Here is a 144,179-nt window from a genome sequence, read left to right as displayed (position 1 = left end):
TCACCGCTCTTACTGTAAAGAACCCCCGTCTGTGCTGGTGTAGAAACCTTCTTTCCTCCAGCCGTAGAGGATGTCCCCTTGTTATAGATACAGTCCTGGGTATAAATAGGTCCTGGGAGTGATCTCTGTACTGTCCCCTTATATATTTATACATAGTTATTAAGTCCCCCCTAAGCCGTCTTTTTTCCAAACTAAATAACCCCAATTCTGATAATCTTTCTGGGTACTGTAGTCCTCCCATTCCCCTTATTACTCTGGTTGCCCGTCTTTGAACCCTCTCCAGCTCCACTATATCTTTCTTGTACACTGGTGCCCAGTACTGTACACAGTATTCCATGTGTGGTCTGACTAGTGACTTGTACAGGGGTAGAATTATTTCCTTGTCGTGGGCATCTATGCCCCTTTTGATGCACCCCATGATTTTATTTGCCTTAGCAGCAGCTGCCTGACACTGGTCGCTACAGGTAAATTTACTGTTAACTAAAACTCCTAAGTCCTTTTCCATGTCAGTCGTCCCCAGTGTTTTCCCATTTAATACATATTCCCAGCCTGGATTTTTCTTCCCCATGTGCATAACCTTACATTTATCTGTGTTGAACCTCATCTGCCACATCCCAGCCCAAGCCTCCAACCTATGCAGATCCATTTGTAATCGTGCGCTGTCCTCTATTGTGTTAACCACGTTACAGAGCTTAGTATCGTCTGCAAAGATTGATACTTTACTATACAATCCCTCTACAAGGTCATTAATAAATATATTAAAAAGAATAGGACCCAAAACTGACCCCTGTGGTACCCCACTAGCAACAGTCACCCACTCAGAGTATGTACCATTAATAACCACCCTCTGTTTCCTATCACTGAGCCAGTTACTTACCCACATACACACATTCTCCCCCAGCCCAAGCATTCTCATTTTATGTACCAGCCTTTTATGTGGCACCGTATCAAATGCTTTGGAAAAATCAAGATATACGACATCCAGCGATTCACCCCGATCCAGTCTTGAGCTCACCTCCTCATAAAAGCTGATCAGGTTAGTTTGACAGGACCGATCCCTTGTAAACCCAATGCTGATATGGAGTCATACACTTATTTTCATTGAGATACTCCAAAATAGCATCTCTTAGGAAACCCTCAAACAGTTTACACACAACAGAAGTTAAACTAACAGGCCTATAATTCCCCGGGTCACTTTTTGTCCCCTTTTTGAATATTGGCACAACATTTGCTATGCGCCAGTCCTGGGGAACAGACCCTGTCACTATAGAGTCCTTGAATATTAGAAATAGGGGTCTGTCTATTACATTACTTAACTCCCTTAGAACGCGGGGGTGAATGCCATCTGGACCTGGTGATTTGTCTATTTTGATTTTTTTTAGGCGGCACTGCACTTCTTCCTGCGTTAGACAGGCGACATGTACTGGGGCATTTATCTCATCCTGCTGTATATTACCTGGCATTTCATTTTCCTCTGTGAATACAGCAGAGAAGAATATATTTAATAGATTAGCTTTTTCCTGATCCCCGTCTATAACTTCTCCCTCATTACTTTTTAAGGGGCCAACGCTTTCATTGTTAACCTTTTTACTATTTATATAGTTAAAGAACATTTTGGGGTTTGTTTTACTCTCTTTGGCAATGAGTCTTTCTGTCTCCAATTTTGCTGCTTTTATCTGATTTTTACATATTTTATTTTTTTCCCGATAGCTTTTTAGTGCTTCCTCACTGCCTTCCTGTTTTAGTAGCTTAAATGCCTTTTTTTTGCCATTTATTGCCCCCTTTACATTTTTATTTATCCACATTGGTTTTCTCTTGTTCCTGACTCTTTTATTCCCATACGGTATGTACCTTTCACAGTGAGAATTTAAGATATTCTTAAAAATCTCCCATTGAGCGTCTGTACTCTTGTTTTTGAGGACATTTTCCCAATTTACAGTGTTAAGGGCTTCTCTTAGTTGATCAAACTTTGCCCTCCTAAAGTGCATAGTTCTTGTGGCTCCTCTAAGAGTTCCCTTATTGAAGGACAAGTTATAATGCATCATATTGTGATCACTATTTCCTAGATGTCCCCTGACCTGCACATTAGTTACTCTGTCAGGTCTGTTGGTTAATATTAAGTCCAGTAGGGCGCCCCCTCTGGTCGGGTCCTGTACCATTTGGGACAGATAATTATCCTTACTTATAGTCAGAAACCGGTTTCCTTTATGAGATTCACAGGTCTCGGTTTCCCAGTTTATGTCGGGATAGTTAAAGTCCCCCATAATAACCACCTCATTGTGATTAGCTGCCTTGTTTATTTGCTTTAATAATTGATCTTCTGCTGCTTCCATTATATTTGGTGGCTTATAGCAAACCCCGATCAGTATTTTATTATTTTTCTTTCCATATATTTCTACCCATAATGACTCCACATTATCATTTCCCTCACATATATTCTCCCGCAGTGTGGCCTTTAGGCTGGACTTTACATAAAGGCAAACTCCTCCCCCTTTTCGTTTTTTCCGATCCTTCCTGAATAGACTATAACCCTGTATGTTAACCGCCCAGTCATAGCTATCATCCAACCATGTCTCTGTTATACCCACTATGTCATAATTTTCTTCAGACATTATTAACTCCAGTTCGTCAGTTTTATTGGTCAGACTTCTGGCATTAGTAAGCATACAATTTAGAGGTGTATGGTTTTTTTCCCTATGAAGCCTATCCCTATTAACTATTCTAACCCCTCCCTCTGCTCCACCCCCAGGTACATTTATAAGCCCCAGCTCTCTATCTACACTATCTTCCCCTTCTATATTGTAGTTTCCCTCCCCCCCTTTCCCTAGTTTAAACACTCCTCCACCCTTCTGACCATCTTCTCCCCAAGCACAGCTGCACCCTCCCCATTGAGGTGCAGCCCGTCCCTACCGTAGAGCCTGTATCCGACAGAGAAGTCGGCCCAGTTCTCCATGAACCCAAACCCCTCCTTCCTACACCAGCTTCTGAGCCACTTGTTTAGCTCCCTAATCTCCCGCTGCCTCTCTGGTGTGGCACGTGGTACAGGTAATATTTCAGAAAATACTACCTTGGAGGTCCTTGCCTTAAGCTTGCTACCTAAGTCCCTGAAATCATTTTTAAGGACACTCCGCCTCCCTCTCACTTTGTCATTGGTGCCAATGTGCACCATGACTGCTGGGTCTTCTCCAGCCCCTCCCAGTAATCTGTCAACCCGATCCGCGATGTGCCGAACTCGAGCGCCAGGCAGACAACACACTGTTCGGCGATCCCGGTCTTTGTGACAGATCGCCCTGTCTGTCCCCCTAATAATTGAGTCCCCCACTACCAGCACCTGTCTGGCCTGCCCTGCGCTCCTCCTTCCCTCCTTACTGGAGCAGACACCCCTCTGGTGGTCAGAGGCAGTGACTTGCTGCAGTACTGCTAACTCTGAACTAACATCCCCCTCATCTGCCAACCGGGCAAACTTGTTGGGGTGTGCTAGATCAGGACTAGCCTCCCTGGCGCTTTTCCCCCTACCCCGCCTTCTAACTGTAACCCAGCTAGCTGCCTGACTGTCCTGTACCTCCATCCCACTATCCTCCCCCACCTCTACCTGCGAGAGAGCTTGCTCAGTGAGCAGCAGACTCCTCTCCAAGTTGTCAATAGATCTCAGTGTTGCCAGTTGCTCCTCTAGACTCAGGATTTGTGCTTCCAAATGAGCAACCCGCACACATCTCGCACAGCAATATGCACCCTCGAAGCGCTGCTCAAGGATTGCATACATTGAGCAAGATGTACACCTGACCGCATTGTCAAACATGGAGGAGAAGAGCTCAGGATTTCAGGAAGCTTGAGACCGGCATCATAGGCGGAAAGCATAGAAGCACAATTAAGTACAAAAAAGCAAGGAATGCAACATATGGCTAATTAGAAATGGGCACTGGGGTGGAATTAGATTAGGGAGGGACATCAAAGGCAGACACAGTGGTGGTGCATTACATGTCTGAATGAGCGCTACAGGAAACAAAAAAGCACCATACTCAAAGTCAAAGTCCATCAGCTCATCCTGGTGAAGAATATCCAGAATGGTATGAAGCTGAAATAAGATTTGAATAGAAGTGACAGGATCCAGAACACCTGAATCCATCTCCATACCCAGACAGTGGGGATGCTTAGGGCCCCATCATTACATTACATTTATTTATAAAGCGCCGGCAGTGCCACCCCTTCTATACCCCTGAAGACACTTAATAATACTTTTCTGGATGTATCAGTTTGCTAAATAAAATATGTAGGTAACCTTGGTGGCTGCCTTTGGGTTCTGAGTTGGTAGGGGCACTGCCATGAAGTTGGTTCCTATGTCAGGAAACAGGTACATGCGTGAGGGGGTACCACCAACATAGTTTGCCTTGGGGGCTAGAAACACTTGGCCTGCTACTGATTCCGGTGTAGCAAAGGACCCGTCTATACATGGGCTGCAGCAATGGCATATACCAACCTAGGCCAAATAGGACCAGGGCTACAGGTTTCAGGAAGTTGGCAGCCTGTTGTGTGATCAGGCTCCCAACCTGAATACAGACTTTCTCATGAAGAGACCTTCTCCACTAAGAGGCTTTCGACTTCTTCCTATCTCTTAAAACCATTTTAAATACCCCTCTTTCCCCACAATGATTATGTAAGAATGGTTTTCAGACTGTGTTACACGTCTGTGCTGCAAAGACATGCATAATATTTTCCACTTTGTCTGTTATAGCCAAAAGTGCAAGTATTGTAACAATTACGGGGCAAATATTCCTATGACAGCGGACTCTTAAAAGTATCATAAAATTATACAAGCAAACATAATATGTAGAAACCTATATTTATCTTTTTAATTACAGCAAGCACCACTTATTGATACCTTAGTAGACAAATCATTTCTAATGCTGAAAGTGCCAAACAATTAGGTTACGCTTCTAGTCCTGTAGGCAGTAAGCAGAAATACCATTTGTATCTACACAGCGCGAGTCTTGTTGGTTATAACAACCATTAAAGTTAATGGGTCTCAGGCAGAAATATGCATTGAAACCCTCTGTTAGAACAGGAAAATACATGGATAATGCAGATTCATTTTCCCTTTAGCTTTTTCCAGCTGAGATGACGTAGGTAGAAGTGAACAAGTTATGAAAGAAAATCAAAACCACAACTTCGAACCAACAAAAGTCCACCAATAAGCCATGTTTCACAACATTGTGTACCTTCTTAAAGACTGTGGTCAGATCAGGATCAGATGGGACTCCAATCACAAGTGGCCCCTTCCAATATATAGATTTATACATACGCACACACCCAGTGCCAGTTCTCAAAGACGAAACCTAGAAACATAGAACTTGATGGCAGTCAAGACCCCTTTGGCCATCTAGTCTGCCCATTTTTCGTGTTTTAAGATCCCATCTTAGATTCAGGATAGATTTATTCCGATCCCATGCCTATCCTATGCATGAGAGGCTGTTCCATGTATCTACAACTCTCTCAGTAAGGTAAAACATCCTTACATTACATCTAAGCATCTAACCCTCTATTCTTAGACTATGACCTTGTGTTTGAACGGTTCTCGTCTTTTGAAATAAACTTTCCTCCTATACTTTGCTAAATCCCTATAAGTATTGAAATGTATCTCTCCCATCCTCTCTCTCCTTTCCTCCAAGCTGTACATATTAAGTTCAGATAATATTTATCCTGCAATTCATTAACTGTTTTAATCGCCCTCCATTGAACTCTCCACGATATGTCAGATGGAGTCTCCAAAACCCCGATGCTCTAGATAACCTTCTCCCTCTTCTTCCTACCAATGCTTCTCGCCATACAATCCAGCACCCTGTGACGCTATTTACCATTATACAGCACTACCATATCTGCTGGCACTATTTACAGATAATCTAATATGCATTCATATGAGGCTGCTTGGGGCAGTAGACTGTCCCGTTAAGTAGCTCCAGACAAATTAGATATTTGCGAGGCACATTAGCTACTTAGGCGTTCATATTTCTAAAGCCTTCCAACCTTTTTACATTACCTATTACACAGGATTACATGAAGGAATAATTTCTCCTCCACGTCACTGGCGTGGCTTATCCTTTCTAATAATGGGTCTAGCTAATGCTCTCAGAATACTCATTCTCCATACATTGTTATTCATCTTTACAGCCAATCATTGGAGTAATGGTGTCCTGTAAGCCTACATTATCAGGTGGTCAAATGACCTTTTAGTGTGTGCTGTTATCCAGGGAAAAGAAAGCTTTGGGTGTGAGGTTCCTTTAGGTTAATTTATTATTATGTACTTATCGGCATACGCAGGTTTTGTATACCATCAAGCTCCACCGTATCGTGTCTTGTTTAGAGCGGACCTAAAGCAGAAAAAAATGAGCTTCTACATATTTAAATGTCGAAACATATTTAACTAGAAACCACGGGGCCCTGATGTGAAAATTCCCCCCCAGCCCCCCAACTTCAACAGCTACCCTGTTCCATCAATGCCCCTCCTCCTTCAGAAATTTCACACACACTTACTCATACTCACTAACCCACACTCCATCTCACCCCACTTCCATGCTCACACACACATAATTTCACATCCATGTTAACACACACAAAAATCCATGCTCACAGACACAAAAGTACACATCCATGATCACACATAACATAATTACACATCCATGCTCTGACACAGACAAGTACACATCCATGTTCACACACAAAAGTAAACACCCATGCTCACACATAACAGAATTACACATCCATGCTTACACACACACACACAAGTATCCTACTCCCTCTCCTGCAATACTTTTACTAGTGTGGCTGGTCCCTTCCTGTACAACGGCACATTTACCTATTGTGTAATACACCCTAAATCCTTCTAGATTATAAAATTGTCTGAGCAGGGCCCTCCTCACCTGTTGTCTAAATTAGTTAAATTGTTATGTTACATACTACTTGTTGTGTCCTGTCCACCCATTGTACAGCCCCACAGAATTGGATGGCGCTATATAAAACAATAAATAATAAAGTACAGATCCATGTTAACACACAAGTACACATCAATGCTCACACACAAAAGTACACATCCATGCTCATACACACAAGTACATATGCATGTTTACACACACACAAGTACACTTCCATGCTTCCTTACATACATACATATATATATATATATATATATATATATATACACACACACGAACACATATACATACATCCCACCTCCCTCCCGTCCCTACTCACCTGTCACCGCTCCTGCAGCTTGCTATTGGGCTGCTCACACATGGTACGGCAAACCTCAGTTTTACCCGAAAAGCTTTTATCTCCCCGTGCCGGTCCACGTCGGAAGGGCCCTTTTTTAAAAACAATTTTGAACCGATACGAGGAGACAGGAAAAAGGGGTCACAGGGGTAGTTATGCCGGTGTAAATGTCCTAATATGCTTTTGTTATATTTAATATTTACTTAATTTTTACAGTTCTATTTGATGTCTTCATATCTGTAGTACAAAATAGAGGCAGATATTTAAGTATTTTCCAGGATAAATTTGGATGTGTAAATTACTCACTGAAATGTAAATGAAAACCATTGTTTACCTCCTTTAGGACCAGGGCTATTTTATGCTACAAGACCAGAGCTTTTTTCCCCCTATATTTCCTTTTTTTTGCATTCACTGAAACCATACACGTTATATATTTTTTTTCAGTACAAGTAGGGATTTTTTTTAAAATAAACCATTATTTTTTTAAATAAAATTCAAGAAATTGGAGGGGGTTTTTTTTTTAAAAAAACCACATTTATACATAAATGTGAAAACATACCAAAAATAGGTTAGGTTGCTTGCCCTGATTAAAAAAAAACAAAAAAACATATATTTATATATCATTTTCATTTATTTTAATTTTTCTAATTTGTTTTAGGGGGCTTTTTTCACCCATGACATACATCTTTTGAAGACATAGCTGGTATGTCATTAGTCACAAAGGGGTTAGTAAAGGCAAATTGCTTTGTCTACCTACGTACCATTACTGGAAAGCACCCAATCTGTTGCATAGAACAGTGTACATGCACAACTGTCAGAAGGTTAGTCTTTGACTTGTTTAGAGCTTGCAAATAAGTTTACAATTTCTTTACATTCTAGTAGACGTCAATCTCATGGTAGCCGAGCCCCTTCCTTTTGTGCCACTCCTTGTGATAATGTGTGTTCACATTATTGTTGTTTTTACATATTGTCACTGGTGCTCTATAAAAATGTAATAATGTAAAATTGCTCTGGTTTTTACCATGACCCATTGGAAGGGGTAAAAACATTGATGTATATGCCATTGATGACAAAGTGAACACACTGTGATTATGACTCATGTAAAATGTCTATATGGGAATTATGTAAAATATTTTTGTTCAAAAACATTGGAATAATCTTGTGTGAAGCACACATGTGGCTGCTGAACAGTGCTTTGGTAGCTTTCTATTCCATCACAGAGATTTTGACGGAGGAACATTTTGATCTTGTGAAGACCCAACAAGCTTAAAAACACTTCTGCACCTGTAAGAGTGCTGAGCTTCTGGATTTAAAAGGGGTATCTGTGGTAGACTGCATGGGGCCTTTGGGTCTATTCACTAAAAAGACCTTAAATTGACTTAAGTGTTTGCATCCTAACATTTGCAAAGTAACTTACTGTACATATTTTCTGATATATAAGTTGACAGTTGTCAGTGCGTGTTACCTTTCGGTAAGTTTTGTGTGTTGGTGGTGAGGGCATGCAAATTTAATGGCATCTTGCATGTCCTCAATTGCATTTTGCAACAATTTTGAACTTAACAAAAAAAAACATTAGAACTGCTTAAAAAATAAAAAATGAATCACCTCTAGCAAACCAAGGAAAGGAGAGATAGGGCAACAATGCTTGTCTTTTTACAGTCCAGAATAGTAAAGAGCCCACCTATACCCACCATCTCTTGCTTCTTGGATTGTGCTATAAATATATTAAATAAATTTATGGGAGGCACAGAACTTCTCCATGCTCTCATTTCCTGTTGAATAGAGAAAGTTACTATTATTAAAAAAGTGAAAGCATGGGATGGACTTTATGTCGCTCACAGATTTATTTAATACATGTTACTTTCCCATTCCGTCCCTATATTGATAGAAAGAATATTATCAATTTACTTATAGGTGTAACATTACTGGTTTTACAACAAGTCTCAGGACAGAGACAGAGCAATAATCAGTTCCCAGTGAAAGTCTAGTAGAAGCATAGTCAAGACAAATCCAAATTCATGGCCCGGCAGCAGACTGGATAATCCGAGTCACAGGCAAGAGGTCAAGGTAGACGACAGTCAAGAAGGGTCCACCAAACAAAGCAGAGTAAAACACATTAAATCAAGAGACGTAGTGTCACAACTATCACCCAAGACTAGATCCATCGCACAGGCAAATGCTAGGCCAAGCAAGCAAGTGGAGGGAATCCCAAAAGGAAACTCCCCTCCTGCTTGGGTTCTATGATAAAGGCAAAACATCAGCTCCAGCAGCCATCTTGGATGAGGCAAGAGTAAAAAGAGGGTGACACCTGCTGGTTGGAGGTGCAAACAGCAAGGGTCCTAACACATGGTCAGTTATAACCTCTCCTTTGCTTCTATTTCTTTCAATGTAGAAAAATGAAATCTAATTTGACCAAAAGGGAGAAATAATATGGAATAATCAGGTTCTAAGGACATGAAGTTAAGATAGCCCCTCCCATGGTATTTTTTTAGGTACACTAATATGTACCTATTATATGTAAATATTATATCGTTCTTCAGTGTTACTTAGTGTTCTTAGCTGTAAAATGTCTTATTTGGGAAACGTGACATATGCACTTTAAAAGGTCAGTTTACTATCTCTGATAACCCTTCTAAAGAAGAATGTATATTAAAGTACTCTGAGTAACCCTAACCCTCTAAATCTAAACCCATCTCTTATCCACGAATATTCATTTTGGGGCATCAGTGTGCATCATTACAATCTGCCACTATAACAATATCTGGGCTGTAGATTAAACACATTTAACCATCCATCAATAATACTATAATGTATTGCATCAAGTCCATCACTTTTCACCTCTATCCCACATTGATCTGCAACTTGTAATGAAAATAACTATAGCTTTTTGCTGATTTCCAAGAAAATCCCTAGGATCTGCGCTCTCTGACCTCGTGTGTAAGGAGAGTAATTATCTTCCAGAAAAAGAGCAGAACTTAATTGGTGAGGATAAAGAAAATCAGAGGGGAATCATTATAGTGAAATCATAACTTAGGTAAAGAAATTCAGAAATTGCTGTAATAGCAAACACTGAAATTGGGTAATTATCGTATGAATCGCAATTCATTATGAACAAGAATGAATTGTGCTGTTAGTGTAAAAACAGGAAAGATAAAATTATAACGTGGGAAGCTGAAAGAGATGTTGTTACTGTGTATTTCTATAATCAGTGCGCTATTAATGTAAATGCCGTAAGCAGGGCCGGCCCTACAATGGAGCCGACTGGGGCAATTGCCCCAGGCGGCACTTCAGAAGGGGGGGCACTTTGCCGCCCCAAGCGGTTTTTTTTTGTTTTTTTTGAAGCGGAGGAGAGAGAGAGGGGCGCCGAGTGGTTTTCGCTTACCAAGCTGTCAGTACCCGCTCGGCGCCCCTCTCTCTCTCCTCTGCGGCGAGTTTCCCTGTTCGGTCTCGGTGCCGGCTTGTAATGCAGAGCGCCGGAAGTGACGTGAATTTCCGGCGCTCAGCATTACAAGCCGGCACCGTGGCATCACAGGGAGACTCGCCGCAGGACTGTTTAAGGGTAAGTACCGGTGTGTGGGGGGGTAGATAATGCATTTTAAACTTCGCCCCAGGCGGCGTTAAGTCTTCGGCCGGCCCTGGCCGTAAGCCAGTAAAAGGGCATTGCCTGTGATAGCCAACAGTCCAGGTGCCAGGACTACAGTATAAAATGCAGGGCTGTTGGTAGTGGCAGATAATTATGGGAATAAACCTTGAATTCTACATGAATATTGGTACTCCTATGCCCCATACTGGCACAGGACTACATGATGGTGCTTGCTCAACGATTTCTTTTTGGCCACCTTCTCTTTAAGTGTCATTGAATGAGATCATAGGTGAAAAAATGCTAATAAAGTTTGTATTGTGGATGTTTTATTCACAGACTCCATTCTTCTGCACCCTTTGTTTCAGTTATTGAGGCACAAAAATAAGGCAGTGATATGATAACAGACACCTTTCACATTGTTGGTAATAAATAATTACCAGCAGATGCCATGAGTGCCACCTTCAAATAGCTTGTGTATGCACCATGGACATACATGGGAACTTCCCAAGGTACGCTGCTTGGAGTTCTCCCTCTTTTGGGCGAGAGGCTTTGTAAAGGAGTGGGGCTGACCCCAGGGAGCCTTGAGGGCAGGAAACTGAGTGGAGAGTGGGAAGAACTCGGTTGGGCAGTGGAGCACAGCCTAAGGCTTCTTCCCTACACAGAGATTGACGAACCTGACCTGAGACCCAGGGAAGCAGGAGCTCACCCACAGATTTCCCAGGTATGTGTTTGGGCCCATAAGTGGGCCGAGGTAAGTGTGTGGGACCAACCTGTGCTACATGACCCAGCAGCAGGAGCGCCAGCTCGCACAAAGAGTGTGGGCACAAAAGATAAAATCTCTGTGCACAAGGTAAGAGGGGAAGGAAGAGAAGGAGGGAGAGGTGTACTGTAGGTGAGATAGGAGAAAGTGAAGAGAGGGAGAGAGCACGAGGGGAGAGAAGGAAAAAGAATGTCTGGGTATAGATCAGGGGTGTCCAAGTTTTTTGTGCAGTGGGCCACTTCATCAGAAATGTATGTGTGCGTGGGCCGCACTTATTTTTCACTGAGAAAAAATGCATATTAATACAGGGTTAATGTGGCAATAATGAAAAAAGCAGTGGACAAACAGTTTTTTGATCAACTTTTATATGTCATTCTATCAATACTAAATTACTTAAACAGTAAAACAAAGTCAGTCCACAAAGCATTTAAAACAAGTTTAGCCAAATTAAACTGCACAAGGCTGGAGCACACAGTGAATGTCAGCCAGTTTAAATCCAGCCTGTGCTCACAGAGTTGATCAGGGCCGGGTTTAGAGGATCATGAGCCTGGTGCTGAGGATTTTGGGCCTTTTTATGGAAATAAATAAAATAGACAGAATCTTAACTCCTGCATCCATGTGTACTGAATAAAGATGACATCGGCGCTCGGCAGATAGTATAGAATCTTATGTGATGGGAATGGGAGTAATCAGTACACTAAAAAAGTCTTCATACACGGGACACCTTTAGCCACAATTTGGTACCACTGATCCTTTTTAATAAAATATGCAGATAGGAATAGAGTCAATAACACAAAACATTTACTTTTCCTCTCACTGATTTCTGGACTAGAAAGTTTTATCCCCTGAAGTGACTATAAATTCAGGAGGGCGTTTTATCTCTAGATAAGTAAAAATTAACTAGTTCAATTTATTCCTACAGAACATAAAGTGCCAGGAAACAGATGAACACACACCAGGACAGGCTCTGCCACACCGACACCCAAACACACGCACTCACCAGGACAGGCTCTGCCACACTGACACCCAAACACACACACACCAGGACAGGCTCTGCCACACTGACATCCAGACACACACCAGGATCGGCTCTGCCACACCGACACCCAAACACACACACCAGGGCAGGCTCTGCCACACTGACACCTGCATCAGGATGGGTTAATCTACACAGAGCATTAAAAATGCTTTCCACACTGCTTTGTTGTTTGTGTGTTTGCCCCTTGTGTATTGATGCCCCAGCCAGGCCCCCTTTAGTATTAATATACCCCCCACACCCTTGTGTATTGCCCCATGTGCATTTGTGCCCTCAACCACGCCCCTTTTGTACTGGTTAATGTAATACCCCCCATACCCATGTGTATTGTAAACAGCCACCCACGCACCCCTTTTTGTATTGATTTATATGTGATGCCCCAACCACACTGTTGTCTGCTTATAACCCTTATAACCCCCGTTTGTATTTTTAAATTGTTGCCCCCATTTGAATATGGGTCCTGTCACGGAGCTGGCTAGTCCGACCGACTGCCTCCGCTGTCTTGTGCTCCCTTAGCCTGGGACAACACACTTTCCCCGGTTCCCCAGTCACTAGCCGAGACTCAGTGTAGGGTAAAACCAAACGAAGACTGATTTATTTTAGACACACAGAGCTGGATATATCCAGCAAAACACACATTTACATAATCAAGATATTTGGGATACAAACCGCCCCCTTAATCTGCCTCTCAGAGACAACAGGGGCAGTAACGGGATTAACAATACAATAGGTGGGGGGAGACTGATTTATACAACATTAAACATCAAAGAATGGTGGTCACTCCCTGGTGGCAGATCCTGGCTGTCTGCCGGAGATAATCCCCTCAGCCAGTGATGAGATGATACTGCTGGGGGTAGCCACAGAAGCCTTTACAAACCCAGGGCCCATAGTCAATAGGGAGGAGGCTGGCAGTCAGGCTTCTCCAGTGGTCCCAGTGATGGAGGCTTCCGTCACAGGTCCCCTTCTACCTATTATAAAACCCTGTACAGGAAGGTTGAACATTTCCTACTACACATGTACAGTAGAATATAAGCACCAAAACGTAGTCCTCATCATAAGTAAATATGTCCAGCGAGCTGTAAATGGGTGGCAGCAGATCTGCAATTCCAATATGGATAAATATTATTGCACTTAGAATATAATATCCTTACTGTTTGCACAAAATAAATACATATCTATGGCAGATTAATACGTGGCATACTTATGATTAAAACTAGCATGAAAATAGAGAAAATAGTCATTTATAGATGCCTCGGTAAATTTCCTGAAATAAAAACTACTAATAATAAAAAATATAAAAAAGTTACTATTTGTAATGCCAACGCATGATACAAACACTTTACAGATCTGGCTGAGATTGCGGGGTATTTAAATATATACGGTATATGAGACTCTTTAAACGGACTCACTTTCAATACTCATGCTATTCATGTAATTTCTTCACATGCACTTTCAGAACAATTTGAAATCCAAAGAGGTCTTCAACAAAGCAACATATTGCTAACCTCTCTCCGGCACGCATATTGCTAACCTCTCTCCGGCACGCATGATGCCACAATGTGCATCTGTTGTATGTTATAAAATCAGAGGAGCGTAATAGCTTTTTCCACGCGCCATAATGTATACAGCTTTAAAATATCAGAGTTTCTTTTCAAGTCGATTGCTAAGAGGACCACTCACAGTCACGCACAAAAGACAGGACTTCAATAAATCATTAGGAGTGATTATCCCAAGGCCAGAAAATCACACTATAGAAACGCATCACTATTTATTTCTATGCTTTTTGTTATCATAAATGTTCCCGCGTACAGAACGGAACCCTATAGAAGAGATGAAAAGAAAAACTGGCAAAGGGGTAAACTGAAAAAAATTAAAAAAAGGAAAAAAGGCTTCCTCGCCGCGACCCGCAAGGGAAGAAGTTCCCAGGTATGGTGGTCAATTGTGTTAACCCTTAACTAGACTCACCACTCCACTTCTTAGTGAATAAATTTAGCTGACACTGAGGCCTCTAATAATAATTTGAGTTATCAGCTCTAATTTCTGTAATCTCCTCGGGAAATCCAGTGAGTTTTCAGCCAGTTATCACGTACATAATGCTAGTCTTAGCTTTGTGTTTTTGCTATTTTCTTCAACTATTTTTCCCACTTTCTCATTTTGCAAACCCACACAAATTATATAATTATTTTTTTATGACAAGTCTTTTAAAATCCCCAAAAAGACACAATTTTTTTTATGAAAGATTTAAAAAAAACCAATTTTTTCACAGCTTTACACATAGATAAATGATCCACAGCTAGTAGAAATGTAAAAAAAAATACTAAAAATATAGTTGCTAACTTGTCCCGATAGAAAAACATCCTATATTCCGATAAATATTTAAATTATATTGGTTTTAGATTTTTAACCGCTCCCTAAACCTAACCCTAAATAACTAATTCCCCAGTAACTACCCAATATGCATTCAAATGATAGATTAAATTAACCCCTTAAGGTCAGATAAAAATGTTAAAAGATTGGTTTTGGCACCCAAGGAATCACTTTTGACTGTTGTAGCTTCGATTCTCCGGGCTAGGCTTAACTCCCCATTAAAAACCCCCCGATAATGACACCGCACACCATAAATATGGATGAGAAAAGGCCACAGCCAATTTTATTTATTAGAGTCATTGTCACGCCAAAACCTGAAACAATAAACATAGGTGCGTTAACAAGGACAATGACTCAAAACACCAACATGTAAATATATACAATAAAACACCCAAGCTTGCCAAGCAATCCAGGTACCATAACCAAATGCCACTTAAGGAAGGGACATACCGAGATGCCCCCACCCTGACCTGAGGTTCCAGCACTGACAGCCAAGAACCTCCCACCAGATGTTACCAACCATTCACTTACCACCACATTAACCCCCTGGATACCTGGCAAGCTGCCGCCCCACAGACTGTGACAAACGACACAAACCTTCAAACAAAACAAAAAGGGAGGGAGGGTGGGACACGCAACCAGGTAAGCTAACCACAAAAAATGGTTCCTGAGCCCGGGAAAGCAGCCACTTATATAATCTACCCCCAACTCCACACCCGAAATTCCCGCCAAAAAGCCTACCCCTCCTCCGCACAACAGTCAAGGCCCACTATAGCCCATGCTGGCCCCCCCGTGGGCATCATTCTTGCTGTTTGCCATCTCTCTACACCTCACAATCACAGTGAGAAGGAGGGATAGAGCCTTTGTCATCTGACTGTATCCATTGCATGTGATTGGAGCCTACCATTGCGGGACGCGATCAGGACTGGTTGCTGAAGTCAGTGGGCGTTCCCACGGACATCACGAGAAACACCATTTAAAGGGGAAATGGGTGGGGAGGAGGGCATGTCAGGACCCCGATCTCGTGACCTGGAGGATTCGGGTGTCGACCCGGAGAACCAGAGAAACGGCTCTTCTCCTGGAGTCTCTGGGCAAAACCATAGCGTTCCCAGGTATGGTGATTGGCTGTAGCAGCGATCACATGTACGGCAGTGTCGGGATCTGTTGTAGGCTGACCACTCGGCCCTTGGATCCGCGAGCTACATCGGTGACTGCAATTAATGTGCGGCGACTGTTTTTCACCCATGACGTACCGGGTATTTTATTGTCCTCCAGGGACATTTTATTTAGACTAAAAAGATGTCCACTCCAAAAGAATCAGCCGGTATGATGTGCTCCAGAAGCTGAATATTGTTATTCCTTCAGGTTATTGTACATAAGAATTATACTTTAGAACTTTCTAAATAAGATGACTCTTACTAAAACAAACATAATGGTTCTAATGATGGTTCTTAAGATAAAACTTGAATTGAAAATGCGCATTTTTTTTTAATTGAGAGTAGGACGTTTATATTCACATAAACACGTTTTATTTGTATGTCTATCGATCTATCCAAATACTGTCATATCGAATAAATCTTCTTGTAGCTATGCTGGTTTATTATGATTATGAGTAAAAAAAAAAAACGTTGACTTTTACCAAATTCTTAGGCTGATTAAATGCGATAAAATTAGAGCAATCTAAAAAATGCAAAATGTGGTTCCCCACTGGATTATGTGTATTAATACACAAACGTAGCCTTTTTAAGCCTGAATTTAGAAAAGGAACTTATCTGAATTTAATATTAGATGAGTGCTTTTTAAACCTCATAAGATTACCAGTACATATATAAATATAAAGCAGGATATCAGGAATTTTCATGACAAAAAAAAAATTAATTGAAATAAAGTATTTTGAATTCTTATTGAGAAACATACTTTTCATTGGTCTGGAGAGTAATTGTAATTTTCTTTTTATCATTGTATCATGAAATTGTTTTATTATTGTATTCATGAATATATATGTCTTTGATATTATAATTTTTTAAGAAACTCAACAATCAAACACAGTGTTTAAAGGGACAGTCCTGTGCGCCATGAACCCCCACCCAGTGGTATATTAACATTGGGTGCTGCCCTAGACCTGACCCAGGACAGTGCCCTCAGCCACCCCCTACACGACCGTATCTTTACTGCATTAAAAAGGTGCTGTGCTGTCTAATACAGTCTATTTATTATTTATCATTATTTATTGTTTTATATAGCACCATCAAATTCCGTAGCGCTGTACAACGGGTGGACAGGACACAACAAGTAGTATATAACATAACAGTTTGATTTACAGAGACGACAGGTGAGGAGGGCCCTGCTTAACGGAGCTTACAATCTAGAGGGTCTAATGCAGTCTAATGCAGTCTAATGCAGTCTATGGAGGCTATGATGAGCCGGCACAGCCTCCATAATATAAATCTCCTCTGTAACCCGCCTATTGAGCAACAGCACCCAAGGGGGCCTGATCACCTGCCTGCCAGTTTTGCACCATCTGACTTCTGCCCCCTAAACCCAATAATACATCACTCGCCCCACCAATGTAGAATGCATTTTAAGATACTTTGAACGTTCACAATCTGAAGACTCTCAGGGACATGTCATTTGAAAAGGTCCTGGGTATGACCCTATGGAACTCTGGCTCATTCATCATCTTGCTTGGCTTTGCTGTAGATTGTAAGCTCTTGCGAGTCGGGCCCTCGGTTCATCTTAGTCTGTAAATTCCAGTTTTGTTAGATCCCATGAATGTATGGACTGTAAGAAGCGCTGTGGAAAAGTGTTGGCATTGTATAAAATAAAAGATAATAATAATATATTAAGCAAAATATGTGTTTGATGAAATTCCTAAATCAGGCTAGCTGTGTTAAATGAATAATTTTATGTAGATTTTTGGTGACTTTCCAAAAATTATTCTGTCAAGGCTAAATAACAAGAACATAGATTATTTAAGATTTATAGTTAATAATTAATTAGGAATAAGAAGATGCGTATGTTAACATTTTTTAAAATTATAAATAATATTTATTCAAATGTTTTTTATGATTTGTAAAAAAAATATATATCTGTTTCTCTAGCAACAATGTATCAGTGCCTAGTTTGGTGTCAAACAACAATGTATACAACTTTCAGAACACAGTAATATTTGCTAATAATAATACACTAGACATTACAGTTAATGCTTTGCCTGTTTTCTATGAAAAAACGTTATTGCTTCTGCTCTCTAGTGGACATCTCCAGTATAGTGTATAATGAATCTAAAAATCCTCCAAATAATTAACTTTACACTAATTTACATTCTGTTCTCTAAGAAAATTGCGGAGTAATTTTGTTATTATCCATCACTGGAAAATATGTATCCCAATAGGGTGAGTTTTGTAACTTTACTCTGATTAAAGAAGTAAGAGACGTTGAATTGGCGGAGAGCGTAAGAGCGCGTGAAATCATGGCTTATGCCACAATGACGAACTTTCCAGCTGGGCCAACAGATGGTCTTACCTGTGTGAAATGCAATATATTTTATATTAGCGTACAAACAGGAGATATTTAATTGTTAAGGATTTATCATACCAACTTTACGCTGCATTATAAAGGGCCAACCAAAGCAAGCTTCTTCTGCACGAAGGGCTAAGCTGCCCCCATATGCTGTGTAGTTAAATCTCACTAGTTTAACTATACTTTAATGTAAGACAAATACAACGTGAGTAAACACAAAATGCAACTTTTAAATGATCATTCATTAAAGGTAAAGAGTTAATCAAAACCTATATCACATATGTGAAGAAGTAATTGGCCCCCTAAGCCTAATAACTGGTTGTACCACCCTTGGTGGTTACAACTGCTATCAACCGTTTGCAATAACTGGCAATGAGTTCTTTCCATTGCTGTTGATACATTTTGGCCGCTCATTGGAGTCCCATTGGAGGGTTTTTTATCATGAACTGCCTTTTTAAGGTCATGTCACAGCACCTCAATCGGATTAAAGTCAGGAATCTTCATTTTGTTTCTTTTGAGCCGTTCAGCTTTTTTGCTTCAAATTATTGTCCTGCTGCATAACCCAACTGCGCTGGGGCTGTAGGTCTCCTTCAGGATTTTCTGGTAGGGAGCGGAATTCATGGCTCCATAAATGATGGCAAGTCACCCAGGTCTTAATGTAGCAAGGCAGCCCCAAACCATCACACTACCACCACCCAGACCATCACGCTACCACCACCCAGACCATCACACTACCACCACCCAGACCACCACGCTACCACCACCCAGACCATCACGCTACCACCACCCAGACCATCACACTACCACCACCCAGACCATCACACTACCACCACCCAGACCATCACACTACCACCACCCAGACCATCACACTACCACTTCCCAGAAAATCACACTACCACCCAGACCATCACACTACCACCACCCAGACCATCACACTACCACCACCCAGACCATCACACTACCACCACCCAGACCATCACGTTACCACCACCCAGACCATCACGCTACCACCACCCAGACCATCACACTACCACCACCCAGACCATCACACTACCACCACCCAGACCATCACGTTACCACCACCCAGACCATGACGCTACCACCACCCAGACATTCACACTACCACCACCCAGACATTCACACTACCACCACCCAGACCATCACACTACCACCACCCAGACCATCACACTACCACTTCTGTGTGCGACTGTTGGCGTGGTGTTCTTATTGTGGAATGCTGTGTTAGCTTTATGCCAGACCGAGACCCATTTCCTCCAAAAATTCCACAAAATATTATCCCAAAAATCATGGGGCTCTTCAAGATGGTTTTTTTGGCAAATGTGAGACGAGCCTTTGTGTTCTTTTTGGACAACTGTGTACTTTTTTAGCTACCAATGAAAATGTCATAAAACCAGTGATAAAGTATCTCAAGTTTGAATTACAGGGGAGCCTGACTGAGAACGGGGCAACCCAAAAGGAATAAGTCTTCACTGTAACAAGGGAAAAATTGGTATGGATCATGATTATGTCTGGCTACGGAGAAGACTTACTCGGAGGCCAGGATTAGAGGTGAATATAAATAGTGACTCCTAACAAAGTGAACCTAATACACAATTTAGACCATGATTGAGCAAACAGCAGACCAAGCTAAACAGGCAGTTGGGTTCTAAGAATGCTTTCCTTAAGCAGGAAACTCTGTGGCCTCGCTGTGACCAGTCTGTGATTTTAATAGGTTGATAAGTTGCGCATGTTGCCAGAACAAATGGTATAAATTGACACATTTTTATGGCTACCTGTTTCTTAGAACCAATGGCTTCACAGTACAATAAATCAACTTTGGCGAACACAAGACTAATCAGAATCAGATACCATGGACTAATTTAATGGCTTTTTCCCCAAATTGGGCATATGTTTGATCATCCCCAATCTCCTCTTCTTTTTATGCAGTTTTAACTCTGGGGCTAAACAAAAGAGGTTAACAAAGACCCTCGGAATCATAATAGAATATTGACAGCTTAGCATCCAAAACACGTAATTATATTATTGATCCATAAACCTCCCTTGATAACAAACTGGAGAAAGAAGAAGCACTGAGAAAGATCACAGATCAGCCACAACATTATGACCGCAGACAGGTGAAGTGAATAAGACTGATAATCTTGTTATCATGGCCCCTGTCAGTGGGGGGGATATATTAGGCAGAAAGTGAACATTTTGCCCTCAAAGTTGATGTGTTAGAAGCAGGAAAATGGGAAAACTGCAGCTCTTACAATGGGCGCGTGAGCATAAGAACTGGATCACGGAGCAATGGAAGAAGGCGGCCGGTCTGATGAATCACGTTTTCTTTTACATCACGTGGATAGTCGGGTGCGCCGCTTACCTGGAGAACGCATGGCACCGGGATGCATCCATGGGGGTCCCACCTCGCAACGGGTCCATGCCTCGGCGGGTCAGGGCAAAGGGGAGACCTACCCAATATTAGACAGGTGCAGGGGCGTAACTAGAAACCATGAGGCCCTGGTGCCAAAATTACTCTAGGCCCCTCAACTTCAACAGCTAGACTGTGCCATCATTGCCTCCAAACAACAGATTGTCTGTGCCTTCTTTGACCTTTGCTCCCTCTTCCCTTTACAACAAATGTAAACACACATATATTACCAGGGCCGGCCTACGGCAAAATGCCGCCTGGGGCGAATTTTAAAATGCCGCCCCCCCCCTTATCTACCCTTCCTCTCCGCCCCCCCCCCCATTATCTACCCTTCCTCGCCCCCCTCCCCCCTTGTACTTACCTTTCAGCAGTCCTGCAGCGAGTCTCCCTGTTCGGTCTCGGTGCCGGCTTGTAATGCTGAGCGCCGGCACTCAGCATTACAAGCCGGCACCCAGACCGAACAGGGAGACTCGCCGCAGGGGAGAGAGAGGGGCGCCGAGCGGGTACTGACAGCTTGGTAAGCGAAAACCACTCGGCGCCCCTCTCTCTCTTTCAATTTAAAAAAAAAAAAGGGCTTCAAAAGTGCCGCCTGGAGCGGTTGCCCCACTCGGCTCCATTGTCGGGCCGGCCCTGTATATTACACACACTTACTCATACTCACTAGTACACACTCCATCTCACCCCACTTACACATCCCTGCTCACACACATAAGTAGACATGCATGCTCACATCCATCCATACGAACACATATACATACATCCCACCTCCCTCCCGCCCCGCGTACATCTCACCGCTCCTGCAGCTTTCTCTCCGGCTGCTCGTGCACACTGTGCAGGCAGCCTCGGTTTCACTGCGGGGTCACGTGATGTCACATGACCCCCGATACGCTCCTGTCTCCCTGTGCCGGTTCAAAATAGTTTAGAAAGGGCCCATCTAAACAATTTTGAAAAGGCTGAGGGAGACAGGAAGAAGTTACGCCAGTGGGCAGGTGGTCATAATGTTATGGCCGAACGGTATTTATATATATTAAGAGATTGTTACTTAGTTCCTGGGGGGCATGTAGAAAAAATTACCATCTGTGAATATGATGTAAAGGTCTGTTCTATTTCTGTATTCTCGCTATTGTGCCTTCTGGGAACACTACATTGTCTTCATTTGGGTTTCTGTGATTTTATGTCATGGTACAGACTTCCAGATTATTAACGCAGTCCCAGGCATTCCCAGAACGCTTGAGAAATATCATGTTCCCCTCTCGGGCACTCAGAGGGTTAATTCTGAATTTCTTTAACAACAAAAAAGAGCAGTATTTGGTTTTTTTTAAACTAAAGTAATAGCTTCTACATTTCGACAGGACTAGGGCATTGGGGTCCAAATGTGTTTGCTTCAATGATCACTGATGATGAAACGTGCATGGATGCCCCTGTGGCTAATTAATTCGCCCATCCTTTTGGTGCTCAGGTGGTTAAACTACTTATTATTTTAAAAACCAAGGTGTCACGTTCAGAATCAACCAGTGGAGTAATTACCTTCCTTACATTAATACCAGGATAAACATGGAAGCGTAGAACGTGACGGCAGATCACACCCATCCAGCCCAGTTTTTCACAAGAATCAGTCGTTGGTCTCGTCTTGGATTCAGGAGTCGTATGCCTATCCCATGCGTGTTTAAATCCCCTCACTGTTTCAACCTCTACCACTTCTGCTGGGAGGCTGTTCCAGTAATCTACTACCCTCTCAGTACAGTAAAACTTATTTTCCATTACACCTAAGCCTCTGACAGTTGAAGGCTATGGTCTCTTGTTCTAACTTTTCTCCTCTTTTGAAATTAATTTCCCTTCCTCACTTTATGCAGTTAAACACGTCTATCACATCCCCCTATCACAGCTACCAGTGAAGCCGGGACATTCAGCTGGAATCAATAACAAAATTAATTTTATTAACCTTGATTTATCCGACAGTATAAAACAGAGAAAAAGTTATCTCACATCCTAATATACTATGATCCCCATCATCCCCGGTTGCTTTGAGTGGTTGTTATTGTTATTATTTTTATTATTATTATTATTATTATTTACATAATAAGGCATTTTCCTCCATCCTCCCTCCCTGCAATCTAGTGGTGTTTTATAACCTCCCAGCCCCTCCTTAGCAGGACCTCTGGCCACATCCTACCACAGCCTCAGAGGGCAATTACTACACATCTTCCCCAAAGGAGTCATCTGTCTGCACTGGAGTCAAGTACAGGAGTCTGCAGCAGATCTCACCATATAAAGGAGAAGAGAGACAGCTGCAGGGGTGAAAAAAGTGCAAAAACTGCTGAAACATTGCATTGAATATTTTTCTCTTTCATTGGCTCTGATCTGGCAGAAGCTGCTGCCAAGCAGTGGCTGAAGAACAGGACAAGCTGATTTTTTGGGGGGAGAAATCCTTTTTTTTTTTCCTATTATTAGGGGGTGAGAGTGGAGCTGATTTTTGGGGGCTGTCATTGCTCCTGCTGAGTGTATAAGGAGCCGCAAGGAGATACCTTGTCCTAGGAATATGCCAGGATCACAGCACAGGTACAGTAAGGTCAATTCTCTCAATCCTTTTTAAATGTGCTACTTTCATTCTTCATGGCAGGTAGTGATGCCTTTTACCCACCAAGTGATCTCAGCCTTAAGGAGCTATTAGTGGCTTATTGCAAGGTGATGAGCATCCTGTGTATCATTGTTATATAAACACCAGTGTGTTGTAAGCATTGCGTAAGCTAGTGTTGTGTATGTGTTGTGTAGACAGATGACATAAGGCATCACACATTGTGGTTTATGATCCAGAAACTCTATAACATAGTGCTATGTGTGCCGTTAGAATTTCCAGGTGTAGTTTGTGCTGTACACACACAATATATCACATAATATTATACATAATATATGTACATTATTTGTGTACTGTCATATACAATGTTTTATCTGGACAACACTCTATAATTTATCCAGAATACAGAAAATTTACATTTTTATATGTTATATGTTTGTGTTTTTTTAATTTAACAAATAATGAAGAATAAATAATTCTAAATAAGAAATATTCATAATTTCTAAAAAAAAAAAAAGTGAATCTTTCCTCCGAAAAAAGGGATGTATCCTTATCTTTCATAATTTGAAGAACTCTACATCGGTGTCTATAACTAAGCTGTGGGCATTAAGAATTAAGAAACTATGGGGGAAACTATGAGTTCCGGATCAGGGATTCTGCATTTTTTATTAGGAAAGTCCATTTTTTTAGATGAGTGGAACACAGAAAATTGAGGAAATGTAGGAGATATTACCATGTAATTAAAAATCTGTATGTGACAGCTTCTCTCTCCCTTGAGAAATTAATGATTTTCAATCATTGTGGACTCCTCTCTTTTTGCCACTTCCAGTTGTGTAATTAGACGGTAGGCTTGCTATCCCAGGTGGTCTTGAAGTGGGGTCTTGAAGAGGGGCTTCATGATAAAGATTTTGCGAATTGCCTCACCAATTTTACTAGGAATGGCCAGGTCAGCTCCTTCTTGAAAGAGAAGAGGACTTTCATTAGTCAGAGTGTCTAGGTTATTGGGACAGAGCCATTCTCTTGTTCCCCAGGGGCAGTATGATAAGGAGTCGCGGTGTTGTTCTAGTAGATTGGGGCGCAGATAACTGAGCGAGAACTCTAATGGCTAATATGCAGCTGCCTGAAAACATTATATTATGAAAAATATTATTTTTTTTTATTTTTAAAAAAATAGTTTTCTAATAATAATTGAATATCTAATCAATAATTTTTTAAAACTTGTTTTTAATCTGATACATAAAAATGATGGGAGATCCCCTTTAATTTAATAGTCCTGTGGAATATTCAGTATTAAAATAATAATTAAAAAAAAAAAACATTATTCAGGAAGCAATTTTTTTCTATAAACATTTTTATTTAGTTAATTTGCAAGTAAGTTGTCCTGCATTCTGGTATAAGGATGATATGTAACAGATTGTTTCTTTTTTGGACACTCATGGATTTCTGGATTCAGCATAATACAATATAACCTTTACAACAATATATACATTACTAGCATAACATGACTGCAGATTTTAAGCCAAAAAATCTGCAGAAAAATGTATTGGTGAACAGATTTTATTTTATTACTCTTTACTTGTGCCCTAAAAACCAATACAATGTTTCACCCAGCCTCACTCCTAGAACCACCAAGCCAAGGAGGACTTCCTCTTCAACTCTTTGTCATTTGATGACATCATACTAAGAAAAAATGTGAGCAGATACGCAGCACACTCTCAAAGTCATTGAAACCTAAGGTAACACCCACAGGAGTCCATCAGAATCAGAATAAGTCATCACAGCACAATCAGCGTCTTACGTGTTTCGCCATGGTCAGCTTAATCATAGAACTGGCCCTGCAGGTGAACTTTAGCGTCAAAGAAGTTTGGACCTTTGAATAATTTCTATATATATACTGTATGACATCATATCCAGGTGCTCAGCATTTGTTCACGCAAAGGTGATCCTATGGGGGTTTGCATAAACATCTATTGTGGAAGCATAGAAACATAGAATTTGCTGGCAGATAAGAACTATTCAGCACATCTACTCCACCTGTTATTCCTGCTGTAAAAACTCAAACCTTAATCAGTCGTTGGTCTCGTCTTAGATTCAGGAGCCGTATGCCCATCCCATGCGTGGTTATGCCCCATTCCATTAACTTTTACCAGCTGACTAGTATCAAGGGAGATTGTTAATCAGCAGGTGGTGGTGCACAATGGAGGGTTAACACCGTACTGCAATCCTCACGTTCCATCCCAGGGATTAAAAACACACTAGAAATGATAATTTCAGAGCTACATTTCTCACTATTCACTGCGACCATCAAACAGAACATAAATAAATATATATATATATATATTCCATCAGCATTCCGAGCCATAGCGCACAGATCTATCTCTCTACTCTTTATTACGTAATTAAGGACGAGCTCACCATGGAAACATTATAGATTAAATATTGGACCACTTTGAATGTAACTCTTGAACTTTTTTTCATGTCACGTTAAGGTGATCACATTTTAAACATTTTAAATTCATGGTCAGCTGACAAACCTAAAATTCACCATTTGGGATGGATTTCCATTTGGAAGGGAATCAGCGCACACCAGTGGTTAAATGACTTAGTATATTTTTTCCTTCATTATACAATATTTTATTTTCTTTATTTTCTGGCATTATACAAAAAAACAATGAATTTAACATTTGTGACATTTCTATGTTAGTCCTGAGGGATCATTTCACTTTGATAATAAAAAAAAAATAAAAAAAAAATGATAATCTGAGAGCATGTGAGAAAAAAAACTACAATTATTGGCAATGGCACAAAAAGGGCATTTTTTTTTGTTGTAAAAGCTTGCAGTTTTGTGAGCTCAAGGTATCCTTAGAATAAAACCCAGTCAATAAAAGACTTTTTGGTAGTAATGGAAAATTGATGTTTTCTGGTTAAGCATTATATATGACCTGAAGGGTGAAGAATTCAACTTCAATGGATCCATAAACATCAGCAAGGTGGGATATGAGATAAAAAAACCCCAGAAAATATAAAAAACCATTTGTTGGCGGTATTAAAATAACAGAAAAGTGAACGCTAGGTAGCCTGTCTGCCTAACGCGTTTCATATCCAACACGGTGGTACTTAATCATAGGCTGTCTTGCATACAAATGGCTGACATTTAAATGATGTACCAGCAAGCGAACATACAATTAACACCTGACATCCTAAATTAGGCAGTGAGGGAGTGAAGAACACCCAAATAAAAATGTAGCTAGATATAATAGGCACATTATGGAAAAAATAATCCATAAGAAAAAAAGGTAATAAAAACAAAGTGGCTGAAAAAAATATACAATGTATTCACAATATTACCACTATGTAGCGACATGAGAGTAAAGCTGCTACTGCTATATAAATCAGACTCAGATATAAACAATCATGTCGAAAGAAGAGAAGAAGGAGAAGGAAGGGAACAAAAACCATTTCACGTGAAATGGCAGATAAATATTCTCTGTATGTTGCCCACATATTGTTTCAGACAAGATATGCACGTTAGAAGATGGGTCACGTTTCCCGTGTTACAATTCATGCAATGCCTCATTTGATTTCTTCTTTGAGAGACCGAGCAAGTAAATTGGGTCATTAACCCAAACAGACAGGCAACACTTACAGTGGTTAAGCATTATACGCCATACTGGTAATTGGACATTTATTTGAGTTCATCATTTTTTGCAAGACTCTCCTGCCAGGGCTTCATCGGCACATTGCCTTAGTATTGATGGCCCTAGTGACATATTTTGGGCAGACGTTGCCCTAGGGTATTGACTCAGCTGCCCCATCCGTATGATGTCATATGGCTGCACGCTGGCACAGTCCTCCATGGTGTATCTGGGCAGGGGACAAGGGGGATCTCCCCAAACATCCTATTGAGCGCTGGGTAACCTAATTGCCCAATACAGTAATCTGCCCCAGGTCATGCAGCATGGGGTGCTGCTGCCCCCTGAAAATGCCACAATGGGCTTAGGCCATAATACACTACTGGATGGACCTTTGGACCATACCATAACACAAAATCTAAATTTTAGCTAATACTGAGTACAGACACCTTTAAAAATCATTATAGAACTGCAGAAGGATAACAGTGGTGTTTGGACCTTCATAGTCAAATCAGTACCCTCCCTCCAGCTTTCCCTTTAATTAACAAAACTAGTTGTAGAGAGAATTAAAGTAAAATATAATGTGTTTATAAGGAGTTCCCTAACACGTTGTCCACGGTATAAGAGTCACAATGTCTGTATAGTGAAAAGGATTAGTAAAGGGAGAAGTGTCAGTGCTTAGAGAATTGGAGGGCTTTTTTGAGCTAACGAAGGGTGAGATCTAGATCCTTGTATGGTCTGCTGCCCTGCATTCCAAATCGTTTCTGTCAAGACAGTTTGCAAATTGCTAAAATATCGTTTAAAATGTTTCAAATATTTAGAAAAAAAATCTTTATCCAGACAACTGGTGTCTGCTTCTGATTAAGTCTTGGCAAATTTGATATCAAATTGTTAGACTATCTCCAAAGTGAAACAATTGGGTTTTTAATTTTTTTTTAAAAAACATATATATGTGTGTATATATATATATATATATATTAATTTTGTTATTATTTTTATTTTATTTTTTTTAAATAGTATTAAGTGTTGTCAGGTTTGCCTTTTAAATACATTTTTATACAGTTTTTCGGCAAGCAGAATCATGACAAGTTAGATTAATCCCACCAAGCAACATTTACCAAAGACTGTCCTGTTACATGCAGTAGAGCAGGGGTCTTTAACTCGGGGTATCTTTACCCAATGGGGGTATAGGAACCAAATGGGGATATGGGACTGGATCTCAGAATAACTAAAAGAAATGTTATGCTAGATGACGATGGAATCACCTGGAAGGGTGTATAGGGACATATTGGGCAATCCATTAGGGGTGTGCAATCCGAAAAAGGTTATTCATAAACTGCATTGAATGAGCCCTGTCCCTTCCTCACAATTGAACTACATGGGTCCTGTACCCCACAAAGAAGAGGAAGCTAGGCCCTGGGGATAGGCGTATGGCTCCTGAATCTACGACAAGACCAACGACTGATTAAGGACTAAGTCTTTACCGCAGGCATGACAGGCAGGCTAGACGGGGAGAATGGGTCAAATTCTATGTTTTTATGGGATTTGTCCACGAGGCAGCCTTTTAGAGAACACTTCTTAGTTGTGAAAAGCACACCAGGTCACTCCGTAAGATTCTGTAAGAAGAATTCACAAGCATCAATTTGTAAGATTGTTACAGTTTAACTTAACGGGATGTAAAAGTCTCCTTACAAAATTCTTGTATTTTAATCATTCCCCCCCCCCCATGTGCATTTGCACTTTAGGATTGGCCATGCTACTGGCGTATCTGTAAAGTATTTCCATTAAATGAATCGTATGCTCCCTTGGTGACAGATGTCATGTTAAATAATAGAATAAGACACAAAACGCCTGTCCATATCTGCATACATGTCTTCAGATTGCGTGTTTTGGGCATGCAGTTACTTTTCTGGATAATTCCGGTTTATTCTTTATCTCCAAGGAATAACTTAATCTTTTCACTTCATTACACTTCCTGTAAGTAGTATACCTGTCCTAGAGGGCTTGGAGGTAGGGTTGTCATATTGGCCATATTTTCCACATCTGTGCTTTACATGTTACCAACAAAGTGCTTCAGATTCTGCAGAATCCCCCCATATGCCCCTTTGCCCCCCCCCCAGTTATTTTGATATACGTACCACCAGTGAGCGCTAGCACTGCTCGGCAACTGTCATGGGGTATCTAAAGAGAACCAATCAGTGACTATGGAGGATGTGGGAGCTGCAGCTTCTACCTAAGGTAAGTATTTTATTATTTTATTTAATAATGCATTTTAATACTTTGTTAGTTCTTTGTTATGCATTATTTTTTTTGGAATAGACCCCTGGTATATTATACTGTCCCATTAAGAATTCTAGATGGAAAGTCGCAAATAGTGCATATGATGGCCGGCGTGTCCCGTTAATAAGTGGATATACATTTTCTCTGTGGAACAGAGAGTACTAATGATCATAATCGCTGTCATTTTCCTTATCTGCATCTATTGAGATATAGCGTTACCTGCCTGCAGTCCACAATAAATGTCCGGCGCTCTTCTGATTGGTTATTCATAGGACACTATTGCGCTTAGGAGGATTGCTTGTTTCCATGGAGACCAACTTGTTAACCATAAGCATTCTGCTGCAGTACATATTTTCATTATCCCACTATTGTAATAGAGCTACAGAATCTGCTGGCACTCTCTATATAAAACGTAATGATAATGATGTAATGAATGAGGTAACACTGCAGGGGGCGGCACTTGGGAAAAAAATGGCTGATATGGCAACAATAATTAAATGCTGTGTTGCAGAGCACTATGGAAACCAGAGTGAATACATACACTTTTCTAACTAATAGATCATCTTGTAGGAGTGTTGAAACATGGTTAAAAAATATGAATATTAATGCATTATCTGCTCTTAATGGCTGCAATAGATCATGTTTCTGTTTCATACACGCACTCATGTATAATACGCAGGTATAACTTTACACTCAATTTTGTAGGAAAAATAATTTTTTTGTATAACACAGACCCTGACTCCAGCTTCACAGGTTATTCCTACAATCTCAAACACGCACACATTTACATATACTCACACTCACATATACTAACACTTCCACATTCACACACTCAAACATACAATCTCACTCCATGCATCAAACACACATCTACATTTAGGACACACTCTCAGCTTACTTACCATTGTAGGCTAAGGAGGAGGCTATTAGCTTGTGGTCCAGCAGCTGGTGACGGATCTGTTCTCCTGCTCATTCATTCACACTCGCGGCCCTCACAGCCAGCGCACTGGGACTGAAGGAAAGCCGATGGAAGGGACTTTGCTCACCAACATTGGTCAGTCCTTCAGCAAGACACTTATCACTAGATAGAGACATTGCAATTAAAAAAAGTATTTTTCTTCCCAATTTTATGTACTCGGATTATAATGGGGCAAAATGTGCATAATATAGACAAGATCTTACAGTATATGTGTAAAGCAATGAAAAAACTGTATATTTTCTGGTGCTTCTTCCTAGGTGCTCGTGAGAATTGTAGTAGAATGGCACCTAACAACAGTTTTATAGAAAACAGAGGTTATGTTCCACACTACGCAAAAGATGAAGACCCCTTCTCATCAAAACTCTCCTGGGAAGCTGATGTTGTAGCCGGCATTTACCTTACAGTGATTGGTAAGCCTGCTTTAAAGACTGTACTTTAAATCCACCGTAGAGCCTTCTAAAAATGCACTTTTAATGCACAAAACATGTAACTGACATGTATTTTTACCGCCTGCGCATGTAGGAACAATGGAAGTTGGCAGCAAATAATTTAGGGAAAGGACACTACTGACAAGGGTAAGTATTTTGTAAAAACATCATAAGATTACTCTGATCTGGACCTCATTGACAAGGTACAGCTGTAGGGCTATCAAGAATTTCCTAGTGATGTGCTTTTTTATCGACCTGACATTTTATTATTTAAACGTTATTTTTTTAATAATAATAAAAAAAGATGAAACAGACCTAATTTTATATTAAAGAGAAATCCCACCCTTAAATTCCGCACCGCATTCACTTACTCCTGCGCGCCTTCTTCATGCTTTTCACCATAGAGACCATAAAGGAGTTGACTGTGTCCCAACGCGGCTTTACAGTTTAGAGACAGTCGGGTCCCGTACAATGGCCCTCGAAAGGGCACTAAATCCTTCCTGACTTTCAATCAACAGACTATAACTAGTATATTTGTATATTTTCTTTGCAAAAAAAATTAAAATCACCCAGCCCATATTGAAAGGCATCAAACGTGATCGTTTCTGTAGAGAGTGAATTCCACATCTTTATTGCTCTTACTGTAAAGAGTCCTTTTAGCTGTTTTATGTGACAATTTCTTGCAACTTCTTTGCATTGTGCCTCTTACAGTCCTCATCTGTGCCTTCATTAGAACCCTACTGAATTAGCCCTAATAATGAATTAATAATTAATACTAGAATATATTATTTGGCTACACATATTTTGAGAAGCATGTTATTGGTTGCCATGGACATAACTACAAGAGCACAGCATTCAAACCCAGTTTCACATATATGTATAAATTATACATTATAGAATTAAGATAAAACCTAACAAGACGTTCAATATCACCTCAATCTACCCTCATTCCCGGGTAAATAGAGTCAGGGTCACCTATGAGGGTAGCTGTGGTTTGTGACATCAACCAGCTTTTACAGTTTGGGTTTCCAAGATTCCGCTGCTGCTTCTGAAGTTCCACGATCAAGTAGCCATGAAAATGGTTTTGACATTTCTACAAAAACAGGGACAAAAAATATTCTTTGGAATGTGGCTCGGGGCTTACATCAAATGCCAGGAAATAATGAAAGAGAACTGGCCACTCATTCAGTTAAAAATACTCCTAAACTAGTTCGGTTAGAGGGGATTCCAGGGTCATCATATGCACTTTAATGCATACGGCATACTGTTCCCTTTTTTTAAATTAGGAGTTAATTGGAACAAAATGAGATAAAATAAATGTTTTTTATTAATGTCGACCCACATTACCGGTTACATTTTTTTTTTTTAATAGATTATTATGAATGCTATTTAATATTTTACAATGTCTTCTATCAACAACTAATTCCCCATAGCTGAGGACAAAAGCCCATGAGAAATAAAATAATTATTAGATGAGTCAGCTGTTGCTCGCTGATTTGGCTTTTTAATGGTTTTTCATGGTGTCCTTGTGCGCCTCCTTTTAGTGACCCATTTATTCAACTCATGGAGGGGAGAAAGTATTAACAAGAATGTGACAACATTGTGGTTCTTATTTACAATTATTCTGTTGTTCCGATACACTAACAAAGGCTAGTGTATCCGAAAAACATCCAGCTGAAATGCATGCCCGGGGAGGAAAGCCATGACGGTCTTGTGATCTTCAAGTATTTTCAATTCATCAATCTATGTTCTTACAATCTCATGTACTTTTAAACTTTCTTTATCTCAGATTGTAGGAAAATGTGGTTTATGACAGATACCCGGAAAGCAGAACGCTGCAGGACCTAGGAACAAGTTGATCTTGAAGTTTAATCAGGTTTATAGAAATCTAGAATATGACGGAAGATGGGCCTGTTTTTTCTTCATGTAGAGCTTAATCCAGCGACATATTTAACTTCCGTGCTGCCCAGGGCTCGACCTATGAGAGCCGCTTCCCACAGCCAGCGTCTGCACTGCATTAAGAGGCGATTTGCCCCCCAGGTTTGGCAGAAGGGAGACCACAGCCTCCCCAGACCTGTCGCCCAGTATTCATCACTGCATTAATCAGTCGTTGGTCTGATAATGGAACCTTCAAAAGGACCACGAAACATTTCTCAGGGACTTATTCCATTGGATATCCATGAAAAAATCCATTGACGATATCGTAGGAAGGGTTTTTCATGTGTTCTGTTTGTTTCTGTTTGCCAGCTTTACAGCCAGACCTCGGGTTTATTTCGGATATGCCAGCTCTTACACATATTCAATCATCTGGTTCCATTTATACCTTCTTCTGTAAATAGTTGGATGTACTTCAAGATGCCTCTCAGTATCTTCAGACCTCAGAGAACTGTTTAGTAATAGGTTCTCCAAACAGTTGGCTATAACAATGTTTTAGCGTCATGCAGACATTGTCAGCTTCCTTTTATAGTTATAAATAAAAGTGATCCAGAACCATGCTGTGAGACAGAAACATGCTGCTTAAATATATTGACTTGCCCTCCAACCTCGTAACAGCATTATTTTAACTCTGTATGAAACTTTGCTAGAACCCTGCCGGTTCTCAAGGACCATGCCAAGAGTCCATCGGCGCCCATGGGTTGTGATGTCATCAACGCCACTTACGTGTTCATCAAACACTAGGGATTCTCACATTTCTTGTTACAGAAATAAAACCATCTTAATTCACAAGGTGACCTGCTCTCGGGCTATCTACTTTGTTTGTGGGTACACCTATGTGGATTTTAGATCTTCACGGTGGTCTGCAATAACTGGATTCAACTGGAAACACTTTAAAGCATTCTTAGTTCCTACAGCCTATTCCGCTATTTTGGAAGACGCAAGGTTAGGGAATTGTCTGAAAATTAGCATCTTAACTGAAAATTAGCACCCAAAGGTTTCATGAAGGGCTGTCCCAAGAATTTTTCCAGTATGGAAAGTGCTGCTTTCTTATTTCGGGAGAATTTGCTGATTTTTGTACCGGCTGTTAATAGAAAACTTGGAAAACATTTCAAAATTTGAAATATTAGTTTTAAATAAATACATTTGGTCCATCTGTGAGTTTAGAGGGCATGTACATACACCTTTATAATCAGGTGTATCACCGGAATAGTTTGCAATGATTCCGAGTAGATCATCTTGAAAGGGTAACAACAATCCAACGTGCGTTCTCAGGACCTTCTAATGCCGTTTGAGTAGCAGATGTAAGCTGTCAGGTTTCTCAGATGCCAAACAGATTGATATTATTTGCTATATAATTAAATCCCTGGAAATTTGATCTCCTGCTCATTCAGGTCTAAGGCGTTTTGTATATTGAATTTAAAGTAAGGAGAAGCATGATATTTGTCATTAGAAGACTTAATGGAAGGGGTTTTGAGACCTGAGGGTAGAAATAAGCCTTATCAGTCATGCCTTTAAGAAGTATTTTCAGAACTTTTTCCGGGAAATACATTTCCTATTCAAGGAGATACTTATAGGTCAGTTAAGGGATATCCCCCGAAGTGATTAGCAATGGCCCGCTAAAGAACCACCAAGACTCAACCGGAAATAATATTACGTTGGAGCTGAAGACCCAAGTCTACTAGACCATGTGAAGCCTTTAGGGAGAACGATTACTTTAATGTGGCACTGGAGATTTAAGATGATTTTGGATTCTCTTGAAGAAGTGGAAGTTATTTTTCCAATTGTCCACGGAATTTTGTAAAAGAACTTCATACTTTAGAAGTAACGCTGCTTTATCTGGGACGTGGTGACCGTCTCAGTAATGTGGACACCTTCAACGACCCACAGCTTCTCCAGTGAGCAATGAAATGTTGATTGAGAGGGGATCTTAACTTGTTCCCCGCTACAGACTTTATATTAAATAGTGTTTAACTCTGTAAGAGATGACGGCTGCCTCTGTTTTTATTAGCTGACCGCATTATGGTATGCTATCGGCCAATCAGCTGGAAGCTGCATGAAATGAGGTGCATGGAGGATATCATTAAATGACAGACATGCTTAATGTCATTAATCTAGCTCACGCGATGTTTTTATCCCGGTGAAAGGACATCTTTAAACATTTTCCTTTGGTAAACAGAATTTAAATAGGATCTTAAAAAGTCCGCTTGTTGTTGTTGTTGTTAAAGTGTCTGCCGGCTTCATTTCCATTTGAGAAGGACGGGATAACACAGAAATCAATCATAGGGCAGCGATAAACATGGCGGATTGATTGGCTGTGTACTACCATTCTAATTTGGGATTTGTTTTTTCCACCTTCAAGGAGAACTAACACATCTCAAGTAATACATCAATCACTCGTGCATACCTGCGATGTATCTCGCTTTCTGCGGGACAGTCCCAATTTATGGCCACTGTCTCTCCGAGCTGCCCCACTATACGGCATCTGTAGAAAGGGAGGCTGAGTTGGGGATTCTCGGGTCCCTCTTGACCAGCCCAGGAGACCTTTTACATAGATGTAGATACGTGTTGCCTGAGCATAAACCTCCATCACAGCTCCCACGTGGCCTCCAGCAGCTGAACTGCCTCTATGTCCTGCTTTTGGCGGCCAGTAAGGGATCATGAGCCAGTTTGGGACATCCTCGGTTCTGGCGTGCCGGGGAAATAAATGGAGGCCGGCGCTGTTAATGCACGTACCTTCCACATGGCCTTTTTGCCACGCTCTGCGACTTTAAGGCCGGCGACCACCTCATGACATCAGAGAGGCCGACAGCTGGATATGACATGATTGGCCGCTGTATCGGAAGATTTCCGGCAGCCGCCCACCTGGCTCGGTGTGGCAAATGGCCAGTCTAGGCCTGCCTCTCCTATCTCTCAGTAAACATTGCATTAGAATCCTTTTCATGCCAAACAAATCTTATTGATTTTTTTGATTGGGTGACTAAAGTAATTGATCACGGTGTTGCGGTAATCATTGCGTATCTGGATTTCAGTAAGGCCTTTGACTCTGTCCCACGTAGAAGACTTATAAATAAACTGCAATCTCTGGGTTTAGATCCCAATGTTGTTGAATGGATTAAGGAGCGGCTGAGTGATTGAGTGAATGGCGTATATTCAGAACAAGGTCTTGTTACCAGTGGGATACCTCAGGGATCTGTACTTGGACCCATTCTCTTTAATATTTTTATTAGTGATATTGCAGATGGTCTTGATGGAAAGGTATGTCTATTTGCTGATGACACAAAAATTTGCAACAGGGTTGATGTTCCTGGAGGAAGAAGCCAAATGGCAAACGATCTAGGAAAACTGGCAAAATGGTCAGAGCTGTGGCAACTGGCATTTAATGTGGATAAATGCAAAGTAATGCACCTGGGGCATAAAAACCCAAGGGCAGAGTATAGAATATTTGATACTGTCCTAACCTCAACGTGCGAGGAAAGGGATTTAGGGGTAATTATTTCTGAGGATTTAAAGGTAGGCAGACAATGCAGTAGAGCAGCAGGTAATGCCAGCAGAATGCTTGGTTGTATAGCGAGAGGTATTAGCGGTAGAGAGAGGGAAGAGCTCATGCTGTTGTACAGAGGACCGCTGAGACCTCACTTGGAGTATTGTGTACAGTACTGGAGACCGTATCTCCAGAAGGATATAGAAATGTTGGAGAAAGTGCAGAGAAGGGCTACTAAAATGGTTTATGGATAACAGGATAAACCTTACCAGGACAGGTTAAAGGGATCTTAACCTATATAGCCTGGAAAAAAGACGTGACGGGGGGGGGTACTACCACAACAAGAGGACATAACCATAAACTAGAGGGGCAAAGATTTAATGGTAACATCAGAAAATATTACTTTACGGAAAGGGTAGTGGACGCATGGAATAGCCTTCCAACAGAAGTGGTAGATGTTAATACAGTAAGGTCATTTAAGCAAGCATGGGATAGGCATAAGGCCAAGCTAGATATAGGATAAGGGCAAGTACTAAAGGAAAGTACTCAGAGGTTGTGCAGACTGGATGGGCCTACTGGTTCTTATCTGCCGTCACTTTCTATGTTTCTATGTTTTATGAGCTCAGATATTAGTTTTAACCCCTGCATTGTTTTGGCAGATTGCACATGAGTCTCTAATTGGGGGCAAATAGATGTTGGCTCTACATACAGCAGAACAGAAAGCAACGGAGATATTTTTATATTCATACTTTGGGGAGGAGGAAAAAGACTTGATCAATATGATATATATAGGCAAAGAAATGTGTATTTTGGATGCTCTAGAATATGGCAATTTTAATTTAAATGGTCCTAAAAGCACTAATCATTCGTACTATAATATTATAGAATATAAGTCCTTCAAAACCTATACATTATAATAATAATACATAATACATGAGGCATTGTATTTAGAGCTCCACCTTGGGGAGCTAAAGCTGCTGTTCCACTTACAAAACATTAATAGCGTCCTCTAGAATGTCCAAGCGAACGAACCTTCGCAGGTCTGCCCTCATATTCTTTCCTCTGAAGGTTTTTATTAAATCATAAAATTTCTATGGCAACAACCTATCAATGCCTGCTTTAGTGTCATGTGATACTTGAGTGTTCAAAATTTTTGAATGGGGCAAAATTTCAAATGACGTGGAGCACAACCTTTAAAAGTTGCACAGATATCCTGCACTTTGTATTTAGAAAAAAAAAATTGATTTTTGTTTCTGGTTCCATTTAAATAAATGTTTCTTTCTGAAATAGCATCCGCTCGTCATACTTCTTGCTAGAACAGATTGCATTGAGAAATGAGACATCTGCGATGATTCCGGTGGAAAAAAATAGAACGCATCATATCCTTGGTACCGCTGGCCTTTTAATAATGGATAGAGATGGATTTAGAGATGGTTATTGCCATTATTTTGATGATAAAAATAATCATTATGAAAAATAGAGTAGGCAAACATATCCGAAAACACAACAGCCTCGTTATAATCAATAGACGATAATGTAATGTAGATCGCTACGGAATCTGCTGGCGCTATATAAATAAATGTAATGTAATTAAATTATAATCAATAGTAGTAGTACTTCTCCAGCAGGTCGTAGCCGCTCTCTCCCATTCATCTAATCGAGGGAGAGGGTGTGCGTTATTGCGGCACGGTATGGCTGTTTTCTTATATTATATATATATTTTGTTATTTATACTTTTTATATTTTATAAATAATAAATAAAAGGTTTAACTGTCTAGGGTTTAATTATTCCCATAGCAGCCAGAAAGCATTGATCTGCAACAGAAGTCAGTATTTTCAGAAGGTTCTATGGTTAGGACTGTACAATGAACATTTAAGTAGATTTTTTTTTCCATTTTATAAATTGATAAGTACATTTGACCAATTTTATTTGTTTTTATTTTTTTTTTTACAGGTGTGCTTTCAACCCTGGGAAATGGTTACGTCTTATATATGGCTTTCAAAAAGAAGAAAAAGTTACGGCCAGCAGAGATAATGACAATAAATCTGGCGGTTTGCGACCTGGGAATTTCAGGTAAAGATATATAAAATATATTCATTAGCATTCATTTTTTTATAATGTTTGTATGTTTATAGTGGGATCGCATTCTGCATGGGGGTCAGTGCTGGAGCTAACTTTAGGTACGCCACAGGGGTGCAGACAGCAAGCCAAGTAGGTGGGGGCAGGGAAAGAGGCAAATGTAAATGACGGGGTTCCCTTAATGCATTTCCAAGAGGGACCACGTGGACATTTAAAGGGACCATTTATCTTTCATATGTGTTAGTGTGCATATAATTGGTAGAGCGCGTATTTTAGTTATTTACAAATTAATACAATTGAGTATGTCTGTTTGCTGTGACTATCCCAAACAGGATAGACATTATCACTGACAGTACCGACTCGGGAATAGTGTGTGAAAGAGACTGTGAACTAATTGGCTTTACTGGTAGTTCCTTAATAAAATAATCAGCCAATTCATAAATGTTGGACCCACTTAATGGTATAGAATAGTGAGTGTAAAGCATCAATGGTTAACTCATAGCAGTGCTGCCACCTAGTGGACAAAGTTTAAACACTTGGTACTGTTTTGTTCGGTTAGAGGAATGTTATTCAGACATTCCCTTGGTGTTCGAGTGACAAAGACTCATTTCCCTGTTGTCCGCAGCAGTTCACTGTAATTGGAGTACACTTAAATCTAACAAAAACTAAAATTAGGATTTACAGAGTTACTCATTAAGTACATTTCCTCCGACATCAATAAATACGTTTAATATTTTCGCAGGTAAGGAAACACGAGTATATTACGAGGAATATATCCACGCAGTTGGCTTAATGGCCTCATGACAGGGGCATAGAAACATAGAATTTGACGGCAGATAAGAACCATTCAGCTCATCTAGTTTGCCCATAACCTTTGATATAAGGACTCAAACCTTAATCAGTCGTCGGTCTCTTCTTAGATTCAGGAGCCGTATGCCCATCCCATGCCTGTTTAAATTCCCTCTACAATTTTAGCCGGGAGGCTGTTCCACTTTTGTACCACCCTCTCAGTAAAGTAAATAGAAAAAAAACCAGGTGTAGAGTACAATAATGATATGAATTATGTATCATTAGGAGTCGAAAAAGAACATAAGAAAGACATCTAAGGCACTCGTCGTCACTTTCTTTTTTTCTCCTGGAGCATAGTTGGGCTCCTTCTGTCTCATTCTAGACTTGGGCACCAGGGGGCTCTTCGTGTTCGTTCCTGTCTTCTCTTCGGGCGAATATTCGTGGACATTCTTCGTGTTCGGTTTTTCTTCGTTTTCCCGGTTAAGGGGTTAATACGGGGTTAACGCAGCTCTGGCGCCAGGAGTTTAAATGTACGTATGAGCAACTCTATTGGTCGTCAGCAGGGGGCTCGTCTGCCATTGGTTGACTAATTGAACAGGGAAGGAGACCAGTGGGATGGGCCGGGTAAGTTGCATCATTGGGGTTTTAAAACCCCAATGCTGCAACTTACCCTGCAGATGCCACTGGAAATCCATAGATCGCTGTCAGGGGTTACAAAGACCGTGCGAGTGAGCCTATTGGTCACCCGCAGGGTCTTTCTCTGGCATCAACCAATTGGTTGATGCCAGAGGAGGTCCCTGTAGGCGACCAATAAGCTCATTCGCACTGCCCTGTAACCCGTGACGGCGAACCTGCGGATTTCCACTTCCGAGAACTGCCGCGAAGCCGCGAAGACAAGGTAAGTTAGAAGAGGGGGGAATGGTAGACGAAGACGAAGACGATCCCGAAGATCTTCGTGCTGTGTGTCTTCGTCTTCGCCTACGTTTTACCGCCGCCGTCTTCTCTTCGGCGTGTCTTCGGAACGAACACTCTTCCTGTTCGTTTTCATGTTCGCCCGAAGACGAATGCACAAGTCTATCTCATTCCCCTTGAAGCGTCTAATGGATTGTAAACTCAGAGATGAGCCCTGTTGTCGCTGTGTGTCTTAATGTTTGTTAATCTTATTGTCAGGTTTGTATATTTTTAATATTATCCTTTTATTTTAATGTTATTGCTCATTTTTAACCTCTATAATTTTAAAAGCACTATGAAGTGTTGACATAATGTAATCAGTGTGGTTACTTTTTAAAAAATGTAAATGCCCAAGTCTATTATTTTAATAATAATTAGGCAGTCTTCCCCTACAGAATCTGTAGCTGATTGTAGATCAGGATGAGAAGAGGTGGGGGAAACAAAGCTTTTTCCTCTTATTAAAAAAAAGTATTAAAAAAAAAGAATAAGTAAAAAAACTAAAATAAAAATACAATTAATACTTTATTCTCACATTATATCTTTGGGTGGTGATCCCTTGAGATCTCTTAAAATAGTCAAAAGCAAAAAAGTGAAATAAATAAATAAGTAAAAAGAAATGTAGTAAATCTAAAAACAATGAAAAAAACAAAACCTTGACACACAAATCTTGTAGCTGACCCCATATGCTCTATGGTCGGGTATTAGCGTACCCTGCTCTAACTCACGCCTCTTCGATGGAAGCCCCAACACCATATATATATATATAATGGTGTGTGTGTATATATATATATATATATATATATATATATATATATATATGAGAGAGAGAATATAATGGTATATTTTTGTATTATTACTTACATAAAAGATAAATATAACAAGATTCTCATGCTCTTTATGCTTTATTTCATTTTAGTCTCCGGGAAGCCCTTCTGCATTGTGTCCTTCTTCAGTCACCGCTGGGTTTTTGGTTGGACGCTTTGCCGGTGCTATGGGTGGATTGGATTTTTTTTTGGCACGGGCAGTCTTATTACATTGACTGTCGTAAGTTTGGACAGGTACCTGAAAATCTGCCATATGAGATACGGTAAGCACATTACTGCTTAATATAAAATACATAAACTGTATATGGCTACATACAGTATAAGGTTGAAAAAAAAAAGATAACTATTTTAACCAAAAGGGGCTGATTTCCTTAAACAAAAAGGGTTAATCTGCATAGTCTTCGGCCTGCTTGTACGCTGATGTCACAATTGTTCTAAGATCTAACACATGCTAAGGAACACATGTGAAGCTAGAGCTGGGATCCAGCAGTAGACACTAATGACCTTCAACTCCAATCTTGATAGGTTATCCCTAAGATACTCTGGGTTGTTCACCTGGTGTGACTCTGCCATCCGTATCTTTCTGCCATGTTGTCCCTAAAGTGACCTCCTACAGACAGAACAAATAGATGCACAGAATGATGCATGGCCAATGACTGGACTTCCATCATATGTTCTTTCTGCATCATGCCAATATAATGGTGGACAGTCCATGGCTGGGTACTTCAATATGGTGCACTATGTTAGCAATGCTTTTATAACCACTGTTGATTTCTCATTGGGCATTTATTGATGATGTCTAAAGGAGTTTTCTTTAACAGATAGCTCAGAGGTCTCCAATATCTCTGAATGTCTTGAATTCGGCTAGACCGGTGTTTCATTATAATCAATCAGTGTTTTTGATGATTACATGGGTCTATTACACTTTATTGTCTTATAAAGGTCAGGAAATTTCCCGTTTATTGACTGGAGACCCTTGAGCTTCCAGCTTAAAGAAAGACCTATATTGAATTGCCATATTGTCTCCATCCATTTCTGTAGTGCTCCTGCACAGAGCTAGCCCCACTTCCCAACCGGCTCTAGCACCAGTCTTGTGTTGGAAGAGCCAGGTTTAAAATGTTTAAAATGACGACCATCCCTCCCCCTGCTGAGGCCAGGGGTCTTTATCTACCCCCCCCTTTGTACTTCACTTACCTTTCAGCAGTCCGGCGGCCAGTCTCCCTGCTCTGCCGCGGTGCGTGCTGCTTTACTGCTGAGCGCCGGGAAATTACATCATATTCCGGCGCTCAGCATTACAAGCCGGCACCGAGACCAAGCTAGAGGGCTCGCAGAGGAGAGAGAGGCGCCGAACGGGTACTGACAACTTGGTAAGCGGAAACCACTCGGCGCCCCTCTCTCGCCTCCGCTTCAAAAAAAAAAGCCGCTTGGGGCGACAAAGTGCCGCCTATTCAAAAGTGCCACCGGGGGTGCCCCATGGTAGGGCCGGCCCTGGGAAGAGCCAAGGTTTGCGTTTCAGGTTATCTTCGGTGCATCCAATCCATCTCTTAGTGAAGCAGAACTTTCAGGCATCTATGGAACTTACAATAACAAATTGATGAAAATTGAACGTTGCATCCCAAGCAGGGTAACATAATGAGTTATAACACGTTTCCCAGGCTTCCTTAGCCACAGAGCTATCATATCCATGATGCAGAATCACATCTATCAAAATGAAAACAATAAAATAATGAGGAAAACAATAAAATAATGATAATGAAATGTTATTTATTGTAATTATTTCCAGTTTTATATCTTTGTTGTTCTTCATTCCTAGGTACCTGGTTGAAAAGACATCATGCTTTTATTAGTTTAATGTTCATCTGGTCCTACGCTTCCTTATGGGCCACCTTACCGTTGGTGGGAGTTGGGAACTATGCTCCAGAACCCTTTGGGACATCTTGCACGTTGGATTGGTGGCTGGCCCAGTCTTCCTTGAGTGGAAAAGTTTTTGTGATCACAATACTGTTTGCCTGCCTTATTTTACCCGCATCAATAATAGTATTTTCATATGCAAAGATTATTGCCAAAGTAAAATCTTCCGCCAAAGAAATTGCTCACTTTGATACCAGAAATCAAAAAAACCATAAACTGGAGATAAAACTGACCAAGGTATGTATATTTCCATATAAAATAACAATAAATCCAAAGAAATATGTCTCAGATGCCCACTTTTAGGTCCAAAATCCTTTCTTCTTTATTAGTCAAAACTTCACAAGCACACTAAATCATTGTCATTTTACACAGTGATCTGTGGTCCAGTGGTCCAGTTCACGTGCCCATTGTAGAAGCTTTCGGCAGTGGACAGGGGTCAGCATGGGCCACCCTACCACAGGTGCCATGAAAACAAGATTATTAGTGCTATTCACTTCACTTGCCAGTAGTCATAATGTTATGGCTGATCGATATATGTATATGTTAACCCTTCTTTGGAGCACAAATCTAAATTTTCCGTTGACGTTAACACTTTTGTGTGTAACCTCATTTGTGTGTTGTCATTCTCTGTATCCTCCACTAGGTGGCAATGTTGATCTGCGCGGGCTTCCTCTTTGCGTGGATTCCCTACGCAGTGGTGTCTGTATGGTCAGCGTTTGGACGGCCAGATTCAGTTCCAATTAAAGTTTCAGTGATACCGACATTGCTTGCGAAATCAGCAGCTATGTACAATCCAATTATTTACCAAGTCATAGACTACAAAAGCACATGCTGCAGACCTAAAAAATCCCTGCAGAAAGCACATTCGAGGTATAGTATCTTCTGTACTATTATAGCGCCATCATATTCCGCATCGCTGTACAATACACAATTTATTCATAGTGTACACACTGTAAGAAAGGAGAGATTAGGGAGATGTTTCAGTGCGTCGGTATTCAAAAATATCAGAGGGGGGGGCACCGAGTCAACACTGTCCTCCATAGTTTCTTCACGCCATGCTTTCTTGGAGTACCGGGATATGATGTGATATGCCAATGCGAAATATCCAGAGATACCGGAGCTATCTGTGAGATACAAGAAAGTCACATCGATGTTAAGTATAGCAGTATCTTAAAGATACAACCTAGAAGCGGTATAGTAACATTATTTCTTATAGAAACAAAGAATTTTCTTCTATAAAAAACATCAAACCTTATCCATCCTTGGTCTTGTCTTAGATTCCAGACAGCCGTATACCTATCGCATGTATGTTTAAATTCCATCACCGTATTAAGCTCTACCACTTACGCTAGGAGGCTATTCCACTTATTCACCACCTCTGGGCCACAACACTATCGCATTCTCAACATCTCCAATGAATGAGAAGAACTCACATACCATCTGCTTAGTTCATGCTTTAAGATTATATTGAAAATCTGATTTCTCTTTTCTTACAGGGTCTACACAATCCCTCCAGGTGAATGAAACTCCGGCGGAGATGAAGAGAGAGACACATTGTTCAACCCAATGATTGATTATTTGCTCAAGGAGCGTCAATAAGAGGAATCCTGTGTACTTTAAACAAATGTTTATTTTACTATGTTTTTTTACATTTGAAACACTTTTTCTGAAGAAGAAGAAGAAAAACAGAATCCAAAAAACAGATTCTGGAAACGTAGCTTCACTGTGATTTGTCATTGGATTATACGATACAAAGAAAAGTATTAATGTTGTGTTTTATCAACATAAAAATCTTGCACTAATTTATCGTTTTTTATGGTGAGAAAGAAAGAATGTCCATATGTTATTTAATCCATAGCACTAAACATTAGCGAATAAAGCTTTGGTATGATATAAATTATTGAGAGGATGCAAGGAAATGTGCTTTGTATATATTATTACATGTACATGGAGTAAAATAAAATGTATAGCTAACATTTTAGCAAATAATTCCTGAATTTATGATTCCTGAATTTATTGATTGAGGAGGAACCTTAAAGGGTAATCTACAATATATATATATGTGTATATATATACATATATATATATTTCAAATGTGTGTCTACTCTTTTTTTGGTTTGTTTGAGTTTCAAAAGATCGATATTCACTAAAACAAGAATAATTTCAGTTATTTATTAAAAAATAAAAACATTAGCGAGGTTTAAGCCTGGTATCGAAAGAGTGTATGAACTCGGCGTCAGACCATTTTTAAGTAAATCATGAACAAATGAAGAGCATTATATAGATATGTGTTTATAAACGTCAGCCAAGTAAGACTCGACTATCCAAAGTTAGCAATGCAGGGAAAAAAAAGGAAAGAGAGCAGCAGATAAACTGAAAAATGCACCCAAACCCTGCATTGCAGGTATAGAGAACAGCCTGGCAGCCGCCGTCGTGGCAAAGTCCAGTTAATAACACAAAGTATCAACAATGTCAGGGCCCTTCCTAAAGTATTTTGAACCAGCACAGGGAGACAGGAGCGTATCGGGGGGGTCACGTGACCCCGCAGTGAAACCGAGGCTGCCCGCACAGTTTGTGAGCAGCCGGAGAAAAAGCTGCCGGAGCAGTGAGAGGTGAGCGGGGCATGTATGTATATGTATTTATGTATGTATGTGAGCATGCATGTGTACTTGTGTGTGTTTGAGCTTGCATGTGTACATTGAGCATGCATGTGTGTGTGAGCATGGATGTGTGATTATGTGTGTGCATGGATGTGTAAGTGGGGTGAGGCGGAGTGTGTGTTAGTGAGTATGAGTAAGTGTTGTGTAAGTGTGTTTACAGATGTTGTATGTTGGAAGGGGGGAGGCTAGACTAGCTGTTGAAGTTGGGGGGACCACGGGGCAATTTTTGCACCAGGGCCCTGTGTTTTCTAGTTACACCCCTGGCTTCCATGATACTCGGAGGGTAGTTGTGGCTCCCAGGCAGTAACTATTCATATATTCAAATAATCATACGCTCCCTCCCACCATCATTTCCCCCAACTTTTTACCACCTGAAGACAAAAATAGGCTTGTCTACAGACCAAAGCCATTTTTTACAAGATGTAAACAAATTTCTCTATGTTGCCAAACTTACAGAGAGCAGGAACCATCTGGGATCAACACACAAACCATCTCTACAGAGATTCATTTTCTTCCTGCTATATCCCAAACAGACAAATAAAAAAGAATTAGAACAAAAAAAAAACAAAAAACTGCGGGGTCCCAATCCCAAGGCATAAAAAAACAGAAAATACATTGTTAGACTGATTCAGTGGGTTACAACACATTAGGGACTGTAAAATTATGTCATCTCTTACGGATGGAATAAATTAAAAAACAAAAGCAGAATAAAAGACACAAATAAGCACATACACAACAACACTGAAGTGAGCCCGGACTGGCCATCTGGCGCACCAGGCAAACATGCACGCGTAGCGCTGTTCCCTCCGGACAGGTCAAGCGCTGGCTCGAGCAAGACTTCCAATGACATCTTACTGATTTCAATGGAATGTATTCTTTCCAGTGATTGGTTGCTTCAAGCAGCCAGTCGCGGCAGAAGAAAAGATCCTGGCTCCGCCCCTCATGAAGCCACTCCCCCTAAAAAGGGAGCGGGGCGGGTTGGATAACCTGAGATGTTCCAGATCCTTCTTAAGTGCTTGCCCCTGTCTGTGGGTGGTCCTGTCAGGGAATTTCTGGGTGCTGGGGGCCAAGCGCTGCTCCCATGGTATACATTTAAGGCGTTACATATACATATTATCATACCTTCCAACAGTCTCGTTTCTCGTAGGACAGTTAATTTTTTTAGGCAGTGGGGATCATGGGCTGGTTTGGGAAATCCTCTTATCTCCATGACTGTCCCAAGGAGCTATAAAATCATATGATATCTGCGCTCTACCTCTTGACAGTCTGAAGCTGAACGCTGCAAGCTGGCTCTTCGCGCATGGTGTCCCGATCACCCCTCTCTCAGGACAAGCCTCTCCCCAGCTGGGTCCAATCAACCCCCCCAACGCTTCTAGCCACAGCCCAACAAGTGTCCCGATTTGGGGGGGGGGTATGTATGTATGTATGGCATCTTTTATATAATGTATAGAACTAATTTATACGGGTTTATTATTATTATTATTATTATTATTATTATTATATCGCTAAAACAGGACAGTGGAACAGCTAAGCGGGACAGTGCCTAAAAATCAGGACCGTCCAGTGACAACAGGGATTGTTTTAATAATGTGGTGGGTTACTGGTAGAAAATGGGGTAAGCGTGATGAGGCATACAGACATGGCCAAAATACTTAAGGTAGTTAGAGAAATGAGATGCCCTTTTTTCCTTCTGCAGGATCCTTAGAAACAGAGACTCTGGGGACATGCCTAGTATATCTAACTAGGAAATCAGAAGTGGGCACATCTAAAATTTCAGTTGGTTTTGAGTAAATTTGCTTCTTTTATTCCACTTACTGCTGTGGAACACACCGTGACCTTTAGGGTTGAAGAACAACGTTACAGACTCCGCAAACACTCGGGGGGAGAAAGTGCAGCGTGGCTTGTTCTTTGTTGGCTCCTGCTTAAGTACAGGTGACTAATTCCGAATGTCTCTATATGGTTTTCATGGTTATCGGAACCATTTCGTTGTCGGCAATAGGGTGTCGCTGCAGTATATTTTAAGTAATGAGCTGTCACAGGGTTTAGATGCTTTGTGATCATTTGATTTATAAAGCTTGAAGACATTACCAGTAGGCATAAGCCACGAGTGACTTGTTAGCAGGTTGGAAGAGAAAGAAATGGGCTGAAATCGCAATGCAGAACAATAGAAGCCCTCAAACTTTACCCGAAGCTGTTTTTCCATCCTTCATAGAAGCCGTTCTAGCAGTTGATGGCTAATTGTGTTAAAATACCACAAAAAAACCCAGTAACAGTAAAGAGGTTAACCTTCTGCACCATGCGAAATCAAATTGATCTAAACGCTTTACTACAACCTACGCTGTGCTTAGAGTAAAAGAGGATAATAATAATAATAATAATCAACCCTCGAAGCCGATCTGACTCATGTTCTTCAACAGCTCCGCAGGCAAATCATTTCTATCATTTGGAATACTCTGTTCCCAGGACTCCTAATCCTTAGGCGAACTCTCTTTGCACTTTTGCAGTGATTATACCTTTCTACGCTGCAAATTTGGAATGATTACAGATTAATACGATTTGGGTGATGGATGTAAGCAATTTCATTCGTTATATATATTTTTTTGCATTATTTCTAGAGTAAAAACAAACAAACAGAGGCCACTTAGGGTTCTTTAACATTATAGAATTTATTTAGGAGTGACTGGTGTTTAAAGGCCCTGGTTGAGGATTTTTTTTATCATTGATTAGGAGTTTAAGACCTATGAGCCCTTTCAGTTATTTTCTTTTTTTCATTATGATGGACTAGAACCAGCCATAATCCTTGGGGTCTATTCACTAAAGCAAGAGATGAGAGGGCAGGTTGCAAGAGTTGTGTTTTAACTCCTTGACTTCACTGTACATTATGAAGATCCAACCCCAGTGATCTTCTATGGCACGAAGAGCCTGGCCAGCCCTGTATAATGTATATTAAAATTGGTGAGATTTCTTCAGTCTCCTCATCCATTGAACGATACATTATACAGGGCCAGCTCAACCCCTCTTGCTGGAGAAACCCACCAGTGTTGGCTCCTCTTAATGAATAGTGAAGTGAGGCAGCTGGAACCCAACTCTACTGTGCTCATTCCCAATCTGTTACTTGCATTACATGTAGAGTAATTATTATTTTTAATATACAATTAAAAATGATGATTTTATACAAAACGTATACAAATAAAAGAGCTTTGCGCAGCTATATGATTGCTAAACTGGTGTGATTCTTAGACACCATTTTTGTGTCTTTCTGACAAATCCTAAACACAGTTATTTCAGGATTGCACATTCTGTGTCAGGATGCCTTCATATATATAATTCATTATAACCTAGCAGGGTTAATTGGATTTGAGATCTTGTAATGTAGAAGTGTAATATAACTTATAAAGTGCACTCAATAAAAACAGAACAAACGGAATTTGGTACAAAAAGGTTTCTTTTTATTGGGTGCATTTAATAGGATTTTGCTTTATTGTACAGTGGCCTCTCAATGTCTCCTTGTACAATGTAACCAAATGAGTATCTTCGGTAAACACTGTACTCTAAGATCTACTTTAAACAGGAAAGTTTGTATATATAATCAATTCATCCCACTACGCCAGGTATGAGCCCATTGAGCGCTAGTTGGGTCTCCAAAGCCTTCGATGTTCACCCAACTATCCGTCGAAAGGCTAGTATTAGCATCATAACGCCTTGACAAGGCACACGGAGGCATTAAAAAGAGTCTTCTTGGCAAATATTCTAAATTTACTCATCTTTAAAGGGTTTTTGTTTGAACATATAACAGGCCTGCGTTTTGGAGAGCATTTCAGATACACGTTGGTGAATCATCGTAGGGCAGCAATAACGTCCGCATTCAACTGCAGCGCTTCTTCGGCTAACAATTTTCATTTGAAAGCTGGACAATCCAGAGCTTTCCGGATGAGTCTTTTCACCATAATGAGTATTAAAAACTAGGAATTCAGGTTGGGCATAACCATTGGTACTCCTATGGTACTTGGATACTAACATTCAATTATAACCGGGCGAGAGGTCTCCCCCATCCTCAATATATATGGAAACTGGTTGAGTCGGGGTGTGACGGTGGAGAAGCCGCATGGTCAGACCCAGGTAGATAAAAAGCATGCCCCAGACGGCCAGCAATAATTTTTCTTACCAGGAGCCAACAAGCAACCCTGGAGGGATCTCAGCTATTCTTTCATGGGCTCTTCTACTTTGCTGGAAATGCAGTTTTTTTAACCCCTTAATGACAAAGCCTGTACATGTAGGGCCTGAGAATGCATTGTTTTCAATTGTCCTTAAGGGGTTAATCTTATATCTACTGGTTTTATGGTCCCCTATCTTTACGCTTAAACCCTCCTCCAGCTTCTTCTCATCGTACCCTTCTTCCTCTGCCCTCTTTCAATGTATATATATATATATATATATATTTGGAACCATCCTATGATCATTCACCATTCTGTATGCAACAAAGGGGTTGTCTTTGGTTTAAAAACACGAATAATGTATCCTTAACTTTCTCCCAACAGTCCTCTGCATGCGTCCGCAAAAGTCTTATTAGTCATCATTGTCTTATGAAAGTTTGAATTAATTAGGGCATCAGGGACATCCTCCCCACAATTCAATTATTTTATTACTTTTTTTTTTACTGTATATTGTATACAGCGTGCGCCAGAAAAAAACATTGTATCGTCATTTTCTTTGCATAAATGCATATATATTTTTATTACTTATTTAAAATAAGTTTTTTCATGCTTCGTCAAAAAATTATCAGGTACAAAATAAACAAATAAATATATATACGTACATAAATAAAAATAAAAGCACATATCATGTGATTTAACCCCCTGAGAACACTGTCACTATAGTGAGTGCATTATGGGATGCATGCATAATTATATTAAGGGGTTAACTTTTAGGGTAATATTGTATTATCAAAAATTAGAAAATGTTAAGAAGCTTTACTGATCCCCATTGGTTACCAGTTTATGCTTCATAATCTCAATCTAGATGAATATTGGTATCAAACCAATTGTAACAATGAACCAACTCCTCTGAATTAAAGATGCTGTTCCACTAAAACTTCGTTCTACTATGGAATGCCCAATACCTTTCCAGAAATTATATTTATCCACATTTTTAATTTTGCCAGAAGAATTTATTTTCATGTGACAATCTGGCACTGATAACAGGGGACAAAAACCTTTTTTCAGTTTTGTTTTTTAAAAATGAATACAATGATTGATAGATCGGTTGTCTATTTGCATACTACATGGTCACATGTATACCAGTGAGTGTAATTAATATTTTGTTCAAGTGGAACAGCACCTTTACATGGTAACTTCAGAAGAAGGTCTGATATCCTGGGATTATTTTAAATTCTTCTTCCATGCAAACTAAGGGCATTTCTCCTGCCCTTCTACTGAGGATCCAATAATTTTGTCTGCCATGGGCCTAAAACAGCAAGCACTCAGGTGTGCATGCGCAGGTGCACTAATCGGGGAAGTGTTCATGAAAAAGATGTAGAGTTTACCAGTGTGACAAGTCGGACAACTTTAACTCTACAGACAAAAGCGCCCAATTTTTCTACTACATAGACCTTGGACCCTTAAACGTATTTTTTACATTTTTTCAATTTAATATCATTTGCCTATAAAATACCGTAAAACCTGTAAATATTTCTTTCACAGCCTGAGGTGGACAGTCAATGGAGATAGCGGCGGCTGTCCTCAAGGCCACCAGCAGTTCTTCACATGGCTTTGTTGGGTGCCTTAGAAGCAGAAAGTTTGCTTTACATTTTGACCATAGCTTTTCTGGGCTTCTTCTATATAATCTCTTAATTTGGGGGGGGGGGGGGTGATTGTTTGGAAACAAATCCATATTTGGGGCTGGAATATTACCAAAAAATACTTAAAGTTGCCTATCTCCCACTTATATATACTTGATACAATTATAAAGAAAAATAAAATACATCTGCATTAAGCAGTGCCTATTATGTGTACTTATACATACACACTGTATAATATTCTGTACCATCATAAATATTACTAGTGATATCCCATATTTTCTTTTATCAAATTTAGCAGTTTTCTGGGACCCATTTCTTTATGATGTAAAGGTCTATTCCTGATAACATATGGGACAATACCATCCAATTCCCGACAACGTTGGCATTTGCATAGAATTCGGAATTTACTGATCAGATGTGGATATGACAACTACCCTGTTATTTAAATGTTCTATGTTTGCCTTCTGAATTTCAAAGTCAAATAGTCTTGACTTGTGATGTCACATGGTTGATTCAGCGGGAATTCCACTCCTGTAATTTTTGGCAATGGTTTGATAAAAAAAATATTATGATAAAATGCATTCATGCACACGCACAAATTACTGTAAAACCTGGTGTATATATGGCTAGTAAACATTAAACGGCCATTCGATGGTTAAAAAATTAACCAGATAGATTCCCATCAAACAATGTGCATTTTTTGTTCTATTTTATATTTCTTGTTACGTGGTTTTACTTTTTAAGTGATATTTTGTAATGTTTTTTAACAATCGGATTTTTTTTTATGTTTTACATAGTATTTTGCATTTTGAATATTATTAGTATTCAGTTTGTGTATTTTTTTTTTAAAATAAATTTAAAAAAAATGGATAGCAATGGATAGAAATGCAGAAACTTCTGAGAATATTTTAGGATTTTGTAATTCATCATACTGTAAATGCTCCAATTTTCTCCTTTTTAAAATCAATTTATTTTTGCTTTCGCAGTGAGCAAAATTCTCACATTTGTTGTTAAAAAAATTTATAAGAATCGAGACGTAAGAACACAACTTATCCTTGACTTTATAAACCATAAATTATTAATGCATTTTGAACACATTTTTTTATAAGATCAGAAATCCAGTGCAGACGGTGTTTCTGCTGATCCTTTACAGGAATGATGCCATGTACAGTTCGTCAGTGGAATCCAAGTGACTGCGCTTTAGTGTTGGGTTACGGTGAAAAACTAAATAATGAATTACTTAATGTAGGTAACGTACAAAAAACAAGCTGTAGAAAGAATGTTTATGCCAGTGGCCCCTACAAGTCTTACGGTGGGGGCCCTAAGCTCCTCCTACACACATACGACACATTTATACACACTAACACACTGTAACATACTTACACACACACACACTATCATACCTACACACACACTAACATACTTATACACACAGTAACATACTTACATACAAAGCGACATATTCCATCACTATTTGTGCACTCAACTTTTGTCCTCGAAATACATGTAGCCCCTCATTTGAAGCGCCAAGGAGTGTAGTTTCTTAAAATGGATGAATTGTCTGAATGAGGGAGAGCATGAGTTAATGTGTGGATGATTTGTCTGAATGAGGGAGAGCATGAGTTAATGTGTTTGTGTGTATCATAGATGTATAATTGTGGAAGGGCAAAGATGGCACTAGCAGGATGTTTGAGCCTTGGGGACCGAGATGGCACAGGCAGGGTGTATATGGGACAAAGATGGCAAATCTTATGTGTGTAATCTGGGTGCTGGCCAGGTTCTATGTGGACAGTGTGAACGCCAGGGTTTGCTTTGGGGTGTGCAACCTGTGATCTATGCCTGTAATTTAGGGGGGTTTTAAATATACCTTTAATGCTGTGTTTTTATGTGAATTCCAATTGATCTGTACCTGCAAAGCTGGGTTTCTGTGTTATTCTGTAGATCCATATCTGCTATGCTATATTTCCATACATTATTTATGTGTACCTGCAAATACAGGGTTTGTATGTCTTGTTCAGTTGATTAATACCTGCAATGATGTTTCCATGTATTTATTTGATCTATACCTGCGATGCTACGTTTCATATATTATTATTGTATACCTGCAAATACAGGATTTTTATGTCTGATTCTGTTTATTTGATATATACCTTCAGTGCTGAGATCACAAGTGAATTTCAATTGATCTATACATGCAAAGCTGAGTTTGTGTGTTAATGTGTTGATCTGTACCTGCTACCGGCAGCAGGGTCTTATATTTATATATATATATTTATATATATATATATCGGCAGCAGGGACTAATATTAATATATATCGGCAACTGGGGCTAATATTAGGCCCTGAAATCATTTAGTGCAAAAGTTAAGGTATTGTGTTGTTTAAAGGATTTCAAGGATTAGTCGTACTAAATTGTGGCTTCAGGCTTCCCATGTTGAATGATTAAGTATTGTATTGTCCAATAACAAAAGTATCATTCCATAGCACATTACTTTTGACTATATATATATATATATATATATATATATATATGTTTTTTCAGTGGTATGATTTAATGGTGGGAATTATTAATGCCCCCCCAGTTTGACTGTGGTATCTTGTGTGCCCCCCCTATATACTGTTTCTAGAGTCGCCACTGGTCTTCACAGCTCCATATTATCTGTGTTCACCTTCCTTTTTGTTTTACAGACTGATTTTTTAAATACATGTAAAATATATGTATATATATATATATATATTTATTTTTTTTTAGTGCATACTCCATTGTCAATTTAATTATTTGGGCTACATATGCCTATGCTTCATAGACAAATACAAAATAGAGTCTGCTACTTCAGCACTTTTGCAGGTTTGGTGACTATAATTTTAAGTTCAGAATTTAAAATTCATATTTCAGTGGTCTGCAGTGGAGGGCGAGAGAAGGCACACAGTCACACAGTCGCACAGTCACACAGTCACACAGTCACACAGTCATATGTAGGAACTTCCCAAGGATGTCCCACCAAATATATTTCTCTCCTGCCCTTGTGGTTGAGATGCACATAGCTTTGGAATTCTCTTTGTCTACAGGCACAAGCCATGGGTTTTTATTAATTTATCATTATATTTATGAATAAATGGGACTCTCCTGTAATATTTATCCCCACAAGGTACCTAGTTAAGGATGTCAGGCAATAGACTTACACCATAGTTTTATATTTCCTTAAAAAATCATACTAAACAATGGACCTAAACAATACGGCTCAACCTGTTCTCCTACTAAAAGCATGTAAAGAATTACATCTTAATTTCATTGCATTTTTTTTACGTTTTTTGGATATTCTTGCACAGCCCAAAGGTCACAGTTTACACACTAGAGATATAGACCTCGATACATTTTTTTCTTGAGTCACATGATGCATCACATAATCCATGACCTGTCACAATCAAAATAAAATAAAATATATATATATATTTTTTTTTAAATACTTTCAACAAAATAGATGGTTGGTATCCTGGCCAAAGCTGAAAGTCCAGGGGGCAGCAAACACCCTGCTGCTAAACTGGGGGGCAGATCGCTCTCTTGGGTGATCAGGCCCCCTGGTGTGATGATGCTCATTGGGTCGGTTACAGGGGAGATCTCTGATCTCTCCAACCGATCCTTTTACACTCAGCACAGCCTCCATGGACACCTTTAAGACACGGAACACCGGGAAATGACGATATGCAATGAAGATGGCGGCTTGGGTACTTCTTACCGGTGTAATAGATTGTAAGCTCACAAGGGCAGTGCCTTCTCCTTTTTCTACCAGTACGACCAGTAGGAAATGTATAGGGAGCCCTGGAGACAGCTAGGCAGAAAGGGCGGCATGACATGGCCTGTGATAGGCGAATGAGAGGGCAGTGGGGTCAGCTAGGGGACACTGGTTGTTGCTGGGCAGCCCACCCTCACTGATTGGTGTATGGGCATCTGAGGTGTTTAGGGAACATTATATAAACAATGCACACAGCATCACAGCATCACAATTTATTGAATTTAGAAGGAAAGTTTCCCTCCCTCCCTCCCTCCCCATGTTTGTGTCTGTTCTGTGTTTCGGTGTTTTTCGTTGTTTGTATTTCATCAGGTGGTGTTCAGTTCTTCCTGTACGGGTTTCCAGCCAGGCGGAGGCAGTCAGCATGAAGAACAAAGAAAGTAACAGAAAATTGGAGGTGCCGCACGACAAAAGGCGGCAGTTTTGGATGTGTGTTTTGTTTAAACGTTCCCTAATGGGCTGGGTCCCTGGGGAATTGTAGTTAGCCGATCCCCTTGCTATTGGAGACTTTACGGCTTGGGGGGAATTGTCGGCCTGTGTATTAAGTTGTTTATGTTTAAGGGGTACTGTTCTTTTCGTATATTGTTTATGTCCGGGACTGGCAGGGGTTACATTTTAGACATTTGTATGGCACTCTGCCAGAGTATAATCGTGTGCCAGTCCCGGTTTTATCTTTGTTGTTTGTGTGTCACAGTCTGTCTAAACGAATAAAGTGCTGTGGCCTTTTCACATTCCAAAGATTAATGTCTTTGCGTGTTTATTGGGTATGTTATCAGTAGCCATATTCACAGTGCCTATGTCATGTCATTTTCACTCTCCCCTATTGTAGCAGCACTACAGAATCTGCTGGCTCTCTCTCTAAATAAAAACCTAATGTGATGTCATGTAAAAAAATATTCGATGTAGCCCTTACTGCAGCTTAACAAAACCACACGTTTATTTACTAACACCACTCGCTAAATTCTGCATAAGGGAAATTCCCGGCCGTTTCATTTTCATTATGAAAATGATTTTGTAAAAAAAACTGGCTCAATTTTTTTTTTTTTCATATAAAAAAAGGTAGAAAAATCTTGCACCTTGGATGTTTCGAAAAACTACCCCTTCTGAATACAACTTGTATCTACGGCCAGCACAAGCTGCCCTATAGCCTTTTTTTGTTTTTTTTTCCTGCAGATTTTTTTTTTTTTTTTTGCAAAAAAACATTTTGGTCTTTCAGACCGCAGTCACGTGATCTGCGTTTTCCTGAATTTCGATGCATTCAATCTCCTCTCTTTCCTTCCGCTTTGCTCGTCTTTTCTTCTTGTGGCGTTTCTTTGAAGGTGGAAAAAAGGTCAAGAAAACCGGTAAAATGACAAAACAGTGCAGTAACGTGCATCCGCCGGTCAGCAGCAAGCATTTGAACAGTGTGGAGGTCAAGTTCGAAGGCACAAAAAGAATGGGTACCAGCCCGATGAGAAAGGATACAACATTCTGGATAATCGCTGTGCCATGCTCCTGGAGTGACTCTTGAATGCATAGAGTTCGCGTGTGCTCGGTCGCCAATACAAATGTATAAAGCAGAGGAGAACAGTGGTCTATGGCAAAATTCAATGCGTATGTAAGGCACATGATCGAGATGCAATCCATATCGACGTTCCATAACGTCATTAAACCCAAGACCCCCAGCTCAATAGACGTGACTGTGATAATCAACCAGACATTTCCCAAGGGGTGAATGACCAAGAAGAACGTTAAGATCAATACCAACAAGACACTGAAGCCAGAGATGAGGACAGGCATAGTGACCGCCAATCCATAGTGGTCCATAAATACAAAGGTTGGATTGAAGACTATAAATTTTATGCTTTGTATCAACGAAAGCGGCCTCAACTTTTCGAGAAGTTCCACAACTTCTCGTTGAGTGTTTTCGCTCGTCCTGGCCACCAGGTACATTCTAGACGCGATGATGTTCATCTCCTCGCTGGACTTCGATATGATGATGTCATTTTTGAAATGCTGGAACTCCGACTTTTTCAGAAAAATATTCTGCAGGACGTTGATGAATTCCGTTTTATTAGACGCAGAGATGTTCCCAGCCTTTAGAAAATGGTAATATTGTTCAATCCAAGATTCCGTGTTGAAACCGAAAGTTATCGTCTTCAAGTCATCTTGCACAGTTGAGTTCCAATACTCAAGAGGTTCATAGATATAAAACCCTATCACGGGACTGTAATTGCTAAAATACTTTTGCTGGATAATTGCATAAGAAACACTGGGGGAGTCACTAGCCAAAAGATGAATAATGTTTGACCCTCCGCTAATTTGTAGGCAACCCATAAATGAAAACGATGCATAGATGAGGTACAGTATGACCACAAAGGGCTTCACGTAGGTGTTGGTGATCCAGTCATTGTAATGTTCTCTTAGGAAATGCTGGATGAAATGGTTTTCATACGGGTCGGGTTCGTGGTGAGATGAATGCTGATGTCCATCGCTCATTAAAGTTTGGAACCATATTGGTTGTCTGTCCAAGTACTCCTCGGAGGGAATTTTACAACAGAAAATGCTGTGGTAACGGTTTTGTTCCAGCTGCCCGGCAAAAACTAGACAGGAACCATAGAAGGAGAAGACGTAAAAGTAATTGAGGACGATGGTGATGCACATGTTCTGACAGAATATCCTCACCGCTTCAATGTTTGTAAAAGGGCTGGCACCCATCCCAAATGTGATGATGTAGAGAGAGCTTGTCATCGTATATGAGACCATCACATCTGAATAGGCGTCTGCCACTCGATCCTTAAAAGGTGAACTCTCTCTGGTCCTGCGCCATCCCGAAAGAAGCTCAAAGACTCCTTTGGTGCCGTGACCTTCAGAAAGAAATAAATAAGACAGAAACGAAATCAGTCTACTTAACTCAACACACAATTCTGTATCAATAAACACTACAGACAGTAACATTCTCAGAATCGTAAGAAAACCAGGAGTAGATAATCTAAAATTTTTCTAACCTATCCGTAGGGGTTGTTCAACATTTTTCTTATTAATCATCAAATGACCTTATCGACAAACACGTTATCTTTGCACAACATTATTAAAATATTTTTGTATAGTAGAGAGAAAAGGGAAATTGTATTTGCCCATTGCATGAAGAAGATATAGATCCATGATCTTATATGGTTACTAGAAATTAGTTGATAGGCAGACAAGTAGTTCTATGGTGTAAATAAACTTGTTGTTAAATATATATATATATATATATATATATATATATATATATATATGAAAATATATAAGAAATTTGGAGGGCGAATGGAGCCTAGGAGGTGAAGTGACATGACCAAACAGCACTTCACCCAGAGACTTAGAGTCTATATTATTTTATATATATAAAGGTTGGGGGAAGGATGGGAGATTGTTCTCCCTCCCAGTTAATAAACCCCTTTTTTCAGGCAAATTATTTTTGCTGTTTAATAAAAGAGACCCAATTGTCTCGCATTTTTTGTTGATTTTTTATGCATGGATTTTTTTGTTTCTTTTTAATTGTTTAGTTATGGATATACTTTTCACACTCCTCCGTAAAATAAGTGAGTTCTAAGACAATCTCTTGCATCTGATTTTCAGCCTAACTATTCTGTATAACATACACCTATGGATCATTACTCATAAGTATACTAAAATGTAAAAGAGCAACCCGAACAACCCCAAGTGCGAAAAGCAATAAAATCAACGTAGACTCCTGGGTGCCTCCCCCATCCCCTCCTCGTGGTGATTGGTTAGTTAAAGTATAAGGAAAAAAAAAGACTATATATCTAGCCTATATATAAGACTGACCCCCATCCCGTGGCTCCCCCTTACCCCAAGTCCTATTCCTATGGGATGGAGTGTTTTTTTTAGAAAAATATAATAAAATACTCTCGGGGGCATCTATGTCCCCCTGTCTCGCCAACCCCTGCCCATTGAAGTGAGGATTTTTGGTCAGCTTGTGCGGATTGCTGCGAAAAAACTTGCATTTCTAGCCAACCCACAGGCAGTCGCAGTTTAGTAAATAGAGCCCACAAGTATTTATTTAAAATGATGTAAAACTAGCTTTAAGCAGAGATCTTGGCAATTGGGATAAGCTTTGCTGTCCCATCCGCTATAGGGTAGGGCAACTAAATTGCTCCTCTCATCTGCCTCCTTGGCCTGCAGAAGTTACTGATCGACAAAGATCCATTTATGCTCGGTAACATCCACAACATACATAGTTTGAAATAGAATGTGGCAACAGATGAGACCCATTTGTCATATCTACGCTGTCCTTTTTTTCCTGATGTAAGACTCAGATCTTAATCTAGACCTTGATCTAGTCTTTGATTAAAGATGGCTTTATGCCATGCGTGTTTAAGTTCCCTTACTGTATTAGCCTCTACCACACCTGATGGGAGGCTGTTCCACTTATCTATAACCTTCTCAGATGACTGACATAGGAGCGATATAAACATACCTGGGAACTTCCCAGGGTAGGCTACCAAAGCTCTCCATCTCCTAGGCATATCCTTTAATGGGTGGGGAGTTACCATGGACAAATGCCACCCCCCCTGGCTAGAAGAAGTAGACCCAAGGTGGTTTGATCTCAGATAGCGCAATTCTTCTTTGATAGCACTCATCACCTACCCCCAACTAAATAAATGGGTTGTGGCCCTAAAACATTGGTTGTTGTACAATAGATCAAAGCAAAACACCAAAAACAAAGCACTCACAAAGAGACAGAGCATGCGTTTCGCACTAAATAATCGGTTACTCATACGCAGCACCTGCTCTCCATTTGCTGAAGTTCCACAATCAACAAAGCTGTGACCTGACGTACATTCCCGATACACACGGATAAAACGGATACATTGCTGCAGTGCGAATAGCGGTTTTTTTTCACTCCCATCTTGTTGTACAATGGAATCTGCTAAAATTTGGACTTTTTATTTTTGGCTCGGTATTTTAGTAACAGCAGCGGCAGGTACTGACTAACAAGGCTATTATTCAACGATGCTTATAAGTAATACTTTGCATTCTCATTGAAATGCTCCATCGGTTAATCAGTGATTTTCTTTCGGCAGACCTGGGAGAATTCTTACTTTGTATTGATTTTTCTCCCTCACAAAGCAACAGTTCCATGAATTACTTTATATACACAGAAGAAGGTGGACTATAATGTATAATTAATATACTGGTGACGTAGCGGTGTTCCAGTACAAGTTCCCAACCTCCACAAACCATCATATATCCATACATACAGACAGATATACAATAAAGGACTGTAGATAATAACTATAACTATAATAACTCAGAATGTCGGGAAGGTGCCAAACTCTGCCTCATTCTGTAAGTTTTCGACATAACTCAACAACGTAGCTACATTCCTGCTGCGATGATTGGTTTTAATTTGGCCGGTAAGTAAACATATTTTTTCGATACACTCAGAGACCTTCGTTATTTTTTTTAGATGTTAGAATAGCGTTCGCAAGGCTGTGAAATTCCCCGGCAGTAATTCTATACATTGAAAATACTTCATCCATTACCAACAAAGTCAGCAGAGATTTATCTCAGCAGGGATGCCTCTGCATCCACATCTAACTCTGTTTTGTCTTTTAGAAATGCTGAGCTCAATCGCTGCTCTTCTAATGTACATTTAATTAGAATTAATTAGTCTCCTTCCTAGATAGACCGTCTTAGCAATATGAAATCAGGGCTGTAGCTTCCATGGGGGAGCTGCCCTATGTACCCAAAGGCGAGGGACGTGATGTGAAAATGGGCCAAAAAGGATTTGGACACATTTTTGGGAGGAGAGGACGTCACCGCAACTGCCGTCATTTTGCCCTCACCTGAACGTAAGGCAATATGACGGCGCTTGCCGTGATGTCCTCTCCCTTGACTAGAGGAAGATAGATTGAAGATAGAAGAGAGAAGAAAAGATAGAAGATGATGCAAAAGTGGAAGTGGTCGACATAGTAGGTAGGGAAACATTTAGAGAATGTGAGTGAACGAGAATGACAACCAAAATTCTGAGCTTTTTGCCTCATTTTGTCCGATTCATAGGGGGGGTCTGGCATCGTTTTCAGGGCAAAATTTGTTACATTTGCAATTCATATGAATTTGAATTCACAGGTCTAATAAATACAGGTATATTGATACTACAGAGCCTATATTGTAAGTGATTTTTTTCTCAAAATTTTGCCTTCAAATCAACACTGCTGTGAAGAAATCAAACATTTTACCAGGGTTTATATCGAGGGTGTCACTTTTCTTTCATTCTTGGTCTGGTCAATGATGTACAAATCGAAGTAAACATTATAAATAGGTAATGGGCAGAGCCGCAAGCAGAATCCATGCGAAGTCCTGAATATTTTATTATCTCGTAGGTGCCAGTGTCATTTCTAACATTACAGGGAAGAAATCAATCAAGATGGGAGGGCAGTGAATAAATCAAGGAAAACTTTGTATAGCTTAACAAGATGTCATAGTCATCGGGGATGATTTATAAAGGTGTCTCGGATGCAAAAACATGGGGGAAAATGCTCAGTCATTAGCGTCGTGAATCAAAAAGTGCACAATCACGCTATAAAATATGGCACATGCTAAAACGCTATGTTGTCTAAGGTGGCTGGTCCTGAGGAGAAGCAAACAAAACGCAGGATAGTCCTGTTGGGGGCCCAGGTTCCCTGAGACTCTGCTGTTCAATAGGTTGTTTGGGCTGATCTCTCTCTTGAAAACAGTGACATTTACGCTATGGAGGTCTGTGCCTAGCCTGGTTGGGCTCCAATACATCTTTAACTGGCCCCAAACATCCTTCTGTGCTGACAAGATGGCATATGTTTAGACAATTCCCCTCAAGCTCCCCACCCATGTAGTGCTCTGGGGGTGCTTCTCAAAAGGGAATATACCATGTATGCTCTTAGGGCTGTAGAATCTGTGGTAACCTTACATAGACGAAATATTCTGAGCCCCTACAAAGTAGAACACCAAAGGATGAAGGGAGAATACGCCACTGGCTGGCATCCTCCTGACTTTGTGTCAAGCTTGGAGGTAGTACCTCGTGGTGTTTGGATATGGAATGGCAAGGACCAGATAAGGTCCGGTACGTATGAACAGAAGGAGTAGGCAAGCGTAGTCTGGAACAGTTCCGAGGTCAAGGCAGGCAGCATAGGCAGGCAGCAGGTAACGTGGCCCAAAGGAGAGCCGGGGTCTGGTAACTGGCATGTCTGGTAGAAGATGAAGGGAGCAGGAGCAGAAACAAGAACAGGAACCGGGACAAAAACAGGAATATGAACACCGGGATATATTTTTTGCATAAATGCTAAGAATAACCTAGCACTGAAGGCATGGTGTCGTGGGTTTTTTGTGTCTCCTGATCTCCCCATCACGCCTCCGTTGCCAGGGAAGCCAAGGGTGGACCTATTATAACTATAGCTCAATATACACTATATGGACAAAAGTCCATAGCTGACCATTACACCAACAGTGACTTTAATGACATTGCAATCTAAATACATTACTCATCCAACCATGTCTAATGGACCTTGCTTTGTGCACTGGGGGGCAGTCATGCTGGAAGAAAAAGGGGCCTTCCCCAAAATGTTCCCATAGCAGCATAGCATTGTCCAAAATGTCTTGGTATGCTGATGCATTAAGATTTTCCTTCACTGGGCCTAGCCCAGACCCTGAATTCAATATTTAAGAGGTGGATCCCAAGACTTGTGTCCATATATTGATGCACAAAGCAAGGTCCATAAAGACATGGTTGGATGAGTTTGGTGCGGAAGAACCACACAGAGCCCTGAACTCAACCCCATCCAACACCTTTGGGATGAATGGAGATTGTGAGTCAGGCCTTCTCGTCCAACATCAGTGCCTGACCTCACAAGTGCTCTACTGGATGAACGGGCAAGATGTCCCACAGAAACTCCCCAAAATCTTACGGAAAGCCCTCCCAGTAGGGTGGAAGCTGTTATAGCTGCAAAGGGGAAAACAACTACATATTACTGTCTATGTATTTGGAATGGGATGCCATCAAAGTCCCTGTTGGTGTAATGGTCAGGGGTCCCAATATTTTTTTCCACATAGTGTTTCTGTCTTTATATAGATTGTAGTGATGGTGCGTCCTTCAGTCTGGTAGCCAAATTAAAGAAAATCCTTTAAAAAAAAGCCAAGTGAGATATTAAATTCCTTAATGTAGCAACACTGTATAAAATTACTTTTGAAACTCCAGGCTAATAACGCCAGAGAATATAATCTAAATCTATTTCATTTGTCACGTGTACTTTCAGATCTCGTTTATTTTTTAGTGTTTCCTAAAGGCAGAGCTGCAATTTAAGTTAACACAAAAATAGTCATTTTAATTAGTTAGATGTTAGGGAAGTGCTGGATCCTGCCGAGAAATAAATAATGCATAGCTGCATTAGTCAAGTAGAGGACCTTATCAATACTATTGTAAATACTTGAACAGAAGCAAGAACCAATTATGCTGATGTACTTATAGACGGAGATTTATATCTCTGGCGTAAATTACTGAGTTAGATTGGCAATGGAGGGGGAAAAAATTACCCTCCCTATGCGTTCTGGGATTCAGATTCTACAAAAAATGCAATGCGTGTGTTGTCCACAATTTAGAAAGCTTTCTACTTTTAACCCCTTAATGACAAAACCCGTACATGTACAGGCTCAAAATGCATTGTTTTAAATGGGTTTACGGACCGCCCGTTGTCCTTAAGGGGTTAAAAATTATTAAACACTTATCTACACAAACCAGAGGGCTTGTTTTTTCCCCCTCAGAAATCTCATGGAGCTGTCACAACCACAAGGGATTCTGGGTAGGTGCATGGAAACAAGGTCAAGAATAACCACCTTTTGCCTCTATGTATGTTTAAATGTGTTCTACTTCAAAATAGAGACCTAAATGTAAGTAAACAGTAAATTCCAAACGCATTCTACTGTAAAAAGAATATTCCTTCCAACAAAATGGAATATGCCAGCTTTTAACTTTAATGTGTTCTTACAATAAGTAAAATGAAATTATTGAAATGAAAAGATTACCATGAATGTGTACTTTTTCAGAATAAAGCTTTCACCCAAAAAGCTAAAGAGATAAAAATACAGACAAATTAACCTAAATCTCTGACATATTTATGTTGCTGATTTTATACAAAGTAGAATTTTTCCACTTTTGATATGCGGTTGTTTAAATGTAATTTTCTTCTCTGCCATTTAACACACTCATACAAGTTATATGTTGTTAAAAGGACTTTTCAAGCTTTTTTCGATACCAGATACAATTATTAAATACATATAAACAGGCAAAAAAGTCTGCTACAAGAAAATATCCCAATTTTTGTTCAGCAACAAAAGTTGAGTGAAGTGATTCCACCCATGGATAGGTTTGTCTGGTTTTCTGGGGGGCTAAAAGGCCACATTTGAGATATGTGCATTCCAGTTTTTCAATTTCTCGTCATCCTGCACCCATGTCCTATTTGGAACACCTTTGAAACTGGCTGATTCAATATATCCAATTAAACCATAAATGTTTGAAAACTATACATCACAGGGTTTTTCAAACGGTGGTTTCTATTTAATCACAGATGCATTTATTATTTTAATGAAAAGGCAAAACATAATAAATATGTACTTTTCATAGAACATATACTATACCGGATAATCTGATTATTGGAGAGCAGTTTCCCTGCTCCCTCAGCCTAGTATAAATCAGAGTTTGCCCCTGACTATAAGGACATTGTGATTAAGTTATATCTGAGCAGCTGATATCCCGGCTACAACACAGGTTCCTTAATTCAGAATATCTTTACCCATATTTCTTGTATTTCTGTCTCAGCGTGTATTAGCTCATCGGTTTCTCTACAGCAGAAAATTGCACCTGCAACGTACAGTGAGTATGCTTAATATTTTTTTTTTTGTGGTATACCTTACCGAAATACAATTACAAAGAACAAGATGTTATTGAAACGCCAGAAGTGATGAATTACAATATAAAACCTGTGTGTTGTGATAAAATTATTTTGAAAGAACAGGCAAATATTATCTTTTAAATATATGGCAGTATTTATTAGCACTAACCACTGTAAAACTCGCCATTAATGTGTCTTGTTACTCTAAACTTTTCTTTTTAGAACTTTTAAAAAATACATTTCATTGACTAATACAAATAATAATAAAGCTAATGATTTAATTTACCATTCAGTTAATAGATGTGTCAATCATGTTCTCATGAAGATAAATAATTACCCATAGCAAAGAACGGGATTCCCAGCAGAGTTGAGTTATATCTTCCATCAGTAACGAAAAATATCCCTGCGGCTGTGACACTGGAGATACAGATAGTGAGCGCTCCTAATAACCCAAGGAAAGGCTTGCTGCGGAGGCAGTCTTTCATAGAACTCGAGAGTGTGGCAGCCACAAGAATCAACATGAGACTCACCACAATCTTACTTCTGGAGAGATCAATGGTTTTCTGAAAGTCTCTCAGCAGGCTGAAGGACGTTAATGTGTACAACTTGATATCTGGATGTTCTTCTTGGAGATGATCCATTAATGTGCAAAATTCAGTCTCCCACTGTTCACTAATGAGGTCCTGGGTTGCCGAGCCATAATTCTGGAGGTAGTAGGTAATTTGGATGGCCTTTGCCGATTTAACCCTTTGATCTTTACTGTTTGGGACTTCCGCAACACCTCCCAGCTGGTGTCCGATAAAGCTCTGTCTTCCATTCTAAAAAAAAAATACAACATAAGGATTTATTGCAGCAGAAGTACAATATTAAATATATATTAAAGTCACCAACAATTTCGCAGAAATGAATTTTTCGCACAGATACAAATAATTTTTCTCAAAAACTGTTTAAAACTATTTATGATATAATTTTTTTTCAAACAAAAGTATTCTAATTAGTTTTTTTGTGAATTGATCAATAAAAAAAACTCTATTAAACTTAAAAATTCACAAGATTTGAACAATTCCATAATTATTGGGGCTTCCTAATCAATCAGCATGTGACTCTAAGTGTTCTGATACTCCTACCAAATGAATTGCGACACTTAAGGCTACATTAAACAATCTTCTTCTACATATCTTCAAACATAATATCTTCTTCATCTATAAGAATAACTTAAAGATGTTCACAACTAAAACCAATTTTGCCTGTTACTCCACCAAGTGCATCAAGTGGACAACACAAGCATGAGTAATAATGGCACTACTGAGTGCAGAGAAGGTGGTAGATAAATGGAAAAGCCTCCCATCAAAATTGGTAGATGGTAACACAGTGAGAGAATTCAAACGTGGGATAGGTATATGGCTCCTGACGAGACCAAAGACTGATTAAGGTCTGGGTCTCTACATCAGGAAAAACGGCCAGTTAGTCCAAATGGTTCTTATCAGCCACCTAATTCTATCTGTTCTGATGGAATTAGGGACAAATATCTATCATGTTTGCATAAATCCTTCATCCTGCAAGGACATTTAGCGAGGCCAACTGGGAGTGATCTCCTCCAAGGACATTGTTAAGATCTTGCAACCAAGTCCCCTTTGGGGATCAGATACTTACAGACGTTCTCTGTAGAACCACCTTGTGTACCATACAGACAGAAAATCCTCATGGTCTTATGGCCATGCGTAAACCTGTATCTAATGTACCACTTCTCACTGGCATCTCATGTATCTTGGCTCCACTAAACCCAATGGTGCCATTTGTGTAATGGGCCCACACTTTTTAATAGAATATCAACGTTTTGTTAATCCCCTCTCAAATCAATGTATCTTTCTATAAATGTTCTTTTGTTTTAAGACATTCCATCTGAAGAAGGGAGAAGAAGGGATATCTGGACTCCCAAAAGCCTATGTAACGTCCCATCTTTTTCTATCGTGGCCCAACAAAAGGTATCAACGTTGACTAAAAGTTCTATCTTATCTTGAGGTAATACAGCTCAAATTTTTTCTTATTTTGGTGAGATTGACCAATTTCAAGATGCTAAACCGGAATAATTAAATTAGTTACGCCTCATCATGGTTTTGAGAAGCAGTTCCAATTAGTGTGACTTTCAAAGGCTTTTTTTTTAGAGGATTAATCATATCAGAACATTTTGGTAAATATTTCACGTAGAGCTTCAGACAGAGTTGTGAGAAGATGAAAGCAATCTGTAATGTAACTAAAACCAAAATGATCGTATCATTTAAGACATGTGGATACTGGGTTAATATTCTACACTAACTCCTTTTAAAAGTAAGTAAAAGCATGTGCTTCCAAGCAATAATCCAACTACACCCCCCCCTCCCCAATAAACAACAGGAGGAAAGCGCTCCTGCACTTAGATGGAAGCTTATTAAGTAGAACAAGCAAACTTGCTGTCGGGTATTTCCAGCACCTGATCTGGAGAGCTGATGGCCGGTAGCCCAGCAGGCATTTGCCTGCTGTGACCGATGGCCCGGCCAGGGGGGCTTAGATGAAAAGTGGGGCGGGAGGAAAGGATTATGGCAAAAGTCCGAGGGCTGATGAGCTAAAAATAAAAGGCTGAGTAATAGTCTGTGAATTCTAAAATTTATGAATAATATCAAGTATGATTTATTTTACAATTCACACTAAGCAGTCTCTTTTATTTTGCAGAGTGAAAGGACTGTGATTTGGGGGTAAAATGCTAATTTTTAGTTATTATGCCATGTGCCTAAAGTCAGCTCTCCCTATAATACTGTGACCGGGATTCATCTCACAGCTTGTAATTATTTTATTTTTTTTTAGATTCAAGATCCAGATGAGAAAAAGCAATCATAATACACAATGAAACAAGTGAATCTACATATCGTAGTGTATTTCCTGTGGCATAATGGTTGTTTAATTTGCATACGTTAGGATGGTATAAAGCGCATTATGGTCGAAATATGCTTCCTGCGTAAGCCTACATTTGATTTGTAAAACTACAGATGTTTGGTCTAATTTTCAAGATGTTCAGGCCCCTGGGAATCAGCGTAGCTAAATGGACAGGGAGCATGTATGTGTGTGGGTTAGTGCATGCTCAGGGCATGTCCGTGTTTTGATTGGGGTATGTTAATTGAGGGGTGGGAGACCCTAGGTGATATAAGGTGCCCTCTGGGTGACCCCGGTCACTGTCCTTTTTTACAGGCACGGCCAACAGTCTTACCTGCTTCCCACCCTCCCTCCCTATTTCTTGTGTACTACCTTTCTTTCTTTTGTCACAGCTGGCGGTTTGTGTGTCCTTGCCGGTCTGGTTTTGGTAAGTGATGGAGTTTGGATGCTGGTGTAATGGAAGGCTCAATCCTCCCCTAACCTCTGGTGTTTTATTGGACGTGCCCACCGAGCTTGTTGGACGGCTGGTGGTTAGCATTGGTGGTGGGGCAGCGAAAGGTAGCTGTCAATTTTGTTTGGACGAGGGGGGAGGTGAGTACCTGTGGTCTGGATTGTGCAGTGTGAGAGGCCGGCAAGGACGGGGTTAATTCGGTTCCTGTGTTGGTTATGTTTTGAATATGTTACGGTAATGTGTTATGTATATTTGTATATTTGTATTTATTATTTATCGGTTATTGTATATTATTCTTATTGGTTTATGGTGTTTTGGGCCAACACAGTGTTTTATGGTTTTATAATAAAATTGTGCTGTGGCCTGCTTTATCCAATTTCGGTCTCCGTGTCGTTATTTGGTGGGTTAAACTGGTTTTGGGTTTACAATGCACGATACACACTACCTACATACATGAAGCACTGGCACGTCATTGACTCATAATTATCTACTTTCGGTGTTTATTTTTTTTTGTTTAGGTGCATTATTATGCATTATTATGCAAATTAGTGATGAAAAGTGTTTTTTTTTTACTGCACTCCAAGGAAAACGGAATGATTAATGCCATTATCGGTAAAAGGCTGCTATGCACAGACCGACATGGATTGTCTATGTTCACACAAGCAAGTAGCAGGTGTCCTAATGAAAAAAAACTAAGTTGCTAATAGACATTTAGATTTCCTAATTATCAAGATCAATAGACTATTTGCAGATCCAAATTACCCTTTTAGAACCAGGCCCCCGAGCAACTGCTGGGGAACAGTAATGGGCTAGTTAGCAAGATCAGAGGACCTTCTTGCACCAAGCCATTGGGGTCAATGGGCCATGGGGACTCTCGTTGTCACATTGTGGTTCTGGGGACCACCTGACGAGAATGCCTCATAAATCTCTGCAAAACGTTATATAGTTCACTAGCGCATAGAAGGTCGAGGCTGTTTTTTGCCCAAAAACCTGATAATTTTCAGCATTTTTACACCATGTTTTCTTTCATTCATCCACACAAATGATATATTGTTTTTTGTTTTTTTTTAGGACAGATAGAGCTTTTTCTTGATACCATTGTTAGATGCATTTACCGAGGCTACTGATGAGAATGCGTGGCTTGAGACTACCGGCGTGAAAAGGGTGAATGCATGGGAAACGCTCAATCCCCTTTAATGGAGCCTTGTGTTCATTGAGAATACGTTGCATCTATTCATAACTTCCCGACGCAGGGAGGATGAATGGCTGTTCCAGAGGACTGCCTTGCACTGGGAAACGTTGGTGACAGTGATACAGTCTGCTGCTGGATCACTGTTATTTTATTTTTCACCTTTTGCTAATTCTATTCTATTCTATTTGTACTGTGGCTACCCTACACAGGGAACCGTCAGGTAGAGGTGTGCTCGAGTGCGCACAACACTACTTTATCATGATGTTCCATGTCGTCATGGTAGGTTTTTGGGCCACTTTTTTCATGACAGCATGGAACATCATGAAGATTTTAACATGATAATGTTGGCCAAAAGGGTCAGCTGCCCCCAGGTCAAAACCTTAGTCTATGGCAGCTGTGCCGACTCAGCCATGGATGCTCTCTGGGAAATGGTGGTGGTCTGTGTAGCCCGCAGCACAGATTTCTCTTCCACATGTCCCACATGATTGCAAAGCACTGAGATATGACATCACATCCCAAAGCATTGCATCAGACCATGAAGTATGACTCAATTTAGAGAGGTCTGTTTGGGGAAAGAAGGGAAAAGAATGGGGAAAGAATGGGGAAAGAAGGTGCGGCTTGCCCAGGACCTGATTATTATTAGGCAGTCTTGGAGACCTATGTTAAGTGAGACACAGACTTCACTCTCCAAGAACGAGACCTTGTCACATACCAAAAAACTGAAAACTATGCTTGTTGTGGTGGTGAGGGGGGTTTCAGAATATGATCCTGTGAATAATTTGACTCCATTATTATCCTCACTGGGACCTTCCAAGGTTAGGCTACCTGGAGCTCTCCTTATTCTGTGGGGTGGTGGGGACGGACAAACAGCGAAACTGACCCGGATACCCAGGGAAGCAGAGATTCGCCCAGAGACTGGGGGTCATACCCAAATAATTCTTCGGTATGGTTATTACAAAATCACTTAAATCAATAGTGTAAGAATCCATATCGGAAAGCATCCATATCGGAAACCCTAAATAAATCATTTGACGTCTGCAAATTAGTGAAAGAGACCCAGAAAGAAAACAAACTCTTTTCATGGCATTTAACTATGTGTTAAACACACAGTGTATCAGTACAATCAATAAATGCCTAACTTACCCCCCTCTTTTTAAGTATCGTACATTTCACTGAGTTACAGACCTATTCATTTGCAGGTTATTTTGGTTGTTACTATTATATGAGACAAGAGAAGACAATGAACTCTGAGGACTAACTGTGCTGGGAAGACAGGTAATTGGTGCCAGTTAGGATCTTACAGGTCAGAATATATTACAGGTTATTATATATATAAACACATATTAATAAAATATATGCAACTATATCAGCAGTGATACAATTACCGACTTGACTATCATTTTCTTCACCAATATCATTAGCATTAAACGGAATGCTCTTGACTATATGACTTCAGGAAAGGAATAAAATAGAATTAAGTGGCAGATATCATCAAACTCACAAAACATATGATAAAGCTACATCATAAAACTAAGGAACTGCTGAAACAAATCCAGGAGTACCAAACAGACTAAACTGCTGCATTTAATAAATATACACGGCCAATGGCATATACCGCTGAAAATCTTCCAAAAAGAGGCTGGAGTGACTCACATTTAGATGATACATTTCTCATATATGTCCTTCCATGAATGTATGAAGTTGGTTCTGCATAATCATGACTGAATTTCCCGAGACTGGTCTCTGCAAAAACTCCCTCTCTTGCTGTTAATCAGAGGTGGAAGGGACGGGGATAAGACATGAACAGGAAGGCGACTTGTAAATAAAAGACCCAAAAGGGGGCACAACTGGGGTATTAAGTGGGTTGAGCCAAACCATTCCCCGAACCTTGACAATCAACTCTTTGGAGGCCCAGTAATCGATTCTGATTTGTGACACAAATAGTCGTCGGCTACCCGAAACCCCCCTTTGTGGGGAGTGGCCAGGACTACGGTCTGACATTGGTGGGCGTTCCCGCAAATGTCGCAGGCCTTCCCGCTGACGTCAGTGGGCTTTCCCGCTGCTGTCACTGGGCATTTAAGGGGGCAAAGGGCAGGGAGTGGGGCGTGACAGGATCCCGCTTCTGCGACCCGGAGAATTCGGGTGTCGACCCAGAGAGCTGGAGGTTCTCTCAGAATCTACAGGTGAAACCCGGAGAGTTCCCAGTTACACACATGTAAGGAGAGTTCCTATGTGCACAGTTAAAGCAGTTGTGCATTAAAGCAGTTGAAATTCTCTATAAAACTACAATATACAACATACTGTAGGAGTGAAAAAAGTTGGACTGGAAGTGAGTCTTGCTAGACTCCTTTCCTTTGCCAGGAGAGAGAAGAAAATAACCCAGAGACCCGAGGAAGCAGAGCTTCGCCCAGAGACTCCTGGTAAAGCCTTGACAATTCCCAGGTACGTTCACGATCTTTGTTTAGCTGCAAACTCAGCAACATTTACTTTGAAACACTGATGGGTTACTTGCCCAGCAACTAAACCATGAAGCCAGCCAAGCAAGAGCTCTGAGTCTGTGTGCATGCGCTTCCCGTGGTCAGCTTTAGCATCAGACAAGGGTTACGGCAATTGCCTTTCTGATTATACATAAATGGAAGTATTTCTACCAGGACCATTATACTTTGGTATAGAAAAAGGCGCAAGCACTTTAATTTCTTAAGTAAAAGTTCAATTTAAAAAAAAAAAAAGAAATTACGATGACTTCTCTTAAAGACTATATCAGTGTCCAAGAATGTATCCGACTGCGGAATAATAGTATTGAGTGTAACGCTTAACTTGTCTCTGGTGTAGTATTGTTTTAGATTAATTAGGGATATTCATCTTCAGGCAGAGTGTTTTGCAGTAAAGCAGGAAAAAATTTCACGGTGTGTCACAAAATAAATAATACAGTGCGGGAAAAATGTTTCCTTTTTATTTTTATTTGAATCTAATCAGACACAATGCTTTAGGGCTCCTATTTATGCACACAGTTCATATGTACCGCGTGTAGGCTGTTTCTTACAGACAGACTGTACAATTTAGGAGATCTATTTGCGCTGAAAGTTTATACTAAGCTCACACATTATTGCTGTTGATGGAAGAGTTGATGGCGGTAAAAGGCTTAGAAGTATGGGACCTTCCGTAATTATTATAAGGGTCAAATTATACGAACAACGTAAAGGGCCACTCCAGTGACCCATGTAAGCCTCCTAAACAGGGAATGCATATAAAAGTACTTAATTTAGAGAAAAGCTGTAGACCCAGAGCGGCAGCAGAATACCCCCTCCGTGATTGAATGTTTCGTGCCCCGGTTCGGTTACTTGGAACAGTGAATCAGTAAGAGGACAGGGGAGCAGTTTTCACGCAGGGACATGTTGGATTCTTGTTAGAACCCCACCAAAACACTCAACGAGACACCACTGACTGGCATGACAGGTCTCAATGTCTCCCGCGTGGCAAATAGCTAGGGCTGGGGAGAGGGGCTGCTGGGGACACTAATATTTAAAGGGACCACTTAGCTATTATATGATGGCTGGAGTGTGCCTTTATCAGTTTGAGCACCATGGAACACCTATCCTGAAGTTTTCTCTTAGTTCAGTGATATACCTATGTCTTCTACCAAGAAAGCAAGAGTAAAATGTACCCCACCTTACCACCTAGTATATTAGCCTGGCTACTCCTTCCTATGATTCTATAGCAGCCATAATCATAAAATGCCTCCCTATTCTTCATCCATATGGATACACTCAGTCATGTACACAGAAGATAACTACATAGCTGAAGGAACCAGAACTCCATCCCTTCTCCAGGTGAAGCCAGAATGGGGCAGGAGTAATTGTCCATGGTGAAAATTAGAGAATATCATTTGGGCTTGTTGCCACTGCTGCCTCTTTCTTGAACAGTTTGCCCTCGGTATAGACATAAAGTAGTTGGCCTGAGACAGAATCGGCCACTGGTTACGTCAATGAGTGGACACTTTTCCATTCATCCCACCGGCTACTCACAGCTCAGTGGTACGTAAGATACCCAAGTCCAAAATAACATGACCTTTATTTGAAGTTCTCCTGGAAACTTACTTCTAAGTTAAGCGTGTATTTCAAATGCACATACATACTCAAGACTTTGTTTTATATTTTATTTATTTTATTATATCCCAGAGACTAGTCAGGCACTGAGAATCGAGGGGCCATGCGGCAGCTTGACACATTTAAACATTTTCTGAGTGTATAAAAGTTATTCATGATACTGGTTTATATGACAGACACTGGAACAGCAGGGATTTAATTAGTTAAAACACTGTAGATTTTCATTAAGATATCGCCTTGGACTATATGAGTTTAATTAATTATTCAGTAAAGACCAAAGCACACGCACACAGAGTTAATGCTATAAGAGGACTGATTGATAGACGCGTCGGTGCTTAATGGATTGTCCGTGGTATTTAATTTAACCATTTTGGACCCAAAGTTAAGTGCAATGCACTAATCCACTTCTGGCATTAGCACTGAAATGCTGGGGGGGCATCACACACTTTTTTGGGGAAGAATACACCTTTTGTGTGAAAAAATGCGTTTTATGGCCCCCACAAAAGCGGATGAATGTGATCTCAGCATCTACATAGTCTACTGACCTTGCCTATACAGTTTCTTGTATCATCTTATGATAGTTTTGCTTTAATAAATTTGACATGGAAAACACAAATGCTTTGTTGGATGGAAATGTAACAAAATGTTATGTTCTTAGAACCTCATACTGACACTTTATGTTGACAAAATGCCCCTTTAAAGGCGAGAAGACCTTAAAGTGTTATTCAGCGCTTCTTGCTGGCTGTCACGGCACTTTATTGCAGAATAAAACCCCTGTGCACGCATTCATCTGTACTATCTCGTGTCTTTTGGAGGTTTTTGACATTTAATCAGATTCTCCAGTATCCTAGAGTTGCAAATAGAGAAATTGAATTATTCACTGGCAAATACCAATCAGGTGCTCTTTGGAACTTGCCATAAATATTATCTGGACCGGGGTTGATAAATAGGATGCAGAGGGACTTATCTGATATAACAATATTTAGAAACATCCTAAAAAGTCCCATAGAAATGATATGGAAATAATTATTACCGGGTGCAGCTCAGTGTCAACAAAATGTATTTAATGATAAATGAATGGGTATAATCTACCTGTCTAACAAGGTATACCAGGGGGATATGGATGGGGATGGTTGGGGGTAGAAGTGGGAGTGAGTGTGGTCACCTTGCCTGAAAAGCCACCCCGAGGAGCTCAGCTGCAGAGCATTGCAAGGTGGCCACTTGGGAGGTCTATACTGCAACGGTTCAGCTCTTCATTGATTTTACAGCTTCCTAAGTCAGGAATTCACAACCGGCCCAGGATCCCCACAGCCTGCAATGGGGCAGCTTCTCTGGACAGCTTCTGAAAATTCTTACTGTTCTGGAAGAACACAGACTCTTCGGAGGTATGGCAAGGAAGGTAAAGTGACACACTGGAAATGTTAAAGAGGGACACCATGGTGCGAAAAATGAGCAGGACTTCTCTCCCTTCCCCATCTCCTCTTTTCTAGTTACTCAGAATGGTTGCTGAGCATGAATGTATTAGAGTGTTCTACAGCCCAAAAAGTCACAATAGGTGGGTTCATTCACTAATTTTTGTTTTTGTTGCCACATGTCTGACTCGCTTGTTTGCTAATACTGAAGGGAAACTCAACTCAACAGTTGAGTTGTTATGAATTAACAAGGGAGGTATGTTAACACATCTAATGAAATTGGAATTAAAAGTATACATGTCTCTGTCCCAATCTTGCATTTTACAGTTGATTACATTACGTACAACTATAACTGGGTTTACTGGTTAGAATACAAAATATGCTATATATATATATATATATATATAATAGAAAGGAAAAGAGATAACTTTAAATAAAATTAAGGGACAATTGCAAGGAAGCCCTATTTTGGCGTATTTATTGGCGGGTCAATACAGTACAATGACAGACAGTATGCAATAACATGGTTTTCAATCTTTGCCATAAGTCATAGCAACATAGGAACAATCAAAAAACATGATAGAGGCAGACATACAGATATAGATATATCTAGTAGGCTGTCAAGAAGACTGACCCAATCTAAAGCATATAGTGTTTGCTGATGAATAAAGCTTTGTGTTTGATAAAAGACAAATCAATACGGAGAGTTGGAGATTTTTTGTCTCTGCGTCATCAAAACACCCAATGGTTGACTACTCCCATTCTACTCGTGTATAGCTACCTGGATAGCCTACCCTTGAATGTTCTCAGTTTATAAGCAGCATGATGCCAATTCCTGCTCACATTACATACAGCAAGTCCTGCTGCTTTGACTATCCCATTCAAATCAGGACAGTTGGCAACTATGCATGAAATGCTTCATTATTTGCCCAGGCTATCCCTCTAGAAAAGGACACCAAGACGTACTGCGTTGTCACCCATTTCCATAACTCTGACAGAGGCCACCCATTCTGCTGTTCACCTTCTATCTTGAACTTGACATTACCCCTGCTGAAGAGGACCCTTTACTAATCATGAAGACTGAGGAGACCCCCAAATGTTTCTAGGTTGTACAAAAACCGTCTAAATCAATACAAGAAGGACTATTTATTTAATATGATTTCCATGCCCATTGTTTCTAAGTTGCTTGGAGAAAAGGGAATACTACCAGGACATAGGTTTAAAGGTTCATGTAAAACATTAATTGCAGCCTCCAGCATTTTACGCAAAGAAGCCTAAGTAGAATTCTCATGCTGTTCTTTATTCTAAAGTTTTAATCATATTAAAATCAAAATACAAATATGTTGAGACAGAATATTACATCATCAAAGGCAGATCTGGGAAGAGCTCAGAAATGATGTTTCTATTACTGCAGTTATTTCAAAAAAAGTGTTAAATTCAGGAGAGTAGGTGGAACAGCATCTTTAAATGTGGATTCTGCTACGTCAGCTCTTAATAGGCATGAAAACACTTCTTAATAGGCTAACATTCCTTAAAGCTGCCTGACATGGAGAAGATTAAACCCAATGTACAACACTTATAATAGCGAAATTCCGTAAACCCTTGAGATATAACACTTATCATGAGTATCATTACCGCCTCCCTCATGAGCTTTAAGAAATTGTCAGAGTGGCTCTGAATAAAACCAGCACATTACGGAACTAAAATACATCTTATTTTTAATGAGACAAACTATTATATTGAGATTTGTTTCATATGATCTCATTTTGTTCCGTTATATCTCCTAACCGAAATGTGCTTTATGTATTGTGATGTAACGGTTTTGTCATAACAGTTGGAATGATGACTCCAAGTTTTCTTTGGCGGTCAAGGGGACCTGTCATGGACTTAGCATGCACACACGTATGATATTCATGTATCTGCACATTTCAATTATAAATGCTTTTAGACAAATTATTTATGTACACGCAATCACTCCGCTTATTAGCCCTTTGATTCGGGGTGGTTGCACCAACAGTAGCCTTACTGTCTGGACGGGTAGCATGACAGTCCTTCTGTGTGTGTGGGGGGTAAAATCCATGTGCCTAGAGAGCCAACAGGGTCTTAATGTGGCACTGAAAAGTTTGCCTAAAAGGAAGAAAAAAGTACACCTTTTGCTGCCTTGTTAAATATAAAAAGATGCAAATTCTGCATTTTAGGAAAAAATTTCTAAACTAGCGATATACGGGGGAGTCAATTTTTTTTTCTACAGATATCCACACAGACCGTTGAAATGACCTCAAAAAGAAATGTCTTACAAAATACTGCATCACTGAGATGAACATAAATGTGTCCCAAGCAAACCAGGTCATGAATTATATTCTGCACCAAATAAGATTGTGCAAATTGCATTTTCCTGAAGCTACTGAACCATAGGGACAGACGTAACAACACAGAGCTATTTCGGCTGCAGCCATAAAAAGACATTCTAATTCTCCTGTAGCCAGTCCTGATATGCTGCCTTATTATCACAGGTGGTAGGGGGAAGAAATATAGGGCATTCTAGGAACTAAGTTGTTTCTGAGGATTATAAAGCAAATTCTTCAAAAAGGCCATGTTGTCCAAATAAAATACTATCATAATCTTTCAGTAACTCTGCTTACTGACCTACTACACCACCTCATGGCAATTAAGTCCTATATAGAAGTATTTACTTGCCTAGGAAAATCAACCCTCCGATCATATAAATAAATAAGTGCTCCATTAGTACTAGGTTCCAAGAAACTCCACTTGTATAGGGCATCATGTATACTACAGGATCATCCCCGATATGAGACCCACCTGCTAACAGGGACACCCTACTACATATAAAGTAACTCACCTTCTGGGACACAGTGCCCTCCCCCTGTTAGACATGTTTTTGTATTTTGAACAATGCTACAAAGTCACTGGTCACTAGACTTGTGCATTCGGATTCCTACGAATGGCACAATTTCGTCCCAAAATGTAAGATTTTTGTCCAAAATTTGCAGGCTCTTTCATTCCCACTCTCTCACACTTTCATTCATATTATCTCACACTTTCATTCATATTCTCTCACACTCATGGCCACATTCTGTCTCTCATTTCTGCTGACCGCTTCGGTGTGTCGCAGCTTCTTGCTTTTCATCCTCTTGTTCTTCTCTCTTCGCCCCCTCAACTCTGTGGACATGACCTCCCTGAGAACATCCTCCAAATTTGCCATTTTGCCCTAAGATAACCTCATATGAACTTGCATTTTGCGCCACATATTGTTACAGTTGTTTATGAATACCTTTGTTCTGGTCATTTGGTAATGATATTTTATTTTCTCTGTCCAAGCTATCCTTTGGTTTCTGATTTTTCCTTTATGATTTTTAGGTTTTCCTTTACATGATGATTCTTAATCTTTATCGTTTTTTCTTTTTCTTACCCCGTTAATTTTGTTCATGTTGCTCATATGTAAATTAAGACTTACCTCTCATGGGGTTTCCTTGATGGGTCAGATGAGAGTATGAGCTTTGGCCAAAATACAGTACTATAGCCTCGTGTTTATTGAAAGTATTAATTAGTAAGTTTGGACTTTAAAGCTGATCATTTGTCCTCCATCCTATCTTTGGCAGATGGTGGCTTGGGGCTGCCAGGGACTCCAAGTCTGTCTCAGTCTTGTTCCATGTTAGGTAGGAGAAGTCGAAGATGATGTTAGGACCACAGGGATACTGAGCAAAGAGATATATGTGACGTATATTTGATGCTTCGGCTTTGTCTGCTATTTCCTTGTCCACTCTCCTACTCTGTTCAAACCCGGCAGCAAGCCTGCCAAATATTGAGCTAGAAGAGCTCCTGTACTGTCTATGATCTTTGCCCCGTTCCACATCACCATTGATCAATAAGTCTTATTTTGGGATTATTCCTTCTGCCTAACAAAGCCTTGTGTTTGATGTCTACATCTGAGGCTGTCTGAGGGATATCCTATCTGTTCCGCTTAATTTATGCAGTAAACTAAAATCACGCTCCACGGTTCTGTACGTGAATAAGACAGGAGAGGGAGGAAGGAATGCTAATCCGATATTTTTAGAGACACCTGCTTTAGAAGGAAAAATCACTGAAGCATCAAAAAGCAGAGAAACCAGGCAATTTTTAGATTTGACTGAAAACTATTGCTGAAAAAAGAACTTACAGTAAAGTATCTAGAAGTCAGACTTTTTTTTTTAGCTTTATAACAAAGATGTACATTCTACTGCACAGAGGCAAATAAAAATTCTCCCAGACCCCTGCTAGGGTAAATGATACCCTTCCGCCATCTTGCACCATTACACTTAATTTAAAGGGGCTTGCAATAATCATGAGTGGTCCTATTATGGATGTTTTGACCAACCATGGTCACGCCATGATAAAAGGTCACATAATTTATTGCATTGAACAAAACCTTGGTATATCACTGAAATCTGAAATAAATACCATATGGGCAGAACAGTGTGAACAAAAATAGCCACAAATTGGTTTATTCCTCTAATTGCATAGAGAATGTTCCTTGATTTTGATGCAAACTGGCAGCTCTCTCTTTAATGACATTTCAGTATTATATAAAGATAGAAGAACTCACTCCATATCCCTAAAAAGGCTGTCCCCAACATTACTCATTTTAAAGGTTTCCTGTGTACTTGAAATGTTATTTAATTTATAATGTGGAATTGGGACAATGCCTACTTAACATCTACTACAGATGAGGAACTAAGTTTCTTCCAGTGTCAATATTCAACTTCTCTGACGATGAAATCTAACTGTATATTTTTATTAAAAAGGGACAACCAACGGGATCGGCGGCAACCAAATTCAGGTCAACAGGGATGTAAGGTGGAACACATGTATCCAAAATACACAAATGTCAAGGCACTGCCAAACATTTTCCGGCTGCACCCCCCCTGAGCAATGGTTGGAGACCATAGTATAAATATTTATTCATTGACCAGGTACCACCTAAACAAAACTTTCTTTAAAGTTTCTACAACATTTAGGTACATTGTAACTAGCTTGCTCCGTCTTTGGATATTTTGACTTCTCTAATTGGGATCTGTGGTCATGATAGGTTGGAATCCTTGGGAAAGCCAACACCTTATCTCTCTTATACGATGCTTCGCTATAGGGCATGAACCTGTTCTGTATTGGGTATTGAGAAGAGGCCAGAGTACCTCCCGCAATGATATCGTTAAACCTATAGATACCTTTAGACCCCCACGGCTAGACTGAAAAATGGAGGACAAGAATTCTTTCTACAAGAATCACTGTCCTGTTTTACCTTTTCTTACTATGCAGCAATTGCATGAAAAACACTGCTCTAGAAACGGGGCACTTTACATTTTCAGGGGCATTCTGCATGCAACAGTACTGCTTGATCAGTGATTCAGGTGGTAATAATTCTTCAATTAAGTCACCTGTATTCAAGCAGGGATTGCCGCTATGATATACCAGTTATAAAAGTGCCAGCTGGGATGCTAAGATATCACTTAATTTGAGTAGAACTTTAAGAGTCAACTTTAGAATGTGCGACCCTGAGAATGTACCCATCCACCTTGAGATTGGGGCGAAAACCCTGGGTTTCAGGAGATAATGCTGAATGTTTACAGACATGGAGACCAGAAGTAGCTTTTTTCCTTTATTACTTTTGTTTTTGTAAATAATGACCCGTCCCAAGAAGTCCTGAGATGTGCATGTATACTCCAACAATTCATATATAAACTGCAGACAATCTAGTTCTTCATTGGTTGGGTTATGAGCATGACATATTATTTTTCCCTGCCTCAATATGAATTTCTACTATTACTTCCAATATGAATAATCGTGAGCTAAGGAAACCCGTTCTCACGGCAGAAACGATGACTTGCTCATAATTCACACCTTATTCCTATGTGAAAACCACCCTGTCTGGGAGAAATTACAATGATAAATTCAATCCATTATTTTTGGACACCATTTTCACGTTAAACTCTTTTCTCCAGCTGCTCGTAAGTTTTGGAGAAAAAGTAAAAGAAAAGTATGAAGTTTACAGTTTTGCGGTAATCTTGGGGCATATTTGGCTTGATACACGCTCTTAAATTTGTGCTTTCGGTTTTTGAGAATAAATCAACAAATGAACTCAAATGTATATTCAAAAAAGGAACAAAACTCATTTTCTCACGTGCGAGAAATGTTTTTCTGGTAAATGCTACAAAACAGAAATCTAAGAGAATCTGTCACTTACACAGCTCCTAGATAATCAAATGTACTCGTAAAAAACACAGGTACCTTTTACTTTTTGTTTTAAACTTATTTTGCTTAAAAATGTAAAGATTAAGAGCTAAATTCCACTTCTCTGTCCTGTTTACTGTGATCCCTCATCCTGATACAATCAGCTTCCATCAAAAGAGAGGAGTAGTTTTACGGGGTGGAATAAACATGTAGATCCCATAACAAGTAGTTAAAATTACCATACCTACGAACTATGTAAGAGACTACTGTTCCCCACCACAAATCCAGACCTCCCTGTATGAGTGGCAATCCCCGTCTCATTAACTCGGACACACACCCTTACTGCTTCCTATAAGGAGACAGCTTCTGCGTAATCCTCCACATACATTTGGTCCTCCGCCACCCCACTACTTGGGTTGAAGGAGATGCGTTCGGCAGAAACATGTCTCCCGCCACAAGTGGCGTATCTACCTTCTAACTCATGGCGGCACCACTAGGCACCCCCTGAGCTCCGCCATCCTTACTGCTCTGCCCCAGAATATAATATAACTACCCAGCGTATCCTTAAACCCCTTAAAGGGTGGAAGTGCCAACTGGACACGGTTCTCCATAGTGTTACTGGACCATGTGGAGAGATTTGCCTTTTAAACGGCCCCTTGAAGAGTGGTGCTACAGCAGTGGCGTCGGCAGGGGGGGGCCAGAGGGGGCCATGGCCCCCCCTACATCATGCTGTGCCCCCCGGTGTGCCCCCCCAATTGAAACGCCGGCTTTTTTTTTTTTTTAATAGACCCGGAGGAGAGAGTGAGAGGCGCCGAGCGGTTGCTGAGGAATAAGTTCTGAGCAACCGTTCGGCGCCTCTCACTCTTCTCCGCGACCGCGAGGCCTCTTCCTGGTTCGCAGTGCCGGCATTTCAAGCCGAGCGCCGGTATATGTCGTCATATCCGGCGCCCAGCAGTGAAGCCGGCAGAACCAGGGATACAGAGACCTCGCGATCTCACCGCTGGACAAGCCCAAGGTAAGTGAACTTCAAAGGGGGGGTTAGAAAGTTAGGAGGGGGTTAGAGAGAAGAGGTAGATAGGAAGTGAGAAGGGGTAGATAAGGATAGATTGGGAGGGAGAGGGGGTAGATTGGGAGGGAGATGGGGGTGGATGGGATACATTGGGAGGGAGAGGGGATAGTTAGGATTGATTGGGAGGGAGAGGGGGTAGATAGGATTGATTGGGAGGGAGAGGGGGGTACATAGGATAGATTGGGAGGGAGAGGGGGGTACATAGGATAGATTGGGAGGGAGAGGGGGTATATAGGATAGATTGGGAGGCAGATGTGGTAGATAGAGAGGGAGATGTGGTAGATAGGATAGATTGGGAGGGAGAGGGGGTAGATAGGATAGATTGGGAGGGAGAGGGGGTAGATAGGATAGATTGGGAGGGAGAGGTCTTTATGGGACAAAAACGGCGTACGTTCAGCTGTTTGGGGACAAAGTTGACATAATGTGTAACTTAGGTGCTGGTCAGGTTCTATGTGGGCAGTGTGGACACCAGGGCTGGCTTTGGGGTGTGTGACCAGTGATCTATGCCTGTAATTTAGGGGGGTTTATCTATACCTTTAATGCAGAGTTTATATGTAATTTCCAATTGATTTATATCTGCAAAGCTGGGTTTTGTGTCATTCTGTTCATCTGTATCGGCTATATTTCCATACATTATTAATGTTTACCTGCAAATATAGGATTTGCATGTCTTATTCAGTTGATCAATACCTGGAGTGCTGTTTCCATGTGTTGATTATTTGATCTAAACCTTCAGTGCTGAGTGTACATGTGATTTCCAGTTGATATATACCTGCAATGCTGGGTTTGTGTGTTCTGTTGGTTTATACCTGCAATGCTATGTTTCCATACATTATTTATGTATACCTGCAAATACAAGGTTTTTTTTAATCTCATTCAGTTGCATGTGCTGTTTCCATGTGTTGTTTATTTGATCTATACCTGAACTACAGGGTGTAAGTAAAAGAGCGCTATGGTTTAGTGAATGAGGGGACAAAGGGACTCTGGGGATGATTACAGGGGAGAGGACCTCTCAATGTCACGGTGCAGTCAGAAGGAGGGAACACTGCACTGACTCTCACTGTCTTCCCCTGATCTGCAGCCAGTGTGGCAAATATATTGGCAGCAGGGTCTAATATTAATATATATTGGCAGCAGGGGCTAATATTAATATATATCGGAAGCTGGGACTAATGTTTATATATATCGGCTGCAGGGCCTATTATCAATAAATATTGGCTGCAGGGGCTAATATTTATATATATTGGCTGCAGGGACTAATAATATATATCGGCAGTAGGGGCTAATATTAATATATGTTGGCAGCAGGGTATAATTTCTATGTATATCGGCAGCAGGGTATAATATAAGTATGTATCCGCAGCAGGGGCTAATATTAATATATATCCGCAGCAGGGGTTAATATTAATATATATCTGCAGCAGGGTGTAATATTTCTATATATCTGCAGCAGGGTCTAATATTTATATATATTGTCAGCAGGGGCTAATATTAAATAATGAAAAATAACTGTCACTTTAGCTGTTATTTTGAAATCATATTTTAATCACAGTCTTTACTTCAAAGAGATAAGTGCATATTATGTAGTTAAAAATGCACGTCTAACGTGTGTGTGTGTGTGTGTGTATATATATATATATATATATATATATAGTGTATATGTACCGTTTTATAATTGGCCCCCCTACTTTGGTCCCTGGCCCCCCATGTGCCCCCCCTAAATATGAAACCTGGAGACGCCACTGTGCTACAGGGAGCCCGGTCGTCCAAAAGGGTGATTGTCTCCCCGTTTTGTGACCTCCCAGATCACCCTTTCCCAGGCCAGAATACACCACCACTTGCCGCGTGGTGTACTCCTGCCACTCAGCTCCAGTACTGGCTCAACAACACTACCATAGACTTCACAGAGGCTGCCTGGGAAATAATACAGTCTATAAACTATAAAAATGTATACCTTCATGTAAAAACTTAAAATAGAGGTGCAATTTGAATAGGTGTATATTTTGGTCTTGCTGTACCAACTGTAGAGATCCCCAGGAAGTAAAGTAACTACGGTATCTTCCATTGACTATTGGGCTAGTTGCTATGACGACAGCGCCACTATTTTTATTTAGAGCTTTAAAACAATAAAATAAAAAAATGGCTTGGACATACAGTAATTAATATAATAAAGAATGTAAACAGGACGTGTTGCTGTACCGCAGCTAATTAAAATGCAACAGTCAACGATTAGAAATCAACGTTAATCAACGGAGCAGAAACAAGTCCATATGTTGTGTTAGTTTTTTTCCTTTTAAAAGTAGAGCAGCAGCGCTCAACATATTTTAAACAACAGAACTAATGTTACCCTTCTCATGCGTTTAAAGCGTTATATTCCTCATGATCCATCTGGCCTCCTCTCCTGGTCTATTTTTTTTTTTTCAAATTATTTTTTTTAACTTTTTCTTAACTTGTAGAGAAGTTCAAATCTGTTGCTCTGAAACTTTTACAAAACAATTTTTTTATAAAAATGGAACACTTATAATAATCTGATTTGTTTAAATGTTTCCATGATTGATATGGAATTCCTTCTAAAGCCAATGGTGTATTTAGGCTGGGGTTCTCGCATTTATCCTGATGAAGGCAAAAAACCCCACGTTAAGCACACACCAATTGTTCACGGCAAAGAGAGGAAAATCATGATTTTATAGGCGCTCAACATCCTTTGTTGCCAAAAAGTTTATTTTCTAGACATTACCATACTTCCTCGATTATAAGACAAGGTTTTTTCAGAGCAAATGTTCTTATATTCGAGGTCATCTTATAATCAGACCTCAAATAGGTCTGCAGGGGACCCAGAGGTTCCTCAGACAACCTCTGCTGCTATCGGCACTTCCACCGGGGCTTTTATGACGGAGTCCCGGCGTGTCATGACCTTCCGCCGGTGCTCCACCATAGAAGCACCGGCGGAAGTACCGGGCAGCAGCAGAGGTTGTCAGCGCACATCGCACAGACGTCCACTGGCTGCCCCCACTTGACTCAAGGGAGTCTGGGGATAAGTCTAGGGATGCATCGGTAAATTGGGGGGGATATAGGGGGGGTTATAATTGGGGGCAGATTGGCATATAGGGGAGAATAAGGCATATCTGAGGGGCACGGTGGTAAATAGGGGGGTAAAAGGCATATCAGGGAGGCTGAGTTGCAAATAGGGTGTATAAGGCATATCTGGGGGGCGAAGTGGCATATAGGGGGGGGCAAAGTGGCATATCAGGCAGAGTGACATTTAGGGGTATAAGACATCAGGGTGGGGCAGAGTAGCAAGCCGTGGGGCAGATGTGCATAACCTGGGGGGCAGGATGGCAAAGGAAATAAGAAAAATTATAGTTTTGATTAAATATGAAAAAAATAGTTTACATGAGAATTAATATTTCCTAATAAAACTTTTTTTTCTATAGGGTAGTCTTATATTCAGGCTTTTTCTTTTTTTTCTAAATTAATATTTACATTTTGGGGGATCGTCTTATAATCAGGGCTGTCTTATAATTGAGCGAATGCGGTAGTTGTGATGACCACCTTCACAGGCAACGCAATCCCAAGATTTACAGCCCTTACTTTGAAGAACGCATTTCTCTACCTAAAATAGGATTATAGTGCCTCTAATCGTAGTCAGTGGCTTCTTTTCTCCCGCATCCAGTGAGGGGAAGATTTTGCCTGTAAAGGCCTCATGCGAATCTTGATTTTTCTCCAGAGTGACGAAATTAGCTGAATGCTCCTCATAGATAAATTCTTAATATTAATGTTGTAGCTCTTCCATGAACTTTGCTATTTATGAGGATTATCATATCATCTATGATATGTGGTTATATATTTTTTTTATTTTTTGTGTGTCGGCGGCAGGGACTTATCAAGTAACCTTGGTGGAGTTCTTATACTACCTCATCGCTTTCTCCCTTCCCCCGACACACAGCTGCAGCTTGATTGATTTTATCTTTTGACTATTGCCTTTAAATAAAATATATGATTGTACTTCAACGTATGCTTGTACTTGGTCTAGGGACTGCAATAAACATTTTTGACAGAACGTCCCCTTGTGTTCATTTGGTGTCAGCTAGCGCCATATTGAATATTTATCAAGTCTTTCATTGGGACCTAGAACCCAGTCATATCAGATAAACGTGGAGTCATTTTTTATTTATTTTGGGACCTGAGCTGACATATTGGATTCTCATTCTCTCACTCTAATTAAATGAATCTGCAAAAAACAAAATTCCGAGAGTCACGATTTGGTGTCAGCACAAAAATAAGAGATCAATACCCACTTATAATATACAAATTAAAAAGCCTAGAATAGAGATCTGTAGTACCACGCTTTTAACTAGAACATAAAATTAAATGGTATTGATTAGGGTCACGTTGAAAATGTCACAGCGGAGCCAGGTCCCCTTGAAGGCTTCAGTGGGTCTTCCCATCAGAGGAGATCCTAGAGGATCTGGCCGACCTTTGCCTTGGGTCTGGGAGGGAAGGGGCTGAATATCCCCTTAGGGAGACAATGCTAATGTAGTCCTGTCCCCCATAGACAGTTTCATTAGTCAAAATATCTGGGTGATTAACAATGATCCATTCTATTGGATTACATAGACAGCATGATAAGGGGTCAAGTCAGGTTGTGTGTCTAGTAGATTGGATTAAGATAAAAGAGCTAGAACACACACAAACAGCTAATATGCACCTGCCTGAAAACAATATATTAAGCGAAAACTTTGAAGAAAGCTGCTAAGTATTTTTGAAAACTTTTTTTAGTAGCCTGATTAGCCATAAATGAAACTTACTGTCCACCTTCTTGGCTCTTAAAGTCTTTAAGCTGTGGAAAAAAGGGAGTTGGGCCATGGGAGGTGATGCAAAAAAAAAAAATGACCATAAGGGAGAAGAGAAAGGGAAGTAAAAAGAGAGCGTGAAAGAGGAGGGTGGGGACAGAAGAGGGAGAAGATCATGCTAGAAGAGTAGAGCGAGAGGAGAGAAGAAGACAGAAGGGAAAGATGATGGGGAGAAAGACGAAACATATTTGTGCATATTGACAGGCATAAAACCTTGTTTCTTATAATTATGAAAGACATTGATTGTTTATTCTGTTTTAAGTAAGCTAAACTACTGTTTTTTTAGTATTTTTCTTATTTAATGGTTGAGCAATATTGATATTGCATTTATCCCCAAAAGGTATATGCTTCATGGTATAACCATTTAACATTTTAAACGTTTGTCATTAATCTTCCATTTTAATAAAATGGTAATCCAGAAGGATTTACTTTCCTGGCTTTCTTTAACTACAAAATATCTATGTATTTTACTTTAAATCTTAAAGAATTTTGCATCTTAAAGGACTGGCACTATGGACTATGTTATTTCCAACCTCTTTCTTTTTTTCTTTTCAGTGTTCAGATTGTATGTAGTAGGTGTTCATACACAGACAAGATTCCAATACAGTTTTCCCTGAAGGATCATGGGAAATTACGGGAAATTTGCATGACCTGTTTGGCTAGTCCTTTGTTGCTGAAAATACTGGAACAATAAGAATAAATCAATAATAATTCTTTTTTTGTGCTGAATGGTTAGTGGGCAGAATCTGGTTTGATTGTGGGCAGTAGAAGACTCCACTGCCAACCATCTAGGAATAAAACGCTGCCCTGAAGGCTCTGATTGACGTAGCCTCCAGGTCAAACCTGGAGAGTTCCTGGAGGTATGAAAATTTGTATACATACCAAGCATCCTGATTTTAATGGGGCAGTCCTGAATTCCAGGCATTGCCCAGCATGGCTGCCCCACTTTTGCAGTTACTTGCTGCTGGGTGGCTGTTAAGACTGTTGGATGGCCATGTCTCTGGCCATACCAGCCCCAAGATTCAGACGCCTAAAATTTTGGGGGGTATGCGAATATGCTTTTTAGCTGGCCCCATCCAAATACGTTTTTAACAAATCGTACTTTTAAGTGGTTAAAACCAATAAGGAGTATTTGAACTTTAACTACAGTAGTGTAGAGCTATGCACATTTAACACAGTACAATAAAAGACATAACTGAATTATAGTTTTGCCATTTCCAACACACCTAGACGCTATGATCTTTTTACATCCAAATTATTATTCAATGAGCGCTGTGATAATGAGAATTTATTAGAACAGACATTTTTATTATGTTCTTCAATTGTTCCAATCAAGTTACCCGCAGGCTCAAGCAGCCTTCAAAGTGGAATTGGTTTTATACACTTATGGTTATAAGTGTGGACAGGACCTCACCTGGACAGATCTTTTATTGAAATTAGATTGACTATCCATCCCCTATCCACTTTCATAAAAAAAAAATACTACCTTTGTATGTATTTCACCCCATGCCACACTCCAGGGGATCCCCAAGACATGTGGGGCATCTGTCCGAATGCCTCCCAACTGTCCTGCTTTGTGCGCGACAGTCCAGATTTTGCCACTCTATCCCACAGCAACATCTAGCTCTACTTCTGTCCTGGTGCCAGTGCTGTTCTACCTCCGAGGGTAGAATTTGGGATAAAATTGCTTTACACATGATTGGTCAATTTGAGGAGATCTCTCGTCTCCCATTTAGCCCGTACACACCATACACACACCATATATTGTCAATGTTAATGCTAAAACTTGTAACAGAACAGGGGGTATGTATTATATATATTGTTTGTGGGGCTTTGACCCCATTTTCATATCTAATTCTGGTAAACTTGCATTAAAAGTAGACTTGGGCACCAGGGGGCTCTTCGTGTTCGTCTTCGTGCTCGTCTTCGGGGAAAAAAAAATCTTCGTATTCCGCGAATATTCGCCCGTTCCTGTCTTCTCTTCGGGCGAATATTCGCGGACATTCTTCGTGCTCGTTTAATCTTCGTTTTCCTCCTGGTTGCCTAGCAGGGGTTAATACGGGGTTAATAACACATCACAGCAGCAGCAGCTGCCGTGAAGGTACGTGTGTGCAGCTCTATTGGTCGTTTCGGCAGGGGGCTGGTCTGGCATCAACGAGTGAATTGCAGAACTGCAGAATGCACTTCATTCGTTGATGGCAGGCGAGCCCCCTGCCGAAACGACCAATAGAGTTGCACACACATACCGAGGTGTACTGTCCATAGATGTTTAATAAAAGAATAGGGAATATTTTACATTTTTAAATTGATTTTGGACCACTTTACATGCCTAACATTTGCTACCTATTTACAATGGCATACTTTGCAACAACCCAACTTACTTATTGGACAGGACTGGAAAATAGCAGGACTGTCCACCAAAATCTTGGGTGTGTTGGCAGGTATGCTGATGGAAAAATGTTGGACAAGAACTAAAAAATAGCTTAGGGTTAATGTACGGTTATGTTTAAGATTAGTAGCAGTGCACTGGTTTGGTTAAAGATGGATTATGTCTAAATAATAATAATTAAATTTTAATGTTTTTTTTTAAAAAAAAATAGGGGTTTATTTAAATGTATTTTAAAGTTAGATTTATTATTTAGTACTTGATTATATTTATTAAATGTTTATAGTAGCGTTACCTACCGAGCTATAACTACCTATGTGTATTTGCATTTTGCATACCTAGTTTAGCTAAATTAGATGGGACAGGACTGGAAAAAAGCAGGACTGTCCCTGAAAAAGTTGGGTCTGTTGGCAGGTATGTGGATGGAAAAATGTTATAGGGTGAAGTGTGAGTTATAGTGTTAATGTAATGCTATTAGTGAGTGAAGGCCAGGGCAAATAACAAGGAAAAGGTCCTTGTGTTTTGTGCATTGTAAGTGTGTGTGTATGTGTGTTATGTGTGATGTCACTGTGTGTTATATGTGTTATATGTGTTATTGTGTGTGTTATGTTTGGTTGGTTGTGTATCAGAAGGAAAATAATGAAATGGAAAAGGAAATGGGAAAGGCAAATGAGTGGGCAATTGGCGACCCGCTCACCTGTTTCACCCCAGGGCAAAGCACCCAAACACTGTCAGTCTTAGACGTTTGGCAGCAGACTTCCAGAGCTCAGACACAAGGCCCTAGCGTAAGCTGGCCACTCCGGCGGAGGTAGCAGGCGTTGCCACACCGCAAACAGAGGCAGCCAGGGGGGAGAAACTGCCCTTACCATTAGGGACATTTTGGGCATGACTCTAGCCAGGAAGCGAACTGGCAGAGAAGAGATGCTGGCACCACCACCAGCAGCAGCATTGAAAAGGCGAATGAGTGGGCAATTGGCGACCCACTCACCTGTTTCACCCCAGGGCAAAGCACCCAAACACTGTCAGTCTTAGACGTTTGGCAGCAGACTTCCAGAGCTCAGACACAAGGCCCTAGCGTAAGCTGGCCACTCCGGCGGAGGTAGCAGGCGTTGCCACACCGCAGACAGAGGCAGCCAGGGGGGAGAAACTGCCCTTACAATTAGGGACATTTTGGGCATGACTCTAGCCAGGAAGCGAACTGGCAGAGAAGAGATGCTGGCACCACCACCACCACCACCACCACCACCAGCAGCATTGAAAAATTGGAAAGGCGAATGAGAGGGCAATTGGCGACCCGCTCACCTGTTTCACCCCAGGGCAAAGCACCCAAACACTGTCAGTCTTAGACGTTTGGCAGCAGACTTCCAGAGCTCAGACACAAGGCCCTAGCGTAAGCTGGCCACTCCGGCGGAGGTAGCAGGCGTTGCCACACCGCAGACAGAGGCAGCCAGGGGGGAGAAACTGCCCTTACAATTAGGGACATTTGAGGCATGACACTAGCCAGGAAGCGAACTGGCAGAGAAGAGATGCTGGCACCACCACCAGCAGCAGCATTGAAAAGGCGAATGAGTGGGCAATTGGCGACCCACTCACCTGTTTCACCCCAGGGCAAAGCACCCAAACACTGTCAGTCTTAGACGTTTGGCAGCAGACTTCCAGAGCTCAGACACAAGGCCCTAGCGTAAGCTGGCCACTCCGGCGGAGGTAGCAGGCGTTGCCACACCGCAGACAGAGGCAGCCAGGGGGGAGAAACTGCCCTTACAATTAGGGACATTTTGGGCATGACTCTAGCCAGGAAGCGAACTGGCAGAGAAGAGATGCTGGCACCACCACCACCACCACCACCACCAGCAGCATTGAAAAATTGGAAAGGCGAATGAGAGGGCAATTGGCGACCCGCTCACCTGTTTCACCCCAGGGCAAAGCACCCAAACACTGTCAGTCTTAGACGTTTGGCAGCAGACTTCCAGAGCTCAGACACAAGGCCCTAGCGTAAGCTGGCCACTCCGGCGGAGGTAGCAGGCGTTGCCACACCGCAGACAGAGGCAGCCAGGGGGGAGAAACTGCCCTTACAATTAGGGACATTTGAGGCATGACACTAGCCAGGAAGCGAACTGGCAGAGAAGAGATGCTGGCACCACCACCAGCAGCAGCATTGAAAAGGCGAATGAGTGGGCAATTGGCGACCCACTCACCTGTTTCACCCCAGGGCAAAGCACCCAAACACTGTCAGTCTTAGACGTTTGGCAGCAGACTTCCAGAGCTCAGACACAAGGCCCTAGCGTAAGCTGGCCACTCCGGCGGAGGTAGCAGGCGTTGCCACACCGCAGACAGAGGCAGCCAGGGGGGAGAAACTGCCCTTACAATTAGGGACATTTTGGGCATGACTCTAGCCAGGAAGCGAACTGGCAGAGAAGAGATGCTGGCACCACCACCACCACCACCACCACCAGCAGCATTGAAAAATTGGAAAGGCGAATGAGAGGGCAATTGGCGACCCGCTCACCTGTTTCACCCCAGGGCAAAGCACCCAAACACTGTCAGTCTTAGACGTTTGGCAGCAGACTTCCAGAGCTCAGACACAAGGCCCTAGCGTAAGCTGGCCACTCCGGCGGAGGTAGCAGGCGTTGCCACACCGCAGACAGAGGCAGCCAGGGGGGAGAAACTGCCCTTACAATTAGGGACATTTGAGGCATGACACTAGCCAGGAAGCGAACTGGCAGAGAAGAGATGCTGGCACCACCACCAGCAGCAGCATTGAAAAGGCGAATGAGTGGGCAATTGGCGACCCACTCACCTGTTTCACCCCAGGGCAAAGCACCCAAACACTGTCAGTCTTAGACGTTTGGCAGCAGACTTCCAGAGCTCAGACACAAGGCCCTAGCGTAAGCTGGCCACTCCGGCGGAGGTAGCAGGCGTTGCCACACCGCAAACAGAGGCAGCCAGGGGGGAGAAACTGCCCTTACCATTAGGGACATTTTGGGCATGACTCTAGCCAGGAAGCGAACTGGCAGAGAAGAGATGCTGGCACCACCACCAGCAGCAGCATTGAAAAGGCGAATGAGTGGGCAATTGGCGACCCACTCACCTGTTTCACCCCAGGGCAAAGCACCCAAACACTGTCAGTCTTAGACGTTTGGCAGCAGACTTCCAGAGCTCAGACACAAGGCCCTAGCGTAAGCTGGCCACTCCGGCGGAGGTAGCAGGCGTTGCCACACCGCAGACAGAGGCAGCCAGGGGGGAGAAACTGCCCTTACAATTAGGGACATTTTGGGCATGACTCTAGCCAGGAAGCGAACTGGCAGAGAAGAGATGCTGGCACCACCACCACCACCACCACCACCAGCAGCATTGAAAAATTGGAAAGGCGAATGAGAGGGCAATTGGCGACCCGCTCACCTGTTTCACCCCAGGGCAAAGCACCCAAACACTGTCAGTCTTAGACGTTTGGCAGCAGACTTCCAGAGCTCAGACACAAGGCCCTAGCGTAAGCTGGCCACTCCGGCGGAGGTAGCAGGCGTTGCCACACCGCAGACAGAGGCAGCCAGGGAGGAGAAACTGCCCTTACAATTAGGGACATTTTGGGCATGACTCTAGCCAGGAAGCGAACTGGCAGAGAAGAGATGCTGGCACCACCACCACCACCACCACCACCACCACCAGCAGCATTGAAAAATTGGAAAGGCGAATGAGAGGGCAATTGGCGACCCGCTCACCTGTTTCACCCCAGGGCAAAGCACCCAAACACTGTCAGTCTTAGACGTTTGGCAGCAGACTTCCAGAGCTCAGACACAAGGCCCTAGCGTAAGCTGGCCACTCCGGCGGAGGTAGCAGGCGTTGCCACACCGCAAACAGACGCAGCCAGAGGGGAGAAACTGCCCTTACCACTAGGGACATTTTGGGCATGACTCTAGCCAGGAAGCGAACTGGCAGAGAAGAGATGCTGGCACCACCACCACCACCAGCAGCAGCATTGAAAAATGGGAAAGGCGAATGAGTGGGCAATTGGCGACCCACTCACCTGTTTCACCCCAGGGCAAAGCACCCAAACACTGTCAGTCTTAAACGTTTGGCAGCAGACTTCCAGAGCTCAGACACAAGGCCCTAGCGTAAGCTGGCCACTCCGGCGGAGGTAGCAGGCGTTGCCACACCGCAGACAGAGGCAGCCAGGGGGGAGAAACTGCCCTTACCATTAGGGACATTTGATTCATGACACTAGCCAGGAAGCGAACTGGCATCGAAGAGACACTGGCACCACCACCAGCAGCAGCAGCAGCAGAATTGGGAAAGGCGAATGAGTGGGCAATTGGCGACCCACTCACCTGTTTCACCCCAGAGCAAAGCATCCAAACACTGTCAGTCCTTGGCGTTTGGGAGCGGACTTCCAGAGCTCAGACACAAGGCCCTAGCGTAAGCTGGCTACATTGGCGGAGGTAGCAGGCGTTGCCACACCGCAGCAAGTGCAACCAGGGGGGAGAAACTGCCCTTACCATAAGGGACATTTGAGGCATGACACTAGCCAGGAAGCGAACTGGCAGAGAAGAGACACTGGCACCACCACCAGCAGCAGCAGCAGCAGCATTGGAAAAGGCGAATGAGTGGGCAATTGACGACCCGCTCACCTGTTTCACCCCAGGGCAAAGCATCCAAAAACTGTCAGTCCTTGGCGTTTGGGAGCGGACTTCCAGAGCTCAGACACAAGGCCCTAGCGTAAGCTGGCTACACCGGCGGAGGTAGCAGGCGTTGCCACACCGCAACAAGTGCAACCAGGGGGGAGAAACTACCCTTACCATCAGGGACATTCGAGGCATGACACTAGCCAGGAAGCGAACTGGCATTGAAGAGAGACACTGGCACCACCACCAGCAGCAGCAGAATTGGGAAAGGCGAATGAGTGGGCAATTGACGACCCGCTCACCTGTTTCACCCCAGGGCAAAGCATCCAAGCACTGTCAGTCCTTGGCGTTTGGGAGCAGACCTACAGAACTCAGACACAAGGCCCTAGCATAAGCTAGCTACACCGGCGGAGGTAGCAGGCGTTGCCACACCGCAGCAAGTGCAACCAGGGGGGAGAAACTACCCTTTCCATTAGGGACATCTGAGGCATGATTTCAGCCAGGAAGCGAACTGGCAAAAGATACTGGCACCACCACCAGCAGCAGCGTTGGAAACGGAAAAAGGTGAATGAGTGGGCAATTGACGACCCACTCACCTGTTTCACCCCAGGGCAAAGCATCCAAAGACTGTCAGTCCTAGGCGTTTGGGAGCGGACTTACAGAGCTCAGACACTAGGCCCTAGCGTAAATTGGCTACACCAGCGGAGGTAGCAGGCATTGCCACACCGCAGCAAGTGCAACCAGGGGGAGAAACTACCTTAAACATTAGAGAGAAAAAATTTAACTTTCCAAGCTAAGAGCTGGGTAACCCAATTTGGGCAGATTGAATTTAAGAAAGGCAATCTGCTCCATCAGATGAGGTGCCATGCGTGAGCGCTGTGGACTCAGTATGTTTCCAGTCATAGAAAACACGCGCTCACTTTGAACAGTGGTTGGCGGACATGATAGAAGCTGCTGCGCAACCCATGAGAGTGCAGGCCACACACTCTTCTTTTCATCCCAGTAGCTAAGAGGATCAACATTAGGAGCAGAAGGAACTTCACAGAGGTAAAGTTTGACCATTTCAGCAGCACTACTCTCCTTTCTGCTGCTAGCTCTGTCAGATGGTCCAACTATACTGCCAAGTGCCTCTTCCCAAAACGCAGCTGCTCCACTCAGCTGTGTTGTGCTGCTTGTGGCACTGCTGCTGATGCTGCTGCTAGGGGTAGCAGACCACATCATCTCTTCCTCCTCCTGCACCTCACCCTCCTCGGACAGCATTCCCATTTTACGCTGCCAGTCACGCACCTTGTTGACCAATTGCTCCCGGTAGCTACTGAGAACATTGAATTTCAAAGCTAGCTTTCCCTTAATTCTTGGATCACAAAGGCACGCTAGCATCATTTCGGGACTCTCTTCCATTCGCTTGCGAAGGTGTACTTTTAGCAGATCCTTCAGCTTCCTGACTATGGCTGCTACGTCAGGATGTAGAGTGCCACCTTGAACAGCCTCACGGTTTCCAAGGAACACATCCATCTTGCTGCCTAGATGGGAGAACACTGGGATTACCTGGGCCAGACTGGCAGTGTTTGAGCTTAAATTTTCTGTGGCATCCCTGAATGGTTTAAGGACTGCCACTAGCTGGGCGATCACTGTCCAATCCTCCCTATTCAATGGAGAGGTAATCCCAATATTGTGCTCTGAGGCAAGATTATGGATTGCCCTCTGCTGCTCCAAAATCCTCTCTAGCATGTCTAACGTGGAGTTCCACCGTGTACTGACATCCTGACGTAGGCAGTGTACGGGAAGACCTGACCTCTCTTGCTCTTCCCTCAAAAGTTGGCTAGCCTTAACACTATGGTGAAAGTGCCCAGCGATCTTTCTGCAGCGGGACAGAACTACTGCTGCCACATTAGTTCCTTCTGACATTGCTGCCTTCACTACAAGATGGATGATGTGGGCTGCACAGCGCACACCAACAATATGACCATCTCGCAGCGCTTTCACCATATTGGCACCTCCGTCAGTTACCACAAAACCAACTTCAACATTGGTGCCCGCCTCTGCTCCCACCCAAAGGCTAAACATTTTCCTAATCGCATGCAGAATATTTTGGGAAGTGTGCTTTTCATCCATCACTTCTGCATGGAGAAGGAATGATCGGTAGCCTGCTGCAGCAACTTCCTTAGACACACCGGGCTGCCACCAGTGTGCTGTCAAAGAAAGAAAGGCATGCTGGGCGCTAGGTGCACTCCACAAATCTGTAGTGAAATGAACACACTGACCAGCAGCCTTGGAAAGCTCCTCTTTCACTGCTGCAACACAGGACCGATACAGCGAGGGGACAATGTTCCTGCTGAAAGTGGAACGTGACGGAACTGTGTATTGTGGAGCCACAGCCGCCATCAATTGTTTGAAAGGCTCCCCTTCAATCATGGAGAAGGATGCCCCTCCAACAGCAATGAACTGACCAATAAGTCGCGTTACTTTATTGGCCTGCTGTTTGGGCATCGTTCTCTTGGAGTGGAATGCCCCAAATTCTTCCAGGGTGGGCTGGGCATGCAGTGCTCCAACCTGCCTTGGTCTCTGGCTGCCAGCACTAGTTGCTGCTGCTGCTGCTGCTGCTATTGGCTCAGAAGAAGAAGCTGTTGGGGTTTTTCCACGGCCACCAGCTATGCTGCCTGCACTAAGTTTTACCTCTGCATCTTTCCCCAATAGCACAGCGTTGTGTTGAGTGCTGAGGTGATGCTTCATGCTAGCACTGGTAAAATGGCCAGACACTTTCCCTCTGCTTATTAGCTTCCCACAATGTTTGCACTTTCCATAGCGCCCTTCTTCAACATTTTCAAAGTGCTCCCAAATTGGGGCGCGCATAGCCTTGGAGTGTGCCTTGGGTGCTGCTCTTACTGCTCGGGGTGGATGAACAGAGGCAGAACTAGTGGTGGTGGGACTGGTGGTAACAGTACTGGCCATAGTGGGACTGCTAATTGCTTTAGATTTGCTAGGTTTTGCTGCTGCTGCTGGTGGTGGTGATGGTGATGATCGTAGCGGAGAAGGTGGAGGCTCAGGGGAAAATTGTGCACTAGTCATTTGGACACTGCTCCCTGAGGAATCTGATTCCTGACCACTCATCTCCTCTACTTCCTCTGGCTCATAGTCTAGCTCTTCATTAGCCAGATCGAATGGAATTCCTGCTAGGCTGGAGCTAAGACTGATATCGTCGTGAGACTCGTGACTAGTAGTAGTGCAAGCAGGAAGAATAGACTCTGCACTTGGCCTCTCAGTCTCAGGCTCCTCTGCTACCTCGCTAGGTGGAGTTCCACTATGTGTAGCCCTCTCTCTAACTGTCTTTACAAAAATTTTGTAAGGACTTGGTGGCTTGCTAGAGGTACTAGGAGGACATGGCGTGGCGGTACCAGTGGGAACAGTAGGCGCAGCACTAGTGGTGGTAGAGGCGGGGGTGGTGGTGGTGGTGGTTTTCCCTACAAAGGAATGAGATCGCTTTGGTTTGGGACCCCTCTGAGTCTTGCTGCTAATTTGGCTCTGCTTGGTACCTTGCATGCTGCTGGTGGATGGGGAAGATGCTGCTTGGGGCAAAAGGCACTTCTTTTTAGTCACTGGGCTGGTACTACTTGTGCTACCCTTTAACTTTGAACGTGCTTCTGGTGCTTTAGGCTTTCCGTAAAAAACCATAGAGCTTGTGGGCCTAGCCGCACTACTACTGCCTGCTTTTGGTGCCTTTCCTTTACTTGATGATCCTTCAAGCAATGCTTCCCCAAATGATAAGCGAGAGCTTGGCCTACTTGGCCGACTAGACTGACGCAAAGGCTGCATCTTAGAGCTGGTGGTGGTGCTGGTGGTGGTGCTGGTGGTGGTGGTGGTGGTGGTAGATGGAGCTTGTCCCTCCTTAGTCCCAAAAGGAGGATCCATTTCAAATTTTGTGTTGTGTGTGTAGTGTAGTGTAGTGTAGTGTAGTGTAGTGTTTAAAAAACTATAAAAAAAAAAATAAAAAAATAAAAATAAAAAAAAGGAAAAACGAATTAAAGACAAAAAAATTAGAGGAAGTTCTCTTCAGTGCTACTGCTTAAAAAGTAAAACTATGCACTACTGCACTGTGCTGTGTGCAATCTGCCAAAATCCTAAAGTTATTGAAATTATTAACTCAAGATTAACTATTTAATAACTAGCAGTATTTTATTTTTAATTTGAATTTACACGGGCCTAAGAGCTTAGCCTACCACTATGCTAGCCTAAAGCTATATTTCCTTACTATAAGTCTACCTCTAGGCAGACGCTCTCAAACCCACTAAGCTAAAGTGAGGTTAAATCAGATTCAGTATATGATTTATTAATTAATATTAAGTTATATAATATTAATAGATTAGAACTAATTTACTTATATATTATGTATTATAGATAGAAGAATATAGATTATGAATTAGAATTTAGAATTAGAATTACTTATATTATAGATTATGAATTAGAATATTATTATTTATAATATATTATAGATTAAGATTAAAGAAGATTAGAATTATTTTAGTACTACAGCTAGTAGCTTGAAGCTTTGCTTAGTACAGCTCGTCACAGTCAATTTTTCTTGAAAAGAATTAGAAATAAAATAAAATGTCACAGCAAAACAGTTATCTTCACTGCTTGCTGCACTCACTAGCCCAACAAGTTCACTTCACTGATGGACTGAGGTGAGCAAAACACTAAGGGTACTTTTAATAAAATTGAAATAAAATGTAAAATAAATGAGAAAATCTTTGCAAAACAGTTAACGTCACTGCTTGCTGATCAAAAAAAAACACAGCACTTATGCGGCTGCACTCACTAGCCCAACAAGTTCACTTCACTGATGGACTGAGGTGAGCAAAACAAATGAAATAAAATGAAAGATTAATTAAGAAAAATTGACTTGGTCTCTTACTGTTGCTAAAACAAAGCACAAACTATAGAGCTGCAGCACCAGTACTAATAAGATTAGCTGAACTATACGCTAGTAGTAATTAATTAATATTATTACTTTTATTTATAGCTAATTTAATTAACTATTAAGATAAGAAAGAATTAGAGAATTATTGATATTACTGATTTTAGATTAGACACTAGTAGATGTTCTGAATGTCTACAGTACACTCTACACTAGTATACTATTACTAACTATAACTGACAAATATATATATAATTTTATAATGAATTCAATTATTAATTATATTAATTAATATTACTGATTTTAAATTAGACACTAGTAGATGAATGTCTACAGTACACTCTACACTAGTATACTATAGTATATATATATATGACTGACAAATATATATATATATATAATATTATAATGAACTATTAAATTATAGATTCTATTAAATTGTAATTTATAAATTCTATTTAATTTATTTAAGCAGGACAGGCAATAGGCACTAGTGCCAGCCCAGGGCAAGGGCACCCCAGTGCCACTGAGGCACTGGGTGCACTGTCAACTCAACAGCACTTACACTAAAGTTGATGACAAATTAATTTTAAAAAAATTAAATTAATCAAATTATTATTATTAAATATATTAATTAAGTAGCACTGAAGTGAGGATGAAGTACACAGTGAGAAATGGCAGGCTAAGGCTTACCAGTCTCACACAGAACAGAACAATCTCTCTCTGTAACGCTCGGATGCAGCACAGCAGTGTTGCCAAAGCAGTCACAGCGAAAAATGAATGGATCTCTCAGGCAAGCTCTGGTCTTATAAAGGCGCCTTCAGAATTCAAAAAACAGCAGCACAGGCATTGGACGAGACCCTTAGCGTTACGTCACAAGAGTGAGCTGATTGGACAGACGAGGATCAGCTCACTCCTGTTTGAAATTTTGGCGGTTGCGCGGCAAAAACGAAGACGATCACGAAGAATCTTCGAATCTTCGTGATTGTGAGTCTTCGTCTTCGCCTACGGTTTGCCGGCACTGTATTCTGTTCTACGTTCCTTCGGAACGAACAAAAAAACGGCCTCTTCGTGCTCGTTTTCATGTTCGCCCGAAGACGAATGCACAAGTCTAATTAAAAGTCCCAAAGCCATGGCTCTAACCACATCCAATAAAACACAAAGGTTCCTCGGATCATTTGAGATTTAGGGTGCATCCATATTGCGGGACTAAGAGATCTGTAACAAACCCTTTCTCTAGGCATAACCTGGAAAAGATTGTGTTAGCAGTCGCCGTCTCGTTGAGTATTCTGGCTCGGTACGCAGCAGCTCAATAAGAAAGACACAAGTCGATTTAAAACAAATTCCTGTTGTAGATGGAATATAGGTGACCGTTTAATGAATTCCAGCCTTTCCTTCGGAGTGTAACATTTTGCCCGCGGCATCCAAAGGCCATAATGAAACCTCTCGCTGACTCTTATATTTGATCTCCCTGCGTTGGTTTCATGTTCTTCTTTAGCCAAATGGTGAAAAAGTCATTATGATAACGAGGTTACAGAAGGGATGGCAGGTGGTGGGTTGGAGAGTTAAAAGCGCGGCACAGAAGGTGGACAGGGCATATGGCAAAAGGAGTGGATACAATGTATAAATATATACAATGATACACAAGTATGAAGCATAACAAACATTGGAAATATTTTCTCTTGCACAATGTATTAACCCCTTTCAATCCACCTGGTCTAAAACAGTCAATTTAACAAAGAAACACAGAATTTGACGTCAGGTAAGAGCCATTCAGCCCATCTAGTCTACCAGTTTTTCCTTATGTAGACCTTAACCGGTACTTGGTTATAAATCTTAACCGGTACTTGGTTACGTCTTAGATTCAGGATATATGCCTGTACCATGTCAAAATTCCCTTGCCGTACCTTCCATGGAAAAAAGGGGGCAGCAATCTGAAGGGTGAGCGTTAACCTCCCGGCGGCAATGCCCCTGTGCTCCCTTCCACTTCCAGAAGTACAGGACGGCACGTCCGATACTGACCCTGGCGTCAGGAGCTCTAGTTACGCTCTGTTGCCAGAACACCAGGTATAAAACACAACAAACATAAAATAAAAAAAAATTGATCATCTTGAGATTTGATAACAAACACATTAAGGACTTCATAATTAAGATACAAGAGTGTCGGAATGCTAACACACGACAATAACACCCACCTCTCTGGCATACAAAGTGTTACACTTTCCCTATCCTAACCTGATTACTTTTTTTCTGTCTATGTGACAACAGTAGGTAGCAGGTTAATGTGGTTTTAAACTGCTCCATGCTGGTGATTGCCGAAGATCAGGAGCAGAATACTACTGATTGAAGCTTCTCCCTGCTGGTAATTACAACAGGCAGATTAGAGGAGAACTATTGATCTAATCTGTTCCCTGCTGGTGATCCCTGTGAAGTAGGCTAATATACTACTACAGTACCAGAAATGATTGCTTATATGTTTGTATGGGGTAATTTTTTTTTTAATACGAGATACATTGTAGCATTAGACCTCCTTCCTCATAGAGTAATGGAATGCCAATTGACTGACCTAGTGACCACTACTTTTTAAGGATTAGCATATATCACTCGGCATCTGTAGTCTTACGTGGGCACCAACAAGCAATGCATAGGGTTATCCACTCGAACAAGGACACTTAACACTGACAAATATTCATTCATATTTTCCTGGTTCTGGATAGCTGGTTGAGCTTGGCTTGCTAGTCTAGAGGAGGACTGGTATCCTTCTATGCCGGTGGCTTAAAGTCCAGTCTTGTCGTTTTTGGTTCTTTTGCACACAAGTAAGGGCATTTTGTAGCCAGAATGCCAACCTGGGGCACGTCTTGGGGGTCTACCCATACCACATACCACTACCCAACCCTTGTTCTTGTTGGTCTTGTGGGCCTTAAGATGGCCAATATCTTGTTCACTAGACCAGGAGAACACCAGAAGACACCATGGAGAGTCTTGGATCCCCAACTTTAGAGACTGCTGCAAAAACTTTCCACTATAAAGAGAGTTAAAGGTAAAGAAAGAACCAAGAAGGAGAGAGATCAGTATGGTGCTTTCAAAAACGTTGGCCTTTGCTAGGTTTTGGACATTAGGAGCTTTTTCTTCTATGCTCCTGCTGGATAAAGAATATAACAAAACCCATTATGAATGTCTCCGTTTTACAAAATGACTACTAATCCTCTCACAAGTCCTGCACACCTTGTGCTCTTAAAATTGTTCAAATACCATGACGGTTTTTATCTGGTGACAAAGTTAAGGTTTCTATTGCTTATTGTAACAAAGGCTTGAGACTCTTGTTTTCTAATTCAGTATAGCAGCTTAACACAAGTTGTGCCCGTTCCCTTCTGATATCATCGCTGCATCTGGAAACAGCAGGGAATCACATCAAAGGAATACACTGGGCTGTAATTCATAATTTTCCTAGCTTCTGTATCTATGGTGAAATATATATATATATATATAATATATATATATATATATATATATATATATATATATATATATATATTGCTACACAAAAGCCATAAGACAATTAATTAAGAGAAATAACACACTTTCTTAATTGCCTGGTTAACATGCACACCCCTAACGAGCAAACTGAACACAGAATTATGAATCTGTTTCTGAAACTGCTTACTTTACAAGCAGAATGTTCACACTGTTTTAACAAATAGAGTATTTTGCAACATATGCTTTGCTGTTATAAATGCATGATATAAAGACATTTTTGTTTTAAACATTAGCAAGACTAATTTCCACTCTAACAAAATCATTTTACCCTTATGACCAAATAGTGTTTTGCAGAATATTTTTTTTTCCTTCCTGGAAAAAAAAAAAAGTATTATAATTATTCCCAATCGACATAATATATTATCTCTCTATATCTACTAAAAAAACAAGTACAAGCAGAATGTGCAAACGGGTTTTATAATTCAAGATCAACAAAATTAAACAGCTGTTTTACCCGTATATTCATCATTAAAACAAGAAACTTAATGACGCATTCAAACATTGTTTAGAATCCAGAAGACGATCCAGATCAATTAAAAAGAGTTGCTTTTTATTCTAGAATCTTTGGAAATAGTTGAACTCTACACAGATAAATATTTTAGGATGCATCATCTATAGGAATCCAGAATTTGAATATACATTCTCACATTATTATTATTATTATCTTTTATTTATATAGCGCCAACAACTTATGCAGCGCTTAATACAATACATATATTCAAGGGGTCTGACAAGACTAGAATTGACGGACTAAGACAAACTGATACATTAGGTGGAGAGGGCCCGGCTCGCAAGCTTACAATCTAGAGGATGAAGAACATTGAATGTTAGCAGAAAAGCTCCAGTAGAATAAAGACGCAGTTCTCAGATGACTGTAAATATTGATCTAGAATGCATTTTCATTCCTGTTTTGGTACAGAAGCATCAATAGAATTTTATTTTTCAGTATATAAACCTAATGTTAGCCGACAGGGAATATCTGCTATGCCCTTCCGCAGAAATGATGGTATAGAAAAAAATATTTCTCACTTTTCCGTAGCATAAATGTACAGATGGTCTGCATATGGCATGCGACAATTGCAAGGGAACGCTTTCATGTTATGGCCCGGGGGGATGTTAAGCCAAAGGGCAAATAACGCAAAATTAATTTTTGCTCGCAGGTACCGCTTTCCCAGGGCAAACAAACTCAAATTTATAAAAACCTGTCCTCATAACTGAAACCTTATATGCGACTAATTCATTTAAGTCATAATTTCTATTGTGTCTTTGTTATAACATGATGAACACAATATGAAGTCAATATTACATTTTGATTCCGAGCGCATATTCCTTTTACAGATATTAAAACCTCACCTTGTTGCCAACTATGTTATGCATAGCTCCCAAGTGTCCCCCTCCTTTATAAACACCCCCTCTTTGGGATGATATTCTCTCTTTTCTCCTTTAATGACAATATTTTCTAGGAGCTCAGAATGTTTTCTATTTCTCTGTATTTTTGCCCGATAAGCCTCTATTTAGCCTATAGTTGGCACATAGGGTTGATACTCATCTCCTTCAACTGGAACACTTGTTACCTGCCTGAATTTGCAAATGCAGAATTTCAAGTAAAACATATTAAAAAGCTACAGGTAGTGGCCTGAAATCTTAAAACCCAAGCAATTGTCATCCTTACCAGCATTCCCCTGATCCTACACGAAATAATTTAGTATGGATACATTTATTTTACATAGTGCTTCCCGATCCTTTATCAATAATTTGCACATAAATGAAAACAAATAGTGCTTTTGAAAACATAGTCAACTTATTAAAAGGGAAACCTGTCTTATATGTAAATGCGGACTTGGTATCATGTGTAATAGTATGTGTATACATGCGTAGCGGCCACTAGTCACTTTATCTTAAAACATGTGGACAATACCATTGAATTTTAAACATTCTAATTGTCCCTTGTTGTGTGAATAACACATTATTGTTGTATATATTGGGTAGTAATCAAAGAAAAAAATGTTGTATACATTAAATATAGGAAAAAAAGGAAAATCCTTAGCACGCATATTGTTAACAACTGGTATTTTGATGTGTTAAAGAACCTAAATCAACACTGTGAACCACCTAGGTAGTTCAACTGAACCATGTAGGTAGTTCAACTGAACCATGTAGGTAGTTCAAATGAGCCATCTAGGTAGTTCAACGGTCCAGTGAGTCTCTACAACAGAATCTCTGCTATGGCCTTTTAAAAATAACTTATGTGAAGAGATTTAGGGTCAACTCAAGTTTCCAGGTATAGTGATCATTCTTCATTAAATAAAAACTGGATCCACCTTGCTGAATAATCATATGGATTTGCATGGTATGTTGAGCAGAAGACTACTATAAACCCTGCCTTTAAATCTCATGATTGGAACTGGAATACCATTTGGAGCATTAGTCTGGATTATATGACCCGTTAAAAGCGATAGACAAGTGATGACGATCATAAACCAGGATGCAGAATCAATAAGTACATGTGTTGGTATCATGACAAGCATTGATGTTTATATCTTTTGGTAGACAGGCGGCACTTGGCCAACTTTGTCTATTGGGTGCCGTTCTGATGTTTCACAACCACGACCAAATGTTAAGTGATAAAATTTGCATTTTAATTTACCTTCGCTGTATTAGTTTACATTTCATGTGGGTTGCCCGTAACCAGACTTTCTCCAGTTAATTATAATCTTTACAGTCGACCCCCCCCCACCTTCCGCCACAAAATCAATTCTTGATAATAAAAAGCATGGTCAAGTAATTGAAAACAGACGTGTAGACCTGTGTGAGAAATATGGAGAAAGGAGCTCTCCAGAACAATTACCCAGAGATCATCAAAAGACGGGTCATCATTATTAGTGCGGGGTAACATATACGTTCTTGCACATATACTGAGAGCACTCAATAAATCAACCAGAATATGCCCAAAACTGCTCCACCCATAATGAATCAGCACAGATTCCTAGTTTTTATTCATGCAAATTCACTGTAAAGATATGTGAGAAGACATGGTCCAGAAACCAATAAAAATAAAGGATTTACTACAAATAAGATATCACAAATTAAATTTGAGTAATGTCTCCTAGAATAAGTCAGCATACAAGATGATGCCGGGATTCCGAGTAACAGATATAACAGCTATCACTGTTAGTCCAGAACAACAGCACGAGCCACACTGGGCTACCCACTCACCGTACTTGGGAGGTCTCCGAGTTTGACCTGGAGTCTCCAGGTGAAGCTCTGCTTCTCCGGTTCTCCGGGTCAGTTTCTTTATTCTCCAGATAGGGAGAGACATCTGGCCATTCCCCCTGCTCCCCACACAGTTACTTCACACCAAAGGCTGTCTGGGGAGATCTCTTCCCAAATATACCGGAAAATATGCCCATGACGGGTCTGGACGGTGTGAAATGCCTAATGCACTTTTCTTATGACTTCACATTATACATGCATTTCTTAATAATAAAACTTGATTAGTGGGATCCTTCACTGCCCTTCCACTTTATGGTGATGCTCCCCATTAAAGTAGTAACTTGATGCATTCATGAAGTAACCCCTTAGGTACCAAATGTAATAAACACTGGCATAGGATTTATTTATAAAATAACCTTCCCAGTATATACTGAAAATTTATTCTACAAGAGAAACATCACTACACACTGCTTGTACTGTCACATGCACCTCACATCCACCACTAAATATATGCACGATCGGTAAACAGGGCTGATTTCGCATAATCCCCCCATATGCATTTGCCCATCCCCCACCACAATTTGCCATGCAGGATATGCATTCAGACAAAACTCTGTTATTTTTCACTTCTCATGGCTATAGCTGAGGACTCTCAGGGTTTAACCCAGAGTCTCGGGGTGAAGCATTGCTTCTCCGGGTCTTCAGGTCGCTCTCCCCATTCTTTGGCCACGCCCACTTTTTGCCCAATTCTCCTCCTACTCCCAACTCATTTAATGTTTTCAGGAGCCCTTCACCCCTGTCTGCTATAAATAACTGGATAATGGTTACAAGGCTTAACTTGTTGAACTACTAAGGCATCTCTGACCTGAAAACGCAAAGTTTAAATTTTAAAGGGATGGCTTTGTACCTTCCAGTATCTTTATATTTTTTTCCTAATATAGTACATCTTTCCACCAGGATCTCATCATGTGCTGTTAAAAAGACTTTTCGGGATAACAAATTGGTTACTGACCTGAAGGCTGAATATCTACAGATTAGGAACATGGATGAATAATTGAATAAAAGTAGACTTTAAACAATCATCATGGCCATACCTCTTATTTAATTTGGCAGAAATACTTTTTTTACAGGTATCTTTGGAAAAGATTTCCAACATAAATTTGTAGCAATTAACAGCAGCTTTATCTTAATTATCAGAGCTTAAGCTTCAGGAGGCAGCAATGATAATATAAAAAAAATATTAGTATTACGTACTATATAAAATATGGTACAAAAACCTTATTTTTATTCAAAGTATATATTAGGACGATTGGAATGCTAGTGATTTGTTCTCCTTTGTTAAAAAAATAAAAAACATTCTGCATTTTGTACTAATATTGAATTAATATTTTTACATGTTTCGCAATAAAAATCCTTATAACTTTGAATTATGGGTACAATTCCAAACTCCTCTATTTCTAGATCTTGTTCTAAAAAAAACCAGTGTATGACCCAGGCAGTGACCTCCCTTGGTGCCAAACACAGAGTTAATACGACCATGAAGTCTTTACATTCCCGAGTCCAGGCTTGAAACACACCCTACCAATTTAAAAAAAAAATAAAACACAGTATAGACAGTTTTCCACAATTAGGTCAATTTTGTTCTAAAGTATATAACTAACGACCAATAAAGAGTAGAGGTTTTAGCCGTATTAGTCCAGTGGTGTCAATATGAAATAACAGATGAAATAATACTTTTTTTTATTGGACTAACAGAATTTTGGAATGACAAGCTTTCGGGAGTCAAGACTTGAGAAAGGGTGTAAAGCTCCCGAAAGCTTGTCATTCCAAAATTCTGTTAGTCCAATAAAAAAGGTATTATCAGAAGATACTTATTTCATCTGTTAGACCAATAAAAATAAATGTTTGTGCCCTTGGCTATTAGTTTTTTTAATTGTATGTGTTTATATTACTATCATTATTGTTTAAATAATTAGTTCTAATAAATATAATTCAGAAGAATATAATTTTTTTCATTAATAAAAAATAATTTCTGTCCTCAGTTCTAGTCTGAGAAAGTTGTAAAGATTTTCCAAAAACTAAAAATAATTCTATATTTTGGCCTTGCCATTTTCCTAATTATTTATAATTTATATTAAATGCATTCATTTATACCAGCTAGCTGAATTCGGTGTATCGTAACTAAAAATATATATATTTTATAACTGGTGTTTTATTCAAGCTAATTAACACGACCTATTTTATAAATTTATAATTAAAGGCAAATTCAGGTCATCACATGTAGGTTATTTTAAATGACTCTATTTCCTCTGAATAATGAGTCTTATTTTAGAAAGAGGAAAAAAAAATGTAAAAAAAGTACATACATTAAAGGACAAAATATTTTTTTTTTAACTCTGACAATCCAAAGGGTAAAGTTTCAAATCACAGCTTGAATAAAAAATATAATAACAATATTAACAAAAACAAGACTAAATATGCATAATCTACTTTAAAAAACTGACTCCTTTTTTTAAACTATAATAACCTTTACAACTCAGTGAAGTCTCAGTTTTTAGGGTCTAATATCCTAATTGAGCAATTACCTTTACTTTGTGCCGTTCCAGAGAACTTACTTTAAATGGGCAATCAATCACTAAATTAGTTTATTATAGCTTGAGCTTTTAGGATTTAGGGTAGCTAATCAGTGTCTAAGTGTGGCAGAGATAACTTAAATATGATGGCCGTGCTAAGGCGAGTGCAGTGGGTGATTGAGGCACCCAGTGAGCTCCATGGATAATGGGAGAGAGAGTGAGTGTGTATGTACACTGTTTGGTGTTAGAGTGAGTGTGTGGATACTGTTAGCATGGGTGTGTGTGTTAGTGTATTTTGCTTGATTGTCAGGTGAGCCTAGGGTTAGTGGTGCATGTATGTGTTAGTGTATAGTGTTAGAGTGAGTTTGTGTGTTAGGATGAGTGTGTTTTAGTACAAGGTGGAGTGGCGCAGAAGAAATACTGCATCCAGGTGCTACTAACCCTAGACCCACCCCTGTCATGTAGATCCTCAGAACAAGAATTTGAGATGGCTATTCCCAAAAAAGTATTTTAAGAGTTTTTTATGGATGTTTATATTGCTATTTTAATAGGTAAACTTTAGTGTAAGGTGTTGCAAACGGTAGACTTTTGGAAAAAAATAATATAGTCTCTTAAAATTGATGTTCTGCCAGGTCCTACATGCCCTCTGGGGCCCTGCTGTGGGGGCTCACGTGCCGTCGCATCCCCTTGTATCGGCGACTTTGTCGGTGTGGAGGGCTACGGGGCGTAGGGCCGGTCTCTCTTCGTCACCATCGCCCATGCTGCCTCTCTGGGACAACCCGGACTTTGCTCCGGGTCGGCTCTGGGGGCCTGAGGGGTACGCGGGACTCCCCCTGCCCGTCCGGGCTCGGGACCTGCTGGCGGGTGGGTCGGTCAAGGCACTTGGGGACCTGCGCCCCGCCGCTGGATTTTCTTGGTCTGCCCGATTTGCACACCACCAGGTTACGCACTACCTCAACACCCTTCCCAACCGCCAACATTTACACAGGGACCTGACCAGTTTTGAGACTTGGTGCTCAGGTGAGCACTCCCCTAGGGGTGGCATCTCTTTGCTCTACTCCCTGCTCCAGACCGCTTTGCACACTTCGAGGCCTTCCTTCTGCACGAGTTGGGAGTCCTTGAGCGCTGAGGCTCTTACAGATGAGGACTGGGAAAAGATATTCATTCTCACTCACAAAAGCTCGAGGGCGACTAGGGTGCAGGAAACTAATTATAAACTTTTGACCCACTGGTATCGCACGCCTCAGAGGCTACACCTTATGTTCCCCGGTTGCTCGGATAGATGCTGGCGATGTGATGGGGATGTGGGCACGATGCTGCACCTGTGGTGGGATTGCCCCCGGATCCAGCCGTTTTGGAAGGAGGTCCACCGTGTGATCTCGGAGCTCTCAGACTCACCTCCCCCTTTTCATGCATTGTCGATGCTTTTGCACCACACTCCTCATTCTCTCTCCCACTATAAACGCTCGGTTGTGCGTCATCTTCTTGATGCGGCCAAGGGCCTCATTCCTTTGTATTGGAAGCAAGCGTGCTCTCCGCCAATCCGGGAGTGGATGTCCAGGGTTGGGGATGTTCGTAGGGTCGAGGATCTCTCCGCTGTTTCTTTGAGGCAGAGGGAGAGGTACACGGCCACTTGGTTTCACTGGCTCTCTTTTGTGCACCCTCATGATATATAGTTGGGCCTCTCCTCCGTCCACCTTTTGCGCTCTGTGTTCTCGCTGACACTGTGTATGGGACTCTCCTTTTCATGGTCTATCGTGGGGCCTGCGTGCCCCCTCGCATTTCTGGGATTGTCGTTTCTGCTGTAACCCCTGCGCGGGTTCTTATGCCCTTTTTGTTTTGATGTTCTGCTGCTGTGTATGGACGTGTATACCTGTCCCCTTCCCGTCCCCCCCCCTTTTTTTTTTTTTTTTTTCCTTCTGTATCCTCTCCCCAACCCTACTCCCATAAACGTACTACAAAATTCAATAAACGTTGATTTAAAAAAAAAAAAAAATTGATGTTCTGGATTTTGGATTTTTGCATTTTAAATAGAAGAAAACATGATTGTGTCTTATTTCAACTTTCTTCTTCCTCCTACACATCTTTTATTGCCCATTATTTTATTATTTAAAGGGTAAGTTACAAACATTCCCACTTATAGAGGGCATCATTTGTATACCCATTAGACAGAAATTATTAGATCTTAGGGTGATATCCTTATCCTCCACACCAGCCATCCCTGTACTAAAGGCTCAATACACCAGGGTATTATTTTGAATTTTGGTAAACTGGTGATAACACCAATTTATAGTTATGTACCATGTGTATAGTATCTAACAATGTATGATTGTGCTTTATTATTACGCAAATAGTATTTATTATATTAGCAGATATTATATTTGCACAATGAGAAAAAAAATATATCAAAAGTAACACTCCGGATCAACAGATATTTTTCGTTACTTTTAAACCAAAAGTAAGAAAAATGAGGTGCGAAGAATAATACTAGCGAGACCCCGCGTCTGCGACAGTTTATCATTCTGCTAGACCCACATGGTCTGTTGTGGTATATCATGGTGTCCATAACTGTAGAGTGTCACCCTCACCCATTCTACACTGTGAAGTGCGCGGATTAATGGGTTTGACAGCAAAATAGCAGGGTTGCTATGCTAGAACAGTATAACATATCTGAAACAAGTAACCACACTTGTATAAAACTAAGTGCCCGTGCTACGGGCCTCATAAAATGTAGATACATTGAACTACAAACCATGCGATCATGAGCTGGGGAGCTATAAATGTGTTACCCTCTGTTCTAGAGGCTTCACTATAGCCCAGTCTCATGCTGACCTTATACATAACAGGGTACTACAGCTGACTATAGACCAGCAATCAATGACTTCCAGAAGCCAATATTGTTCATGTAGACATCTCCTGGAGCTTTAGGCATTTACTACACACTTAGCAAAATGCCACAAATTACCGTATATTCTATACGTGCCACAATACTGCAGTTGTGTGATCCTTTTTACACACATCCACGTGTTTCAGAAGCATCTCAAAGCATATGCCCATTCTAAAACATCCACAGCCATACGGCCGTACTTGATTCTGGAGAGATCACTAAAGCTCTAGTCACAGTAGTGTATCTGCTCTAGAAGCATCAGTGTAATGTCACAATAATACTATAGACAGGTTTATGTTGAGGGAATCATGAACGCAAAAACATTATTTCTTTGGATCATTTTCACCAAATAAAAGGTTAAAAACAGAACAGCGGTAAATTTAATGCATTTCTAGCAACAAAAAATACACATATAACGTAGATGTATGTCTTAAGATTCCAAACTATGGAATATTTTCAATATTTTACAATCCAAGCGCTCGATAATTAGAAATCATCTTGTGGTTTAACTTCTCTTGAACTAATAGACCTAACATGGAAGATGGTCATTTATATTCCTTCTACCAAAAATTTAATATTAAGTTATATTTTTTACAGAATAGAAAATTAGCCAGGTGAACCCTTAAGCCATGTTGGTGCAGTGCTGTCACAGGCCCTCTGGAGGTACAGCCAAAAAAGAACTGGTTAAAGAACTCCTGAACTAGGAGATACAGCATTCTTTTTGAGATGGAATAGAAAAAATGAAGATACATTTGTCATCTAAAAGAAATATCAGAAAACCAATTTCCCATCTCTTTAATACATCGCTCTCTCTGTATAAATTCATTTTCAAACAACGCAGTGCAGGCGGGGAGACTAAGAAACTTTTATGCTATTACAGCTGTGTTCTGGGTAGACACTTTATGATACTGAATGTGCGCTTCGGTACAGGAAAATATACATTACTGGAAAAGTGGAAACATAGCCCACTGGTGGTTTTTAATTCTAAAGTGTCTTAAATGAATTTATAGTGTTAAATAGGCTTAAGTATATATATATATATATATATATATATATATATATATATAGATAGATAGATATATATATATATATATACATACAACCTGGATATTTCAGCATAGATGTCTCCAGACATAAAGTAAAGCATATATATATTGGGGTTATTGTCCACAATATATATATATATATATATATATATATATATATATATATATATACATACATACATACTATAGATATATTTATATAAAATATATTATGCATTATATATATATACACTGTATAAATATACACTATATATACTGTATATGTAGATATTTATATATATATTTACACACTATATATATATATATATATATATATATATATATATATACGCACACAAATATATAAATACATAGTTATATATATATACAATATATACACTGTATCCATATATATATATATTTACACAATGTATATATACTGTCCCTGCAAGGCCTCCTGGATCTGGAAAATCATATTCACATGCATAGTTATTTAATCTCAGTATTCAAACATGTGGCTTCCCTATACTTTGACATAGGGTACTATTGCTGAATCTAAATGGAATCTAATTAAACAAGCCTTTTGAAGCCGGACTTCACAAGCATATTTCTATCCATCATTCTCATGATTCATTGATTCCATATCAATAGAACCTTACAATGCTGAACCATAGCAAGGAGCAGAGATCCCCATTCATGAAAGCAGCAGAAGCACACTGTGGACAGAAGCCTCATACCTTTAATTTAGTGTTGGGATAGCTGACTTGCACCTTGGCTGTTGTCTTATTGGAGAGAGCAGCCTGCCTGAGGTCCTCCAGCACTGAAATGATCTCATCCAAGACACATTTCTTCTCCTCATTGCCCAACACACACAGATGGGAAAAAGTGTAATTGTAACCTTTGTGGTTGACTCTCATCTCCAGCACAGCTTGGTGAATGCGGAGTATGTGCTCAGCCTGAAGCAGTATGTTCCCACCAGGTCTGGACACCAGGATCACCCTGCCATATCTCCCAGGGGTGTGCAAGTCAGAGTAAAGCTGCTTCTTGGACTGGTCCAGGGGGAAGAGGCTGCTGGCCAGGCTCCTCTCTATCTTGGCCAGGCTGTGGCTAGGGGCTACCAGGGATTCCAAGTCTGTCTCAGTCTTGTAACGACTCAAAAACAGGAAGCCAAAGATGATGGTGAGGACTGCTGGGACAGTAAGGAAAAAGACAGGGTGCCTGCTGACAAATAAGCCCAGCTTGTAGAAGAATGACTTGAGACCTCTGTGGATCACCTGCTGCAGCATCCTCCTGCAGATCCTGCTTGCTAATGCTCCAGAGCTCCTGAAGAAACACATGGACAATGTGGTGGGGGTGCTTTGCCTTCCTTGTGATCTTCTCCTACTCCTCTCAAACACTGCAGCAAGTAGCAGCAAGCCTGCCAAATATTGATCTAAGGGGACTCCTGATTTAAAGACAAGACTGCCCCCCTCTTCTCCCTTCAGTCTCAGCTGTGCTGATCACTGGTTGCAGTGCTGGAATATCTGCTGGTGCAGTAACACCAGCTCCCTCTCTCTCTCTCTCACCCTGATCCAAAAGCTCCAAATGCCCATAAATTCTAGCTGATGGATGCCTTCAAATAGAAACATGTGGTCTGCTTGGTTTCTTTTCAAGGCACAGATTGATAATACAAGTCAGCTGAACAATAAGGAGAGAAATTATTGCACTGCAAACACCAGCCCCTGCTATTGCAATGCTCTGGGGATATAGGAAGATTAAATCCATTTTACTGCAGTGTGGTTGCAATGCACTGCAGGAGGGGTTAAGTAGCTCTCCTTTTTTTTTTTTGCTGGTGTTCCACACACTACCCTCTGTTGATGGGAATCCCTGCTCTTGCATGCAGAATTCTGCAGCATAGAACATTCACTGGCTATTGTGGAGGACAGAACAGACACATTACATATGCTGGATTACCTTTTGGATGAAGATACAATAGACATCTCATGATACATTGTTTTAAAGATGCAAGCACAGAAATAACATTGCATTTGCACAGTGTGCCTTGTGGTGTTGTGTTATTATTAAATAACTAAAGATTGTGTGTTTATAAATACAATGGTAAACAAAGGAGGTGTTTTTTTTAAGGTAGGATTATTTTTCACATTTTCTAAATCATTTATTTTGCTGAGAGATCAGTGGATTCAGAATGGGGAAAGGTAATAATATAGGTGGATTATGCTCAGCCATGTGTACCTGCATATTCTTTTTGTGCAGATGTATTTAACCATCTAAGCAACGATTGCAATAAATACATGTACTACTCGTGAGTGTATAGGGCATCGTGTGTATATGTATGTACAACTGCTGGTTAATATATTATATTAAAAAGTATTTTTACTTTGTAAATTTATATTTTGAGAATAGAAAATGGAATCAGAAGGGTGACATATGTAACAGCAAAATTATACATTTAATGCATGCTGCATGGATATATATATATATATATATATATATATACCGATCAGCCATAACATTATGACCACCTGCCCAATATTGGGTAGGTCCCCCTTTTGCCCTGACCCGTCGAGGCATGGACTCCACTAGACCTCTGAAGCTGCGCGGTGGCATCCGGCACCGAGACGTTAGCAGCAGGTCCTGTAAGTCCTGTAAGTTGCGAGGTGCGGCCTCCAGGGATGGTAATCGACGCACCCGGCCATCCATGCGATGTGGAGATGTTTTGACCCAGTCTTTTCACCATCACAATTTGGCTCTCGTCAAAGACGCTCAGATCCTTACGTCGACCATTTTTCCTGCTTCTAACATTAACTTAGAGGACGAAATGTTCACTCGCTGCCTAATATATCCCCCAATGACAGGCGCCATGATAACAAGATTATCAGTGCTATTCACATCACCTGTCAGTGCTCAGAATGTTATGGCTGATGGGTGTATATATATAATTATAATTCTAGCTATGCACATAAGTATATAAATATGTATGTTATATATATATATATATATATACTGTATCTAAGAACATAGACTTTGATTGTAAATAGGAACCGCGTGGCATTCACAGACTTCAATTTAGAAGATCATGACTATTTCTGCCCTGTCGGGACTTGTTATATAATGAAATATTTGTATATGTAGGGCTGTATGTATGTAGACTCACTAAGGAGGTAAGTACACGTGCACACACTAAGAAGTATCATACAATAATACACAAATGTACCTGATGAAGGACCAGCGTGACGTACTTTAAGACCAGCAGCAGCCTTATACCGTAAGTGAGGCCGATGGCTCCATATGGATGGCCGCACGTTAAACTGTAATGCTAACATAGAATGTGGCTGAGCATTTCCAGCCGGCAGCTGTATAATGAAGTATGGGGCACTGTTGGCCAGTGGCCCACCGGGCATTTGCCCAGTGTGTTAGATGGCGAGTCTGGGCCTGACCTGATGCATATCCTTTACTGTGTCCCCATACTAATGGTCAACTATATATATAATCCACACCTTGTGAATTGAGGTAGTAAAAACTTATGTTCCTATGGTTTAAAAGGCACCGTGTAACCACATGGTAGCTGACATCAATGCAAAGGGGTGACAGTATACATTTTATTTTGATCCATAAACACTATTGCATGGGCTTACTAAGTGTGTCAATGACCTGCAAGATTTATTTTTCGGCAAAAGTTACAAATCCATCATAAGCATGCAGTATAATGTAAATAAAACCATTAAAAAATCCTTAAAATAGTTTTCATCCGCAGATATGTGAAATGGGAGTTATCCATTGAATAATACAAGGAGCTCCACGGCTTGACATCCACAGAATCACGTTAGTCATATATTTATGGAATTGCATTAGTCATAATATTCAGATGCCCAGCAAGTCATTAGGGGCACGATCAACATTTTTATAATTACTAAATTATTTCACCCCAAGAAGAAAACATGGCTGCAGAGCCCCGCTTCTTGATCAGCATGAGAGTATCAGAAAACAAAGCTTCCCCCGTCTTCAAACAAGATAAAACAAAGATAAATTAAAAATAATAAAAACAAAACATAACACTAAAAATAAACAAGTATTAAGAGGAACCCATGTGATATCGCGATGACATCATAATGTTCCAGTGGATCATCTCTAGGTTTATAAGAATTCCTGCATATGGAAAAATAAACGTCTGTGAATTACTGAACTAAGCTCCCACAGTACCTGAGTATAAATCCCATCTGGTCCACGTACTTTTATTACCATTAGTGTATTAAATCACTCTTCAATTCTTTCCCGAGTCAGCCATGGAAATGATGATGATGGCAAAGTTATAGCCTCCTTTTGGGATACATGGGGTGTTTAATAAATTAATACATTTTATAAATTAAAAACCAAATGGATTATTTTTTTTTTTTTAAAGTATGGAAATACCCCATAAATTCCAAAACAAGACTATAACTTTGCCATCATCATTTACAGGAGTGATTTAATACGCTAATTGTTAATAGAGCACTTTGACCAGATGGGATTTATCCTCAAGTACTGCGGGAGCTTAGTTTCAAAAATTCACAGATCTTCAATTGTCATTTTTTTAGGGATTCTTTATTTTTTTTGTAAATCAAAGGTTTTTTTTTAAACAACATATGAATACATAAAACAGTGGGAAAGCGGGGAGGGGGGGGGAGGGAAAAACAAAAAGAGGACATCCAAGGGAGATAAAAGTACAGAGCAAAGTCCGGGCGCAGCAGGATAGTCCATATTACAAAAACAACAAGCATGGTAACAGCCCAGTCAAGGAAGAGAGAGAGCGTCAGCAATCGGCAAAACAAAATCGATTAGGCTAATAGTGTTTGAGTGGAAGGATATGTCAAGAACCGGGACCAATAGAACCGGGTCCGACGATGCCGTTCACTGAGATGATCAGATCTGGCCACCGACTCTTCCATAGCCAGCATATTCTCAGTCCTCATAACCCATTCCCTAAAAGAATGTGGAGGGGAATCAACGTTTTAGCCTCGTTCAGTAAGTGCCTAACCACTTTACATAATCCAAGAGGCTATTATTAAACACCTTATCTAATACCTGGTGTTACCAAGACAGTAGACAATGAGACAAAAGAAAGGAATACGAATATTGCCTTTCTAATGTGTTGATCAAATAAAAGTCCACTAGGGGCGCTCGTGTGTCCGGTTTCAATTACATAGGGAACAGAAAAAAGTAAAAACACTAATAGTGTAGTAAAAACGTAGATATTTCTCTATTTGTAGTTTCCAAATTTTACACTCACAATCTACATGAGTTGATTGTAATTTGTCGATCAGAACTATTATATCTACATTAGAGCGTTTGGTATGCGGAGCGAAGCGAAGGCTTTCAAGAGCAAGTAAATGAATGATACAAAGATCTGGAGGCTGAAAAGAAACCAAACTATTTAAAGATGATGTTATAGTGCATTCGTAAGTAAACAGAATGAATGAAAGTGTTTGCAGTGTGTAGATCCAGTGAAATTCCCAGAAACAGCATTTCGGCCTGCCAGGGATCTGCACGCTCAGGAAAGGCGCTTCTGATTACGTCTTTTATATCCAGTAATGATCCTGAATAGAAGGGTCGAATGGTTCTTTTCTGCTTTCAAACTCTATGTTGCTCATGAGCGCTGGAATGACATCATATCGCAGTACTCTGCAAACAAGGGGACGCAGGGTACAGTAGGCGATGGGAGGCAAGGCACAGTCCTGCATAGTGTAAATTGGCTGTATATATGGGGGGGATCGGCGATCTTCTTTGCAACCGACCCCATTGCCCAAAAGGGCTGTAGAGGGTCTGTGCCCGTTGTACCCAGCCTACGCCACAATTCCACATTGTACACAACAGCACTTAAGCAGTTAAGAGGTTATAAACGAGCTAAACCGTAAATGTATTTATTTCCACAAAGAACTCCATTTGGGATGCAGCTTTTAAAGAAATCAAAGTTTGTCCATATTGCCAGCTTTAAGCGCAGCGTAATTACACACTAAATACCGACAACAAGTGGTTAGAGGGAATTTTATTACACACTATTAAATAACCAATTCCACCCAGTAAATAACGAGTAATTAATGAGATGAAAGCTTTGCAGGCGTCTTGCGCGGTGTCAGCTTAGGACAGTAACCAGTACACAGCAACTAAGTAGCTGTTAAGCCCATTGTGCGGATATCATCAATATCATCATATGTCACCAGTATCTATCTATCTATCTATCTATCTATCTATCTAATCAGGCTCATTTGCCTATAAGTTGAACATTTCCTATTGTTGGAGCAGGGTGAAAACATTATTTTATGTCTATAACTTATTATATCAACTATACTATATTCTTTTTTTATATAGCACCACCATTTTCCGATCTGCAAAAACTTGGTCCGGAATACATTTATACATGTAGATACCTGGAAAGCTTTTTCAGTTCTTTGCAATTATGCTTCCAGTGGATTGAATACTATTGGAAAGAACGATCTGCAGCCGAATTATTGAATTCAGTAATGAAGCTTGATGAATTTCCCTAAAGTAAATCCCACAACATATAAAAAGCTGAGACTTTTGTACTGCGGGTTAAGACGCTGAAAGTATCACTGCCTAATTCACTGTAGCTAGTTGATAAAAACAATATATAATATATATAATGGCAGTTATGTTTAATTAATACAATATCTTCATGCACACTGTTCTCAATGTCAAGCAGGTTTCACAAAAGCATGTAAGACAATATCATGCATAGAAGCAATGGATTATAGTAACATCATGGCCAGCTCATCCACAAGGAAGGTTCCAGATGCAAAATCCCGTGGTCTATCCCGACAAGCAGACAACATTAAGCAAGAACCAGGCCCTGATGTTCCTCAAGTTCTCCAGATGTTCATGACATTTCATGTTATCATTAAGACAGTGGGCTTTAATGTCTGCTGCAACAGCATGGAACATTGTGGGCAAGGAGTGGTGAGAGATACCTACTGGTTCCTGGTTTAGGGGGCCAGTTATTATTTTCTTGGTCTCTTGACCACCAAGATCACCAGCAAAGTAATTATGTGCACCACAGGTATTATGGTACCCTCAGTATTCGAGGCAGACAAGATTAGAGAGCACCACCCATACCTTGTGTCCCATTTCCCTTCATATTGTGCCTATTTTTGTATTCCTTGGCTTTTTTTTTTTACACAGCCTCTTATTTTTTGTAAAGGATAGGGGGGCACCAGTAGACCCTGTTCCATGATGCATTCTTGCCCTGGTACACCTAGCTAATCCACCATTTATCATAGATTCTTATGCTGTGAAAATAATACTGGCACAATGTTTCCACTATATCATTTTCCAGCTAGTCCACCCCTTCTTTGCTGTGCCCAAAAGCCTGAGACTTTTCCAGCATTTTTACACTACGTTTCCCCTAGCCATGGCTCTCCTTTTTTGTTTTTCTTGCACCCACACAAATTAAATATTGTTTTTTCAAGAGCAGATAGGGCTTTCATTTGATACCATTTATAGATGTAAAGTCCAACATTTAGTATGAATTATAAATATGCATTATACCCCATATTGATATCCTGTCCCAAAAACACACAGAAGGTAGAGAGACTAGTGATTGCCAACCCCCCCTTTTGGTTAGTTTTTTATTAGATGCTTAGAGAAATGATTTACGTATTATATATGTGTGAATTCAGAGCAGGGTTGTTTTTAAACATGACCTTATATTTGCTCTTTACTATAATCGCATATAATTATGTTCCCCATTAAGACATTTTGCAGACCTTGCATGAAGAGGAAAAAATGAGACAAAGCATATTTGTAGAGTAAACAACTTGGTCTGGCTCGACCCAGCTCATGTGTATTACACGCCACGCACACACACAAACTGACTGCAATATTCATTATGAGACACTTTGCCGGCAGATCAGACCCATTCTCCCCGTCTAGTCTGACTATTTATCCTGGTGTTAAGACTCAAACCTTAATCAGATGCCATTCACCTGTCCCATGTATGTTAAAATACCCTCAAAACCCCACAAACTTTAGCTATGACGTAAAAAAAAAAAAGTATCTTTAAAGAAAATATTTCTGTACATCAATTTGCAACGTCATAAAAAAGAGAATTAGTTGATCCATATTTTTTGTCTATTAAAGAGACCGTCTCCTGCTCTAAACAGCCTCAATCAAATTGTACAATTGAAACATTATTCTTCTTATAAACAGGCATCAATAGTTCCCTATCACACCTAAAAGTCTTGAGCCCCTAGCATCACCCCATAAAACAATCTCGGAATGTTTTTATTTGGCGAGGCTATATTTTTGCAAATAAAATAGCCATCTTTATTTTCAAATTGTTCTAAAGACACCAAATGCTATAGTAACCTTCTTTAAGGGCACTAACCCAGACAGGCAGCATTTATCTTAATGGTTCTCCTGGAAGAAGCAATTTCTACCGCAGACACAAGTCAGCAAAACTGATAACTGAGGATGAAGCATCTACGTAGTACTGATGGGTTTAAAGGAAACAAACGAGAACCCTACAGCATTGACAAGATATATATCTGAGGACACCTGAGAATCTACGAAATATAGGTATTGTGTTTGCGTGTATATATATATATATATATATATATATAGTATATAACTTGTGCATTAGAATTCATACGAATTGCCAAATTTGCAAAGCCACAAAAAGGAGGCCAAACCACACACGAAAACAAAACAAAAATCTTCTCGTCGTAAATACGTGGGCCCCCATTCACTCACACTTTTATACTCGTTCACTCTTTCGCTTATGCTTTCTAAATTCTACTTTCTCTGCCAAGCACTTCCTCTTCTGCCCACCATTTCCGCTTCTGCATCTTCTTCTATCTTTTATCTTCTCTCTTCGCTTCTCAGTTCTATCAATCTGCTTTCTTCAACCTTCTAGTTTTGTCTGCTTCTCCCCGGGCATAATGGGAGCTTCCTTGAACTAACTTGGTGACACTTTTGGCTGAGGAGAAAAGTTGTAGCAAGAGGAGAAAGATGGATGAATCAGGATGCAAAAAGACAAGTGTACACTGAAAAAAAGAAAACATAAAAAAGCCAGCAGCAAAAACCCTTATCTTCTCCAACGTTTGCTTTTAGGAAAATTGTCCACTCTCTATTGGCAATACGTGGAATTACATGTAAAACACATGATTCACAAGAGGAGTAGAAAGTCCTCTTGACCTTTAACCACCTCCAGAAGATGTTCCTGTCAACTACTCAATAGACTCAACACAAGGAGAAGCCATGGGTTTTTACAGTTTTGTAGGTCTTGATTAACTGGACCAATGACCTCAGGTGATCCATGCTGTCATAATGTCCTCAGTTATTTAAGATTTGTGCAGCAGAGCTTCTGTTGGTAAATGGTGAGTCCAAGCGGTACTTTTATAGTCCAAGTTCTTTCAGGATAGATTCACGGAGAAAGAGAAGCGTTTCTGCACCACTTTTTCTCCGTGAATCTATCTGCATCATTCTGGACTCTCGGTACACTTCCCCAAAAGGGCGGAGCCACGGGAACAGCCTCTGCCCCTTTCCTCCAATCAGTGGAGAGAGTGTGCCCTGAAGCAGGATTTCATCCTTTGGACCAGGCAGCACAACACCTGAGTCCAGGTGTTTAGCCTGAGTTCACCAGCATACAGTGTGAGTTATAGTTATTACCATTTCCTACAAGAATATCAGTTGTGATCTCAATACGAGCTTCTTGATGCCATTCTAAAGACAAATAAATAATTCCAGCAGTGAATACGGCAGCTGCTAATTCCAAAGCACGGCTCGCCCGATACTCCTTACTCACTCTGCATTATGCTGATTCTGTGTTTCTGGATAATAGTGTGGTCTGTAATTAAAATATAAGCGTTCCCTTCCGCGTGTCTCTCTGTCGAGGCTGCAGAATCTCAATGATGACAACTTGTTTGATGTAAGAAGTTGATTGTACTCGTCCTAAAATATAACACTTTTTTTATCAAAGGGGTGAATTAACCAATTGTTAATGACTCAAGAGGTTAACTGATCATAAACCATCATCTACCATCTATGTGACTCTTAAAAGCCAATATCTCCCAGCTCATTGGCAATATTCTATGCGGCTGCATTTTACCTTAAAGCTCAAACTTTTGGAGTCACCTAGGGCTATGTGCAGATTCCCAGGTCATTCCTGGCAAGTATTCTTTGACTTTAATTCATACTGATACCATGTACTCATCCACTGGGTTTCTGCAGAGCATTTCTGGATTTTCAGAGGTTGATATGATTATTAGAAGCATCACATATACAGGCTCTGTTTGCGTAATAATGATTTACTTTTACAACACAGTGGAATGGACTCTCAATAGAGGTGGTAGAGGGTAATACAGAGAAGCATGCAGAGTATAGGTATTAAGGAAAAACAGACAGACCAGGTGGGTCTGTGATATCACATGATATAATATTAGAAATATAATTCATATATAGTAAAACATTCCACATGGAACACAAAGGGCAGAGATGGGTGTGGCTAGGACAGGAAAATGGGTGGAGCCAAATACCCCACCCCCACAACATTGCTATCATAATTCTGCACAGCAGTCTCTGAATTGGATCCAGTCTAGTCCTTAATAATTTCAGCCCCCTCCCCCATAATACACCTGTCTCAATGCTTGGAAGGAGGAATTAAATGGATAAGGCACAAAAAGAAAACCACACATTGGGTTTTATGGGATGAAATATATAAAATAAAATAATTAAACATTTTTAAAGTTTTTTTTGTTGAGCATATTTAACATAGTGTGGATTCATTAAAATATTCTTAATTCTAATATCCCATGACAATGCTGTACGCTCGTAAATTGTTGGCGCTATATAAATAAAAGATAATAATAATAATAATAATAATAATAATCACAGCTCTTGTAGTCAACCATTTTCCATACCTCCCAAGTGTCCCAACCTTAGTCCTTAGTCCAACCTCATCCTAGGTCATCCGTATGTATAGAAAAACAAGTATAGACCTGCACCCGGGATACGAATTAGAAAAAGAACAAATAGTGAATAGATATTCTAAGTAAAAGAAAGGTTCAACTATAGATGTGGCAGGAGGTAGCGCTACAAATAGGTAGGACTTCACACTAAGTAGATCTAAAAAAAAATTAATTGCATTTAAAAAGTACACAATGAATCAAGAACAGTAAAAAGCTTCTTCAACATAAATTTGTGACTTTGAATTGATGCTGAGCGGAGGCGTTCGTAGGTATAAAAAAAAGATGGTGTTTATCCCAAAATAAGCAGAAATGAAGATCCAATCAGTTTATGATCCCAAATAACAAAGTGGCCCTTCTGCTAAGGTGGTGTAATGTGTGAGTAACCGTACAGACAGGTGAGGAGCTCGTAACCGCAGGTTCCTGTCCTCTCTGTCTGAAGATTCCGTTATAAAAGGCTTCTAAAGGCTGGAAGGTTTTTCAATACATACAATGTGTCAAAGGAGTGATTATAGACATTGCAACCTGCATACACTTTTATTTCACGAGATGAGAAGTGTTAGAACAAAAGGCCATCATTTAAAACTAGAAGCTCAGAGGCTTAGATGGGATGTAAGAAAGTTTTGCTTTATCAAGATAAATGGTAGATACATGGAACGGCCTCCCATCAGAAGTGGTAGAGGCTAACACAAAGAATGAGTTTAGAAATGCATGGGATAGGTATAAAGCCCCATGAAAGTTTATTGTATCTGTATCTTGAGATCTGTAAAAGCGCAATCTGATTTCCTACATCATAGCTGATCTGCTGGCTTGGATGGAAAGTTTACCTTAATTACCTGAGCATAGAAAACATTTCTACAGATTATTGAAATATTGATTAGAATACCATATTTACACTTTTATTACATGTCTGATTCCAATAAAAACAACTGACTCTCATCCCTGATTGGCTTCACATGTTAATTATTTTAAATTTAAAATAATGATTTAGAAAAAGAAATATTTAAATGATTTCCCAATACCTTATATTATAATGACTTTTATGGCTGAAGGCTTTTGTGTCTAACATTATGTCTTGGTAATAAGATGACATCAAAGGATATCAAGGTACTGTGTCTGCCATTGTGATGTCATCATGTTACCAATTGGTAACACTACACATCACAGCTTATGTGACTGCCTTTATGATGTCATAATGTGTCCCACTTGTTTACAAACAGTCAAACGCCTCAATTCGATCAGCTCAGTTCAGCACCAGATCAGATATGGATTCAGAAAATGTAAGTTTACTTAATCGGCCAAACTATGTTTCACAGTTTTATTAGAAACTAATAGGCATTTTTAAAGTTTAATGTCAGAAAATTGGATATTTAATGATACAGAACGCTGATATTCTATTTCTTCTGTATTAATTCAAACATGAAACACATGAAGCTGTTGTGATGAATATACACTGTTTACAGTATGTATATATATAGTATATATAATCTCAGAAATGATTTTGTTTTTTAACATACAATGCTTGCTTTTGTCTTTTTCCTAGGGACGAGGTTCACTGCCCATTAATGGAGGAACCAGGAACCAGCCCATGGAGGATCCCGCAGACACGCTAACACCGCTGTATGATATGTCTGTGACACTGTGCGGTGTTGTAACCTCCCTTCAGGATTACCTGCGCAGAACAGTGAGTAGTGCTCTTTCTTGTTACAAATTGATTTATTTGGTTTATATGAGAAGTTCTCTGAAGTGTTTTCTAATATTTTGCGATATTCATATATGATATAATTCATTAATTATATTTTTCTTTAGCTCGCAGAAATAGACAGTGCAGAAGGTGCAGCGTCTCCCGTCACCAGCTCTGCACAAACACCTGAGAGGAACTGCACTGGCCAGTTAAACGATTTACACCCAAAAACTCACACCGCTTACACACATATTTTCGGCAAACTTGAAACTAAGGAATCTCTGTATATATATATATATATATATGTATATACACAGTATATATATATGCAGATCTCTGTAAATTCTATGTCAATACTACTCAGTTTTATCACTATTGAGTTTTATAAATCTTGAATCCCCAATAAGGTTAATGATGGTATAGCTATACATGTATACCATGTATGTTTAAATTTAATATTATAAAACTATACAGTGAATAAAATACATCTCTTGATGCAGTTTCTTCTATATGAATATACAGATAAAACACATGAAGCTGATGTGTGAGTGCTACAGAAATAGAATATCCCATAAGTAACTCTTCCAGGGAATGGATTCATAGTTCAGATGTGGAACTGATTACTTAACAGACTAAACTATATACAAAGAACATAGTAACAGGACTAAAGGACTAAGACATTTTATAACAAAAAACATTCCAATAGTATAAAGCAATACAGTACAGTTCATTTGGGGGTCTGTATATACCGTATATATATATGTTGCAGTCCAGTCTATTCTAATCTTTGCTTTCCTCTATGTTCTAGGGACAGGCTTCGCTGCCCGCTGATGGGGGAACCAGGAACCGGTCCATGGATGTCACAGAGGTTCTAACATCATTTACCGAGATGACTGTGACAATGTGCAACTTAACAACCTCTCTGCAGGACTTCATGCGTGGAACGGTGAGTTCAGCTCTCTTGTTTATTGTTTCATTAATTTGGTTCATATTAGAAATCCTCCACAGGCTTTAACTCAAGTCCTCTTTGCTCCATAGACTAAATAATGCAGACCAACCATTTCTCATAAGATAGATATGGACAATGGGTGGACATCTCTGGGCCATATACACAGCATGTAGTAATAAATATTCTGTGTGCTTAAAAACAGCAACCCAGCTATCTGCCTTATGTGCTATTTTAACGCAAAATGCCAATTATTTCTATTATTTAGAAGATGCCTATTAAATATCTGATCTTGATGTGTATTAAATATCTGATCTTGATGTGTATGAGAACTTCTCATATGGAGTTAAATTTAAGTATCATTGTCATATGTCTCTAAATATTCATATAACATAAAACTATTGTATTTGCATAGTCTCCAACTTCGAATTCTGCTGAAGAAGTGGCACAAGAAGAAGAACAATTAAATCAAGTTGTGGAGGAAAAGCAGGACAACCCATCAAAATGCAGTTTCTGGGAAGTCTTCTGTTGCTGCAGTCCCTGGGCTACATCTGGCTCGGGGAACAGTGACAGCGAGTGAACAACCATCCCCACCGGCAGCAAGAAGACCAACAACACGAGGTCTTATGCCACAAACTGCAACGTCACTGCCGGCTGCCCACCAGATCCAGCAGATTTCTACCCATGTTTAGATAATCCTAGCTGTAGTCAATGATATCATCAAAAAAAACCCTTTGGTTAGCTAGAATCCACATGTCGTTGCGCATTTATTCTGTACTCATTTTTATCCATATTTGAGTTGATTTATTAAGTAGTTTATTATCTAAAGGAAGCTATGTAGTAGCAAATTTGCCAGACCCCCACAATTTGATTAAAAACCAAGAATTTTTTTTTATCTGAAATGTGTGAGTGCACATTCCATTCTCTAAATGTTTTCCTACTTTCTCTGAGGACCATTTCTGCTGCCTTCTCTTCAATCTGCCATCTCCGTCTGCATTATACATTAGGCCATCATTTTGCCCTAATGTGAACTGAGGGCAATAGTATGGCGTGTCTGGTGACGTCCTCTCCCACTGTTGGATGATTGGGGAGAAGTTTTCACCGCAAACACCGCCATATTGGCCTCAGTTCACTTTGGGGCAAAATGATGGCATTTTCGGTGACACCAACTCCCCCGCTTGTTGTATCGGGGAGAAGACATCATGTTGGGTTATGCCCGCGGGGATGCGTTCGAAGATAGAATAGAAGACAAACCATCAAAATGCAGTTTCTGGGAATTGTTCTGTTGTTGCTGCAAACCCTGGGTAACATCTGGCTCGGGGAACAGTGACAGCGGGTAAACAACCCTATCAATAGAAGATGCAGAAGATGCAGAAGTGGTCAGCAGAGAAGGTAAGGAAACATTCAGAGAGCTTTAGAGAGTGGGCGAAACGAGTGAGTTTGTTCATTTGGTTGCCTGCAAGAGATGAGTTATCTGTCACACATTTTCTGGGATGGTTGCCAGTAATTACAAGATGTTGATTTATCTGGAGACATACAGGCTTAAACAAGCTACGATTAGCATTTATTGCAGCATTCCCAGAAAATGTGGTTCAGGTTCAAAGTGGGTACATGTGTTAAGCATTCAGAGCCGACTCAATCTAATCAGCGCTGCTTATTAAATATTAGCAAAGGCAAACTTCACAGGAAACAATCAAGAACAGAGTGCAAAAGCATACATACAGCAAAAGAAAAAAGGCTAGAGTTAAGCATTACAATGTCAGAGATATCTATACTGAAAAAAACATACCTCAAATCACTCTAAAATTAAACTTTTATTAACATCTTTAAAATCTCAACAAAAACACCAACTTATATTAGAGAGCTGCAAGGATGAGGGAAATAAAATAAAAGATCTCAGGGGTTTTGCAGACCTCAAGTTACTTCTACTGGGAGGCTGTTCCACATATTCATCTCTCCCCCAGTACAGTTAATTGTCCATATATTAAGGAAGACTTTATCACATTAGCTAAAAGTACAAATCTCAGGGGTCCTGTGAACCTCACGGTTCTTCTTCCAGGAGGCTGTTCCATAGATCCACTGCTTCCTCATTAAAGTAAGTCTTCTTTACATTAAGTAAAACTTTATTACATTAAATAAAAGTAAGGTGAGTAAGGGTAAGGCAGGGGGAGGGTGCAGTAGAGAGAAAAGGGGGGGGGGTTGGGGCAACACATTTTGTTTCTGAATTGTAAACCCCCCCTGAATTTAGTCCGGACAGGAAAGCCCAAATGCTTGAGGATAATATGGAAAATGAAAAATCCATCCAATATTTTCTGCACAGAATACAGTTACTTTATTATTTTTAAAGTGTGATCTATTATCACTTTGTATTTGCATAGCAATACCATAATACAATGTTATGGTTTCTATGGTTCTGATATTGCTGGCTGCGTTGGCAATCCTACATGGGTGCCCTATCATATACCCTGAGTATGTATCCACCGCCGTGCATACATACACACTACCTCCATCCTGTGGTAGTGATCCAATATAATCTATTTGTCAAATTTGCCCTGGCAACTTTCCACGAGCAAATTGCCCCCTTACCACATGTGGGATTGGTCGTTACTGGACATGCTGGCAAACTGGGCATTTTGCAATCACCTTTTTTACAGTTTTTAACCTGATTGACACTCCTTTGGAGAGAGCCCACTGATAAGTGGCTTTTTCTCTTAATAATATTCTACATGTGTTCCTTACACTGTTCTAAATCTAAGGGAACACAGTCATTCTCAAATATAAACAACTGCCCTTTGGACATATATCTATATCTCTATATTTATATCAATTTTAAACACTTTAAACACATGCATTCTGCATTCTTGTGAAGGTGAAGGTTCCGTTTCAAATTTGCTAATTACTAGAAGTGTAATACCAAAATACCAGAATCAAAATTAGTACTGATTTCAGGTGCAACAATCAAGAAGAACACCTAACAACATTCCAAAAAATCAAATGCAAAAACTACAAAACAGAAACTATTCTTAAGTATTGTGCACATTTAAAAACAAAAAATGAAGCGCTCTTTATTTCTTTCGCCTTTCCGTTATTATGAAGCTGATGTCCTTGATTGTTGCAAATTTACTGATTTTAAGCGCTTTCTTTTTATTTTCTTTTTCACATAAACTTTTGCATTATGTGCTGTTTTGTGCAGCCCAATTGGCTGCAAGAAACCCTCAAATTTCATCACAATATATGATTTTCTTTTCTTTCCTATACTGACTTTTTCTACCTTTACCTTCTGCAAACATTGCACCACATTCAAAGGTGACCCATCCTTTCAAATCCTTTTCCCGGTGTTCTCCCAATTCCGTCCCCAAGGACCACTTATTCGCAACTATATTGTAAGGGGCTTCCTCCCAACCTGGAATCATTACGGATTCCTGCAGCACCTCTTCTTTCTTAAAGAGGGGCATGTCATCAATTTGTCAAATATCCCAAATCTATCTGCAACCTTCAGCGTATCCTGCCGACTACGCCAAATTTATGTATTGCCAAATGGCAATAGGTTCGGATACGCCTTTAAAGAAGGTCATTCAGGTTCAGGGCCGGCCCAACAATGGAGCTGAGTGGGGCAACCGCTCCAGGCGGCACTTTTGAAGGGGCGGCACTTTGCCGCACCAAGCCCTTTTTTTTTTTTTTTTTTTTTTTTTTTAAAGCGAAAGAGAGAGAAAGGGGCGCCGAGTGGTTTTCGCTTACCAAGCTGTCAGTACCCGCTCGGCGCCCCTCTCTCTCTCTCCTCTGCGGCGAGTCTCCCTGTTCGGTCTCGGTGCCGGCTTGTAATGCTGAGTGCCAGAAGATTTCCGGCGCTCAGCATTACAAGCCGGCACCGAGACCGAACAGGGAGACTCGCCGCAGGACTGCTGAAAGGTAAGTACAAGGGGGGCGGCAGGGACGGAGGAAGAGGAAGGGTAGATAATGGGGGGGGGCATTTTAAAATTCACCCCAGGCGGCATTTTGACTTGGGCCGGCCCTGTTCAGGTTGAATAAATGGATAAATATGGTTTTATTGATAGATAATATGATATTATTGCATGAACACAATCTTATCAAGTATTCACAAATCACAAATCTGATCAGAACAATCGATTATGTACTTACATCACCGAGAGGCTAGCACATCCTCTGTCTGGAATCATCAGCTGGGGAAGCACCGGTGACCAGTCAGAGAACCTCCTCGGGAAAGTACCAACACTGTACAGGTGTGCACTCCTATACAGGTAATCGAGGCTTCTGACTTGTATGAAGAAGAGGGGATAGTGCTCCGGGCAAAGCCACCCATTAACCAACCCACGACCACTTACCAAATAATACACAGACAACTGAATATGGATGAAACAGGCCACAGCTTTTATTACATAAAACACAAACCTATATTTTAAGAGAAAAACACCTTTGTAACAAACAAACATTAACCATAAATTATTCACACAGAAAAACAGCCACAACTAACACAGTAATAAATTAACTCTGTCCTTGCCGGCCCAGCTTCCATACCTGAAAACTACCAAGGTTCTCACCTCCCCCCTCGTCGAACATCACAAAAACAGCTCCCTGCGCTGCCCGTCTACCAGTGCTAACCACCAGCCGGCCATAAGCTCGGTGGGCAAGACCAAGGTCATTGACCTTACCACAAGAGGTTAGGGGAGGATTGAGACCTGACTTCCATCCTTAACACCACCTTCCATATCCAGCCACACCAATTCCTGACCGGCAAAGACACGCCATCCGCCACAGACCCACTGTCGTAATACCTTAAATCAGCGGGGCCCCCCACACCTCAGAGCCATGGCCTTCCTGTAACGCCAGATTAAAAAGATCCAAACCCACATCCGACAGGTGGACCCCGTCACTCCGAAAAAAGCATCCCATTCAAAGACTCGGTGCCTGACAGGGATCCCACGAATCCCAGCCACAAATTTGGAGACCCACTTGTTGAGTTTAATCCTAGACCTTTCCATAGCCTTCTGATTAAGGGCCTGACGCCAATAGTTCCTAGGAACCAATTTGGACCAAACAATAGTATTATCCGGGAACAAAACCAAAACCTGAGCGATATCCCGTTTGATGGTAAACCCCAGGGAACGCACAGGGATGAGACAGAGATCATTACCCCACAGATGAATAACCAGACCCGCCAGAGGGCCTAGCAACCTGGCTAGCTGCACCAGCTCGGGGAGGAGCTGTACCCACCGCATCCCCCTCTTCCCAAACCAGCGCACCTCAGCATCGAAAGGGGAAAAACACAAGCACTCCCCGTTCGGCCTCACCATGGCCCTCTTCCTGGCCCAAAAAACATATGAATGCCCGAAGAGCCACACTGCCATCAACCAATACGCTGCATCGATGCCTCCGACAAGCCTAGTCTGGAAGCCTCAGTATCCGCACCAATCCGAAAGGAGTGGCCCCGTAAAAGCGCCCAGGGAGTCCCAACGCCTCCAAGGCTTTACGAAAGACCTGTATAAATTGAAAATGGGACAAGAATTGCCCGTTTTCGTGAAGCAGAAGAGGACCATCTCTTTCGGGACGCACCTGCGAAAATACCTTTGCTGCTGTGACCTGACAAAGCGCTGACCCCTCTATCGTGCCTAGCTGCACCCAAGCCCCTTTACCAAAAATGTAAGTTTTTGACCGCCGGATCTTAAAGCGCAAAGCGTTCTCCAGGATCAGCAGATCCTCCTTGAGAATCCCAACAGGCACATGTTTGCTCGGGCAGACCAGCTCCCCAATACGTAACGCCCCAAAGAAGGCGAAGGAAAAGGTGACCCGAAACAACTGGACTTCAAAATCGGACAGGCAAACCGATGGTAACACAGAAAGAAGCCGAGCCAAGAGTTCCGCGGAAACGGGCCGTCTGAGGTCCTGCGACCCCTTACCCTTCCTCCAGCATTTCATGGCCTGCCGGACGACGAAGTCCTTCGTGCTATCGTGCCAACCAGACAACTTGAAAAGAAAACTCAGGCCCGCTAAGCGAGTGGAGGCCGACGCTGGGGTAACCCCTGCTTCTGCCCACCGGCACATTAATGCCAGCAGGCCCTGCACCTGGCTCGCGTGATCCCGAAAACCCCCACTAGCACCTTCACGTGCTCACCGATACCGAGACCTGAAGCCATTGGTCTACTCGTCCAGCCCAAGGGCCCATAGCTCCTCCGGGCACAGGGTTCCCACAAGGTCCGACTGCAGGGCCGCAGCTCGAAACTCCGCCCACTGAAAGTGAGAGAGAGCATCGGCCGTTACATTGCGGACACCCGGAATGTGTACAGCCTTGCTTAATTGCCTGCACCACTGCCATATTATCGCAGTAGAACAACACTCTCCTATCCGCAATCTTATCACCCCAGAGCAATGGGATGAAGCTCCAGGAACACTAGGTTCCTGGTTAAGCCAGCATCCCTCCAGGCATCAGGCCACGTGTCGGCGCACCAATGCATCCCCAAAATCGCGCCAAAGCCTATTGAACCAGCTGCATCGGTGAACAGATGCAGATGAGCATTCGACACCTCCGCCGCTTGCCAGTAAGTTCGACCAGAAAGAGTCCCCACACAGTCAGATCATCCTGCAGTGTGCGAGTTAACCTAATGTAGTGGTGCTGCCGAAGCACCCCCACCATGGCAGCAGGCAAACGTCTGCTGAAAACCCACCCATCGGCATGATCCTGCAGGCAAAGTTGCGGGGCGCTCGACCTCTGCGGCCTGTGAAGCCTGCCTCTCAGTGACCGCGCGTGATGTCACAGGATCCGCGACCGGCTGGGTGGTCTCGCAAGATCCACGTGCGTCGTCTCTGCTCCGCCATCTTGGCTTGGTGGAGCCTGTGCCGGTGGCTGCTGCGGGGAAGAAGGCCGCCTGTCCCGAGGAGACGCCTCTTGGGACCCATGCCGACCCGGAGCAGGACTCCTGCTCCGGTACCGAGCCCCACCGGCCACGCCGGGGCTCAGCCGTGCTGGAGGACAGGCACGCCGCCGTGCGCATGCAACGGCTTGGGCCTCCGCAGGCCCACCAGACCCCAGCATAGCCGGCGCGGCTATGTTCACCCCTATATAACCTCTGACATGCACGCCCCCACGCCATGCACCCACCAATCACTACGCACTCACCCACACTCATACATGTACATTAAGCTATGCTAATTCTCAGGGGCTTAATCGGGATCCTCCCCCTGCTTTTATACACAAATTTACGAGTCACCATCTCCCAAGGATATGAGCCATACAATTACAAGACGCTTCAGACAATACGGGCAGTATGCCTGTTACTTGCTACTCTTTGTTCTGATTATATTTTCGGATATCTTGTCCTTGATTTCTAATAAAACAGCTTGTTCTTCTAACACAAATAATTCTATGATTTGCACATTAGGTTACAAAGAATCATCCGTAAAATGTATCTATACAACACCTCACATTTGTATTTGGCTACCGACCGATATACACTGGTTTTGGATTTCAAACCTAGGATTTACCGCAGATGAATTCGATCAGCTCAGTTCAGCACCAGATCAGATATGGATTCAGAAAATGTAAGTTTACTTAATCGGCCAAACTATGTTTCACAGTTTTATCAGAAACTAATAGGCATTTTTTAAGTTTAATGTCAGAAAATTGAATATTTAATGATACAGAACACCGATATTCTATTTCTTCTGTATTAATTCAAAGGTGAAGCTGTTGTGATGTATATACACTGTTTACAGTATGTATATATATATAGTATATATAATTTCATACATGTTTTGTTTTTTTAACACACAATGCTTGCTTTTGTCTTTTTCCTAGGGACGGGGTTCACTGCGCATTAATGGGGGAACCAGGAACCAGCCCATGGAGGATCCCGCAGACACGCTAACACCGCTGTATGATATGTCTGTGACACTGTGCGGTGTTGTAACCTCCCTTCAGGATTACCTGCGCAGAACAGTGAGTAGTGCTCTTTCTTGTTACAAATTGATTTATTTGGTTTATATTAGAAGTTCTCTGAAGTGTTTTCTAATATTTTGCGATATTCATATATGATATAATTCATTTAGCTCGCAGAAATAGACAGTGCAGAAGGTGCAGCATCTCCCGTCACCGGCTCTGCACAAACACCTGAGAGGAACTGCACTGGCCAGGTAAACGATTTACACCCATAAACTCACACCGCTTACACACATATTATAGGCAAACATAAAAGTGAGGAATCTCTGGATATATTTATACCGTGTATATACGCAGCTAAGGACTAAGACATTTTATAACAAAAAACATTCCAAGAGTATAAAGCGATACAGTACAGTTCATTTGGGGGTCTGTATATACCGTATATATATATGTTGCAGTCCAGTCTATTCTAATCTTTGCTTTTCTCTATGTTCTAGGGACAGGCTTCGCTGCCCGCTGATGGGGGAACCAGGAACCGGTCCATGGATGTCACAGAGGTTCTAACATCATTTACCGAGATGACTGTGACAATGTGCAACTTAACAACCTCTCTGCAGAACTACATGCGTGGAACGGTGAGTTCAGCTCCCTTGTTTATTGTTTCATTAATTTGTTTTATATTAGAAATCCTCCACAGGCTTCGACTCGAGTCCTCATACTTTACTGTTACTCCATAGACAAAATAATGCAGACCGACCATTACTCATAAAATAGATATGGACAATGTGTGGACATCCCTGGGCAATGAGTACAACACCTAGTACCAAATATTCTGTGCGCTTAAAAAAACCAGCAGTCCAGCTATCTGCCTTATGTGCCATTTAATGCAAAATGCTAATTATTTCTATTATTTAGAAAACATTAATTATGTGATCTTGATCTGTATGAGACCTTCCCAAATGTAGTTACATTTAAGCATCATTGTCATATATCTCTAAATGTAGCCTTAATCTCCAAGTAGTCAGAGCATTCCAATTAATAACTATTGCGTAAACTGTTGGCGCTATATAAATAAAAGATAATAATAATAATAATAATATTTATATTTGCAGATGTCTCCAACTTCGAATTCTGCTGAAGAAATGCCTGAAGTGGCAGAAGAAGAAGAAGAACAATTCTATGACGTTGTGGAGGAAAAGCAGGACAACCCATCAAAACGCAGTTTCTAGGAAGTCTGCTGTTGCTGCCATCCCTGGGCTACATCTGGCTCGGGGAACAGTGACAGTGGGTAAACAACCATCCCCACCGGCAGCAAGAAGACCAACAACACGAGGTCTTATGCCACAAACTGCAACGTCACTGCCGGCAACCCACCAGATCCAGCAGATTTCTGCGCATGTTTAGATAAACCTAGCTAGGGCCAGTGATATCACCAAATAAAATACTTTGGTTCGCTAGGATCCACATGTCTTTATGCATTTTTCTCTCGAGTATGGACCATTTACTCCATTAATTTTTCTCCATATTTCAGTTGATATGTTAGTCTATTACGCACCGCTAGCTATCGACATAATTAGTGTGCCTAGTAATCCAGACGCATAATAGAATATAGAAAGCTGCTAATTACTTAATACGAGTATTATCAGTTTCCCTTGATATTAAACCAGTTCCCAATAAAAGTTAAGATTAATACTTTTAATAATTATTTGAAAGATTTCCCATCTTCTTTTTTTATAGTGATTAGTAATTCAAATAATAGACAATAATTGACAGAAAGTAGACAATTCCCATCAGATAACAAACTAATCCAATTCAATCAATCCCTGATATAAATGATGTTGAACTCATAGAATCCCCTTTTGTTCCTCCATCAATAGGTCTCCACCATATTAATTCGGGAGGTAATAGTTGGGGGTACATCGTAAACTACATGAGACAGAAATTAAAAACAGAACTCCCAATGTGGTCCTAGACGTTTCATTGACATAAGTGACCGAGGCTCAGAATAGATATATATATAATATTCATTCACATACCGTATTTGCTCGATTATAAGACGACCCTGATTATAAGACGACCCCCCAAATCTTAATATTAATTTAGGAAAAAAAGAAAAAGCCTGAATATAAGACGACCCTATAGGAAAAAAGTTTTACCAGTAAATGTTAATTCATTTAAACACTTTTTTTAATAAAAGCTATGCTTGAGAAAAATATTTTGGTTTTATTTCCTATTTTCCAACCTGTCCCCCAGTTATGCACATCTGCCCCAGAAGTGCCTTATACCCCCTATATGCCACTGTGCCCCATGATATGCCTTTTAACCCTCTAAATGCCACAGTGCCCCATAATATGCCTTTTAACCCTATATGCCACTGTGCCCCATGATATGCCTTTTAACCCTATATGCCACTCTGGCACTTAGAGGGTTAAAAGGCATATTATGGGGAAGAGTGGCATATAGGGAGGTTTAAGGCATTTCAGGAGGCAGAGTGGCATTAAAGGGGTTAAAAGGCATTTCACAGAGCACTCTGCCTCCAGAAATGCCTCAAACCCACATTTAACACTCCCCCTCCCTCCTCCAAACTTACCGGTGCTTCTGAGTTGGGGGGGGGCGCATAACACAGGAGGGTCCAGGTCCCCTGCATCTGAGCCCCAGGTGCTTAGTCCGGGCAGCATGTAGAGCTCCACGCGAATCGCGTAGAGCTCTAAGCACCGGGGACTCAGAAGCACCGGTACGTTGGAGGGGGCATAACACAGGAGGATGCAGGTCCCCTGCATCCTCCTGTGTTATGCCCCCCCCTCCAACTTACCGGTGCTTCTGAGTCCCCGGTGCTTAGTCCGGGCAGCGTTTAGAGCTCTACGCGACTAAGCACCGGGGACTCAGATGCACCGGTAAGTTGGGTCGGGGGTTAACACAGGAGGATCCAGGTCCCCTGCATCTGGGTCCCCAGTGCTTAGTCCGGGAAGCGTGTAGAGCTCTACGCGATTGTATCGCGTAGAGCTCTACACGCAGCCCGGACTAAGCACCGGGGACTCAGAAGCACCGGTAACTTGGGGGGGGGGGGGATTAACACAGGAGGATCCAGGTCCTCTGCATCGCTGCGGGGGATCTGGATCTTAGTCTCATAATCAGACCTATTTGAGGTCTGATTATAAGACGACCCTGATTATAAGACGAGGGGTATTTTTCAGAGCATTTGCTCTGGAAAAAACCTCGTCTTATAATCGAGCAAATACGGTATTTATCTGTAATATATAAATATATAGTTATAGTTTAGAAATAATAAACAATGAAAAACATCAATCCTGCCTGAAGATGGATGAACTCTGTACAGAAAATAGCAATTTAGCATAAATGCTCATTCTGGGGATCAAAATCCTAAAAATGCCTCCTGTTTAAAAACTAAATTCTCCCCTGCCGGATGTAAGGTCCCCCTGTTATATCCATCTATCTTCAGCTCTTTATAGTTTATTGATATAATTACTTCTTCATTCATTTTATTATTAATTTTTATTTATATAGCGCCAACAATTCCCGTAGCGCTTCTTACAGTCCCCACATTCAAAGGGTCAGAAAGAAATAGAATTGACAGACAAGGACAAACCAATGCATTATGGAAAAAAGGCCAAGAGCTTAAATCTAACTCTATCTGTAACAATATATTTTGAATTATCAGATGAGAATTTGATTTTTTTCTTAGAAATGATTCAGCTACGTTTTGCAGTAAAATAAGTGTATTTGAGCAGCAAGTAATTTGTTTAAAAAGGCTGTAATATATGTTCATATACAAAAATCTATATTAATATATGTTTGTTTATTTATTTAAAAAATCTATATTAAAAATAACTGAAATTTTCTGTTTCGATAAGCCAAATGAAATAAGAAAGATGGCAGAACTGGTAAAAGTCAAGAATTGTATTTTTTCCTCCTTTTATCTTTTTCTTAGCGACAACGGGTTTATCATTAATGATCTCTTTATTAATGGGAAAATTAGCTGCTTTAAGTTCAATTGGTATTTTTACTCCCTAAAAATCAAGTATTTTGGTTCATCGATGCCTTCAATTAATGAGCCATAGAGCCCAGAAAATTTACGGCAGACATGACCAACCAAATATACATTTTGTTTTGTTAATTTACATAAAACTCAACTTTTGACTTAATACTATATATCAAAAAAATAGCAAAAATTATTTTAATCTACGCAAAATTATATATAGAACACCACATTGATAATTAAAAAGAATACGTACTTAAATTTCTTTCTTCATAAACCTTCATATATATAATGAATACATGGAATAGAAAAAAAAAATCACACTTAGGGTTTTTCAGTAATATCAGGTACTGATATATGATTAATAGAAAAAAAAAAAACCATTGTGTAAAAAGTGTAAGTTTTATATAGAGACAACATAAAAAAATATATATTTAATGTTTAAAACCGAAATCATTTTGAGATTTTAATAAATATAATTACAATCCTTCATAAAGTCTCTGTAATGTAGCATTATTATAAGTAACATCCCAACAAAGTTTATTTATTAAAAAAAAATGTAATAAAAGGTTGTAACCGGCAATAAACGTATTAAATGAAAAAGGTCAAAATCTATGTTAAGACCTTCAGGGTGCAATTTTTTGAATTTAAATTACCAGCTCATTTCCACCTGCCCTATTTACTTAATAAATTCTCCTCCTCTCCATTTCTGCGTAACTATATATATATATTTTTAGTATTACACGTTATTAGATCTTTCATTTTGTATTCCTGATTTGTTACTTGAGATTTAAAACTGGCAACTTTTTTTATTATTATTTTGTGTCATTTTCAGGCTTGATACCTATTTAATCTGAAAAAAAGTTTAAAATCACGAAAAGTATATAAAAGTACATGTTTGGTTTTTCTTACATAGCTTTTCAAGTTAATGTTGATTTAAAATTTTCTGCCCCTCTAAATGTCACTAAAGGATTTTGGATACGTATCTTTAGTAATAATAATGGCCACTGTCTATTAATTAAATTGTTTAAATAAGTGTATTATCTCTAATAAAATATGTAATAATTGATCATTTTTTGTGGGTTTCTTCTTTAATTTTATGTTTACCTTTCTATTAATCTGTAACGTATTGTGTAGTGATCCAAAAAAACACATTTTAACTACTCTGTCTTTATCGGTACTGAATTTTGGGTATATTTTCTATAATTCATAATGACCAATTTCAAATCTCACATAGCTATCCACATCCACTTCTTTAAAATACATTTTGGATTTTAGTCCCCCCCCCCCCTACATGTTATTTTAACTACTGTATGTTCTAACATAACATTTATATTCCAGACAATATTATTAAAATAGCTTAAAAAATGATTAAGCGTCTCTTCTGTATCTTGCCATATAATAAATATATTGTCTATGTACCTGCCATAGGCGATCAGCCTCGCCAGCTATGTTCTGTAAAAAAAACCTATTTTCTCATTATGAAATAAATTAGCATACCTGAGGGCGAACCAAGTGCCAATCGCGGTACCTTGTAACTGCAAATAATAATTAATTATGGTTTAATGTCCGCTTAATACTTTCTAAAATAAATTAATTTTAAAACACTTAGAATTGTTGTTTATTTAATAGCAGCGGACAATGCAGTAAAGGACAATGCAAACCACAAAATTAATTTTTGATGTAAAGCAGTCCTGCCAAATGCGGGTTATTATACGGGTTATTCCCAGAAGTTTTAGGAAGAGCGGTTCTGGAGAAAAGGTGAAGGGGACCATCTGCTTACAGAGAATAAAAAAAAAACAAAAAAAAAACATTAATGCGACTGCAATACTGCATGTGAGAAACAAAAAAAGTCTAAATGATAACCCTTTTTTGGGTACATCACATGTATACATTAGTTCTTTTTTTTAACTCCTTCGACCCTGTTTAAACATAGACTAAAATTCCATACCAAAATATTATTAATTTAATGGAATTGTTAATTTATTATTAAAATGTTAGAATGAAACCTCTCCTTCGGTAATAATCATCTAGTGAGTTAAAATATATATTTTTTAATACAACATATATATAAAGTGGCCACCACTGTAGTCGGGTGGTGGGTGTTCAGCGGGGGCCACATAGAATGACTAAATATAAAATGCATTAATTTGGCTGCAGCCAACCAGGGGCGGGCTGGGCCGGGGGGCAGGGGGGCAATTGCCCCCCCAGGCCGCCCTGAATCCGGGCCGGATATTCAACGCAGCCGCTTAGTTTGCGGCTGGATTGAATGCGGCCGTCGTGCCGGTAGCGTACCTGGCGGGGTGCCGGCGCGGCAACTGTGGCTGTGCGCCGGGATTTGAAGCCACGCCCACCATCTTCCGCACCGGAAGGACAGGACACAGAAGAAAGGAAGAACGAAGAGGATGAGGAAAAGTGACAGAAAAAAGGTAGGACAAGATTCAGGGAGAGTGGATAGTGTGTGAGAGTGAAGGGTGTTATGCTGAATGTTTGTGAATGAGGGTTTCAGATAGCATGGATGTGTAAGTGTTGGGTGATAGCATGGCATAGGGAGGCTGTAATCACATTCCTTTCATGCCCAGATTCCAGCATATACTGGCTGCCTAGGCATGATAGGAGTGTGATTGCTGTTATCAAAATTTTTTTGGGGTCCAACTTTGGTGTGTTAACAACACTTTTATTAGACAGAATAATTATATATATATATATATTGCAAACAGCAATCACACTCCTATCATGCTAAGTCAGCCAGCACATGCTAGAACCTGGGCATGATTGGATTGTGATTGCTGTTTATATATATATATATATATATATATATATATATATATATATATATATTGTGGTAAAGTGTATGGGAGAGTGGTTGATGGGATATATATCTCACCTGGTTTCCTCAGCCAGGCACGGTAGCAAACCCAGGAGTCCTCAGGTGAGGCTTCCTAAGCTCATTACTGGGGAGGAAGCCTTAAAAGAGAGGGCTGTTAGGTTTGAAGGGGAGAGGAGAAACTGAGTGAAGGAGCAGCAGCAGCAGCAGCAGCAGCAGCAGCAGCAGCAGCAGCAGCAGCAGCAGCAGCAGCAGCAGCAGCAGCAGCAGCAGCAGCAGCAGCAGCCGCCGCCGCCGCCGCCGCCAGCGCTGCAGCCCACCAGGTATGAAGCTTTATCTATGGAAAACCTGTTACTTTGCTTTGTGCCAGACCTTAGGCTTGTAGAGAGGTATCCGGATGTTTAGTTAGAGCCGGACAGGCTTAGAGTTTGTTTTGTTTACAAGGTGCTCTGTGCTTACAGCATCCAAATAAACGCACTTTACGTTTGAAACCTGTGTGAATACTGTCATTGCCGCCCCATGCGTGAGCTGTTCCCTACTATATATATATATATAAATTAATGTTGTTGGGTTTTTTTTAGTCTAATTTTGGTGAGTTACTTTTAATAAAGTATTTTAAAGTTTTTTTGGGGGTTTATTTTTTTAGTTTTGGCCAAGTGAACGCTGAATTTTCAGTTTAGGTCTAGAATTTTCATTTCGGTGCATCCCTACTATATACTAAGCCAGTTACTGAAGTGGTAGGCCTACACCACATCAATGTTTGGCTTAGTATATAGTGATAGGGGTTGTAGTGCAGTATTGTCAGTGTCTGGCTCAATGTATAGTGATAGGCACGCATTGACGTCAATGTGTGCCTCAGTATATAATAGTTATGCTGTACACCTGTCAATGTTTACCTAACCATAGAAACTATGCAGTTTTAAAGTGTGTGTGGGGGGGTGCCACATACAGGATCTGCCACAGGTGCCAAGTACTCTCGGTACGCCCCTGCATCATGCGGCAGTCAGACCCAATGGCTGTGCCTCAGCTCTTTGTCCCACGTCTTAAAAGGGGTGGGATGAAGAGCTGAGGCACGGCCATTGGGCAGTGCGGTGCATGCGCGCCGGCCGCTTTGATTTCATTAGGCGCCGTGGAGTGACTGCCTCCCCTGCAGCCAACAGTATATGATTTGAAAGTTTGCAAATGCAGTGAACCACTCAGCAGTAATGTTTGATTGGTTACTATGGTGATAACACTTTGCCGAAGAACTGTATACTTGCAAAAAAGTATATTCAGGGATATCATGTTTAAATTATGGGGAAACCGCTTATTGATCCAATGAGAGATCTGACTGCCGTTCTGGGGTCAAAAAGGATTTTTTTTTTCTCCTGGTTTGTTGCAAAATTGGAAAAAGCTGCAAAATGGATTTTTTTTTACCTTCCTTTGGATCCACAGCAATTAACAGATGTGGGAAAGGCTGAATATAATAGACACTTGTCTTGTTTGAAACTATGTAACTATGTAACGACCTCTATTCAGTTTCTACTAACAGTTAGTTAGCAAGTTGTCTTGCGTTGATGGAATAAAAAATGAATCAGGAAAAATTGGGAATTAAAATAAACTAATAAATTTAAAAAATGTATTTAAATTCTCTGTTGCCTCGTTTGATCTCAATGGGATTTTTGGCTTCTAATGGAGGTTTTAGTGAGACACGACAGACACAGCATTGTCTGGTCCACACTTGCTGGAGGCAGCGAGCTCTTGCTAGTATTACGTTTTTACTAGGACCTAAGGACTCTAGGACCACAATCCCACCATTGACTCAGAGTTACTTTGGTTATCCCAACATATTCCCATTGTAATATTGTTAGATCCATACTACCAAGAAAGTGCCTGGATAGACCTCATCCCCTCTACCAGGGGGACTTAGTGGTTGGGAGTAAAGGTTTTTAATGTTGAAAAATATATTTTAAGTTAAGTGAGTCCATCCCAGAAAGGCTCTCTTAGAAAGGGAGATTAATTAACCCGTCACGGGTATAAAGGGACATACCTCCCTAAGGACTATAATTACCACCCTACCACGCACAGCTTGAGGGACGAATTGGTCCCCCGTAGCTAATAGGTGGCCATGAGGATCCTGCCTTTGAAAATAAATTAAAAAATAAATAAATAATAGATATTTGCATATATTATATTTTACAAGGGGGTCAATTTATCTTTTGGTTTGTTTGTTTGTTTGTAATTCGCTACTACCCTGGGGATTTATTGATCATGGTACTAGATTTGCATCATAGCACTGGATTCAGTTTTATTAATGATTTATTATTTAAGATGTATTCCATGCTTTATATATATATATATATATGTATAATATACTGAGGCAGGTTAACAATGGCACAAATGAGGGCCTTCTCCTGCAGCAGTTTTTTAGCAGTTATTATGGGCATTCGTGAGCGTAGAATCAGCTCCTTACTTCCTGTCATGTGACAGGATCTGCCAGTAAGAAGCTGCATGGCTCTCTGCTTGTGAGGGAAAGGCAATAATCATGGTAAATGTGTGAGGATCCCCATGGCTTGGAACTTGTGGGCTCCGGCTACCTGGAGCCTCCCTTGGGGGACGTGGCTAGGACTCAGTGGGGGCGTTCCCCCTGACATCACAGAAACGGGGGGGATTCGGGTGTTGCCCCAGTGGAGCGGAGAAGTGGCTCTTCTCCCGGAGTCTCTGGCCAAAACCCAGGGAGTTCCCAGGGTTTGTTTTCATGGCAGTTAGTGTATATGTACGTGTGTGTGTGTTTATGTGGGGTATGAATACATGTGATTGTCTTTTAATGCATGCATGCATGTGTGTGAATGCATGAACGAGCGTCATGATGGCCAAGGGGCAAGAATGGGGCGTAGTGGGCCTTTACTGGGAAGTAAAGTAGGTCCAGGCCTGACAGCATTTTTTAAGTTTTAGGAGTGGGTTGTGGGATGTTATTTAAGGATAGGTGCCATTAGCTTAGGGGCCATTTTGTGTGTCACCCTACTACGAGTAGTTTGTCACTTCTTGTCCCTTGTGTTGTTGGTCGGTCTTTTCTTTATTTCTTTGGCTGTCTTTCTTTCTCCCTCTTTGGTTCTCCCTCTTGTCTTGCAGGTTTTCATGGATCAGGACGTGGAGAAGCTGCTAGGGGGTTCCAGTTTGTGGCCCTGCACTGCAGAGAGGGACAGCGTGGCTGCAGAAGCAACTTAGGCCAGAGCTCTGAAGAGGTCCGTAAGGAAGATGCGTCCGCCTCATCGCCTGAGCCCAGAATTTACTTGCAGATCACTACGACCAGTTTAGTTCAGGATCAGATCAGATATGGAAACGCAAAATGTAAGTTTACTTAATCGGCCCAACTATGTTTTACAGTTTTATCAGAAAGTTATAGACATGTTTTTAATGTTTAGTTTAATGTCAGAAAATTAGATTTTTAATGATATTCTATTTCATCTGTATTCATTCAAAGATGAAACACATGAAGCTGTATGTGTATATATATATATATCTCCTATAAATGATAACATAATAAGTG

At 40.7% G+C, this 144,179-nt stretch overlaps 2 protein-coding genes across 3 annotated transcripts; one reads left to right on the top strand and one right to left on the bottom strand.

Annotated features, from left to right (window-relative positions):
• The first annotated feature begins 30,702 nt into the window (after positions 1 to 30,702).
• On the top strand, positions 30,703 to 44,348 carry LOC149281473 (opsin-5-like). Its single transcript, XM_089499201.1, has 6 exons — positions 30,703 to 30,832; positions 38,224 to 38,343; positions 41,006 to 41,176; positions 42,727 to 43,061; positions 43,468 to 43,694; positions 44,321 to 44,348. Exons 1-6 carry the CDS (start codon positions 30,703 to 30,705, stop codon positions 44,346 to 44,348), a joined length of 1,011 nt encoding a protein of 336 aa, XP_089355327.1.
• Positions 44,349 to 56,284: 11,936 nt separating this feature from the next.
• LOC149281472 (patched domain-containing protein 4-like) lies at positions 56,285 to 113,684 on the bottom strand. Of its 2 annotated transcripts, none has more exons than XM_089499252.1 (3): positions 113,085 to 113,684; positions 65,318 to 65,798; positions 56,285 to 57,918 (listed from the first exon to the last, which is right to left on the bottom strand). In XM_089499252.1, exons 1-3 carry the CDS (start codon positions 113,682 to 113,684, stop codon positions 56,285 to 56,287), a joined length of 2,715 nt encoding a protein of 904 aa, XP_089355378.1. The 2 variants fall into 2 exon arrangements, with proteins under 2 accessions (XP_089355378.1, XP_089355379.1); XM_089499253.1 differs by having other exon boundaries at positions 113,259 to 113,684.
• Between the last annotated feature and the right edge of the window lie 30,495 nt (positions 113,685 to 144,179).

Source organism: Sceloporus occidentalis, unplaced genomic scaffold (assembly GCF_023333645.1).
Source record: "Sceloporus occidentalis isolate IW3139 unplaced genomic scaffold, rSceOcc1.0.p SCAF_131, whole genome shotgun sequence".
In the NCBI taxonomy this organism is placed as follows: Eukaryota; Metazoa; Chordata; class Lepidosauria; order Squamata; family Phrynosomatidae; genus Sceloporus; species Sceloporus occidentalis.
The sequence above is the reverse complement of the archived record's forward strand: the minus strand, read 5'-3'. Positions and strand labels throughout refer to the sequence as shown.

What these genes read in the sequence shown, in the direction of transcription:
- LOC149281473 (XM_089499201.1), top strand. Translation starts at nt 30,703, where the DNA reads ATGGCACCTAACAACAGTTTTATAGAAAACAGAGGTTATGTTCCACAC. An exon ending in CATTTACCTTACAGTGATTG is followed by an intron (nt 30,833 to 38,223) that starts GTAAGCCTGCTT and finishes TTTTTTTTACAG; the next exon opens with GTGTGCTTTCAACCCTGGGA. An exon ending in CTGCAGAAAGCACATTCGAG is followed by an intron (nt 43,695 to 44,320) that starts GTATAGTATCTT and finishes CTTTTCTTACAG; the next exon opens with GGTCTACACAATCCCTCCAG.
- LOC149281472 (XM_089499252.1), bottom strand. Translation starts at nt 113,684, where the DNA reads ATGTGTTTCTTCAGGAGCTCTGGAGCATTAGCAAGCAGGATCTGCAGG. An exon ending in ATCCCAACACTAAATTAAAG is followed by an intron (nt 65,799 to 113,084) that starts GTATGAGGCTTC and finishes TTTTTTTTTTAG; the next exon opens with AATGGAAGACAGAGCTTTAT. An exon ending in AATCCCGTTCTTTGCTATGG is followed by an intron (nt 57,919 to 65,317) that starts GTAATTATTTAT and finishes TTCTTTCTGAAG; the next exon opens with GTCACGGCACCAAAGGAGTC.